At 39.2% G+C, this 144179-nt stretch overlaps 2 protein-coding genes across 2 annotated transcripts; both read left to right on the top strand.

The window, feature by feature from the left end:
• The first annotated feature begins 65167 nt into the window (after positions 1-65167).
• Positions 65168-67286, top strand: LOC140234509 (uncharacterized). The gene has a single exon (XM_072314551.1). The coding sequence runs from the start codon at positions 65168-65170 to the stop codon at positions 67070-67072; it is 1905 nt and encodes a 634-aa protein (XP_072170652.1). The 3' UTR covers positions 67073-67286.
• Positions 67287-79370: 12084 nt separating this feature from the next.
• Positions 79371-143672, top strand: LOC140234500 (nuclear receptor-binding protein-like). Its single transcript, XM_072314541.1, has 14 exons — positions 79371-79581; positions 91878-92000; positions 98506-98613; positions 100349-100479; positions 118027-118121; positions 118808-118891; positions 131119-131273; positions 132509-132638; positions 133238-133343; positions 135703-135753; positions 136391-136580; positions 139032-139095; positions 141338-141393; positions 142117-143672. Exons 1-14 carry the CDS (start codon positions 79453-79455, stop codon positions 142195-142197), a joined length of 1503 nt encoding a protein of 500 aa, XP_072170642.1. The 5' UTR covers positions 79371-79452; the 3' UTR covers positions 142198-143672.
• The last annotated feature ends 507 nt before the right edge of the window (positions 143673-144179 follow it).

Raw genomic sequence — 144179 nt, 5'->3', positions numbered from 1 at the left:
TTTAAGCGCTAAGCCATTCCCCTTATGTTGCTACCAGTGATTGACAGCAGTTGTGCCCGGTGCGCCCCCCCCCCTAATCTCCAAAGCAAAATATATAGCTACAAATGGCAGTTTGGGGGACTGTAAGATGTCAAAATTTTTCAAGCTCGCTCGCTTCGCACACTCGCATTTAATCATTATGCCATTCTCATGATGTTGCTGCCATAAATTGCCCGCAGTTTTCGCCCGGTGCTCCCCAAAGCTAAAAATAAAGCTACAAACGGCAGTTTTGGGACTGTAATAAGTCGAAATTTTGAAGCTCGCTCGCTCCGCTCGCTCGGATTTAATCATTATGCCATTCTCCTGATATTGCTGCCAGTAATTGCCAGCAGTTTTTCGCCCGGTGTGCCTCCCCTTAATTTCCAAAGCGAAAAAACACAGCTACAAACGACATTTTCTGGGATTGCAAAATGTCAAAATTTTAAGGCTCGCTTGCTCCGCTCGCTCGCATTTAATCGCTATGGCATTCTCCTGATGTTGCTGCCAGTGATTGACAGCAGTTGTGCCCGGTGCGTCCCTTTAATTTCCAAAGCGAAAAATATAGCTACAAATGCCAGTTTTGGGGACTGTAAGATGTCAAAATTTTCAAGCTCGCTCGCTTCGCACACTCGCATTTAATCATTATGCCATTCTCATGATGTTGCTGCCAGTAATTGCCAGCAGTTTTCGCCCGGTGCTCCCCCCCCCCCTTAATCTCCACAGCGAAAAACATAGCTACAAACGGCAGTTTTGGGACTGTAAGATGTCAAAATTTTGAAGCTCGCTTCACTCACTCGCATTTAATCATTATGCCATTCTCCTGATGTTGCTGCCAGTTATTGCCAGCAGTTTTCGCCCGGTGCTCCCCCCCTTAATTTCCAAAGCGAAAAATATAGCTACAAACGGCAGTTTTGGGACTGTAATAAGTCAAAATTTTCAAGCTCGCTCGCTTCGCTCGCTCGCATTTAATCATTATGCCATTCTCCTGATGTTGCTGCCAGTTATTGCCAGCAGTTTTCGCCCGGTGCTCCCCCTTAATTTCCAAAGCGAAAAATATAGCTACAAACGGCAGTTTTGGGACTGTAATAAGTCAAAATTTTGAAGCTCGCTCGCTTCGCTCGCTCGCATTTAATCATTATGCCATTCTCCTGATGTTGCTGCCAGTAATTGCCAGCAGTTTTCGCCCGGTGCTCCCCCTTAATTTCCAAAGCGACAAAATACAGCCACAAACGACAGTTTTGGGGACTGTAAAATGTCAAAATTTTCAAGCTCACTCGCTTCGCTCGCTCGCATTTAATCGTTATGCCATTCTCCTGATGTTGCTGCCAGTACGAACTGCCAGCAGTTGCGCCCTGTGCGCCCCCTTAATTTCCAAAGCGAAAAAATACAGCCCAAAACGGCAGTTTTTTTTACTGTAAAATGCCAAGATTTTCAAGCTCGCTCGCTTCGCTCGCGTATTGTTATGCCATTCTCTTGATGTTGCTGTCAGTAATTGCCAGCAGTTTCACCCGGTGCCCCCCCCCCCCCTTAATTTCCAAAGCTAAAAATAAAGCTACAAACGGCAGTTTTGGGACTGTAATAAGTCAAAAATTTTGAAGCTCGCTCGCTTCGCACACTCGCATTTAATCATTATGCCATTCTCATGATGTTGCTGCCAGTAATTGCCAGCAGTTTTCGCCCGGTGCTCCCCCCCCCCCCCTTAATCTCCACAGCGAAAAACATAGCTACAAACGGCAGTTTTGGGACTGTAAGATGTCAAAATTTTGAAGCTCGCTTCACTCACTCGCATTTAATCACTATGCCATTCTCCTGATGTTGCTGCCAGTTATTGCCAGCAGTTTTCGCCCGGTGCTCCCCCCCCCCCCCTTAATTTCCAAAGCGAAAAATATAGCTACAAACGGCAGTTTTGGGACTGTAATAAGTCAAAATTTTCAAGCTCGCTCGCTTCGCTCGCTCGCATTTAATCATTATGCCATTCTCCTGATGTTGCTGCCAGTTATTGCCAGCAGTTTTCGCCCGGTGCTCCCCCCTTAATTTCCAAAGCGAAAAATATAGCTACAAACGGCAGTTTTGGGACTGTAATAAGTCAAAATTTTGAAGCTCGCTCGCTTCGCTCGCTCGCATTTAATCATTATGCCATTCTCCTGATGTTGCTGCCAGTAATTGCCAGCAGTTTTCGCCCGGTGCTCCCCCTTAATTTCCAAAGCGACAAAATACAGCCACAAACGACAGTTTTGGGGACTGTAAAATGTCAAAATTTTCAAGCTCACTCGCTTCGCTCGCTCGCATTTAATCGTTATGCCATTCTCCTGATGTTGCTGCCAGTACGAACTGCCAGCAGTTGCGCCCTGTGCGCCCCCTTAATTTCCAAAGCGAAAAAATACAGCCCAAAACGGCAGTTTTTTTTACTGTAAAATGCCAAGATTTTCAAGCTCGCTCGCTTCGCTCGCGTATTGTTATGCCATTCTCTTGATGTTGCTGTCAGTAATTGCCAGCAGTTTCACCCGGTGCCCCCCCTTAATTTCCAAAGCTAAAAATAAAGCTACAAACGGCAGTTTTGGGACTGTAATAAGTCAAAAATTTTGAAGCTCGCTCGCTCCGCTCACTCGCTCAATCATTATGCCATTCTCCTGATGTTGCTGCCGGTAATTGCCAGCAGTTTTCGCCCGGTGCTCCCCCTTAATCTCCACAGCGAAAAACATAGCTACAAACGGCAGTTTTGGGACTGTAAGATGTCAAAATTTTGAAGCTCGCTTCACTCACTCGCATTTAATCATTATGCCATTCTCCTGATGTTGCTGCCAGTTATTGCCAGCAGTTGTCGCCCGGTGCTCCCCCCCCCCCTTAATTTCCAAAGCGAAAAATATAGCTACAAACGGCAGTTTTGGGACTGTAATAAGTCAAAATTTTCAAGCTCGCTCGCTTCGCTCGCTCGCATTTAATCATTATGCCATTCTGCTGATGTTGCTGCCAGTAATTGCCAGCAGTTTTCGCCCGTTGCTCCCCCTTAATTTCCAAAGCGACAAAATACAGCCACAAACGACAGTTTTGGGGACTGTAAAATGTCAAAATTTTCAAGCTCACTCGCTTCGCTCGCTCGCATTTAATCGTTATGCCATTCTCCTGATGTTGCTGCCAGTACGAACTGCCAGCAGTTGCGCCCTGTGCGCCCCCTTAATTTCCAAAGCGAAAAAATACAGCCCAAAACGGCAGTTTTTTACTGTAAAATGCCAAAATTTTCAAGCTCGCTCGCTTCGCTCGCTCGCATTTTATTGTTATGCCATTCTCTTGATGTTGCTGTTAGTAATTGCCAGCAGTTTCACCCGGTGCCCCCAAAGCTAAAAATAAAGCTACAAACGGCAGTTGGGGGACTGTAATAAGTCAAAAAATTTTGAAGCTCGCTCGCTCCGCTCACTCGCTCAATCATTATGCCATTCTCCTGATGTTGCTGCCAGTAATTGCCAGCAGTTTTCGCCCGGTGTGCCTCCCCTTAATTTCCAAAGCGAAAAAATGCAGCTACAAACGACATTGTCTGGGATTGCAAAATGTCTAAATTTTAAGGCTCGCTTGCTCCGCTTGCTCGCATTTAATCGCTATGGCATTCTCCTGATGTTGCTGCCAGTGATTGACAGCAGTTGTGCCCGGTGCGTCCCCTTTTATTTCCAAAGCGAAAAATATAACTACAAATGGCAGTTTTGGGGACTGTAAGATGTCAAAATTTTCTCAAGCTCGCTCGCTTCGCACACTCGCATTTAATCATTATGCCATTCTCATGATGTTGCTGCCAGTAATTGCCACCAGTTTTCGCCCAGTGCTCCCCCTTAATTTCCAAAGCTAAAAATAAAGCTACAAACGGCAGTTTTGGGACTGTAAAATGTCAAAATTTTCAAGCTCACTCGCTTCGCTCGCTCGCATTTAATCGTTATGCCATTCTCCTGATGTTGCTGCCAGTACGAACTGCCAGCAGTTGCGCCCTGTGCGCCCCCCTTAATTTCCAAAGCGAAAAACATACAGCCCAAAACGGCAGTTTTTTTTTACTGTAAAATGTCAAAATTTTCAAGCTCGCTCGCTTCGCTCGCTCGCATTTAATTGTTATGCCATTCTCTTGATGTTGCTGTCAGTAGTATTTGCCAGCCCGGTGCCCCCCCCCCCCTTAATTTCCAAAGCGGACAAAATACAGTCACAAACTGCAGTTTTGGGACTGTAAAATGTCACAATTTTCAAGCTCGCTTGTAACAGTTTGTCAGAAATATATCACTCTCCTCCCACTTCATGCAAAAGAGTGAGACATCCGATCCCTGTAAAGTGTGTGTGTGTGTGGGGGGGGGGGGGGTTACCAAGCTTCTCTCACCCCCCGTCCCCCTCAAGGCTGCGCCGGTTCGGTTATGGGCTTGTAATCGTGGTGATGGTGACTATCGCCGATCATCCCCCCCACTCCTCAGTATGGATTTACGCCGTTGCATAAATGTCCTTGACTTTTCCACTGTGTTTTGGTGTGCTCACGTTTTCCCTGATTGTCCTCCATCACATCCTGCCAGTGGCCAAAATCATAATTCATAAATCATTTCATTTGTTTTGTAACGAGTATCCTTGGCTCCATAATAAGCCACGCGGTTTTACTTAGAAAAGATGCTTCAGCGCACTGTCTGAATGACAATTTTGATCAGCAGACCGGGAAGGGCGGAAGCGTATAGTCTGCAGACCTTCAAAGGTTCGGCTATCATACGTATATATCACACATATCTAGCACGTTGATGCTCGGCGGAAATTTGGGGTAATGCTTACGAAAACGTCTTTCAATATTACTACCACCCGTATCAGACGTGCTGGAAGAGCCAAATGCATTTGCCTAATTGGACGATTTTCGGTCTCTCATGGGAATTTACCGCGTAAATATGACAGCATATGCACTACACGCATGCCTTTTGAATGTCCCATTTCCCGGACAAGCCCGCAATCTTCTAGAAGCAATCCATGCATCTTCTTTTTGAAGAATATTACGTAAATGACAGCAGGGCACTATGTGTATGCGCCATAGTGCCCTGCTGTCATTTACGTATATTCTTCAAAAAGAAGATGCATGGATCATGGAGCATGATCTTACATAGCGTACTTCTGCATAGTCCACGAGTATAGTAGATCGTGATTGCATCAACATCTACGTAGCTTTATATCCTGAATCAAAAAGGTATTATACGTTTCAATCCTGTGTCCTTTGTAAAATCAAAAATATGTATAAGTTATGCATTCCTGGTGCTTCTTCCAAAAGAAGATTTATAGATTGCCTTTAGAAGATTGGGAGTTTGTCCGGCAAATGGGACATTCCAAAGGCTGGAGTTTGTCCGGCAAATGGGACATTCCAAAGGCATGCCTTTGGAATGTCCCATTTGCCGGACAAACTCCCAATCTTCTAAAGGCAATCTATAAATCTTCTCTTGGAAGAAGCACCAGGAATGCATATCTTATACATATTTTTGATTTTAGAAAGGACACAGGATTGAAACGTATAATATCTTTTTGATTCAGGATATAAAGCTACGTAGATGCTGATGCAATCACGATGTACTATACTCGTGGACTATGCAGAAGTACGCTAGGTAAGATCATGCTCCATTGTGTATTTAGAGTTTCTACCACAAGTATATGATCAACAACATTCAATCTGGCATAGAAACTGTTCGTGTATGTGTATATGAGTGTACCTGCTTATTAGATATTTATTCACTTCTGAGCATTAGAGTATAATCATTCTCTCTCTCTCTCTCTCTCTGCGGGTTAATATAGCGAGTTATTAAGACATCATTTTAAAAGGTAAATGGCTTTCTGTTACTTTTCATTGTTGTAAGAATTAACCTAAACATCCGGAAGAAGTTTTCCGAGGCTGTATATGAACTTCTTTGCGTTAAAGGTTTGTGTATTTCAACCTCACCATTCAAAAAATAAAAAATAAAAAGTCATGGAAGCAGTTGCCATTTGTCTTCATCAGTGCATAAATTTGAGTGCAATTTATTTCAGACCGTGATATATGGCATTACGAAAAAATACTGAAAAGGGGATCGTGTCTGATGCTGTGGCTATATCGTCAGTCTATCAATGTCTATGATGAAACAAATTTCGTTTCTTTCTTTTTATTTTTTTGACAGCCTGTCTGACAACCATGTCTGAAAGGTATTACGACAGTACGTGTTAATTAGAGACTGAAGTGTTAATGTCCTTGTTTGCACCGACACTTATCGTGTCGTCTGCTGCTATATGAAGAGTTACATAGACCACCTCTCCCTTGAAAGTGAAGGAAAACCCATGACTTGTGAAGACCCCCACACAATATCTACGACAGAAATGATAGACATTTTTTTGTTTCCTACCATGTCTTTCCTTCTCCATTTAATAGCCGTTGGCAAAAAATGAAAAAAAAAAATCAATGCGGTCGCAGATGCCTCCCGTGTAATGTGAATCTCTTCGAACAAAGCAAGCTGAGCTGCGAGAATTGGCATTTGAAGGAAGTCATGACATAGTCTGCGTTCCAAACCATGTAAATATTGGCAAACCCAGTGAAGAGCACGCTTTTTCTGATTTTTTTTTTCTGAAGTCAGAGTAAGCCCTGTCCTTCATCTCAGAACCTGTGCCTCATAATGTATTACTTAACCCTTTGTTTCTGTGCCAATGAATCAAATGTACACAAATTTTACACATGTACCTAATATGGACAAGGAAATTAATGTGGTACTCAAAGAGTCAACTGCATTCATCGCTTCACATGTCACAGATCGCGGCCGCGTCCCGCGGCATACAGGAATATCATATGGAGTCTGTAAGTTTTGTGGAATTGGTGGTTATCCCCTAGTCCTTGCTTTTTGTTCCTTTGTGTGTGTGCGTGGGTGCGTATTTGTGTGTGTGTTTGATCTCCGAGTTCAATTGCAGACCTACAAATCAAGTGAGGGATAATTGATTGATTGATAATCGATGTTTGCACGCGGTGAAGCGTTTGATCCAGTATTGCTGTTTTGCTATCTCCCCCCTCCCCCCCCCCCAAAAAAAAAAAAAAGAAAAGGGAGGTTAGGTTTTGCTCTTAGGTACTAAACTCAGATATATCTCATGTTTAACAACTTGGCATTGTTTCGCGTTGTTATCAAATGGGCGGTTCTCATATCTACTATTGCATATAATATGATGGCATTTACTGACATGTAAAGGTAATTATGCAGGTATTTGATATATAGATGGAAATACATAGATGTGGACATAGATATAAATGACAATTATGTAACACAAAGAAATCCACAAAATTGTACATGTGTATTACGCTATCTTTACACATAATATCACGTGAATTGTCTTGTTCTTGTCTTGTTCTGTTTTAATTTACGATTGAACTAAACCATATAGCACAAGGGTTCAGATTATAAACCTTTTTTAAACTATGAATAATATGATTCTTAGTTCTTACATGGAGTGAATGAAAATGAAGTGAAGTTGCACGCTTCGACAGCAAAATTTTGTAATGCTTAAATTGTATCGTTGCAAGAAGGCTCAACGTCTTGAAATGAGACTATCTCAGAGACTTTCATTGCGTATGTTCATAGTCACATTCAAGCGAATCAATTAAAGTCTCGTAGACTTCGCCTCTAGCATCGTCCTTTTTTTTTTTTTTTTTTTTGCCCACCCTTAGTGCCACATCAGTCGAGCAGAATAAATGCGGCGATACATTGCAGCGTGTGGGTGGATGATATGCGAATGCACAAACGCCATTTCTGCGAGGACGGTGTCTCTTCTCTGAGAGATGTCATTACCATGTACGGCGTGCATTATGAATACAAATGGACTGTCTATGTACACAAAGGCCTTCATGTCGCATTGATATTTTTTTATTGAGAATACGAAAAAGAATAACTAACAAACAAAACAAAAACACAAACACGGAGGAAAAGCAATGATCTTTTTTCTTTCTTTCCTGAAAATGAAAAAGTCTATTGAATCCTTTTGGAGAAAGAAAACAGGAAGGAGGAGGTAAACGAGCTGATACAAACAAGGGTGAAGGGAGGTGATGAGTAAGAGATAACGGAGAAGAGAAAATGTTTGTTTGTTTGTATGATTTTTCCTCCACCATAACTTCATACATAGATCAAAATTCTTTTCTATTATATCACAGAAAATATCAACATACGGATTACAATATTCATGATTTCGAAGAAAGAAAAAAATATTGTGTGAAGAAATTCCACGGACAATATATTGTTATATGTATATATATATCATATATATATATATATATATATATATATATATATATATATATATATATTATATCGTTATATTACCAAATTTGCAAATATTTACCTGAGAAGTTATGCAGAGGAAGGACTTGCACTTTATCAAGCGGATACATGAACACGTGGCAGCATAGGAAACCTATATAGATGTATTTTATTTAGCAGAATAGGGAAAAGACCTGGACATATAATATGCATTAGGTTTAATATTCTAGTGCATAAAATATATTAGTAAAGATATGGTAAATCATGATTATGAGGATAACGTGATGATAATAAAGATGAGAGGGATGGTGGTGATGAGGAAGGTATTGGGAATAAAATGAAATGGTAGGCACAGAAACATTGTGTATATTTCATGTATTTGCTGTACTCTTAATTCTACAGTGCGTTTCAAAAAAAAAAGGGTAATCCAACTTTGGAGGGCTACTATTTCATAATTGTCAGCTATGGAGAGATCAGTGTTAGTTGTGCTCAGTCATGCATGACATTTGTCAACATAATTAGGTACCAATGGAAAGAGGAAGAGTTCCTCTTTCCCCACAACTAACATTGTGCTCTCCATAGCTGACAATTAAGAAATAGTAGCCCTCCAAAGTTGTATTACCTTTTTTTGATACGCACTGTAATTCACAGAAAAAAAAATCTGATCAAAACAAAACAAAACCAATATTCATAAAATGTAGTCTGACAGTAACATAGTTCAATCTAGTCTTAAAAGAATACAACGTTTTGTGCATACATAATCTAACATACTGTGTGTGTGTGCCTGTGTGCATTTGTTTGTGTTTATATAAGGCAGGTAAGCATAAAATTGCACAAAGAAGCGCTTTTGAGATACCGTATTCTTTACACTTTCAACTTTTTAGTCGATATCTTTGTAGTGGTGTATTATTACGCCATGTACCTCCTTGCCCCCCCCCCCCTCTTTCTATCTTCACCAATCTATCTTTCGTGCATTGCAAATTATTAATCATGTTTTCGTGATTAAATATAGATAGGTAGTGTGAAAACGTGTTTCCCCAAACTAGTAGCACCTGCTCCTTCCACTCGCACGGTGATTATTTCTCGGGATTAAAAAAAAGAAAGAAATGTTACATCTTTATTCCCTTATGTAAGACGGGTGCTACAACTGTTACAGTGAATAAAAAACAAAATCATATGACGAAGTGTTTTTCTTTTGTCACATTTGTCACTTATTTTACTAATTTCCGACTTTAAAAGCCATTTTTTAACATTGGGAGCAGTGATGTAAAAAAAAGTTCGAGTTATCACATGATGCATGTATGTATGTCAGTTATATCACAAAAACATCCTGCTGAATACCATACAAAATTCGCAATAAACCGTAAAATATAAGGAGTGTTCACAATGTTTCTTGATAAACCATAACTGTGGAAAGTTTACTCCATAGGAACGATTTTATTACGACTATTGTTCACATGTTGTATATTCAACAATACTTAGCATTAATTATTCTGATTAATATTTTTACATTGGTTGTTCCTATCCCTAACTCATATTTTAGAATTACATTTTGAAGTAAAAGCTGGACTTTTGTGTTATCTGCAAAAGTTAAAGAATGCCTTTATTTAATGTGTTTGTGTCATAACATGCGTTCGTTGCGATTGGTAGCGTGCTCTGGATACGAGGTCGTGAAGTGGGTTTTATCTATAATGTATGTGCATTTAATAGTAATTTACTGCGGTGCCTTCCTGCAAAGCGCGCGCACGTCTCTCGTGGCCATCTCTATAACAAAAACCTAAATTGACATGTCGGTCATTATTCACAAATTATTTATTATCACACAACTTGATCATATGCACTGTATTAGCTGAGTGATCACAGCTTCTGTGCTGTGATTGTGTGGGGTATCAGAACCATTAATCAAAATGGTATTCCTCGTAACATTTTGTTCGACACAAAATGTACAAAGATAAAATGTGCAAATTACAGTTTCAGTACATTATGATCTTTCTCAGAATGTTGCATCAAAATGTGTGTGTAATTTGGATCGCAAGATAATCATGCATTGCCTTACAGTTACATACACGTATAGTGCTTGAAGAGAAGGGGAACCGTTTTTTCACCTCCGATTCGGAAACTTAGAAGGTGACATTTCACAGGCTCCTGAATAAAACATGAGAATCGATGAAACTACTCTGTCAGATTAGATGAAAAACAGCTGGCCAAAAATAGAAGAGAACAGACGCACTGGCCCATACATCTAAGGATGTATATAATTTTTTTTTTCTTCAAAAACAACCGATGCCACAGTATGCCCTAGAATAATCTCCAGAAGGACAACTATTTATTTTCTTTTTTTAACCAAGCAGCTGAACACGCTTCAAGTCACAGCACTCAGTGATATGGTGCATTTTTCGTGAGGGAATAAACAACAGGACGGCGACCAAACATTGCTGGAAGACAGGAAATTTTCTCTTTACGTCATTGGCGAGAAACGAGGGCACACTTGTGTTGTGTCGCGCAGGATGGAAAAGAGGTTCCCACAAGGCACTGAATAAAGAGCGTGTGACGTCATTCGCTATAGGCTGCGGAGTTGTTGGCTTTTCTCGGAACTCCCTGAAAGCGGCGCCGACCAAAAAAGAAAGTAAATAAACAAACAAATAGACGTATAGATAGATACATGAAATGAACATAAAAAAATTATTCGCCTTCATTCAAAGCCGGCAATATTTCTTCCTCATTTTACATCTTTTCAACAGAAATATGACATGTCGTAGTGTGGACATATAATTATAGCAGTGGGTTTGTTTGTCTCAGAGCGGAGGGTAATGTTTAAACAGAATTGACGAAGAAACATCTCAGGACGGTTAGTAGTTATGTCTATGTTATGCGTGTGTTTGTGTCTTTGTTTTGTTTTTTCTTTTGTATTTTGGTGTGTGTGTGGGGGGGGGGAGGGGTTGACTGCCAGTAATGCTCCTTGAATATGTACAAATATATTTTGATAAGATTTTAAAGAAATATTTCCGCATAAGACTTTATAAGAAATTAAAAAAAAAAATTAAAGAAATATAGGTCAGATGACCTGTTTCATAAAGAGTGACGATTAATCTTACCGTCGATTTATTGAGCGTAAGATTATTAATGAATCAATACTGATCGTAAGCCTCTGTCATAAAGACATATTTACGCTTGATTTAACGCACAGATTTAGTAGCAAATCGAACGTAACTTTATTTTTCATAGCATTGATCGTAAAATCAATTTTACGATCAATATTCATGATATTCGAGCCTTTGCTGTGGTAAAAGAAACAAGTGATTAATTCTATGTGGTGGTCCTGTTATACTCGGATCTAGAATGTTTGGAGGTTGTTGTTGTTGTTGTTGTTTTGTTTTTGTTGTTGCTGTTGCTTTTCTGATTGGATGCTGCGCGTCCGGTGATGGGTATATTGACTCGTTTTGATGCAGGAAACTATGTAAAAGATTGGAGCCGACACATATTGAGAAATGACGGACAAAGTGGACGATTGAAGAAGTAGTGATAATATGGTAGAAGTACCAGTATAAAGAGGAGGAGCTGATAATGTTATTCTTGTATAGCACTACTAGTTGTCCACGAGGATTACTGCTGAAAGTAGAAACAGTAGAAGTATAGCGACAGCAGCAGAAGTAAAGCTGCATGACGTAATGTGAGTGACTTGTGAACTACTTCCAATAATCATTTATGAACATGAATAAAAGAAATGATTATGCTTCATATGCTTATTCTCCTCCGAGATTGTTAAATTCTGTTGTGAAAATAATGTACTGTTTTCGTATATTTCTCTTCTCAGAAATAGATAAGTGGATGAGAGAGTATGGGGGCGTGGGGGAGGGGGGGGGTATACACGACCAAATACACTCGTAAGTGGACTGAACGTACGTGACAACCAATCCAGAGGTTACAGTGCGAGCGACACGGAAAATGCCAAGAGAACTTTGAAAGAGAAAAGCTGCATATTTTAGTTCTCAAAAATCTCTATGTATGCAGCACGACACTTTCATCACACACACATACAGTGTACACACACACACACACACACACACACACACGCACACGCACGCATACGCATAAAAGCTTGCACAGATCGTGGTAGCGCCATGCTTTGCACATGAAAAAGCCACATGTACGACACAACACAGCCATTTACAGTATGTACCTACATACATACATCATGCACTGACGCTCTGTCTTCTCGTCAGGCGCGTTCCGATGTAAAACCAGAAAGTCCTTGTAACTATCATATTGATCTGCTGTGGAGAGAGATCCATTCTTCGAACATTGGCATTTCATCGGCGAAGGCGTTATATTGCACGCCGCTTCTGTGATAGAGCGATAAGATAGCATTCTCCGCAGTGATTTTGGAGGTCAGGTGCGAGGCTACGTTACGCCTTTCACTTGTCCTCAATCGGTACTTGACGCCGTGTTAGGACTGCCTTTGAGGGTATTCTTCCTCAACGTCTTCTTTCCTTCTCCTCATCTTTCTCTTCTCCTCCTCATCCTCCTCCTTAAGATCCATTTAATTCTTTCTTGTTCTGCGCCTTCTTTCTCCCATCTTTCTACGTTGTCTGTGTGTGTGTGTGTGTGTGTGTGTGTGTGTGTGTGTGTGTGTGTGTATTTGTGTATGTGTGTGTGTGTGTCAAGTCCCCGTTGACTCTGCGAAAGCCGTTAAGTCATGGCAGTAAAGTGTATGTGGCGCCATTGTGTTTGGCCAGCACAGACATCTCGTGTAGGAACGTGTTCAAAATTTAACGAATGATATGATATGAAAATATATATTAAAAAAAAACAGAAAACACTGGCAAGAGGAAAATATGGTGAAATACAGTTATCGTAATGATCAATTTTGTTAGTGGTTTCCCCGCCAAAAAGATGAAGAAATAATATTCGTTAAATTATGAGAAGCAATGATGTAAAATGCTATTAAAACACGATCTTAACTGTTCAAATTTTTCATTTGGATGTCCTCATCGGTACTGATGAGAATATAGGTTTGATTGACATCACATTATTATTGATAGCGAACTTAATCAATAATGATAATAATAATGTTGATGGTAATAATGATATTAATCATAATAATCACACGAGTAATTAATCATAATAATCACACGAGTATTAGCAATACTGTATTATTGTCATCATTTTAATCATAACAATATTCACACTGTATGAATATTATTTTATTTTTATCATTTCTGTTATTATCCTTTTTTGTATTATCATCACTATCATCATTTATACTATCATTAATACTACTACTGCTGCTGCTGCTGCTACTACTACTACTACTACTACTACTATACTATTATTATCATCATCATTATTATCATTGCATCGTTGTCATCGTCACTGTCGTCTCACCATCGTCACCCCACAGTCAATATGATTACTGTTATTACCATCATCGTCACCGTCATCATAATTGCTGTTAATCCGTCATCCTTTCTATCATGATTACCACCATAATCATAGCACAGGAACCAGCAACACGCTGGGGAGCTCCTTCTCTCTTCTCATAGAATGATATGCCTCTTATTACTGTACGTTTTTAACCCTTTCTATCGCAATGAGTCAAATATTCACAAATCTCAAACTCAAACCTATGGTCAGGTAATAAGCATTGCACACGAAGGGTTAAGGGAGGACGAGCACAGTGGAATTCTGACCGAGTAACTATAGTTCATCCTTGTCGGAAAATTTGCTGCTTTCAGTGCTTGTGTGTATGATGTGTGTGTATGTGTGTGTGTGTGTGTGTGTGTGTGTGTGTGTATGTCATCGGAGCTGATTACTGATTCTCATAAACATACGGTCGGTCGTATAACTCGAGGGATGTTTGTCTCAAAGAAAAAAAAAACCGTGAGTGATGATTACGATGGCGACAATTAACATTCCAGGGTCCTTCGGCGCTGATGATTTTTCTGTTTGCTCTTTGTTTTGTTTTTGCCTTGGCGATAAACTGTTGTCATTAAGGGCCACACATTTGAACAGTTTGACGTTAATATGACATTTCGTCCATGCGATACCTTTAGGCTTCACGTTTCGACTTTTACTGCGGACGTCCACGAGCCAATGGATGGAACACGTAAGAATAAATGCACAAAAGAATGAATGAATAAATATGATTTATGTAACCTTAATTACCTGACTCATTTCCCTACTTTCACAAATGTGGATCATTACCAAGTAATAAGTCTGAAAGACATCTCTGTGATGGGAAACTGGATATCCATTTACGAGCTTCTGAATATTGTAGCACGCAGATGAATTTGAAAAGCTCCGATGATGTTTGCATAAATAATGTGTGTCTTTTTCAAGGGAAGTGCAGGGCAGAATTCAGGACAAATCTGACATAACTTGTTGACTCACGTTTCCACGTATTTCTGCTCCGTTCGCAGTTTGCAGTTACCAATGTATATATATGATTATATATTTATATAAACGCATACTGTATATATACATATAATACACATATTGAAAATAATGACATTTTTGTTGTACATAATTATGCTTTGCTTCACTGATTTTATTGAGTGTATTTTATTGTAGACATTCAAGATGGATGTTATGTCATGTCTCTATCGAAATCAAAATATAGATTACTGATTTTAAAAGAATGTGTGTGTATGTGTTTGTGTGTGTAAATGATTATGTGTGCTGTGTGTGAATTATGGAAATAACGAGAGCGCCCTCCTTCTATTATGCCACTACCGTTTAGATTGCCTTTTGCATGTAGATACCGCTGTTTGATAATATCGACACTTTACCAGTTAATCAGTTCTAGTTTGCTCAGTTATCTTCTCGATAAGCCCTGTCTTAGCTACAACTTCTGTTTCCAACAAGTTACGCTATTATTATATGTTCGTAACAATCGTGGTATGTCCCGCTAATATGGGGCTACCGGGGATCTACGAGTAGTGTACAGCATGTACCCTTCGCAAATAACATTATAATTATACACATTTCTATCAGCCCTCTCCGTCCCCCACCCCCCATTTCATACTCTATTTATTTTCAGGTCTATTTCGAGTAGGGCTATCATAAGGAGAGACAACCAGCCAAACTTCAAACTCTCAAAGATGACGAGTTCACGGACTCTAGATTGCTAACGCTGACCTGGTGCTGAAGTATTTGTTATGTTTTTAGCAAATGGGGAAAAAGAGAATTATCTTCCTCGGGATCACGTGTTGCTTTATTCTTACTTCTTAAAACTCTTATGGAGGATCTGTCGAGGGGGCAAGGATCGTGTTAGTAGAGATGTGGAGATGTTTTCCTTCTCCTTTTCGTTGTTATTTTCACGCTGTTATTCTAAAGGAGGATTAACCGGAGAAACGGTCAAGGACGTGTTTTATCTCTCCTGGTTAGACAACCTCCCCCCCCCCCCCCCTATTTGTCCGCATGTCTGTCTTTCTGCCTGTATGTTTGTTTCTTTCTCTTCATTCACACCAATACACACACACACACACACACACACACACACGCGCGCACACACATCACTTCCTCTCTGACAATCCTCCTCATTACCCTCTATCCCTGACTTGTCTCTCTCTTTTATGACTCGTTTTTTTTTAAATAAAAGAATGCAAGACTTTTAAGTTCCCATCCTATCATCCTCGTCGTACCCCTCCGTACCTCCTTCAACGAAAAAAAAAAAGAAGAGTAGAACTCCAGAAATTTCTGGGTCATGTTATGTCCAAGTAAATAGACATGTTTGACTTTTATTCGCACCATGTGAGATTTGAAGGCGTTAATGGCCCTACGATTGTCTTGCGTGAATTTGAACTACAGGAGCCTACGCAAAGAAAATACTACGAGACACATCTCCTTGCGTCTCTTCGAATCCTCGAATACCAAAATATCTTCTCATGCCATGAATGTGTCTTGTCGTTAGATATCTTTATTATTGTCAATTCTTTTTACCTTACCACTGTGCCACTTGAGCATATAGGACTGGAAACTTGCATCTTTACCATGTACGGTTGACTTGTTGTTCAACTTATCATGAACGAAGTCATGTTCATTTAATTTGTTTTCATTACACGCAAAGATTTCCGTCACTCGCGAAAATACGACTTTGGAAATCATGACCAATGCTGCTGTTTGGTTTTTTGCTTGTCTGTTTGTTTATTTTTAATTGGGAGTAAGACTGGTTTTCTAAAGAAAAGAAATAAACCATCATTACCATCTCCATCATCATCGTCATCATCATCATCATCATCATCATCATCATCATCATCATCATCATCTTATCATCGTCATCATCGTCATCATCGTCATCATCATCATCATTATCATCATCATCACCATCTATCAATCTAGCTTAAGACCAGGAGAAAAACAGAGTTGGAGATGTCGCGATGTGAAGTTACCCCGTTCCTTTCTCAATTCTCGCTCCTGCAAGATGGGAGACGGAACGAGCAGCAGAAGACTAGCCGTCAATTGTGTGCTCCTTCTGCCCTTAGCCCAAACTAGTGTCGCAGACCCAGCCGAGCGTAAGTAGTTTTCACACCCGCAAGTCGCGCCGATAAACGCTCTCTTGAGGGGCCTTTAATTACGGGGCCCCGACGCGGGCTAATTATGCGACCGGCTCGGCTCAAAGTGCGCCTGTCTCTCCCCTTTGCAAAACGTGGCGGGTCGAAGGGGGGAGGGTGTGGAAGGATGTTGGCGAAATGCAGGCGGTACTGGCAGCTCCACATCTGCGCTAGATCGAATTAGTATGAGTGTGTCTGCCGGAATCGTCTTGAAGTTGATGTTAACCGCGTGAAGATGTCTACTCCGGTCGACCCCCGTGACATTGAATTATTCCATGCACAACCTTTCAAATTCTCCACCCCTGCTGGAAGAGTGCAAGTTCAATACACATTTACATACTGTGTTTAACTAGTAGGAAATTTCGTTTTTGTACCTGAAATGGTATGCGAATGTTGCAGTGTACATTTATATTAACGTAATGTTTAAGGAGCCGATAAGGGTCTTCTTGTTGACAAGATGAAAGTTGGCACGTCTTGATATTTGAACATTTCCAGTTTATCAGGTAATCGTTGTTTTTGTCATTCACATAAATAACACTGTCATTCCAGTCTGATTCACCGAGATTGGGATTGTTTAATCCCCTGTATGCCATATTTATTTCCTGTCCTGAAATATGTTAGTGAAAATTGTACACATCGTACTCATTTGCAGGGTTAAAAGGGTTAAACAACTATGATTTATATGTCCGCGCAATCATGTGCGATATATGAAATATTTCATGAACTATTTTGATCCAATTGCCGAATGAAATGATATCAAGCATAGAATCGATGAATATTTGTGTATTTTGCCTTCCTTTCCTAATTTTTCTCTTCATACCTTTTTATCAAGTTTCCAGGTAAAACGTGTCAAAATTCAAGACTGCATTTATTCTCACCGTGCCAAAAGCTGAAAAGACTGAGTTAAACCAAATCAGTGTTGTATACATTAATCATTCCTTGATGAGCAATGTAGTTGCACGACATTTTTTTTTTAAACTTAGATTCCTGTATCATGGCGATGAAACTTCTCATTTTCAATCTCCTTTAATTTACCTTCCAAAGTAATTTCTTGTGCAGTCTTGAGAAAGGCTATTATAGGCATGATAATCCGTAAAACAGTGGAACATTGAACATGACTGTGGCTCGGCCTGATGAACTTGAGGAATACGAAGAAATCATGTAGCGTGGTATCAGAGCGGCTGCGTTAACGAAGCATGTCAAATTAACCCAGATGCCTACCACGCTCGTGGCACAAGACTATTTTCTGTGCTTTCGTTCTGTCTATCTTTGCAGTTGTTTTGTTTTTTTATGATCGTCTTCAAGGCCGAGTGTCGCATCATTTTCGCTACGGTCTTTTTTTTTTATATGACGACAATGACACGCTGTCGTCCCAATATCATTAACCTTTATATGTGATTACCTTGCCCTCTATCCCATCCCCTTCAGAACCTGTTTTGCTTGCTTTTCATTTTCCGTTTATTTTCATGCCTCCGCCACGAAGTGGTGCCGGAGGCATTATGTTTTCGGGTTGTCCGTCCGTCCGTCCGTCCGTCCGTCCGTCCGTCCGTCCGTCCGTCCTTCCGTCCGTCCGTAATGAATTTTGTGGACAAGGTAACTATCAAAACCCGTTGAGGTATCCTAATGAAACTTGGCATGTATGTGTATTAGGGGGTGAAGTTGTGCCTATCAACTTTTGGGTGCACATGCTCAAGGTCAAAGGTCAAAAGGTCAAGGTCAAATACATAAAATTTCACTATTTCAACCATATCTATTGAATGCCTGAAGATATTTTCTTGAAACTTAGTGTATACCTGTATTACCCAACTAAGATTCTCTGGTAAAAGTTTGGGTCATGAGGTCAAAGGTCAAAGGTCAAAAGGTCAGGGTCAAATACATAAAATTTCACTATTTCCACCATATCTATTGAATGCCTGAAGATATTTTCTTGAAAATTATTGTATACATGTATTACCCAATTAAGATTCTCTGGTGAAAGTTTGGGTCATGAGGTCAAAGGTCAAAGGTCAAAAGGTCAGGGTCAAATACATAAAATTTCACTATTTCCACCATATCTATTGAATGCCTGAAGATATTTTCTTGAAACTTAGTGTATACATGTATTACCCAATTAAGATTCTCTGGTGAAAGTTTGGGTCATGAGGTCAAAGTTCAAAGGTCAAAAGGTCAAGTAAAAATATTAAAACTTCTTTTTTTTTTCTCCGTACCTTGGAAAATTGTCCAAGGTATCTCCATGGAACATAGTATATACATGTACTGACTGGAAGTGATTATCTAGAGAATGTAGGGTTCATGGGGTCAAAGGTCAAGTGCAAGACTTCAAAATTTTACTATTACCCTCATATTTATTCAATGCCAGCAGGGTTATTTTTTTACGCTTGGTGTATGCGTGTGTAACCTAATAGAAATTCTCTGGAAAGTTTTTTTTTTTCTCTTTTTGCCTCAAAGGTCAAAAGGTCAAAGATCAAGTGAAAGTGCTGAACTAACTTTTTCCTCCATATCTCGGAAGTGGCTCAAGTTACCTTGAAACTTAGTACATACATTTTGTATTATGCATGTTCTACCTGAAAGTAATTATCTTATGAATTTTAGGGTCAAGGGCCAGATGAAAATGGTAACAATTTACTATTCAATTCAGAAATTTCACTTTTTCTCCACACCTGTACCTTGAAAATTACTCAATGCCTAAATGTATGAATGGGTCAAAGTCAAGTTAAAGTCCTTAAATCCCTAGATACTGTACATGCTCTCTTATTCATCCAATTAAACCTAGGTCAAAGAAGGTGAACATTCAACACATTTGTGACAAACTTGTCATTCCAATATTTTGCCAATTTTGTGAAAATGTAATCACACAGTGTCCACATGTACTATCTAGACCTATTGGGAAAATCATGCATTATGGCGGAGGCATACCAGTCGCCAAAGCGACATTTCTAGTTTTGTCCTTCATTACTTGAAGTAGGTCTTTCTTTTTGATAAACATATCCGAGGCAGAAAACAATTACAATACCACGTCATACAACAGTGTCTTACGTTGGTGTTTACATGTCGCATTGTATTATGTCCAATAGCTCTCGCAGAGCAGCTGTACTTTTTTGAACTTATGATTAAACTAGAAATGTCGCTATGGCGACTGATATGCCACCGCCATAATGCATGATTCTCCTAATAGGTCTAGATAGTACATGTGGACAACGTGAGATTACATTTTCACAAAACTGGCAAAATATTGAAATGACAAGTTTGTCACAAATGTGTTGAATGTTCACCTTCCTTGACCTTGGTTTAATTGGATGAATAAGAGAGCATGTATTTGGGGATTTAAGGACTTTAACTTGACTTTGACCCATTCAAACATTTATGCATTGAGTAATTTTCATGGTACTGGTATAGAGAAAAAGTGCAACTTCTGTACTGAATAGTAAATTGTTACCATGTTCATCTGGCCTTTGACCCTAAAATTTATAAGATAATCACTTTCAGGTAGAACATGCATAAATATGCAGTAAGTTTCACGATAAATTGAGCCACTTCCGAAATATGGAGGAAAAAGTTAGTTCAGCACTTTCACTTGATCTTTGACCTTTTGACCTTTGAGGCAAAAAAAAAAAAAAAATTCTCCAGAGAATTTCTATTAGGTTACACATGCATACACCAAGTGTAAAAAAAAAAATGATCCTGCTGGCATTGCATGAACATGAGGGAAATAGTAAAATTTTAAAGTGTTGCACTTGACCTTTGACCCCTGACCTTTGACCCCATGAACCCTACATTCTCTAGATAATCACTGCCAGTCAGTACATGTATATACTATGTTCCATGAAGATACCTTGAACAATTTTCCAATTTACAGAGAAAAAAAAAGAAGTTTTAATACTTTTACTCGACCTTTTGACCTTTGACCTTTGACCTCATGACCCAAACTTTCACCAGAGAATCTAAATTGGGTAATACATGTATACACTAAGTTTCAAGAAAATATCTTCAGGCATTGCATAGATATGGTGGAAATAGTGAAATTCTATGTATTTGACCTTGACCTTTTGACCTTTGACCTTGAGCATGTGCACCCAAAAGTTGATAGGCACAACTTCACCCCCTAATACACATACATGCCAAGTTTCATTAGGATACCTCAACAGCTTTTGATAGTTACCTTGTCCACAAAATTCATTACGGACGGACGGAAGGACGGACGGACGGACGGACGGACGGAAGGACGGACGGACGGACGGACGGACGGAAGGACGGACGGACGGACAACCCGAAAACATAATGCCTCCGGCACCACTTCGTGGCGGAGGCATAAAAAAAAAGCATTTCCCAAAAAGCTTTACTTATCTTATCCATCCATCAACATGCTTGAAGAAGACTTAAATATCTGTCTTTGATTTGCAAGGTATCATTATGTTTCTAACCTTTCATCGTTATCTCTTTCTACTCTCCCTCCCTTACACCTCCCTCCCCACCCACTTCCTGTCCCCCCCCCCCCCGCCCCTGTGTGTTTCTCTTCCTTAGACTGTCTTACATAATCTTGGAAGATGATATTTGCTGTTCCCTTCCTCAAGTATTACAAGAAGCATTCATGATGTACATGAGGACATTAATTCAGCTTTTCTCTAGCATGTCTACGCAATTTTATACGTCGAGGATTTTCATTGTCTATTTTTTCTCAACCTGCTTTGAGTTTGATTCACCTTGCCATGTAGAGTTGATGTCGCAGGGAACGGCCGAGGGGGATAATGAAGAAAAGAGGCCGAGAGGCGACGGGAGGGAGTCATACCTTGAAGTAATGCCGTACGTAGAATGGAGCAAGTGATAAATCCCAGTCAATATTGGTGTAGGCGAGCCCGCCATTAGCATTCGAGTGTGAAGTCTGGGAGAGAAAGAACAGAAAATGTCAATCTTCCTCTTGCGCAGCCAATTTCACTGCATCATGCACGCGAACTGTGACTATATGGGGAGAGATTGTGTGTGCAGATGCCGTGGCGAAGTGCTGCCAAGGAAAAGTGAGAGAGACGACTCCTGACTGGTCATCTATAGGATGGCGAACGAACCGGCGCTGGGAAGGTTTGTGATTGTGATCAGTGGGTGTGACGACGACGGCATGAGATTTTGTGTTCAAGCAATGCCCAGCATCCCCGAAATTTTACTATAACGCATTTCCCGTGCCTATATCAAGTTACAAGAGTAAAAATTTCCTCCCATCTCAATCCTCTTCTCCCCCCCCCCTCATCTTCTATCTCCTCTCTCCCTTCCCCCCCCCCCCCAACTCTCTTCCTCCGTGCATCACCCATGGCTGTATAAATGCATTGGTATTTTGTCTGTGTCTCTGCTTATACCGGTTATGAGACTCAACTTTGATGATATAGATGAAGATTTATGCTTATATGAAAACGTACAATGTCCGTATCTTCTATATCTTTATGAGCTATTAGATAGTTTTATACAAATATATGGATAAACATACATGAATAAAAAGATAGATAATAGATAGATAGATGGATAGATAGATAGATAGGTAGATATAGATAAATAGATAAGTGGATAGATACACAGATAGACTGATAGATAGATGGATAGATAGATAGATAGATAGATAGAGTGACAAGAGAAGTATAATGTTATGTTTTGTCTGTTTGTCTATTATGTAACAGTTTCAATTTGATTATATTCTTGCCACTCGCTACTTTGTTTCTTGCGATTTGAAAGTCTTCAGTTTTGTTCATGGCGACGTGGATCACGGCACTTTAGTTTGTAACCCTGACAGCCTCCAGCCCTCGCATAACATCACAAAGTGGCGAGGCATCTTTCGTTGAGCACAGTCATGCATAATCGATTCATATCACTCAGTTCAGAGTTTCATCTCCTCCCCCTCCTCCTCCAACGTGCATTTTTCGTGACCTGGAGAGCGCGTGACAGTCTCGCACATCCGTAATTGGACTTGTAACATATCGCTATTTTTTGTGTTTGGGCACGTTCAACATCGTGTCTGCGTGCATGTGTGCTCAACGCTGTAGATGTGCTGCACTAGACACGGTGCTATATACTTCATGCCTTATATGCAAGAGAACGTCTGAGGAGGTGGGGAGCTTCGCCACAAGTAATGTAAGCAAGCGTCGAAAAGCACCGACAAACGTGGAGACTGTCATCCAAAAAGCGTGCACGCAAGTATTAAACTTAGCTGGCGACATTCAACCCTTATCTAAAACGCGTGCGTGTAGTAATCAAGGTAATGCATCAGCATTAGATACAAAGCTCGGAGACATTTCAGAGTTTATTGCCGCATCCAGGGTCAAAGGTCTCCTGTATTCGTTTCCAATGTTTCACAATGGTTACAGTGATTCTCGATTATCAGCCCTTATCTGAGTATTATCTCCACACGGAAAATCTAGTGGGCAAGCAGTTATAGCGAAAGATCTCGGTCTATATGATGTCCACCCTTTTCAATTATTTTCAATATCTGTTTATTCATCTACATGTACTTTTTCTTGAGCTGAAGATAAAGTGTTCTACGAAAAGTGTATAATGATTTATGTTTTCATCGCAGATAAGGGTTTTACGTTATGATTTTGCTTTTTCAAGCTGTGAATTTGAAAATATATTGTGTTTATGTTGTTTGAAAATGCAGCACTAAAATCAGAACTGAACGGAAGTCATCATGTAATTGTTAGTAAAAATTTTCCGGTAAAAAAAAGTATAAGAATTAAAATGAAAAAATAAATCTTCAAACAATTTTTGTGCAACTTGGGATTGTAGTGGGCAGTATGTAAAAAACAATCATTTATCACTGATTCATGATGATGGTGATGATGATGATAATGATAAAAATGATAGAATGGTGCACGATAGCAATCATACGACCAATTAGGAGAAGGAGGAGAACAAGTCAGAAGAAACTGATGTCGATGGTGATGATTACGATGGTGTAGATGATAATGAAGAACAAGATAATTATGATGATGATGATGATGATGATGAGATGATGATGATGATGATGATGATGATGATGATGATGATGATGAAGTCTAATCATTTTCATGATTGTAGTGATGGTTGTTGTGGTCTACCAAGGTGGCCTCTTCAGTATTAGTTTTTCTCTTCAGGGCCTGGCGGGCCCTAAACCTACATTCCAGAAGATTATCCTGCCAGTATTGTCATCAGGTACCCGTTTTTTAACCTAACCTTAATGAAGACAGACATTTTGTGTAAAATCACAGTTACATAAAATGATATTAACACTTTGGAGGATTCGAACTCTTAACTTCTTCTTTAAGGGTCAATGGGGCCTTGTTCATTGGAATAAGATACACATTTAACACTGAGCTTTAGTTCGCAAGACATCTTCTTTAGTACTTCTTCGCTAGTGACTATGCCTGTAAACTCCGCTCTTTCCATTCAAAAGTATTTGAGAGTCAATCGTTAAGAGTATACCGGTAGCATGAGAAATCGCGTAGAGGCCCAGTTGCAGGATGGATATGAGTGTATACTTGCTCCTTCAAGAAACACAAACAACGCCAAAATGCACAAAAGCTGCTGATGTTGACTTTATGGCCCGAGGGTCACCGCCTTTGTTTAGCTTCCCTACGGTAACGGGGCAAAACAATGACATTCGCCAAAAAGAAAACAACGTGGCCATGTCTCGCACCCATTAGGCCTACATAAGTTTGAGAAGAGCTCCTAGACTCTGCCTGTTGAGTCCTCCGGTAGTGAGCAAACTGGTTTGTACAGATTTTTTTAGTCCTCGCAATGAATCTCGTTCGTGTGGCTTTAACCTCTCCACAGGGATCGATAATGCGATACCTTTCTACAGGAATAGTATAATTCTCTCTTTGAAGACGATTCCTGGATAACTTCTGGAATAAATCATAAGAGATGACACCATCGGGACTCATCCAAAAGGTATAAATCTTCAGAATAGCATATCGCTTCTTGATGTCTGTCTGCGGATCGGAGAAAAATCTTACTGCATGAATAATTGGTAGACACATAGACCTATATATCCCTACGATATGTTCCTTATTAAAGCCTCATTGCGCTGTGCGTGTAAGCCCGGTTTTTGTTTGTTTGCTTGTTTGTTTTTGTTTTTTTTTTGTTATTATTGTTTTGTTTTGTCTTTTTTGAGTTGGGTTTAAACAAGATTATGTATTTTCATATTTATACGTTTTAAAAATATGCACCAGGGTCCCACTCTACATTCATCTTGTATATTCCGGTTTATTCGTGTGACCTTTTCGTTTTAGTAATTGACTTGTACTGTATTATGATTCATTTTTTTTTCAATCCCCTTCAATGATATAAGATGCCAATTATAGAAGTACTGCACAGGAATCATCCGATGACTTTTTAACTTGGTAATATTACGATTAGTGATTCAGTATGGTACAGTGCATGTATAGTAATAATGGGCAGCCAGTATAAAGTGAAAGTTCCAAAGGAGCGGCGACACGGCACACGTGACTGATGAAGATGTAGAAAGCCAATATCGTTGTGTGCAGCGATTTTTTATATGGTGCCCTCGGTGGTTATTGTAGTTACTGGAAGTAGAAGTCCATTGAACTAGAATTGTACTGAGTCAAGCTGCGCTATGCATATATCGTCCATCCACTGGTGTTGTTCAAACCAACCATATCATGAATATTGCCTTATATTCCAGTGGCGGAATGTATAGTGTACTAGCAGGACATGTACAATTGATAATCATACTCTTATATACACTGCGATTTATCATTCTCATTTATATGTGCGTGTGTGTTAGTGGGAGGGGGTTCAAAAGACAGAGTATTGCTAATATACCACTACTTCCACAACCTGAGACTGCTGCTACTCCTACGACAACAACCATTACTACTTTAAAAAAAAAAAAGTTACTGTTTTGATTGTAGTAGGTGGTAATAACAGAAGTCAAATTTATCATGAGTTGCACAAGAAGTCGTAAGAATTGTCTAACAATTGATAACAGCAGTAGCATATAGTAATAGTGATAGTAGTTGTAGTAGTAGAAGTATAGTATACACATAGCAGTAGTAGTAGTAGTAGTAGTAGTAGTAGTAGTAGTAGTAGTAGTAGTAGTAGTAGTAGTAGTAGTAGTAGTAGCAATATCAGCAGCAGCAGAAGTAGTAGTAGTACTAGCGGTGGAGATGATGAACTCAAGTATCATAACAGTGATTGAATACTGATGACTTTTGTGTGTGTGTGTGTGTGTGTGTGTGTGTGTGTGTGTGTGTGTGTGTGTGTGTGTGTGTGTGTGTGTGTGTGTGTGTGTTTCTGGTATCTTTGCCGCCTTCATCAACTTTGCACCAATAATCGCTCAGCTGAAGAACCGATGGCGATATAATGCGTACCTTTTATTATGAGTCGTATACTATGCCGCCATAGAGATCCTCATTCCCTTAACACTTAAAAAGGCTTACCCCATGAGATCAGCGCAGAGCACGGCAGCACCAGATCGCAAGAAGGGAATGCACTTCTTGGAAAGCGTCGCTCTATCCCGGAGCTCCAGTCCGCATAGGGCGATGAGGATGATAGGGGATCACTTAACTCTTTTTATTAACTAGAAGACGCATTTACCGCCAGGCGCGTCCCCGCGGAATGCGCGCGCGAGCCGATCGGAGCTCCATTGATCCCCGTTCAAATTGCTTTGATTACTGGAGTACGCTTTCTCAACGGGAACCGACGAGATTCCTATCCCACTCATTCAGAAGTCATCCTACCTTAATCGAGATTCTAGTACGTAACGATTCTACCGTTCTGCCCCCTGTCTCCTACGATAGATAATGCATGTTTTTGTTATGTATTTCTGATTCCTAAGTTCACCCCTCTGCCATATAATACTGTATAATATATAGAGTGAGCGATAGGGAGAGATAGTAACTGGGATTTTATGGAAACGGTGCCAGTGGTGAAGAAGAACAATCCCTGAGTTCAGCCAACAACCGCTTATTATTCACGCAGTTCTTTCTGAGCTATGTTTGTGTTGAACTTTAGGAATTCTTTTCGTTCTACTGCAAATTCATAGAGAATCAACAAATGTTTATGTCCTCATTTGTGACGTATAATGAAGGCATCATTGTGTGTGTGACACCATCTTCATGCAGGAAATATCACTGTGATTCTTTGGGCGGAAACCAGTAGCTGTGATGAAAAAGAAATGAATTCCGAAATGGCTATGTTCGATTTGTTGTGTTAGGAAGAAATAGGAGACAAATTAACCATTTTTCTTTTCATATCACAATCGGAATTTCTCTCCGTGGCCAAACACATGGAAAAAAAAACCGCATCTAAAAATCGAAAGCTGATTACAAATGTTTTGTATCGCTTACAGTGTTTAGTCGGCAGAAGCATAGCTGTTGTCATCATTCTTGAAATATGCATATTAAATATGTTTCCCCTCTGGTTCTAACGTAACTCCAATACAATCAGTCTAAGTGCTCGAATCGAATGAATTTACCTTTGTACAATTACACATGCACAACCCTGACACAGTTTGAGTCTTCATTAACAAGTTTCGAATTGTCGGCGCGCTCGGACACGGTCATGTGGCCATCCACGCGCCGTCCAGTATCTTAGATGGCGGGTCGTTGAACCTCCGCCGTCGCATCATCGTCTGGTAGCGGTCATCTTTTGTTGAGGATTATGACGGATCACGTCGGCGTGTCTTGAATTATATACGCATTAAACCTTTCCGCGTAAAGAGGGTGGGTCGGCGGAGATGAGAGGGGACAATCGATTGGCGGGTAACTTCATCTCATCACTCTCTTTCCTCTCATCCTCCGGGGCGTTTTTTTACCGGTGTCCAGTCGTCAACTTGTAACACACAACCGTATCAACGTCCATCTTTTCAGTGGAAGTAGGTGACTGTAGATTAGATACAAAGTAAGGGGGCGCTGGTACAACGCTGGAAGCAATGAGGTTTCAAAGCTCACTGGTATCAACTTTTTTTTTTATTCAATTCAATTAATTTATTTCATATGTCATTAAAATGTACATAGACACACTAAAAAATATAAACATGACACAGAAAAATACACAATTTCGAAACACAAATAATAGTACTAAGGACTGTTACCATAAGATAGAGAATAGTAAAACAGTAGAGACAGTAACAGAAAGAAAAAAAGATGCAGGGGATGTGACGGAATGAAAAGCCAAAAGGCCCTTGGCCTATCAGAGACCCTAGCAGAATGCATCTGACGAATCCACGTCATACAAATTGTGTAGCTGAACTTCAAAGACATATGCATGAACGTGAACGAAGACAAAGAGAAAGTCAGGCAGGAAAAATAGAAGTGAAAAACATGGCAGGATGAAAGCACTGACATGGCAAGAATCAGATGAGAAAGAAAACGAAGTACTGATAACCCTAGCGACAAGGATTATAGTTGTCATGATGATGACCATACAGATATCATATCTCTTTGGTGATGACGGAGATGATACTGGTGACAAGAATGATTGATAATTCTCATAATAACGAAAATAACGATGATTCTAAGTCTGATGATGGAAAAAATCATGATGATTATGATAGAAATTTTGATGATGACACAATGATGAAGGCAGAGTATGAAGATCATACATGGAACAATGAAAAGAGTAATGACAACAATAATAACATACATAATTTCGTAATGGTCATGATGGTAGGATGAGGATCACTATATCAAGGATCATATTGATAGTGATGAAGCTGTGTCCAAGCATGCATTCTGTTTAGATCCTACTGGCTTGACCGTGTAGAACGAAACAGAATGGCCTTAGAACTTCCTGGAACAATACATTTCTTTGCTTGATTTTTCCAATTTCAATACTTCGAAGAGTTTTATTTATACTTCATAGAAGAAGTAAAAAGGAATACATTTATGTAATGAAGAAAAGGTCCAATTCAATGAAAAATGGATTCAACCCCTCTTGGAAAGGAGCTCTTTGTATAAGGGTACCCCTCCCATATGAGCAGTTCGGCAATGGTCATGGGCCGCACCCCTCTCCCCCCCCCCCCAAAAAAAAAGGAAAAAAAGAACGAAATCCGCTGCCCCTGCTACAATATATTCCCTCTCCTCTTTATGAACGTCGGCTGGACTGCGTATCTTGATCGATCTTCAATGTTTAATCCCCATATGACCTGCTCACTGGCAGCATGCTGGAGTCGTGATTGATACATTAATGCTCTGTTTTTCGCGCGCCGCCGCTCCGCGCCAAAAGGTCATGAGCACGATCGGAGTGATTTCGCCGACCCTCGGCCGTGTCTCAGCATTGCGTTTGCAAATACCGCGAGTTCAGCGAAATGATGAGGGCTTCCCCTTTACTTTGTGTGATGTCGACAGAATATCATTCATCCACTCATAACTTTGACGTTTTTCCGTTCAGAAGCTCCAGTTACCCTTTCAGGAGCGCTTGATACCCCTCCCCTTCTTTTCAACGATATTAACATTTTCAACAGTACGTCCGGTGGCAGTTAGAAGTGCCCTGTACCGTAGTACTGGAGAATGAGAATGAAAAGTCACTGTTTGGGAACTTGGCGACTATTCAGTCCCATGATCCCACTTATACTCTACCGTCTTATCCCCCCCCCCCCCCCGGTCACTCCCTCTCATCTCTTTCTCTCTTAATTTCTTTCTCTTCCCCTTCTTCTTCTCCATCTTCTTGATTTTCTTTTCCTCCTTCTTCTGCTCCCTCTGCTCAGTCTGTTTTTATTCTTTCATCTCCTGTTTCTTTTCCCCTTATCCTCTCCCTCCTTCCTTTCTTCTCTTTCTCTTTCCTTTTTTGAACCAATATTATGCGTGTGTGTTTGAATTACTTGTCTGACATGTCCGAATGTCCAGCGTGTGTGTTTGAATTACTTGTCTGACATGTCCGAATGTCCACAGTTATTTGTAAAAGCCCAGGAAAGTATAAGATTTTGCTTGGGAACTTTGGGCAAACCAGTCCATGCGGAGAAACGTATAGTTCTTGTGTAAACATTCAGAAGAAAAAAATCAGAAAACGTTTTGCCATTGCCCGTTTTAGATGTAAACTACGCATAATTCAGCTATGCAGATGATTTATAATCAAAACTTATAAGGAGAGAACGCAATAGCCTGCCAATCCCTCAAACATCGCTCTTATTAAAGGCACACGGACCCGAGATTCATGAGGGCGCTGTTCTATTGCGTGATGATCGATCGCCACCCTTTGATTACGAAGCTCGACGACATCAAGCCAGTTACGTGTCAGTGAAAGTAGATCGCGTGCGTGTATTGCGCGCGTTCATTTTTTTTTTCTTCTTCTTCTTATTCTACTTCATTACAGGTTCAATAGGAACGTGGCAGATGCGTTCATGCAACAGCACTCTCTAAATGCTGTGTTCCCTTGATGTTGCGTTCCTCTCTCATCCTTTGATACACCCGAGAGTGTTTTTTGATTGTTTTTTGATAAGCTCCACTCCGTCGCATCTTGTAATATCCTTTGAATTTTACATGATGAACGTACTCAGTGGATGTGCGGCCTGGCTTCATCCAAGCAATACTGTCTCATGTGCTCAATTTCAGTTTGTGTTCTCTGCAATTTTGTCGTCATCTTTCTTTCTATTTCTCTCAATCCCTCACGCAGATCGTGAGCTGAGTGACAAGCACAGTGCGTATAGGTCAGCCAAGGTCCCCGGCTCGCACCAACTGCGACCAGGTGTAAAGGTGTGGAGACAGAAGAGCACACGACTTGTTCCGATACGACTTTCAACAGAGGGACCTTCATCATAATACACATCGTTTAAAGGTAAGCGAGTAATCCAGCGGAGAGATGAGAATAGTGGCTCTTGCTAGATTCCCTCTGATTTTTCTTCTTTTTTTTAATAGTCTCAGTGGCGCCCTGGTGGCTTCCCTTGGTTTTTACGCGCGTGCGTCCAATGTCCTTTGGTTTATTCTACGTCAGTGATTCGCACGGATTAGTCATGCCTAACATCGAATGGTGTGGTTAGGGTCGTGCTTTTGCGGACGTCAAGGGAAGCGTTACAGGATCATGAGCGCCGCAACAGATATTGCTCGACGGCCGGACTTTTATCACTGTTAAGTTGTCGTTATTGCCTGAAGTGTGAACGCAGTCGCAGGTTTCACGTCCGTCGAAATCGTGATTATTATGAACCCGCTTCCATCGTCTATGGATAGTACATTGTGTAGATTATGTTCAAAAACATACCACGCGCTCGCTGTTGCGTCAACACCAAGTTAACAGGTCAATTTACGTCACATTTACGCCTCGGTCACCATTAGTGTTTGTCACTTGAATGATAAAAACAACGAACTCGTTGCAGGTATTTATTTCTTGATGGTAAACTTCGCGATACGATATACGAAAGCAAAGGGGCACCTAACGTTTTGCAAGTATGACAGTTGGCAAGGAATGTCAAAGAATGTGTACAAGTTTTTATTTCGTTTTTGTGTACTTACCCATTGCGCAAACAACACGATAATAATTACAAATTTTAAACCGTGCCCCATTGTCTAATTGTTTCCTTTTCGATTTCTTTTTGTTGTTGTTGTTGGAAGTAAATTGCTTATGGATTAAATATCAAACAATTACTCAACGGGTAAAGGCAGACGCACGTGTATACAGCCATACATAATTATTTCATTGCGTTGAAATTTACAAACCCAGAGCCATGTTTATGCCGGCGACGCGATGTAGAATCTAAACCAATTGAAATCTGAGTGACGTTTGGCCAATGAAATGTGAGCTTTTTCTTGCCTCACCCGCTGGATAATTTCAGGCGCGATGATTTAATTTTCTTAGTGCACTTGATTCCAAAGAGAAAACAGATAATGATGTAATTACCTTATGGATGGTGCAACTATCTACGGCATTAATTTCTTCAGCTCAGTAGGAAAGTGCTCAAACTCTACTCTGAGGCCCTGAAAAGTGTAAGACTTAAATTTTAACACTCAATATTTCATTCGAAAGTGGTGCAATGTTCACTTTTTAGAGAAATTTAAGTAACATTCTTAATTTTTATGACTTTCTTATACATAAAATTATGTGGTCAAGTATAAAGTTGTGCAAACGTCGATGCCATGTGATGTGACGTGACGTGCAAGGGCGCCGGAAGCGGGGGGGGGGGGGGCAGGGGTGGCACTTGCCCCCCCAAACAAAATGTTGGGGGGGCAAAACGAGTTTTTGCCCCCCCCCCAAAGTGCCCTCTGTAACAAATAATTAATCACTGATTTAAAGACCAAAATGAACAAAAAAAGGCATATTTCTTGTCTAAATGTTGTAATTTCATAACTGAAAATGCAAAAATTTTCGCCCCGTTAGGGGCGAAAATTATAATACACTAACAACATACATTATTGTATCTATACACTAATAGGAACTTATGAGTAAATTTAGTGTATAGATGGTAGCCTCGTGTCCTCGAGTGTGCCCGCTGAAACATACCTTTAGTAAGCCTTATATTTTTCATTTTCTTCTTTGTTTTCTAGCAGTATAAGAACATTTTTTATTGTTCGAACGATGCGATCACGTTTAAGCTTTTAATGAATACATTTCAGATTTATTGCAAAGTGAAAGTGGCTCGCTCGTTCTGCCCGTACTTATAGTAAAATGAAAAGTTTTCATAAGTTATTATCATAGTCCATCGCAGTGATTTCTTTTACTATGTTTAATTCCTCAGAAATTTAATTTAAATGCTCTATAAAAGCGACTTTTATACTCTGTTTTTACAAAAAGTCCCTACCGTGGGAGGGGGTATCCCCCTCCCACACCCTCCCCCGCTCGGTCGCTTCGCTCCCTCGACGAGGATCTCACACCATCACATAATATACCCCCGTATGTTAAGATCATAGTCCTTCCAACTGATTTTTTTCAATATGTTAATTCCCTAGAAAGTTGCTTTTAAATGTTCTATAAACGCGACTTTTATACTCTGTTTTCACAAAACGTCCCTACCGTGGGAGGGGGTATCCCACCTCCCACACCCTCCCCCGCTCGGTCGATTCGCTCCCTAGCAGAGGATCTCGCACCATCACATTATTAATGTACTCCCGTATGTTATGATCATAGTCCTTCCAACTGATTTTTTTTTTTTCAATATGTTAATTCCCCAGAAATTTACTTTAAATTCTCTATAAACGCGACTTTTATACTCTGTTTTCACAAAAAGTCCCTACCGTGGGAGGGGGTATCCCCCCTCCAACACCCTCCCCCTCCCCCCTCCCCCCTCCCCCCCCCCCCCTCCCTCTCGGTCGCTTCGCTCCCTCGCCGAGGATCTCACACCATCACATTATTATGTACTCCCGATTATGTAATAATCATAGTCCTTCGCACTATTTTTCACTTTGTTTAATTCCTTAGAAATTTGCTTTTAAATGGTCTATAAACGCGACTTTTGTACCCTGTTTTACAAAAGCTCCCTACAGTGGGGGGGGGGGGTATCCCCCCCTTCCACCACCCCCCCCCCCCCCGCTCGCTCGCTTCGCTCCCGCGCCGAGGATCTCACGTCGTCACACAAAATGTGCCCCCGTTGAGATTTTGCCCCCCCCCCCCCCAAAACCAGAAGTGTTCCGGCGCGCTTGGTGACGTGACATAGGATATGATATAATGTGATATCGAATGATATGATATGATATGGTATGAAAACAAGATATTCAAGTTCCTGACCAGCAGCAAGGGTGGGACCCTTGTTCACAAAGAGTTCAGTATTTTTCCCGTCAACTGGTACGGGGATTAATGTGGTCAGATGGCTGCGATAGCTCATGAGCGCTATATGCAGATGATGACGAAAAATCGTAAACGTTATCCCACGTCGTCGCAACTTATGGGATCATTGCCGTGCAAATATATTTTTGATTTTGCAATCCCTGTCTAGCTGTACGCAGCATTTCGCCATCCTCATTGGCACTTGTATAATTATCTTTATATGGATCCAGTCCAATCCAATCCAATCCAATCCAATCTTATATGGATCCAATCAAAATGGTAGTGAAAATTTGTGTGGTGTATTGAAAATGTTTCTGGTTTAAGTAGATAGAGCGGAAAGTGGGTATTCCAAATTCGAAATTCCTGGTCATCTGCGTCCATCTCTCAATTTTCTTCCGACTCTACATCTTTGCTAAAACACTGCTTTAACAGACCTTACCCCCGACAACGTCAGGACAACGTTAGGATAGTTTCCACCAAGGGGGTGTGTCCACTAATGCGACTACCCCGACCACCGTCCAGCGCCGCCTATCGTTCTAGATTGTGCACATCTAGGTGGGTTTATGGTTACAATCACTGATCTCTACTACGCAGAGATCCGTAGTTACAATCCACGCGCGCGGCGTATCAATCATGCTCTGTCTGCAAGGCTGCGCATGCGTGCTGAGTGTATCAAAAGAATAATACCGCAGTTGCGGTCTAATGTACAAGGGTTGTCTGGGTAATGTCGGGGAAATGCCGGGGTAATTACCATATAATAACTGTGGCTAGGGTAGATTTTGGCAAAAGTCACCGCGACAATACGGGAGCAATATTTTGCGGGGACCGTTTTAACAGGCAGGGTTAAAAAAAAAATACCCAGATGCTACCCGGACGTTGTCGTGGTAACTCTTGTTTGAAAGGCGCTGTTGCAATTCCTGGAGAAAAGGGTTACATAATATCAGAGGAGTCGGCGATTCAAATAAGACAATTTGAAAGAGCGATGGTCGAGTACATCTGGCTTTCATGTCTAAAGAGTTGCAGATTATTGTGGGTTCCTTCTTGCCTATCTATACGAAAAGTCAAAGTTCACATATAAAATTGAGTAATATACGGCCACTGTACCTCACTGCTGCCTTCGTCTGTTACACCATGGTGCTACTTGAAGCTCCATGGTTACACTACACACTCATTTGAATTGCGCACTCCCACTCCTACTAGGTGACCTTTGAATAGAATACTTTCGCCGCCTCCAAGAAGAGCATCCCGTGAATCGTGCCGCATATCTGGACAAGGAGTCTGACTCCACACTCGTCGTCACTTGGAGGTATAAGATAGGATGGTTCCTCAAATTTCTGTCAGTCCATCAAACCCCCCCCCCCCCCCTCTTCTATCCTTCCGTCTCAATCAGCAATGACATGTTTATTTCATGATCTTAAACTGGAGAGCGGCTGATTACATTTACGTCTCCACCTGTATTTTCCTGCTTTTTTCCGCCAACAAGCATTTCCCGCCAACAAAAATCGCGGCGGAAGGTGACGGGGGAAAGGACAGGCATATCAGGAGAAGACGTGAGAACGAAGAGGAGTTTGATACACGGTTCGTAGAGACTGGCTTGTTGACATCATCAACAAACCGATAAGGATGGTGATTTGGCTCAGTCTGTATATAGCGCGTCTGCCGCTACATCCAGCGGACCCGGGTTCGATTCCCGAGCCTGACTGAGCAATGTTGTTTGTGATCATCGTCCCCTCCAGATAGAAGCAAAACTCTCTGTCCCTTGGATAGGTCCCTCGGATAGGACGTAAGATGAAGGTCCCGTGTGTGACAGAGTCACGACTCATGCACATAAATAAACAAAATCCTACCTCATTCATTCATCGCAAAGAGCAGGGCGCATAACTCGGTGAAGTGGTCCCGCCTCACATCCAACTGGACCCCATGGAAGACTAGCTACAGTGCAGCTGATAATGGGCTATCCGGTCATCTTCTCAGATGGAAAAATCAAATCATCAAGTCAATCATCAATAGCAACAACCTCATTGACTACCATGTTTCTAGAAGAAAATGAGGATCACGCGGGTAGTGCATTATGGGGGAGTTCAGAGAGAGCTCAGAAAAAAAAATCAGAGCATGACGTAAGATGAAGGATGAAAACAAAGGCGACAAAAGCTCAGAGAAATATACAAATACACAAAGAAGCTAACGCATAAAACAAACCTTCCGAAGTCACCCGAAATCCCTATCCTTCAAAAACCCAGGCTTCATGCGATCCCAGATTTTTTTCACTAGTTCCTTTATCTCATTATGTAGAACACGGCTGAAGCGATGCATAATTGATCCCGAAGGGACGAGTCGGAAATGACGCACAATGCCACTGAGGCGGTCGAGTTTCAGCGATCAGCTAGCTGGTCCCAGCTCTCAATGATCACATCTTATTAACTCACGTGGGACGCTTCAGCAATAATCAAAGCATTATTGGTTTTCAAGTGTTCTTCTTCTAGCCCTCATTTTCTCTGCGGGAAAAAATCAAAAGTATTAAAACTGTAAACATTAATTTTCCTCTAACAGCAGACATGAGTAACGTGCAGAGAAAGCAATGTCTGCGAACGAGCACCGAGGATCGTAGGGAATACCGAAAGGGGTTTTAATCGATATACTGGAAGCACTGCGTTTAATGAAGCACGCAATGGGAACGCAACAACTCATCAAAAGTAGCATTACCTATAGTACAGTAAAACCCCTCTGAGTGATGTCCTTGAACTTCATTGCACAGTGTCTGTCAAGAAGTCATACATAGCGTGATATTAATTTGTATCCTTCTCACAACAATCCCTAAACAGTATATGATTTTTCCTTAACACTCCCCGTCCACTTCCACCTCCATACGCCCCAAAACACGCACTTCCCAATTGGTGATTTTACATCAGCCCGAAGAGAATTAGCCCGATTTTTCCCCCAAATAATTCCATAGCTGAGCATGCGCAAACAGCGTCGGTAGAGCGCGCACCTTCAAACGATTACCCGCGCGATCGGGTCACACACGCTATAGGCATGATGGGATGCATCGCGTGAATTTCTTCGGGCGATTTCACATTATTAAATAACGCGCTTGTTCGCAAATCATCCCGCTATTTCGGAAATTTCCCGAGTTTGGGTCGAGAAATTTTCTTTATCAGAGCTTTCAAATTAATTTGAATTCGCATTATCAAATAGCGCGCTATTTCGTCATCGGGTTAATTTTCTAAATTTCGAAACATCGGGCTGATATGAAAGCGCCTACTATCACCACATTCGTACGTGCGCAAGGGACGTGCGCGCGACTGCATATCTGATTGCACGGTCAAATTCATTTACACTCGGCGAGATTATATCGTCATCTTCGTCTCAACACTCCCCGCAGTAATTAAAGGGAGTAAGGAAGTTACGGCTGATCCGCTCTCGACCCCGAGGTGGCAGCTGTGATCGTACCCCCCTAGAAGCGAGCGTGCGCATTTTAATCAGCCCGCGTCACGGCTTGGGCATGTTTCACGGGAACCGAGACATTAAAACCAAACATTTCTTCACATGAGACATGAGTGCGTCATCACCGACCTGAGCTACTGTGCAAACATCGCTGCTAAGTGCTTGTCTGAAAGAGGGAAGGAAGAAAGAAATAAAGCCCTCACCAACTATACTATTTCTTTATCTACACGAATATCAAAGCTTTCAACTACAGAATGCTTTCTTTTCAAAAAAAACTGCTGACGAACAGAGCGCATTACCATAAGAAATAAAACGCAGTGAAGATATGGCAAATTGTGCTCAAGGGATATTTCTTATTTCAACGGTATAGTTGGTTTCCTAGTAATGTATTTCACTTGCATCGTCGTTTCTCTCCCTCCCCCCCCCCTTCCCCCTCCCCCCCCCCCTTCCCCCTCCCCCCCCCCCCTTCCCCCCTCCCCCCCCCCCTCAATCTCACTATCATTCTCTCCCTTATTCTTCTCTCCTTCGAATGTGTTTGTGTATGAGCACATGAGTCGATGATCATAAGTGTTAGCTACACATTCTGTACTAAGTTCTTTATTCTGCGTCTCCAGCGATACTTAAAGCGATGTATGTCTGAGGGAGTTAATTTGCATATTATGTTAAGTGCGTGGTGTATGTGTGTGTGTGTATGTTTGTATGTTTATGTACTGTGTGTGTGGGTGTATTATGATGAAGTGTGTGAGGGCGTCTGTGTGTTCTCAAGCATAATTGGAAGCATCATGCTATACCCCAATCGCCTGCAATACGAACGTGAATAAAAAAGACAAACTTGAAAATCAGCCCAGGCTATCACACAAACACACACACACACACACACACACCCGCACACACACACACACACACACACACACAGCTCTGCATGAAACATTTACAATATTGGGAAAGAGAAAATCCCCCTGGAAAGGATGAGCAAACACACTGCGCATGCTCCGTGAAAGGCGCATCCCTGGATACCAAAAGTGACCGCGCCTCAACATCCAGCCATTTCTAGTAGTGGCAGTGATCTAGATCGACAAGAAGGAATAGACGGAGAGAGAGATGGGGGGGGGGGTCGAGATCGAAGCTGGAATATCACATCGCTCGGAAATCTTTTTCGATGAGGCCAATACCTTCTCCAGTCGACGACAGAGTAAATAGATGGAAAAGCCGTCGCCATTCTAATGTCAATGTGGCGAATATACAGCATCATACCTCCCCTCCACCTCTCCCTCTCTCTCCTCTGTCCACCCTTCCTCATCCATCTCTGTTTGTCTATATCATTGTCTTCTTTTTCGCTTTATCTTTCACCCCTATCTATAATATCTCTCTCTATCTCCCGTACCCTTCCTTCCCTTTTCCCTCCCCTTTTCTTGTTTTGTCTCCCAAAGTCTTTCTCGCTCTGTCCCTCTTCTCTATATCACAATATGTACTCGTCTCTTTCTCTCATATTGTTCCCTCCCGTTCATCCTCTGTTTCTCTGTTTGTCTATTTCTCTTTGTCATTCTTTCTCTTTTCCCTCTCTATCATACATCAGTTGTTGTTTTATTTTCTCTCTCTCTCTCTCTCTCTCTCTCTGTCCTTTAGGATAGGAACGTACGTCATGCGCTCTTGAAAATGTTATTCGTCGTACATGTTAGCGGAGTGGCAACGCTCCAATGGATGTCGAATTGAGGCTTCTAAAATTACCCATTTCAAATCCCGACGTCTCCCTGTCTATTTTCGTAGCATCGCGGTCGTCTGCGCTACGTGGTTCATTTTCTGCACTTGCCTACTGACGTTCCCGCTAAAGTGTTTTCCTCGCTTCTTTAACCCTTTCCGCCTCCCTTTCGTTCCTGTTTCTTTTCTTCTTTCTTTCAATTGCTGTGCCAATCCCTTCTTCGTTCTGTTTCCTTTCTCTTGTTATTGAATGAATGTATTCTCTTTATCTCTGTATCTATTCTTTCTCACTCTCTATCTTTTCACTTAATGCCTTCGTCTGTTTTCACCATCTCTTATCATACTTCGCTTTTAACTCGTTTATTCTTCACACTCTGTGTGTGTGTGTGTGTGTTTTTACACGTTATTTTCAACCAACTTTGTTGTCACACGTACATATCTAACGTCGGAAAGTTTTGTTGCGATTTTCAGACGTCCTCTCTCTGTTACCCCTTTTCTCTCTCTCTCTCTCTCTCTCTCTCCCTCTCTCTCTCTCGCTCTCTGTCACAACACACAGACACACACACACATACACACACGGACACACATGTACAGACACACTGATGCATACTTTTTCTTCTGGATACATGAACAAAGAAGTACAATCAGTATCCCAGTTGTAGAGTTTTGTTTACATAGCCGGAAGAAGAAGAAGTGCGCATACCTTATGCTGTAGCACCAATGTGGTTGAGGGCGCTTCCGGGTTGAACATTAATCTTCCCAACCTCCTCGATTGGAGAAAACAGAGCTAGAGATCAGTGTTACAGAAGCATGCTAGGCTATAAATTGTAGTGCGCATCACCATGGTGGCCCCCATACCTTCTGTCGCAAATTACATTGCCACCCGCCATCCATCTTTGTAACGTTATATTTCTCCTGTCTCTGCTTCAAAAGAGCATTCCATATCGTTCTCTTTACCTCTAAAACAAGAACACAGAATCAATATGAATTGGTTTGATGAAGGCAAGCAAACATGCCCGAAGATGTCACGAAAAAATAAAGCTCAAAATTAGCGTGTTCCGTCTATGTGCATCAGATATTGTGACATGGCATAGCTGCACTAGGCGTGATTGTTACAGATGTTCATAGGTCATTATTATACACAGTGCATAGGACCTACAGGGCCCGACAAGTAACATCGACATTTCAGAAGGGGAAGGGGTCGTACAGTTTTAGCTATTGAGTTTGGTTTTTTTTTTTCCTTTGTTGTTGTTGTCGGGAAAAAATACAAGACCAAGACCTGTCACTGTTTTGAAGACTCGAATGAAACAGATATGTATGTATATATTATGACGTGGAGTCAGAGTAAAAACCTATTTGCATGGACCACCACATGATGGCTTTGACATTGTGGTCGTACAAACTGCCGATGAAAGAACCCAAAGACAGGTAAATAAATAGAGGGCAGGTTTTTGAGTTAACATGTAATTTCTTTTGAACGTCAGCCCGACAAGTTATTAGAATTTGATTTCAGTACCAAAAATAAAGATTCTCCTTCTATCAATTTAGAACTTGAAAGAAGCACGAAAAGAACGAACATCATGTGAGGTCCACTTTACAACTAAATCTGATAAGTGTGAATAAGGACAAGAAGACGAAGACGAAGTGTCCATTAACCATTTTGTCCAATGCAAAAACTCGCATTGAGCAGTGGTGGTCTGTTCTCGTCCAGCGCGCGGGCCCCTGAGCAGAAAGTGATGATAGGAAAGTGTGTCAGGCGTCAGTAACACGCCCTCCCGCTTCCTGCCCCGTTATATCGAGTTTTGCCGCCACCTGATTATAACACGCCGTTTATCAGTTCCTAGCCGTGCATTCGTCCATTGCGGGGTCTGATGCACTTTTGTACAATCAGTACTACTGCTGAGGATTGTACCGAAGCTGTTTAATGTTGCCGTGATGAGGACGGCTATTACTGACACCGCGGAAGTCTGGTTCGGCGGTTCGTTATTGTGTCGCAATCATTGGCACCGGCCCTAGGGCTATGACTGAAACAGGAACCATCCTCCAGAAACTTTATGTGCATTTACATTTGTATTGCTCATGGCTTTAGTCCATTTTCACATGCTATGGGCCGGATGCATAAACGCTAGCAATTGCTTGTGCTAGCCTTTCACTCGAATCCGTATGCATAAAAACAAGCAATTGCTTGCGAGCAGAAGCTTTTGCTAGCAAGCAAAAGCAATTGCTTGCTGCCCCCAAGCAATTGCTTAGAGACCAATCATTTACTTAAAAATGTATGCATAAAACATACCTTTTGCTTGTTCTTGCTAGCAATTGCTTACGATTTTCCAAGCTCTGTAAAATGAGCTTGAGCTTTTGCTTAACTGGGACGTTCCTCTTTAAGTACCATTTTCATATTCATAAAAGAAAGACCACACTTGTGCAGGAGTGGTATAAATCTACAAGAAATTACTCCTTAGTAGTGTAAGAAACATTTTCTTTTCAACAACGGGAATGTCCAGTGGTTAGCACGCAAAAATGTGATGAAAAACAGGTAGGACGTCTGATCGGTGGAGAGCAAGGAGACCTCTCTCCACGTGCAATCTGGCAGATCCGGGCTACTATAAGCTGTGATGGGAATCAGCCAGTTCAATGTCGTGTGTGCGTCTGTGTGTGCATTTATGAGTGTTATTTCAAAGCTCTTCTGCTATGTCAGGAAATGTTTCCGCACACACATGCCCTTTCAAATACATGCTGTCACACTCGCCTTTGTTCTTGTGTTCGCACAGGCGTGACGTCCCTTTCGTTGAAAACGCAAGCAATTGCTTGTGCGGGACAAGCAAAAGGCATAAGCACAAGCAAAATGTTATGCCTATGGATTTAAGCAATTGCTTGAGCTAGACCTTTTGCTAGCCGAGCTTGTGCTTTTGCTTGAAGCAATTGCTTACAAGCAATCGCTTGTTTTATGCATTCGGCCCTATGTCTCACCTACTGATCAGTTTGTGGACATCGAATTCATCAACAAAATATTCCAACTACTAGTATAGTAGTACTATTTGCGAGCATTAGATCTTCTACGCGAACGCTAAGACGACGCAACCTCCCGGGTTGAACAATGGAAACAACTGTCTCGCGCACGTCCACAACACGATTTTTAGCCTAACAGCTACTAGTACTAGCTCCGCCTTTAGCGTTCACGGCCCAGGGCCCCGTTGCAAGAAAGTTGCAGTCAATTGCAAATAATCGCTAATTTTTAAACAACCATTCTGATTGGCTCAGGGTCTGCCCTATTAAGAAGACATGCATGCAACAATGATTTTGATTGGCCAGTGACAATTAGTAGTTTGCAAGTTGCGTTTAAACGCAAAGTTTCTAGCAACGGGGCCCAGATCTAAAGCTTGCTATTATAGGCATGCCTCTTGCGTATAGCTTTAAAGTCACCATACCATCACGGAGCTACACAATTTTGTAGCTCCGTGGTACCATTCAGTTAGCATGATTGTCAGCACATTCATTGACACGTATTTTCATTTACTTTTCTATTATTCCGAAAGTGCTTAAAAATTAGCCTATCGCCAAACTTAAAGACAGAACTATGCGTAAGCACTTGCTTGTTTCGGGATGAGTGAAGTCACGGCTGAGTGCGTCATGGGTTTTTAAAGCGGCCTCTCATGGGCCAGGTGTTTCATGATGTTGTAATAATGGCGCATGATTATTACATCGCGCGGTTGGAATCTGAAATATGCTTACGTCGAATTGGCAATGACCACAACGCCGAACAGGTGGAGAAAACTCAACGATGGCGAAATGGCGCCTGGCCCTGACAAAGCTATCATTCACCCACAACAGCATTCCATTGTGGTAACACGGAATGTCGTTTATGGCGGCTTCATCCGGTCGTTTGTTGGCTATAACATGAGGGGCACGGATGATCACCAGACCATTCAAGACATATCGTCATGCAATGGTAGTGGTACTAGCGAGTAAGATATTTTAATGTATTAAAATTTATAGGCAAACATTTTCAGTAAGGAGACAAAACTTACGTTCAGAAGGTAATCCTTAATTTCGAGGATATAAGCTCGTAGGTAAGTATGGGGCGCCAAGTGTCGCATGGTCTCATTCGTCACGAAATCGGCAATGTCGTCACGAAATGACAGTTTCGTCAACGAAATAACAATTTCATCAACAGAATGACAATTTCGTCAAAGAAATGACGATTTCCATGACGAAATTACCGATTTCGTGACGAAAGAGACCATGAGACACTTGGCGCCCCACACTTTACTATGAGCTTATCACCGAAGTTAAGAATCATCGGATCAATGTAACTATACATGAATAGTCACTACGCCTGTTCTCATCAAGTGCACTACTTCAATACTTGGAATCCAATTGCGTGCAGTACTTGTTTGAATGTCGGGCAAGCACTGTATGTTTGTTTGGTTGGTTCGTTCGTTTGTTTGTTTCTGTGTTCGTCTTTTGTTTGTTTGGGTATTTTAGGAATTACACTTGTTGAGGGGAGAATGTGGGAGAAATGCAAAAGTTGTAAAAATAAAGCTTGTCTAATGCCTAATGTCTATCAGGAGTTCGTTTTTGCTCTCCGTTCTCATGCACCCTTTCATTACTCGAAGTCGACGTGAACAGATTACTGACGTTGGTTTTTAGACCGTTTCTCTGTAGTAATATTTTCAAATTCTATATGCATGCTTTGTTCACAAAAGAGTCCCTTAAAAACCTGAAAGTTTGCCAGAGACTTCCAAACCAAGCAACAGCAGATGAATGCTAAGTGAATTCCTTCCTTATGAAACTTAAATGGAGGGAGCAGGTTGAGAAAATGATTCGTTAGTAGACTGTAAAAAAAAAAAAGACATCCATGAATTTTGATACATTATAGATACGGTCTAGTATAACAGCGGTGTCTTAGATGTTTGTTTCTCTCATTCTCTTTCTCTCTTTCCCTATCTCTCCCTCCCTCCCTCTTTCTCTCTCTCCCCCTCTTTCTCTCTGTCTCTCCCTATATCTCCCCCCCCCATCTCTCTCTCTTTTTTCTCTCTCAATCTATGTATGTATCTATCTATATGTCTATATGTTTATCTAGCTGGCTGCAAAAGTCTTGTAGCTATTTATCTCATTGTCTCATTTCTTTATGTATGTGGTAGTTTTGCTGGTTGATATCAGTGGTGGTGATTATTATGGTAACTTATGACGCCTCGCTCGAGGAATTACTGATAGTTAAAGGGTCATCGGTTACTTTCGATTTTTCTACTCATCGACAGCGATGCAATGATCCCTTTCTTTCGCGATAATCAAAGCATGAATTCGAACCGATTACACTGTTGCTAAGACATGTATAACCTGTAATTGACGACCCCAGGGCAAGATATATTTACGAATATATTATAATTACGTATATGCATATTTTGATACAATATAATACGTTTGTATGATATGAAATAGAATAAAATGGAGTAATATGATATATGATATTGTATAATTTGACATTGTAACATATTCTGTTTTTTATTATATATATATATATATATATATATATATATATATACATATAAGAATGTATCGTATATGTGTACATAATTATACATACATATGTGCTTGTGTATGTGCGTAATTTCTTGCATTGCATTGTATCTATGGGTCTGCGTTCTCTGTTGATAATTGTCCGTTGTACTTCAAAGAGGAATGTCGATCCCCTCCTTCAAACCCCTCCCCTTTCCCCTCTCTTTCTCCGCCACATCCATCTACTTCCGAATTCATAAATTACGACTGCGTCCGATTCGACATTGAGGTCGGCGATGAGTGAAGCACGTCGGCGGGCTATCATGTCTTATGCATGAAACCATCGGACAGGCTTAGCACCGCAGATCCATCACAGTTTTGGATGCATTATGAATGTGTTCAATCGTCGGACTGTGATTTCTCGAGCTAGCTGACATGACGCGTTTACTGTTGTGTGCAGGCGATTCGATGATTGCAAATCATATCGCATCATTTCAAAGCAGCTGCAGAGTAGTTTGTCCCCTGTTTGTTTGTGTTTGTTTGTTTGTTTGCTCCAGCCTTTCTTTGTCTGTTTGTCTGTTTGTTTAATCCGTCTTTATCGCCTACCCTGGTCTCATCCCGACCCTGGCAACGTGGCCCCATTCAAAGCCCCATCCTGCCCCCCCCCCACCCCCACTCCGGCTCCAGCCCAATCTTTCCTTCTTATTCATTGTTCAACATGAGAGACACACAAGTTTCGCATAGCAGTTCCTTTATCCCTGTATTTCAATACTTCTATCTATGCAGTTTGTGTTCACAAAGGTGGTAGGTTTTCCTTTCATGAGCGTACCCCGAGTTTTGATAGGCTGAATTGCCTCGTGGATGTATTATAACGCTGGGTTCGTCATCATTGATTGTTGAGGCATAATGTAAGAGATTGTCGTTTCCTTGCCAATGACAGTCACTACATGGTAGTCATGGTAGTAGCACTTCTAATGCACGCACCACACTCACACTACATACTAGTACACTTTGCACAAAGTTGCACAAACATGCACATTTAACATGTCCATATGATATATACCACACACACACACACACACACACACACACACACACATGGTATATATATATATATGTATGTATATATATATATATATATATATATGTATATATATTATATATATATATATATATATATATATATATATATATATATATATATATATATATATATATATATATATATCTACATGCCCAATGAGGTGGACATTTGGGGTAATAAAAAAAAAAAACTGCGCCATTAGGTTTTATGTCGGGCGGTGATCCGACGAGGAAGATCGTCCGATGAGGATCACGCGCGACTTGTCTGACACTGCACTGACCTGATAGTCGACCAATCAAGTAGGATTCATCAGACTGCGATCCGATGTACTTCGGTGGGTGGCCGGAAACAACAAATTTTGCTTCCGATGAGTGACCGTTGAGAAAAAAAATAAAAACTGGGTGGAATGGGGTTACTGCATGGGTACACCCTAATTACCACGATGAATAGAAGACACTTTTGATGAATTGATATTCCCAGTTTGCCCCTTGTTTTGACGCTCGTTTGCACACTGTCCCCTCCCCCCCCCCCCTGCCCATCCTCCTCCCAAACACACGCATCCTTTCACGTCAGTTCAGTTCAGTTCAATGTATTTTCTTAAAGAAATAACAAATTAATTGACATTAATACAACAGGTAAGAAGACAACATGTTGTATGCAACCATGCTTTTGATTGCAGCAAATAAAGAACATACTGAAAACAACGTTAATGGTCAAACCATGGTATAAAAGTGCAACAAAGAATAACATAAATATGATGGAGCTTCTATAGAAGCTAGCTTATAAAACTGTAGGTCCCAAAATTCATAGGAGCGGAAATTACGGAGAAAGGATATGAACGTCTTGACCAACTAAGATTATTCTAATGTTGAAGAATGAACTATATAGACCACAAGCATGTTGCTTCGACCTTACATTTGAATGAATTTGTACATTCTGTGATGTTTGAAAAACACACAAAAAAAGACCCTACGTTATAGTGTTACTCAGCAAACAGTGCTTATAAAACGAGATAATATACAAAAGTTGGATAGTAGTATCGATTGATTGTAGGGTAGTAATGTCATAATAATACGATATAAGATCACGAAATACTTATGGAGAGGAAAAGATCGGTGACCACACCCTCAGATAGAATAAATTACAAAGAAGACTGATAAACATAAACCATAAACATTTTGAGAATTATGATCTGAGAGTCAACCATGCATAGAATGAGTGCAAGAGATTGACATAATATCAATAGAACGTTGTGGCTGGTTAGGGTGTATCCACTGAAGTAATAGCTGCTTTAGTTTGACTTTGAAGAAGACTGTATTCGAAACGAAGTATTTTTTTTTTTTTTGAAGGAGGTCATTCCAGTATCTGGATCCATTAAAAAAAAAAAAAAGATAAATGAAATAAGAATAATAATACTATATATATATATATATATATATATATATATATATATATATATATATATATATATATATGTGTGTGTGTGTGTGTGTGTGTATATATATATATATATATATATATACACTCAGCAAAAAAAAAGTAAACACTTCTTCAAGTTTATCTTTCTCATAGACTATCTGGCTGAAAATGGTGTTTTATAATTACCTATCAACCTAGTAGGTCAATGAAAATGTTAACTTTACGCATGAGTAAACACATTCGTTTTTCTCTTCCAAGGCACAAAAGTCAAAATTACAAAATGGACAAGTTGGTATTCAAGCGTATTTGCTCTTCCATATAATAGTGAGAGCAAAAGACAAATTCAACACAATATCAATGCAAATTAATTTGCAAAAATCAACCTATGATCTCAATAATGTCTCTGTAACCCTCCAAAGATAAAGAAAGGCATAAAATGATGGAGGAAAATGAAGAATCAAATCCGCAGTCAAAAGATATAAGAGAAAAATCATGGTAACAAAGAAAGTTAAATTTGAAACGTTATTCCGAATTAAGAAAATTTGAAATGATATTTGGTTCTTGAATTTGTCTCGTGCATTCTTAAATCCCTTAATTAATAGGTAAAATGAAGAAATTCTGTCGATTTTATCACCTTCACGGCTTACTCCCTATGTCATTTAAAGTTTGAATTGATGGAAAATGCTTATGTTCCACCTTCAGTTTCCCCACTATGTTTTTGTTTTGAATATAAAGGGAAACAAGGGAACTGAAACTTATTTCTGCTGTTTCATTCATGTCTCTCATTGCGTTAAATTGGTCTTTTGTTATCATTTGCTATCTTGGAGGGCATTTGCAAATGAATTTCAGTATGTCCAATTCTGCCATTTTTACTTTTCTGCCTTGGAGGACAAAAACGATTGTGTTCACTCATGTGTAAAATTTCCCTTTATATAAACCTACCAGGTTGATAGCCAATAAATAATCTTTTATATGGTATATGACACATTGATTTTTATCAAAATCTTCTATGAAAAAGTGGAAAAGTGTTAACTTTCTTTTTTGCTGAGTGTGTATATATATATATATATATATATATACATTATTCATTATACACGTATATAATATTATCTTTGCGAAGATGGTACGAATACGGGGAAGGTGATAAGCACTCACTCGCGAGTCCTGAGCTCAACAGTTTGCTTTTAGACACACATCATTTTCTGCAAATGCAAACTTCGTGCATCGGGACGAAAAGAATAGGTCGTGGATATTATCATACCATTTTGAAAATAGAGATGGATAGATGTTCGTTCGACTGTGCGCAAATAATGTCTAAAGTCGGTGTGTCATATACAAGTATCGTCAATATTCTGGCTCCTGTAATAGACGAATGTGTGCATATTGCCTTTTGGACACACAATATCTTGTCGCGCTTTGGCTATGTAACAATAACAATGGTTTTGTTGTTTTCGTCGGACGGTTGGTGGGTTGGTAGGTTGGTTGTCGTTTTTGTTTTTGTTTTTGTCTTGTTGTTACATCGCACCTTTTATCGCCCACACTCCAATCATATTTTTTCTAGGGAAAGAAATAAAGGTTAAACAAAGTATCTAAAGAGCATCAGGAGTTTTATCTCTTTCGCCTGGAAGTCGACGACATGTCTATTTTGTTTATAAGGCATGGCCAAAGTTGAGTCCTCCTACGCCCAAATAAGTTAAATAGCGCGCGAAAGTGAAATTAGGCCTTCCTGCGAATCAGTAATAGCTCTTCATTGTCTGCCAGAACTCAGTTTTGCAACTGACTCGATTGTCTCGTGATGTGACCCGGCATATTAGAAGATCGGTATCAACGCACTTTTCGAATATACCATTATTCGAAATGGGTAGCGTCGTTTTCTAGAGACAGGATGCTTTTAGCGAATTTCTAAACAGACAGTTTCGGTGAGACAGCTCCATGTGACACAGCTATTAGCGAAGGAGTATAGGCCTATGGAAGAGAGGGGGGGGGGGGAAGAGTACAGGACAAATTTCTCCAGAGCGATGTCAATGAAATGAGAAGGTACCGCTGAGAATAGGGATGAAATCAAAATATACGACACGAGGAAAGATGGATTGTCCATTAGTCATTTTATAAAAGAAAACATGGCGTCCCCTTGACACCGACGATTTCTCACTTCGTGGAGATGAGTTAGTACATTGGATTACCCAAGTGACCAGGATATGTCCGAAACAGAGGCACGAAGAAAATATTTCTTTAAAACAAAAATGTGATGTAATGGACTGATCATGCGCAATGCGTGAGGAGGCACTCTTTAAATGACGTCACCGTCGCCTGACTATTAAAGAGAGCAGTTTTTATTGTTTTAAAGAGGAAACCCACCCCAAAAATAAGTAGATGAACTTCAAAAGAAAGAGAAAAATATTCCCTACAGAACAATACAAAAATGACAACAATCGGATAAGAAATAAGGAAGATATGACATTTTGAAATTTCACATTTTTGTTTTTTTTTTTTTGGAAAACATATCTTGACCACTGAGTCCTTATGAATATGCAAATCAGCAAGTAGACGATGTCATACTCTCATAATTTCTTATTCATTTCATACACAGAAATGGCAAAAATCTTATACTTCAGCTCTATGAATACAAAACTTGTCTTAGAACCACCCAAAATAAAAAATAAAAAAAAAAAAACATTATTATGCTAAATCTGATACATCTTGGTATGGGAACATGCTCTTACTTGTATTAGCTAAAAAAATAATTAAAAAAAATCAAAATTTCATATATAACACACATGAAAAATATAAGGGTATGACATCATCAACTCACTCATTTGACTATTCATAAGGACTGTTCAACAAATGTTTTTGCGGGAAAGGAGCGGGAAAAAAAATGTGAAATTTCAAAATGTCAGATCTTCTTTATTTCTTTATCCGATTGTTGTCATTTTTGTCATCATTCTGTAGGGCCCACTCTTTCTTTTGAAGTTTATTCATTTCCGGATGGATTTCTTCTTTAAAGGGAAGGTAAACCCAAAGAGCAATGTGGATTGAGTGAAAGCAGCAACATTAGTAGAACACATCAGTGAAAGTTTGAGGAAAATCGGACAATCGATGCAAAAGTTATGAATTTTTAAAGTTTTGGTGTTGGAACCGCTGGATGAGGAGACTACTAGAGGATATGACGTATGAGTGGACAACAATACAAAGAAAATATAAAGGAAATTCAACAAAAATTCACTTTTCTAGAATTATGAAAGAGCAGTGGACCAACCGCTTTCAGAAAGCAGGGGGAATAATTGCTACCCTTTAACATATGTCAATATCAAGTTGATGGAATTTGTAATTTTCATGAAAAATGGATTTTTGTAGTATTTTCTTTATATTTTCTTGGTATTGTTGTCCAATCATACGTCATAACCTCTAGTAGTCTCCTCATCCAGCGGTTCCAACACCAAAACTCAAAAAATTCATAACTTTTGCATCGATTGTCCGATTTTCTTCAAACTTTCACTGATGTGTTCTACTAATGTAGGTGCTTTCACTCAATCCACATTGTTCTTGGGGTTTATCCTCCCTTTAAGGTATGCGGAGGCGCCACATTAGGTGACACGCATTCACAATAAACTACATTGTAGTCATGTTCTCCTTCGTATGATCATTAATCCACGTTCCGTTTCCCCCTTCGCCCATCTCTTCACTGATCTACTGGTATTGCGACACTTACTTTTATTGAAATAGCCCTCTCTCCTGGTACTTGCCTGGGCATATTTTCTCTTTCTTTCTTTTCTTTTCTTCCTTTTTTTAGTTCGTATTCATACTGCCGTGCAACCTTTTCTCACCCCAAGTTGATCTTTTTCGATCACTTCTGATGACCCATCTGCATTCGCGTTTTGGCCTATACCTCCCCATGCAATACGGAGCGAGGGTTACGGATAATGCCCCGTGCGGTACTCTCTTGTCCGCCCTCATCACAAATAAAATGTGGATAATCTCGTTTGAGGCAATGGCGGGTTGATGTTCTCGATCGCTATGGCGGGAGATTGAATTAAGACTCTATCGAGGGGGTCGTGGTCTGCCTCATAACAATATTCCGTTGTGCTCCTCGGGGGTGCATGAATAGCAGAAATAATCAAAAATAGAAATCAATCGGAAATGCCATAACTCATGTTGATGCATTTGTTCGCATCCCTACTAAACCTCATCATGACAACATCTCCCCCCCCCCCTCTCCATTCACCCTTACCCCCCCCCCCCCCCAACTATTTCATTCTCCCAGTTCATTCGCAGTAATGATTAAAGTAAGCTTTTCTTGGTCATGTGAATGGCTCCTACCACCCACATGCACATACGGCCGTCCATACACTCCCGCTCGGACATTCTCGGTAGCCATGGCAACGGTGAAGCGTGCAGACGGCACAAGAGCGCCGCTAATTGATCTTCGCGCGCCGATGACGCAACGCGATGTTGTTATGACGTGATAATTTACGTAGGAGAGAGTTCGATGTGTTTGTCAGCGGCTTTCATTCGCGCTCGAGATATACCCTAATATTCCTAATTTTAGATCGCGTCGAAAGGGCACCCAGATCATCTGCATAATCGTCAAAAGTTCACGAGTTGCTGGATAGTCGGCGCGCGTGTATACCCACTCCAGTACGATGTTCGAGGATAAGGTTGACGAACATCATTCACCGTGTTCACAGGGGCTCCGAAAAAAAAAAAAATGCGGAGTCACGCCCGAAGCTGTAACATAATATTCCGGGAAAGGCAAATTTAGAGCTGGCTAAAATATCATCTCGCATCTGGCAAAAGAGCATAAAACGGCGTAAAGTTTGTCGGAGCCATTGTCGAAGCCATTGTTGTTGTTGTTGTTGTTGTTGTTGTTGTTGTTGTTGTTGTTGTTGTTGTTGTTGTTGTTGTTGTTGTTCATTGTCAAAAAAAAAAATTCCGGTATATTCAACATCTTTCCCTTAATATATTACTATCATACATAATGGTTATAGAGAGAATATCAACATGCAGTGCAAAGAAAAAGCTGTATGGATGTACATACCTTTGTATATGATTGTATGCATACATGATTAGATAGATAGATAGGTCGATAAATAGATGTATAGATAGATAGATAGATAGATAGATAGATAGATAGATAGATAGATAGATAGACTAAGAGAGAGAGAGAGATACAGCTAGATAGATAGATAGATATATAGATAGATAGATAGATAGATAGATAGATAGATATTGATGAAGATGTGTATAGGTTGTTAAAGAAGAAACTAAGAATGATGAAAACCAGATTGCTGCGATAATAAGAAAAAAAGACAAAAAGGAAGAGGAGCGGGGGTTCCCCCCTTCGACCATCCCTTTTCTCTCATTCCTCGCTCCTTAAAAGGTTCTAAAAACACAGCGTCGCCCTATACTTGCTTGTGACTATTCTTTGCCCCAACTGTCGTGACTGTAGGGTAACTGCCTCGGTTCGAGGATGCGCACATGGGTGCTCCTCGCCTGCATGGAACTCGACGCACGGTTGCCATGGAAGAACTATTCTTTAAGATACGGGAGATGGAATGAGGCAGAGCGTGGATTTGGCGCGCACGGCTGTCTAGTCGTCATCTTGGCAATAAACGTCCGCTAAAAATAGAAGCTCTGAGAAATAGTCTTAAGGATAATGAACTGAAGAGCATCGAGAAATGATACGTAGAATTGGAGGGACATGACTTGATGCATTGATAATAATCGAGGCACTTGAGCACTTACCATTCACCTTATTACACCGGCTGTTTTTGCGGCGGGTTGAGGAAGGGAGTCGTTCGGGGAACGTCGACGCAACGTTGATGGCGCTATCAAACGCGCAACGCGCTACTATTCTTCTTGGTCTTTCAATTTCCTTTTCCTTCTCCTCCGTAAAATTTTACTTGTTCTCATCCTTTCTGTCTTCTTTTATCGTTATCATAATTACCGTCTCTCTGTTTCACTTTGTCTACTTCTACTCGCTAGACCTGCTTGAAAACAAGGTAGTCTTTGCTCGAGGCTTGTCTGTGTATTCCTCATGTAACCACCAATATGTAATCAATGTTTTAGACTCCTTGGATAATCTGGGAGTCTGGTCATTCAAAACCGTAAGACTGAACATAGATCAGACAACATTGATATTCAACCAAGGGTCATCGCCAGACGCCATGAGACTGAAAACCAAAACTAAAATAAAAGATAGCTGGAATTGAAGTGTTTGATAGCAATACGGGTTGAGCGCCATTTCTAAACATTTAAAGTAAGTCCGCCATCAGTTAGAGCAAAAAGAACCTTTCCAATAATACCTCATTTGTTGCATAACAGGGAATAGTCTTGAAATTATGATTTAGAAAAAAAAAAACACCATAATTTCTTATTATTTTCTCTGATTTTCAGCAGGTTTAATACCAAATATCTCAAATTGACAAAAATGGAGTTATTTCATTTTGCGATAAAACTTTTCATTTATACTCGCTACATATCCGGAAGGCTTTCGGTTTATTTTCATTTGAGAGTAGCGCACAACATTAGTATACATCCTGCAGCCTCCTGTCTCCGTGGTGTACGAGCGTATATACAGCTGAACTTTCTTGCAAAAATGTGGGAGCTTCAAATGACGAGTAACCACCTGCTTTTATTCGTTAGAAGGTGATAAGAAAATTTTCCGATTTCACCATCCCTGGCAATCTTGGAAATTATTCTATCGCTGATTATCGTTTGACGTCAATAGTAAACAGAATCATAAAAAGAAACAGAGCAAAAGCAGAACAACTGCCAGAAAGAGGTATAGATTGTTCTGCTGTCGATGGTATATATAGTCGGAAACGTTCTGAATCATTTATGCGGACAGTGCAAAAGGTAAGGGCATTCCTTCCATTATTCTTAAACAGCAGTTTCGCTTTTTCTCTACAAACACGCGGGTCACTTGTCCGCCTTGAAATAACCTGCGTTGCCACCTGCACGCTGTAAACGTCCGTCTGCCACGGTTTCGCTCGATGGTCGCACAGGTCTCCCCCTAGCCTATAATAGCCCTGCTCACGCTCGTACTATGCTATGTTAACCATTTCTGTGCCAGGACATTGAACAGTGTGAGGAAACGCAGAAATTAATCGGCAGACAAAGAGTTAATGTCCGCATTGTGATTCTCACCTGCTCCAAGACACTCAGCGACTCTATAAACGGCAGTTTTATCACATCGATACCATTTGATGTACACTGTAATAATGGTGCCACGATTAATGCAATGTAGTGGCCGTATCATTTTCAATCAGTTTTTTGCAGTTGTTTCGCAAAGGATTAATTATTATATCTAATTATACAAATAAAAATCATTTTACATTCAAGATGCAAAAAGTTTGTCATTAGTTTCCTATGATTAGCATTGTTCTTATCATTGTCATTATGAATGCCATTACTGTATAATAATATTAATATAGTGGAGCGGCATAGCCGAACAATTGTGCATTTTGTGATAAAAGCACCAAATTTCGTACACAGGTTGACAATCACGTTCAGATTAGATTTAGATATTGGGCCATCGTAAATAGCGCCCTCAACGTCCATGGCAGCCATTTTTCAAAATGGCTGCCATAAATGCCATGTTTTCGTAAAATTTGCTAATTTTAGGAGAGAAAAGTAAACAAGAGTTTGGTTACAAATGGGAAATTACATTCAAAATAGATCTAGATATCGAGCCATCGGAAATAGCGCCCTCAACGCCCATGGCAGCCATTTTTCACAATGGCCGCCATAAATGTCATTTTTTCAAAACATTTGCTGACTTCAGAAGGGAAAGCCAGTAAGATTTTGCAAACAAGTGGGAAATTACATTCAACATGAATTTAGATATTTTGCCATTGTTAACTGCGCCCTCAACGTGCATGACAGCCATTTTTTAAAATGGCTGTCTAATGTGCTACTTCTTCGATGATTTTGCAAATTTCAGAAGGGAAAAGTTAATAAGATTTTGCCTATAAATGTTAATTACATTCAAAATACATCTAGATATTGGGCCATAAAAGTTAATAAGATTTTGCCTATAAATGTTAATTACATTCAAAATACATCTAGATATTGGGCCATCGGAAATTGCGCCCTCAACGGCCATGGTAGCCATTTTTTCAAAATGGCCGCCATAAATGCCATTTTTTGTTAAAAAATGCAAATTTCAGAAGGGAAAGCCAATTTTTTTCTTTTTAGTGCAAACAAGCGTGAAATTACATCCAAAATAAATCCAGATATTTGGCAATTGAAAATTGCGCCCTCAATGGCTATGGCAGCCATTTTTTTTTTAATGGGCACCATAAATGCCACTTTTTCATTAAGAAAAATGCTAATTTCAAAAGGAAAAGTCAATGAAATTTTGGTTATAAATGGGAAATGACATTTAGAATAAATCTCGATATTGGGCCATCGGAAATTGCGCCCTCAACGGTCATGGCAGCCATTTTTCAAAATGGCCGCCATAAATTCAAATAAATTCAAGTTTGAATTTGAATTTGAATTTGAAATGAAGATATTGAGCCACCATTTAAACATCATCCCCAACGGCTATGGCAGCTCTTTGTCAAAATGGCTTCCACACACTGCTAAAGAGCAATTATATCTAATGCAATCTGGTGTTCAAAGAAATCTAAATAAAAAAAAAAGTTTCATTCATGGGTTAGTTCTAAATTCATGTTTTCAGTTTAGTTCTAATTGCAGTATTTCGCCTGTGACGGTTAACAGTATGGGGCCGTATTCTGAGAGCTAATTAAGTGTCTGATTAGCACTTAATCACCGAATTGGTATTCTGAGAGCATGATTAAGTAGGGGATATATTAACTACCATAGCAACAAGCGTTTTGGCGGGAAGGACCTACGCGTTTGCGCGTATCAATGCGCGTGCACCTCTGAGAGGACTTAATCACAGAGTTAATTACGAATCGGTATTCTGAGGGTGTAATTAAGTATGAAAGTTAATGGAAAACTTAATGATACCAAAGAGTGTCATTAACTACTCCGATATCACGCATTACATCGTGTTTTCTCTGCCACAACGATGCTTACCGTCTTCAGTAACCGAGGAGCGGTTGAATCTTGTTATCATGGTATCCGTAGAATTCAGAGAAAAAAAAGAAACATAGCCGATCTTCGAGGAATTTTGTCATTTTATGTGAGCAAAGAGGTTGAGATCTTCGCGTGTGTAGGTGTAGTCTAGCAGCCAGAAAGGGTCCCCGTGCACCCACCCTAAAACAAAATTCTACGATATGTTCGAAGATCGTCAGAACCTGTATTTTCCGAATCCGGTTGTCGCCAGTGGAAAAAAAGGTTGCGCGCGCGTCTAATTTGCATATTTCTAAGATGGGCGCCGCCCGTTGCTAGGAGACGGATTATTTTTGAATAACTTTAGTTAGGAATAACAAATTACCATAAAAATGGTATCATTTTGAAGAGAATTAAATTTCCTACAAGCTGATACCCTATTTGATGGGATAAATAGATGTTGTCATGAAATATTAAGGAAGGAATTATGTTTTTTAGCATTTTTCTAAAAAGATCCGGAATTTGGTTATAATGTTCTTTTCCATACATTTAATATGCATTTACAAATAACATTTGAATTTTCCCATAATTATCCCCCAAACATAGCTATTATCATGTGAAAACGGCTTTCCAATACATCAATTCCTTTAAAAGTTACACGACATTAAAGGGGATATGGTTCAATAGGTTTTACAGCAATATCTAAGGGTTATAATGTCTCCGCGCGCAATTGCGTAGGTTCTGTATGTGGGGTTTGTTGTAGATCACTGCTATCTATTGATCAAATCTCATCGAAATCGGCGAAGAAAGAAAGAAAAATTACACTTTCTATTCCTTATATGAAATAAAAATGTTTTTTTTCTATTCTGTGTTACCAAACTCAATCCATTCAGCTTCCCATATGAACAGTTTCTTGTCTTTTTGGATTCCCTCCAAGAACGTGAAATTAATCACAACTTATCTGATATTAAAAAGTTAAAGAAAAAAAACATTTACGTGACAGTTTCCTCTTATTGGAAGATTAAAGTGAAAAAAAAAAGAAGAATCTTATGCTAAAAGCCCTAAGAAATAAAAAAAACTTGTTAAATGGCCTTTCAGAGTTTAAAATGAAACATGGCTATCTTATTTTTTCATAACAAAATGAAGGGAAGTATCTGTGTAGTTCATGTCGGCCCATACTGGGTTACATCATAAATTCTTCAGAAATGGTCCCCGTGCACCCTCCCCCCCCCCCCCCCAAAAAAAAAAAAAAAAATCTACGATAGGTCAAAGGTCAAAGATCAAGTGAAATACATGCTCTCCTATTCATCCAATTAAACCTAGGTCAAGGAAGGTGACCATTCAACACATTTGTGACAAACATGCCATTATAATATTTTGCCAATTTTGTGAAAATGTAATCACACATTGTCCACATGTACTATAGACCATTTAGGAGAATCATGCATTATGGCGGAGGCATACCAGTCGTCATAGCGACATTTCTAGTTTAATATTACAACGAAGATTACGACTATTATTAGCAGTTGGTAATTAAGTGGTGTACGAAGACTAACTCAAACAATACATCGTTATATGAGTGGCTATAATGTACAATTGATAAAAACCCAATAAATCTGTTTTTTTTTTTCCAGGTTATACAGTGCGTATCAAAAAAAGGTAATCCAACTTTGGCGGGCTACTACTTTACAATTGTCAGCTATGGAGAGCTCAATGTTTTAATTCTAATGATATCACAAACCATCAAAAGCTATAACAAATTTACTTCTTGTATATTATAGAAAGAATGGCCACGCGAAAGTAACAAGATTAATGCTCTGTTACTGGGAATTTAAAAACAATAATGACATTGTTTCCATTCCTGTTGTGTCGTTGGTTGTTGGCGTGTTTCCTTTCAAAGAGTGAAAGTAGTAGTAGGTTAATAGATGTCGGCGTTAAAGCTTGTACAATATAACAATATTGGTCAAAGTTTATTATTCCGAAGGTTCTTTTTTTTTTTCCCCAAAGGTTCGTTATTCCGGAGGTTCGTCATGATATAGATAAACGGGCCCAAATTAGTTATTGCTGAAAGCAATAACAAATTTACTTCTTGTATATTATAGAAAGAAAGGCCACGCGAAAGTAACAAGATTAAATGCCCTGTTACTGGGAATTTGAAAACGATAATGACATTGTTTCCATTCCTGTTGTGTCGTTGGTTGTTGGCGTGTTTCCTTTCAAAGAGTGAAAGTAGTAATATAGTAGGTTAATAGATGTCGGCGTTAAAGCTTGTACAATATAACAATATTGGTCACAGTTTATTATTCCGAAGGTTCATTTTTTTCCCCCAAAGGTTCGTTATTCCGGAGGTTCGTCATGATATAGATAAACGGGCCCAAATTTGTTATTGCTGAAAGCAATAACAAATTTACTTCTTGTATATTATAGAAAGAAAGGCCACGCGAAAGCAACAAGATTAAATGCCCTGTTACTGGGAATTTGAAAACGATAATGACATTGTTTCCATTCAAAATTCAAAATGGTCACCTTCCTTGACCTAGGTCTAATTGGATGAATAGGAGAGCATGTATTTGGGAATTTTAGGACTTTAACTTGACTTTGGCCCTTTCATAAGTTTATGCATTAAGTAATTTTCAAGGTATGGAGAAAAAGTGCAATTTTTGTATTGTGTAGAAAATTGTTACCATTTTCATCTGGCCTTTGACCCTAAAATTCATAAGAGAATCACTGTCAGGTAGAACATGCATAAAAATGTACTAAGTTTCAAGATGCCATGAGCCACTTCCGAGACATGGAGGAAGAAGCAAGTTCAGCACTTTCTCTTGATCTTTGATCTTTGACCTTTTTGGCAAAAAAAAAAAAAAAAAAGAAATTGCCAGAGAATCTCTATTTTGGGTTATACATGCATACACCAAGTTTAAAAAAAAAGTCCTGCTGGCATTGCATAAATATGAGGGAAATAGTAAAATTTTGAAGTGTTGCCCTTGACCTTTGACCCCATGAACCCCAAATTCCCTAGATAATCACTTCCAGTCAGTACATGCATAATATATACTATGTTCCATGAAGATACCTTGAACAATATCCAAGATACAGAGAAAAAAAGTAAAATTTTAACATTTTCACTTGACCTTTTCACATTTGACCTTAACCTTATCACCCCAAACTTTTACCAGTGAATTTTAATTAGATAATACCTGTATACACTAAGTTTCAAGAAAATATCTTTAGGCATTGCAGAGATATGAGGGAAATAGTGAAATTTTAAGCATTTGACCTCGACCTTTTGACTTTTGACCTTGAGCATGTGCACCCAAAAGTTGATAGGCAGAATTTCACCCCCAATACACATACATGCCAAATGTCAGTTTTTTTTTGTTTTGTTTTGGTTTTTTTTTTTGTTACGCTGTCCGCAAAATTCATTACGGACGGAGAGAAGGACGGACGGAAGGACGGACAACCCGAAAACATAATGCCTCCGGCACCACTTCTTGGCGGAGGCATACAAAAGAATCTAGATTACATAGGTGAAGTAATCTTTGAAGATATGTAAATATTGATATGTACGGTATTGAAACTGTCGTGTTGATTATCCTTATGGTAAGTTACCACTCTCGTGGAATTCACTAAGCTGGGTCCACTTTCTCGATTCGCCCGAAATCGTGGTCTTACTCGGGGACTAATCGTGCTGATCATCAGATAATCAAATCTTGATGTCAGTCAAAGACATTGTGTTGATCGTAGTAATTTTTCGAACAGTCCAATAATTCTTCTACGATCAACACGATTACCACCATAGACCTCAAGATGTGATAAGCCATGATAAGATCACCACGGTCACTCGTAGACTAAGAATCGATTTGTGGTAGATAGTATACATGTATTAGCATATCGAGACTCGCGACAATGGCAACCTAGTGAAAGTGTTTAACTGCCATGTCAATAATCTTTTGGGTATCGATAATGCACATTTATAGTTACTCTATCTAAAAAGGACCGGCGGACGAGTAGGGCATGGATATCTGAAAACATTGGATGGTGTATTTAATTCATGCATGAGTTAAAATGTTATTCCAGCGGAACTTACATGCGCTCTAAAAGTGGATTGCACGTCAGATGCGCCTATAGCAGATACACTTCAAATCATTTTAGCAACTAATTTCTGTGGAAAACATGAAAATATTGTATTCGTTGTGGTTAAACATTTACACTCTGAATATGTCTAATGTTTAACACATTAGTCATACACATACATCCTTGAACACAAACACACACAACACAAAAGTATACAAACCTGCATAAATATAAACGTGATATATATATATATATATATATATATATATATATATATATATTTATATATAGATATAGATATATTATATATACATAGTTATAGTATATACATGCACACATACATACATACACGCATGCATAGTTAATGTTCCCTCAGACATTTCCCTCATGTTTTATAGATCCATGCATTAAGGTCTACTTAACCATAACATTTTTTTTCTCTCTCTCTCTCATTTTTGTATAATATTGATTATTAGTCACTCCTAACGGATTTAACAACCAAGTTTACGTTGTATTGCATTTAAATCAACCCATGAAATCATTTTCTATAAAAAAAAAACCCACAGAATTTGAAAGCGACTGGATTTGACTTGCAACTATTCGTTTTTATCAATGCCATTCCTTGGTATTTGTAATCTATCTATTAGTTTCTTGGCAATAATACACGTATGAGCAATATGTTTAAAAACCATCAGGCGAACCACCAAAGAATGAGAACACGTATGTGCGATCTTATCTTAAAAAGATAAATTGATTTCATGCTAGAGCATGGTGAGAAATATTTCGCTTGTGCGGTATACATGTAACTCTTATTTCGACATCTAAATAAAGCATTCGAGTTTGATGTTCCATGAATGCATTAATGGCGTATTGAATAAATTCACGAAATTCATGACTGAGCTCATTTCCCCTGCATGAATGCCTGTGTGCGATACTGGAGGTGTGAGTATGTGTGTGAAGATGATCAGAAGAATGAGAGTTGATGAAGAGAAGTTTGATTAATATCGATATGTTGGAAACCCCTATCCAGGTAAGCCCGTTTCGGCCGTCATGAAATTACACCTCTCGTAATGCCTTCATTCTATTTGATGAAAAAAGACGTAAACTAAAAGTGAAGCTGAGTAGATCAAAGGTGATAGCGAATAAAAAATTTAATTTGTTTTCATATTCTACAAGATTTAATGATATTTAATCAATAATTTGGATGTAAGAAGTGATAGGGTCTCATACTTGCAATGATTATTATAGTATTACACGCGTTAGCAAGTGCGGAAGTCGACATTACCCTTAAATTTCTGTATAACCGTATTGAACCTTTTCCCTTTAATGTCGTGTAACTTTTTAAGAAATTGGTGTATTTAATAGCCGCTTTCACAGAATAGTACTTATTTATGGGGTTTAACTTAAGGAAAATTCCGATGTTATTTGTAAACAGAAATTAAATGTATGGAAAAAACATTACTGAAATCTGTATTTCTTGGGAAAAATGTATTTAAAAAAATCCTTCCTTCCTTAGTATTTCATAACAACAACTATTTATTACATAAAACGGGGTATTAACTTGTAGGAAATCTAATTCTCTTTAATATGATACAATTTTTATGGTAATTTGATATTCTTAACTAAAATTATTCAAAAATAATCCGTATCCTAGCAACGGGCGGCGGCCATCTTAGAAGTATGCAAATTAGACGCACGCGCAACCCTTTTTTTCCGCTGGCGACAAGCAGATTCGCAAAATACAGGTTCTGACGATCTTCGAACACATCGTAGATTTTTCTTTTTTTTTGGGGGGGGGGGGGGTGCACGGGGACCATTTCTGAAGAATAGTAACCCAGTATGGGCCGACATGAACTACACAGATACTTCCCTTCATTTTGTTATGAAAAAATAAGATAGCCATGTTTCATTTTAAGCTCTGAAAGGCCATTTAACAAGTTCTTTATTTCTTAGGGCTTTTAGCATAAGATTCTTCTTTTTTTTTCACTTTAATCTTCCAATAAGAGGAAACTGTCACGTCAAATTTTTTTCTTTAACTTTTTAATATCAGATAAGTTGTGATTTTGGAGGGAATCCAAAAAGACAAGAAACTGTTCATATGGAAGCTGAATGGATTGAGTTTGGTAACACAGAATAGAAAAAAAAACATTTTTATTTCATATAAGGAATAGAAAGTGTAATTTTTCTTTCTTTCTTCGCCGATTTCGATGAGATTTGATCAATAGATAGCAGTGATCTACAACAAACCCCACATACAGAACCTACGCAATTGCGCGCGGAGACATTATAACCCTTAAATATTGCTGTAAAACCTATTGAACCTTATCCCCTTTAATGTCGTGTAACTTTTAAAGGAACTGGTGTATTGGAAAGCCGTTTTCACATGATAATAGCTATGTTTGGGGGATAATTTTAGGAAATTTCAAATGTTATTTGTAAATGCATATTAGATGTATGGAAAAGAACATTATAACCAAATTCCGTATCTTTTTAGAAAAATGCTAAAAAAAAAATAATTCCTTCCTTAATATTTCATGACAACAACTATTTATCCCATCAAATGGGGTATCAGCTTGTAAGAAATTTAATTCTCTTCAAAATGATACCATTTTTATGGTAATTTGTTATTCCTAACTAAAGTTATTCAAAAATAATCCGTCTCCTAGCAACGGGCGGCGGCCATCTTAGAAATATGCAAATAAGACGCGCGCGCAACCTTTTTTTCCGCTGGCGACAACCGGATTCGGAAAATACAGGTTCTGACGATCTTCGAACATATCGTAGAATTTTGTTTTAGGGGGGGGGGGGGTGCACGGGGACCCTTTCTGGCTGCTAGACTAGTGAGGGGTTGTAATCAACCGGAGTGTGCGCACGGAGCTCTTGGGTTGTAATTACAGGGGGCGTGCAGGAGCGCGCATTGAGGGCATATTTGCGCGTGTAATCATCATTTTGGCTTCTAACAACGCTTCTGATTGGATGGAATAACAATTAGATGGGAGGGACCTAAGATAATTACAGGGGACTTAATCATACCTTAATTACGTCCTCAGAATACCGATTTTGCCCATGATTAAGGGCCTATTAACTTCACGACTTAATCACGAAGTTAATTACAGACTTAATTACGACCTCAGAATACCACCCATGGATATCAAATGTATGTGTTTTTATGGAAGCATAGCATAAAGTAAATTAACTTTTTTCATAAAATGAAAGGCCATTAAGAATGTCTTAAGAATGTTTAGGAAGTTACATTTTAGAATAGATACACGTCATATAGTCCCATATATTCAATGATATGGTGTAACTGTCAAAGTTGATACATGGCACCATTATCCCTGGATATTTATATTACTCTTTTTCGGAAATTTTTCATGTTTGCCACCTAAAATATGCATTCATCATTGGTGTAATTGTCAACTTGCGCAAAAAAAAATTTTTATTGTCTTCTTCCGGCATTAGGACATCTTCATAAAAGAAAAATGACAACTATGACAGCCATTTTGGAAAATGGCTGCAATTACCGTTATTAGCAATTTTTTCTTCTTGAAAATTTGCGAAGGAACAATTTCTACAGTTAATGCAACCTAGATATTATATTGTTTGATTTTAAATATGATTTTCAATTTATGTACACATTTGTTGACTTTTTTTCTGAAATTACCATTTTTTTAAAACAAAAATGATTACGACAATGGCAGCCATTTTGGAATATGGCGGTAATGGCCGTTGAGGGCAGTATTATAATTATCTAATACAAATATTTATTATAATAATCTAATACAAATATTTATTTCAAACATGATTTTCAAATTGTGTGCAAAATCTTATTGACTTTTCCTTTTGTGAAATCAGGAAATAAGAAATAATGGAATCCATGGTGGCCATTTTGAAAAATGGCTGCAATTGCCATTGAAGGCGCTATTTACAATAATGTAATACATAGGCGCAAGATATATTTCAAACGAAATTTTTAAATTGAGTGCAAGATCTTATTGACTTTTCTTGTGGAATTAGTAAATTCAGAGAAAAAAAATTGCATTTATGGCGACCATTTTGAAGAAATGGCTGCCATGACCATTAGGGGGCACAATTTGCCCAATATCTAAATTCATTTTAAATGTTTCATTCCACTCGTTTGCAAAATCCTATTGATTTTCCCTTCTGAAATTTTTAAAATTTTACGAAAACTGGCATTTATGGCGGCCATTTCAAAAATCCCTGTCATGGCCGTTGAGGGCGCAATTTGCGATGGCCCAGTATCTGAATTCATTTTGAATGCTATTTCCGACACATTTGCAAAATCTTATTGATTTTCCCTTCTGAAATTTGTAATTTTTTTTTAAAAATGGCATTTATGGCGGCCATTTTGAAAAAATGGCTGCTATGGCCGTTGAGGGCGCTATTTACGATGGCCAAATATCTGAACTTATTTTGAATGTTATTTTCCACTCGTTTGCAAAATCTTACTGGTTTTCCCTTCTGAAATTTTTAATTTTTTTGCGAAAAATGGCATTTATGGCGGCCATTTTGAAAATGGCTGCCATGGCCGTAGAGGGCGCAATTTGCTGTGGCCCAATATTTAAATCTATTTTAAATGTTATTTCCCACTCGTTTGAAAAATGGCATTTATGGCAGCCATTTTTAAAAATGACTGCCATGGCCGCTGAGGGCGCTATTTACGATGGCCCAATATCTCAATTTATTTCAAATGTCATTGTCAACATGTGTGCGAAATTTGGTGCTTTTATCATAAAATGCACAATTCCTCTAATTTTTCAAGCTATGCCGCTCCACTAATATAAATGCTAGCATTTTCATTAATGTTGTCGTCATTGTTTATACCACCATAATTATCAGTATCACCGCTGTAATCACATTTTGTAACTTTGAATTATGTCACTGGCTTTTATGTATATACTCAAATGAAACTAATAAGTTGTAACGCTAGTTCAATAGAATGACGTATTTTGAAAATGAATTATCATCTTGTTGCATTGCAGCCAAGAACCTGAATGCACCTACATCGACAATATCTTTTACACGTACATAATATCTTTTTCTCTATTCCAAAGCCCTTCTTCTTGTTCACTTGCTAAGTATTCAGAGACCTGGATGCCTCAGCTGGCCTCTTTCTATCTCATAACAAAGTCATGACAGTGACTCAGGGTCTATAAAAACAGACATTTTCTCTCATGTGTCGCGAAAAAAAAGAAGTCCCGTTTACCATTTTTCCTACATCCCCTGTAACAGAATGCATTCATGGAATTATGAAACTTCTAATGTTGATTATTTCCCTGTGACGTCATGGCATAGTCTTGTCGATCTACCATCACTGATGCAAACTTTTTTCTTCCCGTTTGTCCATTCTATAGGTATTCCTGTGCTACATTGATGACCACCGACTGTCTGTGTAGTGAACAGCGCCCCTTGCGGCGATGGAGCACCAAGCATCAGCCGAGGCGGAATCAAACGCCTCGACTCCCAACGCGGAACGCGGTCCGGAATCCGAGCCATCGAGTCGTTTGGGCGACGCTCAGCAGTCCGAGCAGCGGGAGTGGTCGGACACCTCTCCGCAGAGAAGTCAGGACGGGTCGCGGGGTAGCGAAGAGAGCAAACCTCAGGAGAGTAGCCCGACGGACTCGTCACCTACTCGTAAGCAGTCCGTGTGTACGCTGTCCCACACACAGAAGGAGCACGGGACACCTCAATCCCAGGCAACGCCCCAGGCGGATGGGACCGAATCAAAGACACGTTGTTGCGTGCGATGTAACCCAGTCCACATATGCCTTGTGTTGGGGCTTGTGGTCGCCTCAGGAAGTGTGGCCATGACTGCGTGCGGATACATGTCGCGCGAAATTGCCATGCAAACCGTTGTGGTCGGGAACGACACGATAAAGATGGTAGACGAAAAGCTCCGAGCCCAGGTAGAGCGGTTCCGGACATTTGGACCCGTCCTCATAGGACTAGGATCGTTTATCGCAATGTGCGCGTGTGTCCTGATATGCGAAGCCCGTGATGAGGCCAAGCGCCAAGCGAGAAAGCTTCTCGACGAAGACCAGGACTACGACGACATCCAGACGCGACAGGAGCACATGTACGCGCTCCAGTGTGAGGTCATGAACAGCAATACGAGACTGAAGAGTGCGTCCTGCCCGCATATAGCAAACAAACGACTGGATGATGTAGCCTATGCAGACGAGTCATCGCACAGTTCGCCCGTTGTTCTCGTCCACGGACCTAGTCTAGCGGAGGGGAGACAGCGAAACGATTCCCAGGAGTCAAACGAAAGTGAAGCTGCCAAAGTAACTCTACTGAAAAATCCGTCTCAGGATGAATCCTTCGATGTGTCCAGTATACCGACGTGTTCAAACTACGTAGGCCCGGTCAGGTCAGATGCAGAGACTACTTTTTCTACGACTACGCGAACGTTAAAAAAGGGTGTAGCTGCAGTTCCGTCTCCAACGTTTAAGCACGATCCTTCTAGAATCGAAAGACCTACACAACTGTCGCCGATAAAGGCAAGGAGCGTCAATGGTCCTATTTCAGTCAAATCATTGCCACCAGTAGAGGGCGTATGTCTATGTGGTGTACCATCAGTATGCACAACACCACCGCCACCAAGACAGACAAACTCGAAGGCAAAGCGAGTGAAGAGGGGAACTAGACACAAGAAGAAGAAGAAGGATTTAGAGAGTAAATCCGCCGGGTCCGACTCCGGGTCTGTCAAATCCGTGCCAAGAAGTACTAAGAATGTAGCTACGCAAAACTCGGATCTGACGACACACGTTAATCCTCTGCATGACATACCTTTAGTTAACTACACAAGTAGATCTCCTGAACGAACCGGTCCGACCAACCCTAAACCGGACGTAGGCAGTGCTGCAACGCCAGGCACTGAGCTGCCGAGTGCCGCCGCTTCTCCCCTGGCACCGGTAGAGACGACGAGGGAGAGCCGACCACCGGTCCCACGGACAGCCGACCGAGTGTGCTCGAGGAATCCCCTCCAGAGCTCCCCCACGAAGGGTTTGAGTGGCGACTCCAAGAAACTCGTGTGGGTCAAGCAACAGCCAAACGAGGCGCCGAATAATAATAACGGAGGCAGTGAGGGCGACGACGAAAGTTCGCCGCCGATGGACGCCCGCGGCGCTATATGCAAACCTGAGAAGTCCATCAGCAATCGTGCAACTGTCAATGAACAGCCATGTGATAGCAACTCTAATGTGTCAACGATGTCTTCCAAACAACTCTCACCAAAAGCTACGCCCTCCAACGTCATATATGACGTCATACACGACAAGGGACAGCACGTACATACGTCTAAGAGTGAAGTCGTTTTATGAAATACGAGCCGTAAGCTGAGGCGCGATGGTTTTGTAGTTTTAGACTAGCGTGGTAAATTTTATTGTGATACGCAGTAGAGGTAGAGTAAAATATCGTGGGTCATTTTGTACTGCACAGAGCAATGTGCCGTGTAATAGAGCCAGTGTGTTTTTTACGCATACTTATTGTAAGCTATGTAATTCTAAGTAGAACGCCACGTCGAGTACAGGACCAAAACATTCCGTCTGTTTAGTTAGCGAAAGATGATATTTACCTATGTTTACGTTTTGTTTTTACGACTCATTACCAAGATGTCTCATTCTTTTCCCCCCCTTTTTTTTTTTTTTTTTGATGTAGGAATATTTGGTTCCATCATTAGCACCCTTTAGCCCCATAACTATTATACGGTATAAAACACTGTGACACATGAGACCAGATTCATTCTATATACTAGTACTCCATAAAATTCTGTGGGCAATTCACTGTCGACGAAAACTTAATTCATACAAAAAACAAACAAACTAGCTATTCTTGTCTCTTTTAAGCCTCTTTTCTGACGAGTTTATTGTCTTCTCCTCACATCTAGACCTCAGAGAAAATTTGATAAGTGTGTTAAGGAGGACATAAAGTTATCAGCGATACAAACTGTCACGTTTCTTAATATTTGGTGAAATTGGGTTGTGTGGGTGCGATTCTCCAGCCCTTACCCCCCAATTACTTCCTCAGCCAGTTTACAAAGGTCATACATTGTGTGTTCTGTTTAAGCTCGCTATTCTAAGATGTAAAAATGATATTCTTCGGCGATTGTTTTGTTGTTGTTGTTGTTGACGATTTTGCATTATCAATATCACCAGGGTCCTATTCAATAAAGAATTGTGTTTATTCAGTTTATGTCAGATACCAATAACGTTGTTGATAATAGTGAAAAATTGACAATTTCCAGCTGATATGTTGTTTGCCTTGTCGCTGCTCTAGTATTTGCGAGCATTTTGTAAGTTGAAATTGTCGACTTAATTGTTTGATAAACGTGTGACATGAAACTGTGCCCAAAACTTTATACAGCTAGGCTTGCCCCTTGGCTTCATCATTAACTGGGCCATTTAGTCGCACAATCGCTGCATAGTTTCAAGTCAAGTTGTCTGCTGCATGTTTCTCTTAACCATAGAATCAGAAGATATCTCTGGTGTACAACCTTGGATAGGTGACGTCACACTTTCCCGAAATTGACACCGGATGTCTGAGCGGATGTGGAATTTTCGATTTCATGCAAAGTTGGCCCCGAACTTTGGCAAAAGCCAGTCAACGGCCGAAGCAAGTACGATGCCTACTAACAGGTCAATCGATTTCACCCGAACCACACACGAATGCTACACGAAGATACAAATCTTTAGTGAGACGTTTACCCGATGAAAACAAGAAGAAAACGCGATGGCCACACGAAGATCTTGCCACCGCTCACGAAGTTGCTGCGGGAGCTTGAGAAATTCCACCGACGGTCATTACGCTGGCTTAAGATGCCCTGACGAACTTGACCCGATGTGTCTATGATCAGAGCCGAATCTGACCCGATGTGTTTACGACCAGAGCCGAATTTGACCCGATGTGTATACGATTAGAGCCGAATTTAAACATTTCTTTCATATCGTGTGTCCATCATTGCTTAATTTCGGGACAGTGTGACGCCTGCAGTAGGATTCACCGCAAATGTAAATGAAAGCGATGTTGTTAGTACGCACGTCTTACACACTAATTCTCTCATTCTGCCAATTCAATTCACATTGTACTAGATAGAGTAGACTCTTTGATCAGATAGCACATGAAGATGCACCGATGTTTCAAAGAAGGATGGACCGTCTGTGCACGAAATACGTTTGCCGTTTATGCCTCCGCCGCAGAGGGCGCCAGAGGTATTCTGGATGTTTCTCATTATTTAAGCTAAACCGCTGCTTGAATTTTGTTGGTACTTGACATGCTTGGTATGCTGCGTGAGGCGAAGATGCACTTAGTAGATTTTAAGCAAAATCCCGTTTGGTCAAAGGTCTATGATCACAGAACTTTTGAATTTAAAAAGGGCATTTCAACGGTAATCCATCTAGGAATGGTAAGGGGTAATAATTTATTATAATTTGTGGCCAGAAAAAGGCTAACTAAACAAATGAAAATATTTCCATAAAATGATAGAGGTGTGGGGTCTAAAAAAAAAAAAAAAAAAGATAATAGGAAAATCCTATCCAGCCATTAGATAGGAATGTCTAGTGTTGATGTTAGGTGAGCAGGCCGTGAAAAGGGTCATTTTAAATCGTTTTTAATGATACCAAATAATGTCATGGTCATACCAGTTATTACCATAGCTCGGCTTTCCAGTGTCACCAAATTGATCTACCGTGCATAAGCAGGGGCCCTGACTTTACTGTTATCCAAGCTTGGTTAGACATCTAGTTATACGCCTATGCCAAGGGAAAATAATAGTTTAATGTCTCGTCCCAGGATGAACGAACCAAGCAGGCGTCGGACGGTGTCGTCTTTTGAACATTATTTATGGTAGTATTCATTGTTTGGACATCGAAAGTAGTGTCAATCAGATTTTGATCAATTACATCTCAAATCTACTATCTCTCTCAAAGTAAAAGTATGGTAGCGTTTATTTCAATCATGAGACATAAAGTGCAAAAATGTAAAGTTTGCGTTAATAACGGCGACTTCTAATGACATCAAGCGTATAGATACAGATGTGATAAATCCTTCAACTCCTAAACAAACCATCGGCAGTTACCTTGAGCTGGGTAGACGATGCCATTGTGAAGCTTTACGTTGTCACCCGTCCGGCCGTCGAAAGATTTGACGTATGTAAAGTCAGAGTGATTCGTATGATAGGGTATCATACGTTTCGCATGGATAACTTTATGTTCGTCTCTATATTTTAGACAATATTCTTTCTCTGGGCTATGAAATATCACTATCAATGATATAAGTCAATGTCTCATTCCCATCGTTCAGAAAGTGAAAGGGACAAAAAAGATTCGATAAAACTATTGTTGATTTAGATGGCTATATCATAAGGAGTTAAACCAACACTGAACTAGAGAGGGCGTCAGCTTAAGTTCCTTTCAGCACTGGTTATATTTCTCTATCATGGTGATTATGTGTGCCTGGATATGTTGTCAATGCTCACATTGCAATAATTACGTTATCAAGTTTTGTGCACTTGTATTATAAATACGCAACTCAATTTCATATCAAGACATAGTGCCAAACGTACGATTTGACGTTCCGTAAATAATATTATTGTAAGCCATGTTGGTGGATCGTTCTTGTGCCGCTTTAAGAAGATTTTTTAAAACATTTCGATGAACGGATATAGTGTGCTTGTGTCTCACGGTTATCTCTATGTGATTTGTATATTTCTGCATTCATCTTTTACACTAACTTGTCGGTCTATATTTCGACGATCTTTGAGCAAAGTAGCCCGTGCAGTTTGCTGACTTTTCAATACAAGAGTCATGTTCATATAGGCTTAATTTTTTTTCTAAGAATAACCTTAGACATCCCATGAGTTTTATTGCAATCGAGTCAGTAAGTTTCACGAAAATGAGAAGTGAGTTCTAAACAATAACATGCAGATAATGTGTTTGTTCTCCTGCAGTCAAAATGCTGATAAGCAAACGTATCAGCATTTTAAAGGAGATCAGTAGACAATCACATTAAAACATGCTTGTTTGCTTGTTGGTTTCTTTTCTCCTTTTTGTTATACAACTGTATGGAAACTGGTGCCATCCTTTTGAGTGAAATATCAAGATTTATATCATTCTCTTAGATCATCCTTCGCCCTTATCTTCTGACGAAAAGCGCCCTCTACGTGGCCACTATTTTGTTATAAAAATCGTAATATGTGTATTGTGAATGAGGTCCATTGTTGGGCCGTTGGGATTATGACTAATTTAAATTTTCGAAGGTACGAAAAGTCGCATGAATACATTTGCATCAGTATACTTAGAGTGAGAAAAGTACAAATGGGTGAAAGCCACTCAATCTATACGTGCACAGAGTTCTGTTAGCACGGTTGAGTTTCTTTTTGACAGACCAACATTGAGGGCAGCAAACTCACTAGTGTGCTGCCGGCGACCGACTGTCCGGTCACTACAACTAAGTACAGCACTGTATTATACCGAGTATCGTACATAGCCGCAGCAGGGAACGGGTATTGCAGCCGACATTGGATTGCAATCGGGGCAGCAATGAGTCAAAACAAAAATGAATGATTTACACTGTACAGTGCTCATATTGACTGAACATTCTTTTGTAATTTATCGTAGTGCAACTTGTTTCCTAAACCCTAAACATCTGAGAGGTACATGACCCTTAGAAAGTAACTTCATTGTTAATGTTTTGATGTATTTCAAAATCCTCATCTGACACTGTTTGTAATAACTGGTTTCCCTTTTATTATTCCTTATTTTTTTTAATAGCACAATTTAGACAAAGGCAAGAATTTCACACACCCCAGGATTGGACTCTTACAATTCATCTTCATAATAGTCAAACATAAAAGTACCAGTAATAAAATACTTCAATCCGATGACTAATATAATTCTTTACAAATCTAAAAGTCAAGCGAAAGCCAACCAGTACATGAATCAAAGCTATTGTATTTCGGCTCCTGTTTATTCCGGGTTGTTGTCGTTGTTGTTTTTATTTCATTTGGACGAAACTACAGAATCACTAAATTCTGTGCTGATCATGCGAGTATAATACGTGTCGTAGTCTTTGTAAAAAAAAAAAAATATATATATATATATATATCAACAAAAATAGATAATTATTTTGTCCACATACAGAAAGGCGATATATTGCCAGCTTCTCTGCTAACAGGAGGAGGTCTAAATAGTAACAAAAGCCAGCAAATTCTGGGGGGACATTCATTGTGCCGTGTACATGCACTAATTTTGTCCCCCTCCCTCCCCCACCCCCTCCCACAAAATATTTAAAAAGTCGTGATTTTAAAAGTCGCGAGCTAAGAATAGTTTACAGAAACTTTCGCGAGGTATTTGTGTGATGTCTTGATAGCGCCTTAAGAGTTTACTTTCCTTTGAGCCTCATCCTGTTATATAATCTAATTATAATCTATAATCTATAATCTGATAATTATGCTATCACACCATCCCAATCCGGGTAAAAAGTCTATATTCTCTTAGTACTGTAGTATGTTCACAATCCGGGAAACCAGTATAACTTTAGTTGTTGTTTTTTTTTTTCTTATGTGTTGTATAGCCCTTCATTATGAGTCCGTTTATAGTGCTATTTCTTGTTTACGACTGTCGCGTAATCAGTTCTAATCGGATATTGGCTAGCTCTAGAGCGTGCAATTTTTGTTCTGATTATATTAAATTCAATGATTGCACACGCTTCCTTGACAAATCATGATGAATATCGCCGTATTGATATCATATGATAGGCCATCTATTTCAAAATGTCCATTAACGTAACCATTGGCGTAACTGATCACAAGGTTCTGTCGATAGAGCCATGTTTTTATAATGCAAGGCTTATAGTGCCTGTTGTTTTGTCCTTGTAAGCTGTACGTATTTTCCCCGTTGATTAGCATAGATCACTTCAGCGGTTTAGCGTCGACGCTGTTTTTTTTTTTTTTTTTAACAGAGAAATACGAGGTTCTTAACAATTTTTGTGCAATAATGGTTGAAATGATTCTCACGGCAAAATATTGTACGAAATCTTATAGTTATCAGCGTTGCCGTATGCTTTGATCTCTTTGAAAAGTAAATCAATTGCTCTAAATTATGATGGTGTTGTAGTCAAGCTTCATTGTGTTTGAAATCTTAATTAGAGAGAGTTTTGTACTGGTATAATAAATGAGCTTATTTTTGGAAGCAAATGAAGTATTATATTATATTCTTGAGCATTTACTTATCTTTATCATTTTTCTTAACATTTTACCATGTCACCTAATCTTTCATATTGCAAAGATTTAGAAAATGTCATAGTCGTTGTTCCAGCAAGTTCAGTTTCAAGTTAAGGAGTTCTGTAAAATTCAGCGAGACATTAAAAAAGTAGAAAATGCCAAAGCATGTAATGCATTCTATCTTCTGTTGCTATGTTCTTTTGTATACCAAAGTTGAGTGAAATATGTTTTTGTTTCTATCTATTAATTTCTAAAACATTTTGTTAATTGAATTCAATTCATAAAAGAGTACCGTAACTGTGTCAAATTAAATTTCAATATTGCAATGACAAATAGAGCGTGCGGTTTAAAGTTGAGAAAGGATAAGACAAAAAATTAACAATGTTAGTAGATTCCTGTCAAACAATTGTGTTCTTCAGTGGGCGCCTATACAGGCGACTCCCGTTATAACGAAGTCCTCGGGACCGCAAGTTTTCTTTCGCTATATCGAAATTTCGTTTTAACCGAGGAGTAAAGTACGTAAAGATAATCATGTAGATGATAATTAAGGGACACGAATTTTTACTTCGTTGTATCGAGAATTTTGTTATAACCGTGTTCGTTATAACGAGAGTGCACTGTAGTCGAAACTTGTTGAATTCTCAAGTCCAGCATTGATTTCAAATGGTAAGTTCAAAGTTCAACATGTGACTAGAGTGACATCCTGCTCGTTTTAGATATTGATACATCATACATTCCAAGTGTATTTCTTGCAACCTTGTAAAGACGTAGGTATTTTCTGTTTTTCATCAACGAGGAATTTTGTACTGTCCTATAGTGAATTGGGAAGAGTTGGAAAATTATATGGTTTATGTGTTGGGATTAAGCATGTCATTCACTATATCCAACTGTTCCCAACGATGATAATGAATTTCACTCTTTTTATATGATGTTTGATATTCTACGCTGTTCTGATAAATTATGGTAATGTAGTTTTCATGCTATCATAACTTTCGAGAGATAATTCTGGTAACGGCCAGGTCTTTCGTCTGTACATCACGAGGGTTGGTCATTCTGTGTGAAAAATCGCGGCAAAAGAATTACGTGTTTTGTCAATGGACTGTAAATGTAAATGCATACCAGTTTTGTAGATTACCTATACAATGATTATAATTAAAGTAAAGTGGCTACGAGTCGTCAAAGATATTTTGTGAGATACGAGTTTCTTTATTGTCATAGTAAATCAATTTCGAGAAAAACACAACGAATTTCCTGCAATACAATAAATGATGGTCATGTTTTTGTGACAGCACAATTCAAATTTCGTCGTGTTTTCTGTACTTTTTTTTTTACTATTCCGAATCATTGTCAGACAAGATATTGCCACGAAGATAGAAACAGGGATTTTTGGACATAAATAAAGAGAACAAAGAAAGTAAATAGAGGTGATTAAAGGAGACACGCACTGACGTTTTTAACTTGATGTATAACACGTCAGGCCTCTTTTTTTTTCAAACAATGCAAACATTGGTATTAGCACGACATTCTGCATGTTTTGATAACGAGCTTGGATTACATAACGGTGATAAATTTGTGCAAAGTTGGAATGCTATGAACGGACCATCAGTGAATAAAGCTCAAAAATTGTATAAACTCCTAGAATGATATTATAGAAGCAACTATACGTTATTTCAAGGGAGCGTAGACTCACTTATTATTGCCAGATGGCTTGGATCTTATTTTCAAGGGGAAACAAAAGACATGTCTCTCTCTTATGACAAAGATTTTGGTCTTGGCATGTTCAATCGTCTTATCAATGTCATACCACCCCCCCCCCCCCCCTCCCACTCAATGTTCACAGAAGATAGATATTTTAGAATGCAAGGCTTAAAATTTCAATGTTACACCAGCTGGTTTCAGAAAAATTTCGGCATTGGCTTTCAGTTCTTCTTTTCCTCATTTTGGGGGTTGGGGTTTACCTTTCATGATTATTATTCTTATTATCATTATGATTTTCATGATGGTTATTATTATTATTATTATTATCATTATTATTATTGATAATTATTATCATCATAAAAGAATTGTTTAATCGAAAAACGATCTGCTTCTGATGCAGTATTAAGAGGCTAAACAAATTCTGAGATTTCCGTTGGGTAAAGTAGAATTGAGACATCGCATCTCAAGTTGGGGAAAAAAATATGAATGATCCTCATTTATATCAAAATATCCACCTTTTGAAATGACGTGTAAACTGTCAAATACCGGTGTCTGTGTATTGAGAGCTTCGTTTTATCCCATGAGGCATTTCACCGTAGATGGTGCTGTTCAAGAATTGGCGACAAATCTTAATTAGTTGATCAACAGAGTACAAATTTGTGTGGACTATAAAGGCAGTGCACATTATGTTGATTTGCATTGATTCATACCCTGATCACTACTTAAATGTGGCCAAAAGAATATCTAAATACGTGCCATATGATTTATGATAATGTTTCTACTTTGATTTTTTTTTTCTTCAGATAACTTGGATACTTCGATTTAGGTTATCCCTACTCCAGTGCTGCAGCTGCACAAAACTGAACAAAACACTTGGAAAAAACAAAAACCGAGAAATGAATGTCTGTACGTTTAAGTAAACTGAGTACGTGAATTGCTCGATCAAACAACTTTTACTAGTAATACTTTCTTTTTTAAATGCTGATCGTGTTGCATACAACAACATCACCATGCCATTTGAGGTTAATTTATGACAAACGATGAAAACAATGATGATGATGATGATGATGATGATGATGATGATGATGATGATGATGATGATGATGATGACCGTCATGATTTTTACCAAACTTACAAACTGGCAAATTACAAAAACTACACAACGCCACTGCACGCCTCGTTTGTTTGTTGTTGATGTTGTTGTTTTGCTATTTGGTGGTTTTTTTTTCCTTTTGTCAAGCAAACGCAGTCACTTTACCCCTATACCATCTTACAAAGTCTTCATTGGTTGCCCGTATAGAAAAACGTAATATTGCCCGTAGAAGAACGTAATAATCTTTCAAATTCTATCACGTCATTGAAGAAATAAGTCAGTACCATCCCACTCGAAATTTTCGATCATCAAATTCTGGTCTTTTACACATTTCGCGTTCTATTAAATCTTGGGGAAACGAGCTTTCGCTCATTCTTAAAGACCAAACATGGCGCCGGGCCTGGTCTGTGCGAGCTGAACACTAAAACTCTTTAACGTCCTTTAAAGGAGCAACCTAAAATCATATCCTTGTTTAACCGTGAATTGAATTGAATTGAATTGAATTGAATTGAATTGAATTGAATTGAATTGAATTGAATTGAATTGAATTGAATTGAATTGAATTGAATTGAATTGAATTGAATTGAATTGAATTGAATTGAATTGAATTGAATTAAACAAGTTTTATAAAAAAAATATTGTCTGGCAGCCAATTGCACATGTTTTACAATCATAATCATAAAAACAGACAGATTATTTTCAGTGCCCCTCTGTACAAACAATGATATAAAAGACATGATATTCAAAAAACAAACATTACGGTGGTCACATGTTTAGTGTTTTTTTTTTTCACGTATGCTTAATAGTATCAGTGTCATTTTGATTTCTTTTTTTATGATTCTAATGTAAAGCAACCGTATCAGCCTTCGAGCTGCTGGATTGTTTATTTATTTTTTTATTTTTGCACAATAAACCACATTGAATTGAAAATTGAATTGAATTGAAATGTGGCAAATCACAAGAAGTGAGCAATCAATGAGGAGACCAGCCCAATCAATTCTAAAATTGCTTTTACAAAAACGAAGGAAAAAAAGGGAAAAAATCATGTCAACATGGCAACACTGCTCAACACTGAAAAAAAAAAAATATCGTTACTATTACAACTAATAATGAGACTTTATCATTGAGGGTACCAGCCCAATCCATATACTCAGATTACTTTATCAAAAAGAAAAAGAAACGAAAAAAAAAAAGAAAAATAGGAGAAAGGGAAAAAAGTATTGACTATATCAACATATCATGGACAGCTAATCATTGAAAAAATACCGTTACCATTTCAACTACGTATATTGATTTTGATTTTAACAAAAAAAAAAATAAATAAATAAAAAAAATACATACCTGCACATCACAGTAATCACATGTGCCAAATTTCAATAAAATGCATTAAAAAAAAGACAGACATTCTGAAGACAGACATTCTGTTTTTTTTTTTTTTTTTCCTTTATGGCAATTTCCGTCATTTTCTTTTGGTGCTAAGCGCCTTTTGGCCTATTTGATCACAATGGAAAATGACGCTATGTATGTATTTCTATTATGATGATGATGATGATGATGATGATGATGATGATGATGATGATGATGATGATGACAATGTAAATAAATTATGCAGTGGTGGATCCGGATGGGGCGCACCGCGCGCGCCCCATCTTTATTTTTGGTTGAAACAAAAGTAATAAAAAGAAAAAATGGGGGTGCGTGCGCACCCCTTTAATTTTGCAAAGGCGCCTCCACTTTACAGAATTCCCGAATCCGCCCCTGATAATACGTATTACTAAACAATAACAATATGCTACTACTTCTACAAATACTATTAGACCTACTGCTACTACTATAGATGATGATGACGATGATGAAGATGATGATGATGATGATGATGATGACGACGACGATGATGATGATGATGATGATGATGATGACAATAATATTCACGCCCTCTTGTCCCCTTTCACCTACAATCTATCAGTGGATACTATGTGGCCCTATTACAAAAAGACTGTGGGATTTCTTGAGATTTCTATTGCTTCGTTTTCTTCTCCTTCTAAAGTTCTTTTCTCCTCACAAGATTGCATTCTCTTGATCTTCAGCACTATGGGCCAACTTTTTTTGATCACATGCAAATATATTGGCTTTATAGCTTCGATGCTGTCTTAGATTATCTTCGGGATCACATGCACTCTAATTATTAATCCCAGATGCATAGAAACATAACATCAATCAAAAACTCTCTGTAGGCCTAGATGAGAATACATTAATTGTGCGTAACTAATGTAATAAATAGGCTTAATAGGTCCAGTATAGGACGGCCTACATTAAATATACGAACTACATGTAAGAGACAGTGATAGGCTGACAGGGTATAGACAAACAGACCAATAGATTGAAGGATAGATATGTCAATAATAATAATAATAATAATAATGATAATAATAATAATAATAATAATAATAATAATAATAATAATAATAATAATAATAATAATAATAATAATAATAATAATAAAAGAACTACCCTTATGTGTTCCTTTTTGTAGATCAAAGTCGATATACATAGTTTTCTTTTCGTCGATGATTAAGACGCATTAATCGCCAAAAGTGCAATGGAAGGTCACCTCCCGATCCTAGTTTTTATCAACCGACGTCTTGGTGCTAAATGTTAAGGGCTGATGTGAAATGTCGTGGAAAGGTGCGATTTCGAACGAGGTTGATAAGGAATAGTGTGTACCGGTTTAAACAATACATGTATTATACTGAATGGGTGATAACAAGTTCGGGGTTATCGCTGGTAGGCTTGCTATAATGTTGAGATTGCACTGTCACAAGCTCAAGCACCGGTTATACTGTAAAAGTGAACATTTCCGTTTGAGTAATTTTGGAATCTCGAATGTTTCTAACTCCGCGGGATAAAAACATTGTAAAGTACTGCATTACGTAAGCAAAACAAAACGACAACAAAAAATTGCGAGAGCTGTCCTCTGTTTTTTATACAGCACTGAAACTGAAAACACCCAACATAATGTGTACTGTTGCAGACTTGAAGTCACAGAACTCTATGTTTGTTCTGTGCTTGAAGTGTACTGCTGCCCTCTAGGCAATTCTCGCACTGCAGTATTTTCTGGCTCGTCATCTCGGCTAGTCATCTTTTGAGGAACGTTACTAACTGCGCTGGTTACTATAAAGTACACTTTAGTCAGAACTTTTGTTTAGTTTGGACCTTACAGTAGTTGATTAGTAGGCTACATGGAACGAATAGAATGTTGTGGATAAGTAAAACAAGACAAAACAAAACAATGCATTACCGGTAGGTCATCGCGCGCCATTATCCCAGAGGCATAATGTACGTGTGTGACGTGAGCCAGCGAGCGCGCGCAGATTATTCTTTGCAAACATAATGCATTACAGTATGTATTTACCCACCGTTGGTGCGTACGTTACAGAAGCTGCGCAAGAGCGGATCGGAGCGAGCGCGCCACCTCATTCATTTTGAGCTCCATATGCGTGCTGAACATCCGCGCCTTACACACACACACACGTTACACACACAGTACCGTATACCGTCGACATCATAGCTCGCGCAGAATTGTCCTTTCATTTGCACTGTGTACTGTATATTCTGAAAGCAGCACAACGACAAAGACATGTACACATCGTGACAATTCCCTTGAAGACTCTAGTTTTTTGTTCTAGCGCCCGATGATGCCGGTCACGGGAGGGAACGACGAAAGAACTAAGTCTCCACGGGACAGTGGTGATGAAACTGACGACGAGGAGGAAATATTAGAGGATAGTCCGTGTGGAAGATGGCAGAAGCGACGGGTAAAGGTACGTACATTTACCGTACAGACAGCCTCTACAACGTGTCTGTATCATCTGCGTGTATGTACACATCTGTACACCGGTGCAGTGCAGTGTACGGTGCTCTCCACTCGCTCTCGTCTGCAAGCGAGCTTGCATTACTGTCGGCTGCACACATAGAAATCTACTGCACCATTTCACCACTGCATTGGTTACCGGCTGTAATCTAATCAGCTGCTAATTGAACCAGACGGGTGCTAACATTTTAGTCGAGTCTGTTTAAGTATTATTGACGGTACATTGAATACCAATATCATGCAAGTGGTGATCATGGTGATGGTGCATGGACTATGATGCGTGATACTTTTTCATATAAATGAAGTTTAACTATACACAGCCCAGTCGCCGCTGTACATACGTAGCGCGACAGGGCTGTACCAACGAAGCTCCAAACACGAAGAGGGTCCAACGATAGCATGCGATCGGATTGAATTTTGATACTTTAGATCATTTTTTTGTCACTTCAAACTCATCTGACGAACAAAATGATAATGAGACTTCATATCTATGCTATGAATATTGAAATTTAGATTTGATAACTTACCTAAAATGATGGTTATATGCAGCATGTGTGAACGGTTCACGAACAGTACATCGTCTTTCACGCCAGGCCATTTCCAATATCCGGGAGGTCACATGATCTGAATGCCCTTTCAAAAGGTCGCGCTGTCGACCGTGCTGCTACACCAACACTCAAGCGGCGCATCGCACGCACGCATAAAAGATTTCCGCAGAGATCAAGGCGCCATTTTGAATTCTGCAACGATGAACCCTGACGGTGTTAGGGAATCCGCCAGAAAGTATCATTTTTTGGTTCCACGGACTTATCACGAGGGCTCTCAATGGACTTACGAACCTTCTGTAATACAAGCATGCACTTAAGGTGAGTAACGTTTGGTAACGTGTACATTGTTAATAAAGAACGTATGAATTCTCATAAGTTTTGTAGTTGTGTTGTGGTTCCCCACTTTGTAGGTGCCCGCTCGTTGGTCAGACGCTGTATTCGCGTAGCGTATTAACAGCGTCTGGTCGGGCTAAATGAAGTTGTGATTTGTTTTGTTTTGTTTTGTTTTGCCTTGTTTTGTTTTTGGTAGCCAACCGTACTCTGGAACGTTAACATTAATGTTACTAGCAAGTTTGGCCTAACGTTTTTTCCGGGCACAGTAACTGCTTGGAATAGGCTTCCTAAAAACGCCCTCGAAGCCACTTCATTGGAGGCCTTCATAAGATCAAGGGAGCTCTTCCACTCAGCATCTATATATACGTTAAGTGTGACATCTGTCTGATCTGCACACAGTCATGTAAATTTACATGTGCCACAGACAGTGCAGTGGCCTGTGCTGTGCAAACTAACGTTAGATCTACATTGTATTAGCGTTTTTCATATAAAAATCAGATGTACACCAAGCCATGAAATGAGATCAATTATCCGTAGATTGATACGTAATATACACATGAAAAGTGTTGAAATCGGCCAATTTTTTTGTTTTCTTGTAAAAATCTTGCATTTTAATAACTTTTCGCGGTTACGATTTTCCCATTGTAGTAGCGAGTGCCCTAGCGGCTTCGATTCACCGATCATGGTAAATAGAGAGCTGAGCCAGCGCGCGGCGTCCGCGGGCAGTCGTAAATCACACAACACCCATAGCGACTCCCGCGGCAGCAACCGTGAAGCTCTTCATACAGGCTCTGATCGGGCAGCCAATTTCACTGAAACAGGCATTGCAAGGTCCATTTCGGGTACCGTTCTTGCCACATGCGCTAACATGCGCTCAATAAATTTTCCTTTCAAAAAATCAGAAAACATTTCAATTTTGAAAAAAGTAAAGTTTCGATACTGCCATATTTTGCGCAATGTGGATTAAGTACAAAATACACCAAAGGTCACGGCAAATAAGTGAGAAATTTCAACTTAGCGTGTCAAACAGATCGTCCTCCTCGGGCTACTAGCGGTAGGTACAATGTAGCAGACGCAAACCCACGTACGTGATGGCAAAAGTAGTTCAGGTTTGTGATTCGAACATGTTGTTTGCAGTACGGCCGTATTACTTTTGAAAAGAATGATATCAATGCACCCCTGTCATAACTGCTACAACTAGCAATCGTCGCGAATGGGCTCAGAAATTGAGCACACTGCGCGTGTAGAAAATGATGTACATAAAATGCGCGAGAGCGCCATCTAGTGCTGAATGATGAACGCTAATTGTAGGTATCGTATCGGTATTCTAAGTCATAGACGTCATGTCAAAGTACGTGCAATGGGAATGGTCCCTCGACCAATGAGAGCACGACTTCATGTACGTACATTATTAATATTACTGTAAATGATGACTTACAGCTAGCAGACAGCGATGTTACAATATCACCGAAGTGGATACAAATTTCTGCGATCTGGCCTAACTACTGTTGTATTTGCATGTACATTGTAGTTACTCTGAGTAGAGCATCCCTACACCTGTAGCTTTCTATTTTGATTGCAAATGCAGAATGTGGGAAAGTTACCCCTAATATTGCTTCATAATGTGTCATATCATGCCAAACTTGTTTGAATGTTAAAAAGCTGTTCAAAATTGGGGTTAAAGTCCACATTTGGTCCATGCACGCCAGCGGGCAGAGCACCCCTTCGGGAGCCAGGATGACAGCCTTTGGTCTGTATAGGAGGACATTCTGCGAAGACATACATGTAATATGTAGCCTCCCCTCAACATATCCCCAATGACAAGATACAGACCGATCTTATGGTCAGTGAATCAAGCTGGCCATAATTTGCCCATAATGCTGTCCAAAATTTGACCACCTGCTACATGTAAAACCTATGCTTTTGCATGTGGTCAAATTTTGGCACTGGAGGTTGAACCTTGCCATTGGTGTCCACAGGTTTTTTGCCAATTGTACCATTGTATACTGTAGGGTCTACACTTAAAAGCAAAAAATTTGTAAGCCGCTGCTACGATTTGTAATTCAAACATAACGCTGTCAAAATTGGACCCCTGGCTACATACAGTATATAAAACCTATGCATTTGCATGCAATTGAATTTTGGCATGGGAGGTCAAACCTTGGTGCTGGTTCTTTAATACTAGACCTAGAAACTCTAGGACTAGGTCAATCTCATCCACACTGTTCTCAATACTGTCCATTGTTTGTAGATCCTACTCTGTAGATTCTAGTCTGGAATAAAGGTATAGTAGTTTGTGTATTTCCAGAGTTGCAGTAGACGACAGTATCAGTATGTACAATAGTCTAGAGCCATGAGTGCATTAAAAAGCAATGGAACAGAAACACTCATCTTGTTTTACACACTGTCTGAAGTCCCTGGCACGGAAAGAGTTCAACATTTTAACCCAGCAACTTTTCATTCCTTATAATTATCTTCATTTCGTTCATACACATAGATTTTGAAGATACACACATGTACATGTAACATGTACACATTGCATTACAGCTGTAGTTTCTTGTTTTTGTTTTTGTTTTTGTTTTGTTTTTTGCCAGAAGCGCATCTGTTACACAGTCTAGCCTGTATTTCTCAGTGATAACGAGTCAAGCACATTCAGAAACCTGCATTTGTGTATAGCACAGGGCAGAATCCCCACATTATTTTCTGTCTAACATTGTACATAAAAGTCTTTTCCTGGTACACACCAAATGGTAGTGGATTGTAGCATTGATTACCAAGAGGTGAAATGCCAATAAATGTGGAAGGCTCCAACACTGCAGATTCTCAGTGGGTGATTTTAAGTTCAGTGCTACAGTAGTGCTAGTGCTAATGCTGTCTCAGCATGAGCACTGGCGATAAAACTGAACTTGAAATCAGTATTGGGAGGTTGACTTCAAAATTAAGACGTACTGTAGTGTAATCAGTATTGGGAGGTTGACTTCAAAATTAAGACGTACAGTGTATTCCTGATAATTGGTGCAACCAAGTTCCACCATTTGTGTTGGCAATGCTTTTTCCCCATTGACCAACTCTAGCCCCTAAATGTTTAGAAATTATCATCTACAATATACACAGTAAGTTGTCATTTCAATTTCAGTGTGACTGGTGTTAGCATTGCTGTGCAAGATGCAAATTCACGTCCATAAGAAGATGCATATTGTAAAATATGTACATGTGTATACAGGTGTACATGTGTCAAGTGCAATGGTAGCCCACATACATGTAACTAATACACAAACACTTTAGACATGACTGCACAAATCTAACCCGGGAACAAAATTAAGATGTTATATTTTAGAGAGGGGATGAAATTTGTGGCATTTTGTCTTCCTCATGTGTCTAAAACTAAGCAGTCATGACTACACTGTACACTGTACATAGTTTGATATTTGACTTTGACTACGTATTGTACAATTTGTATGTGCCATCACTTTTGTTGTTGTTGTCGTTGTGCTATTCCCGCGGACTTCATGTGTTGGAGATCGATAATTGTAATCGGTATCAGTGCATTTAAATCTGACCGTTGGTGTTGGAGCTTGGTGTTGGAGCTCGATTTTTAATAAAAGGCAGTTGTTTGGGAGATACATTGTAGCAGTAGTACTCACACCGAACATGAAATCACCCATTTTGTCTTGGAACAGCAATGGTTCTATTGAAAGAGGGGAGAAAAGAAAGACAGTTTCTGTGAAGTGAAATGCAGTACACACACAAGGAACAAAAGTCCCAAATACAAAGTACTTCCAGTACATGTACATGTACATACAAGTAAAGTGGACTCCCATTACAACGAAGTCATCAGGACCTGCAGTTTCCTTTCGTTATATCAAAATTTCGTTATAACTGAACAAATAACATAGAGCAGACAATGTTGTGGCCTGAATTTTTATTTCGTTGTAGCCAGAATTTTGTTAAAACAATGTCTGCTATAACAGGAATGCACTGTACGTACAATTTGTACATATCAACAGTCTATAAACTGACAAATAACACAGAGACTTCAAATAGTTGAATAAATTCTTCGTTTTATTGAAATTTTTTTCATGAAGATGACACAGACATAGAAACACAAGGGATCCCAATTTCGTGAACAGACCCATGAATACATACATGTACATACAACATGTATCCATACCATCATCCTGTCTGAATTGAGAACATCGAGTGGAGAAAGAACTACATGTACATCGTATGCACCCCCCCCCCCCCCCCCCCTCCATTGTAAAGTTCTCCAAAACACCAGACAGAGCCCAAGGCCTAGTAGTGTTTTGTCTGGGAGGCAATAGGGCGTAGCCAATTGCTGACATCATATGACAATTATGGCATCAACTTTTTGCGAGCATGTGTGCTCTTACACGTACAGTAATAACATTCAATGGCAGTACGCTACTAGTATTTGTACACTGTAGATATTTGTGTACATTATGTTTTGCATGCGACTGAACCTTGTTAAACAGTTGGCAACCAATGTCTACAGCCAAGACCTCTGGGACATCTCAAAGTGAAGTGAATACATCATGATCTTCATCCTATTTGCATCACATGCAAGTGTATGTAACATTGTAGTTGGTCAATTAGGAGTGCCATGAAGTTTAATCTGATGTCAAATTTATGCCTTTAATATTTCGCAGTCTTAAAGGGACTGTACAGTACTGGTTGAGTTGGGAATTTATGTTTTGAACATTCCTAAGTGAGATAATGAGAAACCTCTTATGAAATATGAAAGAGCAAGTAATTTTAAGAAGGATTCAATGTTTATTTGATGAAAATTGGTTTTCAAATGGCTGAGATATCCAAAAAAGTGATAATAATAAAAGGCGACAGGCCATGCCCTTTTATTAGGATCTCTTTGTTTCACCTTGTTTTTGGATATCTCGGCCATTTCAAAACCGATTTTCATCAAATAAACTTTCGATACCCCTTAGAATTGCATGCTCTTTGACATCTCATAGAGTGGTTTCTGAATATCTCGCAGAACATTAAAAGCTATTAAATCCTCACCTCAACCAGAACTGTACACACCCTTTAACTTTTAAAATGCAAACAGCCTGTGTTATTGGAAGTCAAAAAGAAATAGAGAAACAGTTATTAAAGGAAATCACTCTGTATATTGAATATCAATGCACCTTCAGTCCAAGGTTGTTTTCTTTTCTTTCTTTTTTTCTTTCTTTTTTTTTTTGGCGGGGGGATGGGGGGTGGGGGCCCTACATGTGTATACTGTGCTCCATTTCACAGAACATATTTTTTTATTTTAAAGAAAGTTCCGAACAAAGAGTATGGTTACAGAAAAAAAAAAACAAAACAAAAAACAAACAAACATGTTTTCAGTGAGAAATTGCTTTGTTGAAGAACAAATTTGAAGTTATTTCCTTACCTCAGTCATATACATGCCTGTATATTTGTAGGCCTACCCACATTGATCTGTACATCACTGGATAAGTGCCATCATTTTCATTTTACTTTCTTTGTCCCGATTCCCTGTTCTATGCAAAACTTACTGTACAAGTAGGCCTATAAAATATACACATAAATACACTGTGAAGACAAATTTGCATGCAAGCAGTTAATACAGTACTGTATACTGTACTAGTATGCCTACGTGGTATGTACTGTACAGTGTATATTGTACATCAGTTTACAGTACATGAAGTTCTGTCTACTTCTATACATCATGAAACCAAAAGTAAAAGCTGTAATTGGCTTCTACAGGGCAGTGATCATTGCACACACAAAATCAAAATCATTGCCGTGACCACATAATGAAATCCTGTTCAGATGCATTCTTAGACTGCAGAGCTGGCCTTTGGAGGGTGACCATTTCCAACTGACCACAGCAAGGTAGGCCTTCTAGGAAATCCAAGCTGCCCAGTGTTAATTTGGCATCAGATGAAAAGAGACCTCGTAAACTGATCTGTGCGTCATCTAAACAGGGTGTCATCTTGCGCGTCTGGAAAACAGTTCTCTCTTCATCACTTCAATATTTTCCATATTTTGGTGGAGTTTGGTGGAGTTCCGTGGGGTATTTGGCCACAGGGAAAGAGATTAGAGACGTGATGTACATTGTACATGTGATATGTGAAAACAACGATTGAGTAAAAAAAAAAAAAAAAAAACCCAATATAGTATAGTACAGTAGTGCACATTCTCATGTACAATGTAGGCCACCTAGGCCTTCACTCTATTGGGCACAGAACCCTAAACTTAACAAGCAGTTTAGACCACAACATCCAAGGGTAAGGTGCCAGTTACAGTTGTGCATTACGTTTTATAAGCATAAAATGTATGTACCTGCAGTATTGTACAGCTTAGTTTGTAATGAATTAAGCAAAAAAAAAAAAAAAAAAAAGTTTTATGTGAATTTTAATAGGGAGTGTACAATGTACATGTACCTATGCGTTTGTATACTGTAACCGTAACATTTATAGTAAGGAGTACATGTATTTAAACAGTGTAGGCAAGTTTAAAAGAGGGTGGTGGTTTCCCCAAATAATGTGGATTCAAAATACAGAATAATACTTGAATGCATACAATGTACAAGTAGGCCTATACAGCATAGGCCTACATTCATGAAGTTAGTGTTCGGCACTTTGAGTATGTTGTGTACAGTTGTACAACAGTGTACTACTGTACGTGTGCCCTTCCATGTACGCAGGGGAAATGCATTTCCGTGAACCACAGAAATTATAAATATTAGTGCAACTGACCAAAGAGAGAGATTAAAAAAACAAAAACAAAGAATAATCTACAGATGCAGCTTGGTAGAAACTGCAAGCAATCTTTCAGGAAATGAAGCAATTACAATGTAGTGCTTACATCTGTACAGCTTGTTTGGAACTCTCTTCCAACAAAATGTGTACTTCTTCTACATTGTAGGCAGACATATTCAATGAGTAAACAGTGTTTAGAAGATCAAATTGAGCCTCACTTGTGTAAGTTGACAACTTGTATTTTGTATTTGTACATAGCACTACTGTAACTTGTAAGCATCAGTAACAGCTCACACAAAAGTGTCTACACTGTCCTTGGGCATGAAATTGGAGAATTTCTGTTGGACTGTACTGCTGTGAATTGAACTCTTTAGTATTTGATTTGGTGTCGTTCAATTTCTGCATAATTACAGGATATGTAAAATATCCTGGCAAGTTTGTATTCTAACAATGTGTAAATTGTCAGGCTACAATATTTCAAGCCATACAGTGTATGTTCTACAAACACATTGGTCCTCTCATACAATCTACATTGTATTTGGAACTGCTTGTTCAACAATACTGTACAATGTAAACTGTATGTCAATAAATGTGTGTGAGTGTGTCTGCATTTTTCCTTTTTGCAGTGAGCAATGTAAAGATGTTCGTACAGCTGAAGAAGTGCACATAATGGTATACAGTCAGTGTGGCAGCGTGGTTCTACTAGTACTACCACCAGTGCACACATTTCAACAGCAAGTCGCCTCTCTCATTCATGACTAATCAGAGGTCTAGACATGCCAAGTGTGCACTGGACATGCTGACGTTTGCCGATCACATTTGCCCCATGTATTAGTCTCCTTTCAGGCAGACCCAAATTTGCTGCTGCTTTCCCCCTGGACGCAAATCTTAGCTGAATATTTGAGCAATACACATTGTACTTCTCATAAACTCATAACGAAAACTATTCACACCTGATAAAATTGTGGTGTAGGTTGTTGTTTATTTCTTGTACACAAGCTACGTAGGTAAACATCTTTTGTTGCCATGGAACCCTTCATCATTTTGATAAGGAAAGATTTGTACTGTGTGCTCAGTATTCCTGACAACAAGCCTACACTAAAGAGCAAGGCAAGGCATGAGTGTCGTAAAGGGTGCATTTCAACTCACTTCTGCTGCAGAATGAAGGATTTCCAAACAACTTTCTGGGAGTTTTGCGTAATTGTTAAAACAGAAAGCCATTTTGATTACTGTAAAACAAGGAATGTTCGCGTGCATTTTAATTTCGCAAATTTCGCGACCGCGCGAATTTCGCGAGCGCCAAAATTCGCGAAATTAAAATGCATGTGAAAGTTTTTGCCTACACAATATGCATTGGATGCTACACGTTGTAGTGGCAATTCACGAAAAATTTCATGCTGCGAGAAAGGCCGTCGGCTCCAATTCGCGAAATTGTCATGCCATGAATACAGGTACAGTTTGACCTCTATTATCCGGCCTCCTTTTATCCGGAAATCTCTATTATCCGGACGCGTTCAGGCAGTGAAGGACTTCTTTCTTTCATCCAAAAATTGAGAAAAAACAGTGACTTTCATGGACCTATTTCACTAATTTCATAAGATGTGCATGATAGGTTTCTCAATATCTAATGAGGTAAAACATGTATGATTTTCACATAAAGATATACTTTATTTTTCTGAAGAAGGGACTACAATTTTGCGCAGGCTAGCATAGATTACACCACCGTTGCGGGGTATGCTACAGTACCTGCCTAGCTGCCAGCGCACTGGGACGGCAGTTTGGACGGCAGCTATATCACATTAACATTGTGTCTCCCATATCCAGCCAATTCGCTTATCCGGATGAGCGCCAGTCCCGACCATGGCCGGATAATCAAGGTCGAACTGTATATCATGTCTTACAGTATCTATGGGGTTAGAGAGAAGTTTCTGAAACATGGAAAAAAGTGCGATCACAAATGAGTTTCAGCCAGAAACATTTTTCTCTAGAGTCAATGAACACAATCGTTTTAATGTAAAATGTGTGTATAGCTCGGACCTGCCCACGGAAACCAAGTGCTGCCATGTTGATGTACAATTGTATCATGTCTCCTTTCATTCAAAGGAATGTATTTTTAATAGAGCTAAGATTATGCAAAAACTTTAAAAATATATAATGTGATAACCCCAAATTTGCGTGAGTTTTGAGGAATGGTAAAACCCTCCTACCAATGGTCTGTAAAACTCTCCTGGGTGGGCCACGATGTCGGCCAAAAATAAAATAAAAAAAGATTTCTAATCAATCTAACTGAACCTCGAAAAAATTTGTATGAGCCAAAATGGGCCTCGGGCTGAGACACTTAAGAAGCATGGGTGTACAGGATCCTGTGTATCAAGCTACATTATGTACATGTACATTCATTTCCTAGAGTCTTGAATCATGCAGTGCGGATCATCTAAAAGTTTCATCTACCCTATGAATTATTCAACAAGCAGTGCATGAAAACAGATACACAGTACCTTCTGTATAATCTCTTGTCCAGTGATAGGGGCTGGTTTAAGGGGACTTGTTGAATTTCACTCCATATTTTTGAACTGACTACGTGAAGTTGGGTAGAATCCTGCAAGCAATTTTTTTTTCTTTTTTTTATACTGTAACAGTTTAAAAGAAATGAACACAAACAAAGGGAAACTGACCAGAAATGTATCAAATTTATAAGTGAAAATCTAAAAGTTTCATCTCTGTGAATTATTCAACAAGAAGTAAAACAAGAAGTAAAAACATGAAACAGATAGGGACATTGTACCTTCTTTATAATCTCTTGTCCAGTGATAGGGGCTAGTTTAAGAGGACTTGTGGAACTTCACTCCATTTTTTTTTTTTAATTGACTGTGTGAAGGAGGTTAAAATCCTGCAAGCAAGAATTTTTTTTCATTATACTATAACAGCTTAAAAGAAATGAACACAAACAAAGGGAAACTGACCAGAAATGTATGATTTGTAACTGAAATAGTTACAGAAAGTTCTGTAAAATTCTGCATAATGTACTGTGTTTTCAAGAAAATCAATGTTTGTCACCTCTACATGTATCAAATCAAACTTGATGCGTCATTATCACATACAGTTGTACACCGTACATTGTACAATGTACACTGTACCTGTAGTTATGAAACTGGATGACACACAAGTTATCACTGAATATCTCTATTTGAATTGAATACTTTTTTTTTCTCTTGTTCAAATTACATTTTGTGCAACAAGTCATGTTTGCATTGTATTGTAGTTGTGATATCCTTTCCAAAAGGAGAGCCAATTGTGGTTCCTTCAAGTTATTGACAAAATTGATATGATATTCTCATAAACCAAAGGGAAAGTTGAAAGGTCACGGCATTATCTCCAGATTTGTATTTGCCTGTGACAGAACCACTGTTCACTGAGAACAGAAGAATGGAATTCCTTACCTCCCTGGTTGTTTTTGTTTTTTGTTTTTTGTTTTGTTTTGTTTTGTTTTGTTTTGTTTTGTTTTGTTTTGTTTTGTGTGTGTGTGTGATTTCAATAAACCTCAACATTTTGACTTAATGCATTTAATTCTAATTTTGTTTAAGTTTAATTTTTACTCTTAAATAAAATTGAATTGAATGTGTAGGGGAGTTTTCCCTCTTCTTCAGAGAGAAAGTGGTTTTCTACTTTGGTAAAGTACAAGTTGTACGTCTGCACGCAATCCATGATTCATGCAGAAGACATGTTGTGTCCAAAAATATCACAGAAGTGTCCAGGTGTCCTATTCCCATAATTGCTTTTGACAGTTCATTTCTTCAGTGAGTGAATATCTCTCTGTTTTGTTTTGTTTTCAATGGGGAGAGCACTACAGTATTAAAGAGATAGTGATGCTAGGCATAGTGTTTTGGCGTACTTCATTATCGCATAGCTTTTTATCATTATACTGTACACTAGCCTTTGTTTCAGACTGACTGCAAGTTTCCTTCATCCGAAAGAGGAGTTCAAATAGATCTCTATAGAATTGTCACCAGTCATTTTGTCACAGCATGGGCATGCTAGTGAGTTCACATGGATGATTGTAAGGCTTGAGTCTTTTTATCTGGCTGACACAGTAGGTGTTCCAAAATCAGGATCAGTGCGTTTAATACACAATCACAGTTTACAGATATACATTATGTATACCTTATGTATGGATAGACAACAAATATTAAAACAACATGGAGGCCTGGGAACACCTCTGTATAGCCTGGCATGCAGTCTGCTTGTAAAAGCTGATTCTTTTATTTTTTTTTTTTTATCTATTTTGGTTTTGATCCATTGTTCTTGCTATCTTGAAGTGGACTCTATTCAAACTTGGCTCAGGTTGTATTTTGAGTGGATCAAGTCGTCATTGAATGCTTTTATAGTGTCGATTGTAGAATACAATACCTGGAAGCAAGTATGAGAAGAGGCTGGGTTCTACTGCTAGAACACCTGGAAAATCTTTGTGGAGCACTTGAGTAGAAATTATGTATTGCTACTACCACTCAACTGCATAGTTGTACATCTTAGCTAGAATACTGAGGATGCATGTGTACTAAAATGTGACCTACTCTGGAGAAGATGGCAGTAACAACCCCTATGTACATTTCTGCATCATGCAGGTGACCCAGAGGGATGTTCCAGGCATCGATGTGGCCTACCTGGCCATGGACATGGAAGAAGGTCGTGAAGTGGTCTGGAATGAGGTTCAGTTCTCGGCCAGGAGAGACTTCAAGGACCAAGAGGTTTGTACACGTTCATCTGTTTTGGTGGTATCTATTTTCTCTTCAGTTTAATAGTCGGGTAGTTATTTAGTGACTTATTTTTTCATTCATTCATTCATTCATTCATTCATTCATGTGTTGTTCATGTATTTATTCATTTTATTTAAAAGAAACATCATTTTCATTTATGATTGTCAGCCAAGGTAAGCTACCATCAGTGTTATCCTGTATTGTAGTGGTTGTACTTTTAAATTCCCAAAACTGAAATGTATGCCTTTTTTTACATACTTGGTTTATATGGTTCATTCACTTTATGATATTCACATGAATGGCAAGTTATTTATTTTATTATTATTATTATATATATATATATATATATATATATATATATATATATATTTTTTTTTTTTTTTTTTTTTTTTAAGTAAGGGGCAGGAAGCAAATCTTGAAGAGAGTGTGTTTTTCCCCTAATATTGTGTCAGTTTCTGTTGAAATCGTTATCAGGGAGCCATTGCTATCATGGGACTGCCAAGACATACTGTAGTTGTCCCTCCTTTGCTTTTTTTTCTAGTCATTTCAAAAGTTAGATGGTATCAATTTAGTCCCTGTAGTTATACAGTTTTGAAGCAAAACCACAAGAGAATGATACAGGTACTTGCAAAATTGAATATTTCATGTACAGCTGTGAATTGTCTATGATCTTTAACATACAATGTAGCATTCGTCTGATTAGAGTCATGCATCGTATTGATGTGGATGTATGAATATATTATCCCATCAGACATGCCAATGAAATGATAAAACTGTAGATACCTCCCAGTGAGTGCCTAATAGCATGTTGCCATGGTAACGTGAGCTTATCTCTCCAACAAGCCCATGTGTGCTGTAGCCTAAATTTTTGTAACCTTTGAGTCTGCTTGCCAAACTAATACCTTTGGCAGAATGACATGCTCATATCAAAGGTTATCTGCTCATGAAAATACAAAGGAAGCTTAGAATTTGATAATACATCTTTATGTGTGTGCCTAACGGTATAATTTCTATTCCCTCACCTAAAAAGATCCAGACGAGAGATACAGTAGTGCACCTTATCGCACGCTTCTTCTTTGTGAAGATACAATTAAAAATTAAAGTCTGGGAGCCTGGCACTTCAGGCAGTTTAATTGTATTTTTCCCCTTCTGGCTTTCAATAACCCTCCCATTGTGCATTAATACTCGCGCTGCATATAGTTACTCCCTCGGGGTTCTTATTCATCCCATCATTGCTCCTTTTATGTGTTCCTTTGTCTGTCTGTGGGAGAAACTTCCCTCTTGGAGCGCACACCTGAGCAGCCTCGTAAAAATGACACAAACACGCCCACCCAGTGGCCGTGTCATGTTGTCAGCTCGCCATTTCGGGATGTTCTTTGCATTTCTGAATAACATGACATTTCGGCGCACATGCATGATAATGCACTTGTACATTTTAGACGACAAGGCATTGTGCATTCATTTTCGCAGCATTGTGCATTAATTTTCGCAGCAGTGTGCAGCATTCTTTTAGCGTGAGAGAAAGCATACATAAGTTGAGCCAAACACTTGAGGCATGCTTGTTGATACTGTTATAATGGATGACATTATCATATTTGCTGTTTTAACAAACAGTCTGAAAAATAATGTTTTGCAGTTTGATATAGAATTTAAACACTACAAATGACAAGGTATGAGGAAAATAAGTTAGAATGGCTCATGTTGGAGTTTATTTGGAGGAGTCTGTGCTTTTGAATGTTATCTGGTGCTATACAAATCCTGGCCTGTGGATCATCATCATCAAACATCAATTTTCAGGGGATCTTGGATTGCAAAAAGTGATCACAGATGTAGAACAATTCAAAAGGATATTTGCTTTTAAATGGCAATCATCCCATGTACTCGATAAGCAAAAAGATATAATCTAGATAAATCAAGTAAAAATGAATGCCTATTGCTTTGAATAATTTGTCGCGAAAATCTGCTGGCAGTGGAGATGTGAGGACAGATTGAAGCCGGAGAAGAGCCTGGACGTGGAGTCTAGCTCACATAGTTCCTGCAAGCTTTGACTAAATAGCAGTGCACATGACATTGGAGACAGTATTATTAAAATGTGTCTGATGCTGGTGCCAAAATGTCAGTTGTGCCCCTGGGGAATCAGATGGTGGGCCATGAGAAGGTGGCAGTTTCCTTGAGGTTTCTCTTCAAATGATTGCTACAAATTTACTGTCTTTATGTGTGTGTGTGTGGGGGGGGGGGGGGGGGTCGAAGAAAAAACTAAAATCTGACATTGCAGGAAAAAGGTATGTTTTACGTCATGTGATGAGAAAGGGTGGAATAGTGTCCAGTTGAATTGATCATGATTATATAACTTTGATTTGAAAAATGAAAGAAGTGGGTCATGAATGAGCACGGTGACTGTCCTTCTGTCTTTTGTCAGTTTGTTGAACTACACCGTATCTCATCCTGATACTATTTACATTGTATATTCTATGAGACCACAACACTGTTGAGTGCAGGCATAGACTTTTGCTTTGAGCAGTTCAACCAAAACATCTTGTCAGGAAATTGCAAGGAAGTGGGATCACCTTTTCGGAAGGAAACGTCTAATTTTACATAATTTTATGAGACATATAATACCTCTGTATATATTATACTAACTTCAGTAGTGATAATTTTAGGATATTCCTGACGCAACATCTTATGAGTTGATGCTGAGCTTAAAAAAAACAACAAACAACAACAATGAAAGAATGATAATAAGTGAAGATCACAGACACTGATAATGGGTATACAGTCAATGGTTTGCTGTCAACTTTTGCATCGATCATCAACAGGTTTGTGATTTTCCATGATAGAGGAAAAAGTGTGAAGAGGACGGAGGAAAAAAAAAGAAGAACCAGTGATGTGTGTGTGGGAGAGAGAGATAGTGAGAGAGACACTGATAAACATATGTTTGTATGTTAACAGCTTTAGTCCGCACTTTCCAAATGTCTCATGCACTTCGGAAATAAAGTGCTGGGACCCAAGGTAATACAATTTGCATGCGTTCAGATGAGAGTTCTTGACAAAGACATGCCTGGAAGGAGGCTTTACTCCTGGGAAAGGATTTCTCCTCCTCCTTCAAGATACATCAAAAGCAGAAGCAACATACCTTGATACTCAAAGTGCTTTCTCCAGAATGGACCAAATGTTTTGAAAGAGTGATGGTTTACTTTCGACTGTTCAATGTACAGTGTAGTTGACAGCCAGTGAGTCATGGAATGTGGCGTCCTACTGGGCCCATAAAAAGAGTTAAATATTGTGGAACAAAGCTGTTGCTTCGATTTCAAAGTTTGTGAGACTGTTCATACAGGGTGTACCATGCATTGCTACATCGTTTTACTCATTTTGAACCAACCTTGGCCTTGAGATTCTGCTGAATGATTATGTCACAAACATGAAGTTTCGTCCTCTCATGCAAGACAGAAAGAGTTGAATTTGCATGAAGTGTTTAGAGACATTTTATAAAGCAGTTGTTATGTTTCCCATTTTACGTGTTGCACTAAATATACGACAAACTCTTCAATTTATCTGATCTGGCAGAATGCCTTTCAATAACTTAAATCCAGCTTGCACATGTTAGTATTTGCGTTGTCAGGCAAACCACTGGAAAGCATTGTGGTTGTCAGAAGCAGTCTTTGTTCTCAAGGTCTGCATTAAATTTAAAACATAAAACTGGAACTTCTGGTCCATTGAGGGGTACCTTGCAAGGTGGGATATTAAGGTGGGATATCATTGAAATGTGACCAAATCCTAATACAATGTGTGAAGACTCCACTGAAAACCAAGCTGTTAGCTCTGATGTTGAACCAGCCTAAAGTTTCTTGTTTTTTTTTGGTGTGTCAGAATTGATTTTGATTTTGTCAGTGATGATTTTTGTTGATCCGTTTAAAATAACTGTTTTAAAGCCAAACACAGTCTTACCAAGTCTCCCTAATTCTGCACGAGCCTTCATAATAAAAGTTAGCTTTTTTATTTCCCGACAGAAGGTATAAAAGCTTGTCCGATCTAGGAAAGATTGGCTATATATACATTTGTAACATGCAGGTAATACCATATGTTACAATCCCTGAAAGCTCTCTTCAACCCCTTTTCAAGCTTTTCAACCTCCCAGATTTTGCTGTGTTCTCTTGGCACTGCTGCAGACATCTCTCTCCTACACCCCAAGTCATGGTAAAGAGATTGGTCTTGAACTTTGGTACCCTTAATGGAGAAAAGGTCTTGACTTTTACTTCTGTGTTACAGGGCATGTACAGTGTATGGACATTTTTTTTTTTTTTTTGATTATTGTCCCTGCAGACTTGGATGATGTTCTGCTTTCTGTGCCTGCCTGGTCAAAGGTCATTACTGCTACATCATGTTGCCTCATGTTCATGGCTGTGTCCTAAAGGCAGATTAAGTCCTTATCAACTCACAGAGGAGAGACGAGAAATTGAAGGAAAGAAAAAATGCGACTTGGGAAACTGCAGTTTGTTGACGTAAAATGCTGAAGTAAAAAGAAGCAAATTTGGGCTTGAATTTTATAGATCAGTGCTATACTGTAGTTTTATAGGCCTAGATGATTTCAGGAACAGAAATACGACTGTGGGTGCTTGCTTGCTGATCCTGCCAATATGGCCTGTAAATGTTTAATTATTATACAAAATCTTCAATTCATGGGAATTAACAAGTCTGCCTTGTTTCTCACCATTTATACCTTGTGCATTGCTGCGTAAAACTGAATTATATTGATGTCACATTTTGTGGGTGCAACCTAGACATCAGTTCAGACCAGGATATACATGTATTTTTGATACAAAGTGCACTGGCCTCGACCAGCAGATGCTTTGAAAAGCCTATTGAATCCTGGATTTAGCCAATTGGAGATCGAAGGTAAATGGAGGTGAAATATCCGTGGCATTGCCCCACTACTTTTAAGCATTCCGATCTGTTCTACTATCATCAAATATCTCTTTACAGTATGAAGCTTAAAATTTTGAGATTGTTCCCCTTCATGTTGAGCTCATGGTCCCTAATCTTATCAGTTTATCAACAAATATGCATAGTCATAACTGCCTGGATTCATTGATGTACAGGTACCTTGTCGTGGTGGTACAGTGAAATAGATAACATAGTGGGATCTCTGCAGGGACAAATGAATAAATGAATGACTTGCTGAAAGAACACTTCACAGACCTACCAAGTCTCACACATTAGGCGTGAGACTCGCACCTCAAGGGTCTTTCTCAACCCACATGCCTGACAAGGTTTTTTTTTTTTTGCTCATGCCTCACAGCCCCTCCTCAAAAAACAAACAAACAAGCAAACAAACAAGCAAACAGATACATGGATTCCCCCCCCCAAAAAAAAAAAAAACAAAAACACAAAAAACAAACAAACAAACAAACAAACACACAATTTAGGACAATCTTCTTATAATCTGAATAAGTGAAAATATCATATTTAGTATGCCCCAAATGGTATGATTTACAGCTGTAAAATTGCTGCAAAGCTCTTTACTGTGGAGGCAACCTCCTTTTTTATCCTCTGGTGGTGGTAATGCGCCATAAAATCTCATGCCTTCAGTAGTTGTTGTATGACCTTGGCATCTCCGACTTCAAGGTGACGGTGACTTTTCTTTGAAAGGAACCTGCTAAGAGCAGACATGAATACATGTCACTATTTTTATGACTGTGGGGGAGCACATACAATCAAGGAGGTATTATACCTCCTTGATACAATCAAGCCATTCAATGTATGCATCCTTAATGCCAGTTTTGCCTTTGTCTAGTCACATTTTCTCAGAAGTGCATTTACAATTGTACTTGCTGTGTGCAGTACGTAGGCCTAAGTAGTACATCATTCGCTGATCTCCACAAAATTCACCTTTAATATACCTATGTAGTGGCCTCGCCGAAAGCAATGACGTGAGGATTAGGATATGGTCCTGGAGCTGAGGAATCATGCCACACTAAAGAACCCTAATATTGGAAGACTTCACTTTTATGTCTTCCTGTCGTAGAAGCAATCCTGATTTATGTGTACATGGCAGTACATCGTACATGTACATAATTAGTATACATATGTTCCATCTAAGGTTGGTATTCTGCTGAAAGATAGAGATGGCTCTAGGTACAATTTGTAGATATACTACACATAGATAGATATAAGATAGATAGATAGATAGATAGATAGATAGATAGGTAGATAGATAGGTTGTACATGTAGATAGATAAGGAGAGAGACAGGAGAGAGGGAGAGTGAGAGAGAGAGAGGCTAGCTGTGATTTTTTTTAATACTTCACAGCCTAGTGTTTTTTGAGGGGTTTTTTGACAGCTGAAGGGTTTTTTTGTTTGTTTTTTTAAAGGATTTTTAAAAGGAAAAATTGTATAATACTTTTTACTACATGGCCACAGTGCCCCACCTTCATTTTGATATATCTAATCAATCAACATAAATTTCTTATTTACATTCTTACTTGTATTTTTATTCACAGGACAAGATCCAAGTAGTGTTTGACAACCTCATCCAACTCGACCATCCCAACATTGTCAAGTTCTACAAGTACTGGACAGACACCAAGTCAGACAGAGATAAGCCAAGGGTAAGAAGTGATGTCCACATAAAAGTACAGCATAGCTTATGACTCGGGTAGATCACGAGAGAGGTCTGCCTTAAAATGCCAATGGCATGAGCAAGGTTTGTGAATGACTGAATCCCACATGTGAATCATTGTGGTGAAGATTGTTTTTTACATTGCATACTGTACATTGTACGTTGAGGAGGCAAGTTTGAACTGTTCCTGCTTGTTCTATCAGCAAGTATTGTTTGCACTTTTATCATTAGATATCTACCACAAAGTTTTTTATGTTTTTTACTTAAAAGGCTGTATGATGGATTTTCTTTGATTTTCATTTGAATTGTGGCATTGTTGGTGGATGGCTAAAAAGAAACTGGTGCCAGGGGAAAAAATTTGGTCAGCATAAAAGCAACAGATCAGTTAAACTTTTAGGAAAGATCAGACTAGCAATTGTATGATACTTGTCATATATTTATTTGAATTTTAGTGAACATATCAATATGATGCTGTTGATAGCTGTCCTCTTCTTATCTCATGCAAAGAAATACCCCCACCCCCCCCAAAAAAAGTGCCCTCCAATGTGTTTGAAAAGCTTTCAAGATCTTTCATTGTCTGAGCTAACTTCAGGTGAGTCTGATGTCAGTTGTTATCAAAATTGCTTTAACAGAATTATATGAACACCTTGAAGAATGCACAATATTATGACTTTCCTGGGTCACATGATTGTGATTTTTTTTTTATTGCTGTCCTCACTCTATGCAAAGAGACTGTGCATGCACACACAGGCACACACACACACACACACACACACTCGCACTCACACAATTTTAAATGACCTCTGATGCAGTCTGAAAGGGTTGACCTTTCTTTGTCTTGGCTAATATCAGGTGAGTGTGATATCAGTTTATACAGGTTGGACAGAATTGTGACTCAGAAGAGGCTATAAAAGAATGAGAAAAAAAAAATATGATTTTTCTCAAATTCTGCTGGGTCTCTTGCAAGCAAGGTCACAGTCAAGATTGTGCTTAACCCGTTACGGACTGACTGATTTTGCGACAACAAGCAGTTCCCATAGACACATTTGCTGGAATATACTTGGGACTTGCCATCAACGGGTTAAAAAATCTTGTGCATGCTATAATATGGGAAACCTTGTAGCACATTGTACACACCTTCCAAAGTCCCTGGCACAGAAAAGCTTGATGGCATGTGTGGTGATTCACCAACATTTTAATAGTAGCAGTAAACTCTACTACTACACCTCCAGTTTACAGTACATTGTACCTTCAAGCTCAAAGCATCAAAATCGTTGTTTTTTTTTTTTTATATGCAGTATTTTGTGTTCTTTTCTTCTTCTTTTTTTTTCCAAAAATACTGCAGGTTATGTGGAATATACTGTTTTCCCAAATTTTGTTTCTACACATGTCTAATTCAAAGGAAGGTAAAAAACTGTTTATAGATCTACCAAATATAAACCTTTCCAACCTCTAGAATACTGTCACGCTGGAATTGTTTGTGTTTGCATTTGCAAATTTTGCAATAGCCAAGATTCACTATATTGACATGCATGTGAAAATTGAGAAAATTTCATGCCGTGAAAATGTTTTGTTTTACAGTGCTGCAATACTGTTTACAAAGAAGTCATCTCTGCTTTATCAGTGTCTTTAAATAGAAATGTCTCCTACTTTTGCCTTTTTAGCGATATATTAGTGATTTTAGCATCTACACATTTGTACATGTATTGTATTTCCCTGCCCAGGTAATCTTCATCACTGAGTACATGTCGTCCGGCTCGCTGAAGCAGTTCCTGAAGAGGATCAAGAAGGACAAGAGGAACATCCAGGAGAAGTCCTGGAGGAGATGGTGCACACAAATTCTATCAGCTTTAAGGTAGGCATCCACATCATAAGTAGATAGACAGTCAAACCTGCCTTAGAGGCCACCTGCCTATAATGGACACTTTTTTTCATCTTCCTTGGGTGGCTGCTATAGATAGGGTTGACTGTGTATGTGTATATGCTACATGTATGTTTGTTGCAGTGGCATTTGTTTTGCTTTACTTTGTGTTGGGGGGGGGGGGCATTATGGCTCAGTGAGAACATACTGTAGGAGTGATACAGAGGTCCTGTGGTAGCTTGTTGAAATTCAAACTCAAATAGCAGACTTCCAACCTTTTCCTTCTTTTTGTCAATATGGCATGAGGTGTCCAGTTGAAAACAGTTTGCTGACTGTTTCTTGCCACCTAGGGCAAAACGACATTGGGCTGGTATCACGGTCGTCCATTTTCCAGAGTGTCTGTGTGTTTGAGGACAGATTACCATTACTTACTGGTTCTCTACTCCGGCACAATGTGGCAAGTGAGGTAGGATCTCTCATGAGTTGGGGTACTCTTATTTGGAAATCGTCACTTTCTATCTTCTCCAAGAGACACAGTGTTGCCCGTGAATAGAGGGGATGGCTTGGCGACTCACGACATTGCTTGTCGGTCTCACTGGGCCTCTCAACGATGGAGACATCTTGATTATGATCGTACAAGGCAGGCTTATTACAATCTGCCGGCTTAGTTTGCGTGTCTATCTTCCGTAGGCGTAAAAAACAACTTTGTACGTCACCGGAGGACAGGTAGGGAATGATTGGAAGGAAAAAAGGCAGAAAAGGATTGTAATGAGATGGAAATATGTGACAATGTAAAATAAGAAGCAGAAAGAATGCAAAGAAGGAAACACTGATTACCTTGTACTTGCAACATTTCAAGGTACATGTACCTATATAGTGGCTCCGAGAATAATGTAGCTGTGTAGTGGCTCTTGTATATATTCCTAGAGTTAATAAACCTGACCTGGATCCAGTAAACTTCATTACGACAGTGTAATGTGAATACACGCAAGGCCTTGCTCAAGAAGATTGGGAAGGCTGGACATTTCTTTATTGCGTGTTCTCGTTTTACACAGCTCCATCGTGCGAGATTACATGCGATAAGTCGCAGCTTGTGCAAAATAGCCTTTTCGGACGGTTTCTACAAGAAAAATAGAAACAAAAGCAGGACCTGTGGAAAAGAAAAATTGACTTGAAAAAGACATTACTGTTCACTGTTCACTGTGAGAAGGCCCATTTCAAGGAGAGATATCACTCCATTTTGCAATCCACAAGGGTCTCAACTTAATCTTTGGAAGATATGAGACTAGTACAGGTGGCTCAATGTACATCATTGTGATTTGTGCATCGCTTTGTGATGAATATTACTCTCGACACTAGAGTTACTGGGTGTCCAATAGCATCACACAAGGTGTGGGTCTCCAACCTAAAGGTGAAATCCAGTTTTCTTCTCTTGTAGATCAGTGTTTTATTGATGAACTTCATTCTCTTGGCGTGCATGTGGGAGACTTGGCTTCTGCATTCATTTTAGTCCTGATATACGCTGTATATCAGATCCATTAGTACTCATCACACGTTGTGGCGCCCGCATTAACACTTGTGCGAATAGGCAGGATTATTTAACAATCCAAATTGAAATACAGTGTTGGGTGTACAATCTGCCAGGGTTTAGCAGACTCCTACATCCTATCTCTTGGCATGTTGTATCAAATTGCTTCTTGTGGAATTGTGTGTTTTTCCCCAGCGGAGAAGGTTTTAACGTGAACCCGACCCCATTCACAAAACCTGGCTCATAATATGCGGGTCGTGGAAAAAATTCTTTGCCAAGACTGCTTTGTTGGTCCCAGTGTGAGCTGGAACAGGGTTCCCCATCAAAGCTTGAATGGAAATGTTGGTGACACGTCTTGGATGACATCCATATTACAAAGCCTCCCCCACACAGATGTCAGCCTTTACCCATTCCCTCCCCCCCCCCCCCCCCCCCCACCCCCATTGCCTCTCACTCTTCTCATTACTTTTGGCAACCTGTTTGCATACAGTGTCAAAGGTAATTTGATGTGACACCCCGAGAGGGTTTAAGAGTGATGACATGATATGTCACGTCACTGTATATTTAGTGCCAGAGTGTGACGTCTAAATTAAATAAGAAATCCACTTGGCATCGTGTAAGATTTACGGATGACCAAAAATGTAAGATATGCTGGGTGCACAGGATCACTTTCTTGCCTCAAGCGGTTGGGGGAAAAAAAAATAAGTAAAAGAAAAAGAAAACTAACACTATAAAACACGTACTCCAGAAAAAGGGATTAGAAAGGAAGTGGAAAAGCCTAGTTTTTAGAGGGATTTCTTTTCTCTGTGACTTGGTTCTTCCAATGTGATGGGCAGTTTTGTTACTGCACTTTACTTTGTTTTTAAAACCCTACGGTCTGTATCCATAATTTGGCAGTTGCAAAATGAGTTTAGTATGAGTTATGCACAGCCTGTGATGATTGGGTCATGTAAAGTAATTAGAACTTGCCCTAATTAAACCTCTGACTAATATTGATAGCAGGATTGTGTGTCTGGTGGAGACCCCTTTGTTGACTGATTAGATGATCAAGTGTTCAGATTTGAGGACCGCTACTGTTGGTCAGCCAAACACTGTAGGAAAGTATTAATTGTCACACAGGACATTGCATAGTGCATCGCCCTTTCTTTGACAGTGAAGTTACGTAATTCATTGACGCTCCCTATCAACACTCTCTGAAGGGGGTTGTAAAGTCACGCCTATTGTGATGTAAGAAGTGGAGGTACATTTGAGGTTGAGCAAGTTTAGGAAGTACATCCCTATTATGGACATGCAAGATGTGTATTCTAGTGTACACATGATAGTAAAACTTCAGAAACTGGCCCAAACCAGATATGTACTTTCTCTTCAAAGCAAAGCAATGGGTGTTTGCTTTGGGTGCTTGAAGTAAACCTGGTTGCCTGGATGTTCCCTTTAACTTAAAGGAAGACAAGTTTGTCCCTTTTATATGTTAACCCGTTGAAGACGGACTGATTTTGCTATAACACGCATTTCCCATAGACACTTGCCCGAGTATACTCGGGACTCGTCCTCAACGGGTTAAAAGTTGGACAAAGTTTTTAAACTGTATAGTGTACCCTACCCCACTGCCCCCCCCCCCCTTTCTTGATGATCACTTCATCATATCTTTCCAGATTTAACTTTCTGATGTTGATGTGTGCTTGCCGTAGCAGGGCTTTACAAATGATATTTTAGCCACTTGCCTGAATAAACACTGGAGCAAGGGTCCTACAAATGTTATAGTAAACAGGCAATTGTCTGATTCAATTTGCTTGCCGGATGGCAGATTTTAATTTCCCTGGACACATAGTCAAGCGGGGTTCAGCACCCTGCCTTGGATAGGATAATAGACAAGTGCTTGTAAATAATGGAGACCATTGGTGTGTGAAAAGGGGAGGGGGAAAACGATTACTGTTTTCCCCTCAGCTTGGATGGTTATTTTAATTCTGTTGTAATTAGCTGCTGTGCATACAGTGTGGTATACCATAACAAAGTGTAGTGGTGCATGTGCATTGAACCATGATAACCACACACACAGAAAGGAAGGGGCCATTGAAGAAGGAATCTTGAGAGACTTAAAATAGCCCTGCCATGGTATGGTCCAGTGTCTATCCCTTCCTGATGAACAAAAAGCTACATGTGTTGTACATATATGCAATGTAGTGGCAGATTAAAGAATGTCTAATGAGTGGTAAGCTTGATGGGGGGGGGGGTCAAATTTGGATACAGGATACAGGTACAGTACCAACAAATATTTGTTCAGTGATAATTGTTCTTTGCTGGTTTTTGTTGATTTTTTCCCCTTTATGGTATCTACTAGAGAAAGAGAGAGAAAGAAAGAAAAAAAAAAACATTACCTGATGTTAGAATGTTAACTTCATGCCAAAGGCAACTTCATACCATTATTTATTCTTTTGAACATAAAAGGTATGCTACAAGTTCACATTTAAAGGGTGTGTGCAGTTCTGGTTGAGGTGAGGATTTAGCTTTTAACGTTTTGCGAGATATTCAGAAACCACTCTATGAGATATCAAAGAGCATGCAGTTCTAAGGGGTATCAAAAGTTTATTCGATGAAAATCGGTTTGAAATGGCCGAGATATCAAAAAAACAAGGTGAAACAAAGAGATCCTAATAAAGTTGTGGCGTGTCGCCTTCCATTATTAGCACTTTTTTGGATATCTCAGCCATTTGAAAACCAAATTTCATCAAATAAACGTTGAATCCTTCTTAAAATTATATGCTCTTTCATATTTCATAAGAGGCTTTTCATTATCTCACTTAGGAATGTTCAAAACATGAATCCCCACCTCAACCAGTACTGTACAATCCCTTTAAATGCTTGATGTTAGTTAGTAAATATCTACAATAAATGCAGCTCATTTTCCTGAAACTTTTCCATGAATCGACTGCAGGATGGGAATAGGGCAGAAGAAGATGATGATGATGATGATAAGTTATTCAAAATACCTTCTTGATCCTTGAAGAAGTATTCCCTGTTGCAGCTTTCCGTAGGAAGCTATAGGGCCTACTGGGATGGTACACGGTGGCATCAAAGGCCAGTGGACAGAGTGTATTATTTTACAGATAGAAAATTTTATAATCAATTATGCAAATGAAAATTAGACCTAATACCTTTCTCACAATTAAATCTGTCATTCACTTTCAGAGCTCTAGGAAATGTGCTCTCATACACTTTGCTATGTTACATGATTGGTGAAGTCTTTTGAAACCCGTGATATTAGTGTCCAAGAGTATGTACCCTGCCATAGCTTGACACACTCTGTAAACAAAATAATCAAATCTCGTTCAGCCTCCGAAGAGGATCTTGGCTGCAGAATTTACAAACCCTGCCAAGTTCCACATAATTTGAGGCCAGTGTGTGTATTGGGAGTGTATCAGAGAGGGCTCAATAGCATGACATTCTCAGATCAGACTTCTTCCTTGTTTGCAAATACTTATAGGTGTCTTATCAATTCCTCTAAAATTTTGGAATGCATCTCCTGTTCTGAGTGAGCTATAAAAAATTTCCATAGATACAGTATAAAACGTTGAAGTAAAATATACTGTACATTTTATGCACTTGTTTTAAACCTACTATAGTCTTTTGAATAGCATTCTATATCATTGCCCCCTTTCCATTCTACCAATATTGTTCATATCTGAGATGGGCAGCTATGTATAAATCACTGTATGTATTTAACAGGTGGGGTATAAACTTGTACAAACCTGATGTAAAATAAGTATGAATGTGCCTGTTAAAATCATGGGGCCATTGTCCAACTGTCCATCAGGGCAGGTGGGAGAGATATTTTGTAAACTCTGAACTCCGGCACGTTGATAGTGCAGTTTTTACTTTCTTTTTCTTTCTTTTTTTGGGGGGGGGGGGGAGGGCAGGGGAGTGGCTTGGGCTGTTGGAGAGGGCTAAGGCCAGGGTATATGGGTCAATGGTAGGGAATTCTGTCATAAATCAACTTTTGCTTACTGTAGTTTGTGTTCTTTTAACAGAAAGAGCAAACTGGTCAGGGAAGGGCCACCAAATGAGTAATGACCAGGGTGCAAAGCTATTATCACTGGCTCAGCTGTGTTACAGGGGCAACTTCTGGATTTCTCTTCCACGGCAATTCTTGCGGAAGTTGTTCTTTTGGGAGTGGATTTTGGGATATAAGGAATGAGTGGAATTTATAGCTATGGCACTCTTGCATAAATGTAGACATTGAAACTGCTTCTTGAAGCTAGGCCTAGGCATAGGGCAATAAGTCTAAAGTAAGCTTACTACAAACAATGTACAACAGTATGTTCACATTTGTAATGCATGCACACACACACACACATACTCACACATATACAAACAGAAGGAGTTCAGAATCATCAGTTTGAGATTGTGTGTGTGTGTGTAGTTGTTAGCATTTTTGTGTACATGGAAGTTCCTCTGAGTAATTCCTGTTCAACCCACTTTTGCTGGACTGCTTACTGCCAAGTCTCGGAATACAGTTGTGTGCATAGTTAAGTTTCTGCATACATGTATGTACTGTTGTCAGTGTCCCCCATGTTTACCCAGACACTTCAAAGCAGTCCCACCACCAAGACTCTGGGGGGTGATATCAATCACACACGAAGATGATGGTTGATGCGCCGATCGGTCCCTGTCCCTGCACGTAGGGCAGCCCGACACCTGGGGTGATGCTGCCCCCACCTCAGCGTGACACTGTGAGCATCAAATGGCCTGGGTCTTCTATCACACTGAAATTAGCTGCAGGCCATCACCTGAGCATGATTTTAACTCAAAGTGCTCTCACCTTTACATTAATCCTTACATTTCATAGTGCCTTTTTACCCCCCCCCCCCCCCCCCCAATTATAAACTAAAGTTGTATGTTTGTTGCTGTTCAGAGTAGTTACTTGGGATATTTTTAATGCTGGATAGATAGGGGCCTATTCTATCAAGCTGCTTTGGTACATTTATGTTGTATTATTAGTTCTACCATGTGATGACACTATTTTTCTGAATCAAACTTCTGCATTGGTGCATCTGTATTACTTTTCAGAAGAAAGTCACAATTAGAACAAGGAATGGTTTGAGTTTTATACAAAAATTGTTGCTTTTTTGAACTAACAGTAATACCCAGTAATTTTTGTCCTTTTCAAAGTTTCTTGTTTCACATAAATTTCCCGTTTTATGCATTTGTGCTTCTATTTTGTCAGTGTCCTATTCTGTTTCATTTTATTTCAGATGAAGTCGGTTGAATGGTATGAAACTGATATGTAGGAACTCCTTACATACAACTGTATACATTGCAGCACTGTGCTTGACTGGTACTACGTGTGTAGTAATTATACGATGGCTAGAGTTCAGATGCACTCTTGACATTTGATCGTGCAGTAAGGTAGAAACTTGCCATATTTACGGAACAAAGAATTTATGTAGAGTGCTCAGTCTTTTCCACATTAGTAGAAGGATGTGGCGAGAGAACAGAAACCATTTTAATTTTATCTCCTTTCCTTGGTCTTCCTTTTTGTCCAGTTTGTTTTTCCTTTGTGTATTTCACATACACACACACAGTCACACACACACACACACACGGGGGGGGGGGGGGGGGGGGGCGCTTATGAAAGCTTTGTTGTCGTTTCCCTGCACGGGCAGATTCGATGTATTTATGACAGGATGAACTTCACACACTTCATTGTGGAAAAAATCAAAACAAACAAATAGGCCGACATTGTACGCCATGAACATCCAGCACAGGATGGCAATTCAGTGACTGTCAGTTTTGGGGTTCATCTTACCTTTTCAGACATTGTCAAGCATTATGAAGTGCAATGCACTTTTTGACAGTTTGATCACAATACGCATCATATGTGAGACAAGATTTGTACTGGTGTGCGAAAGCCAGCAGGATAACTTGTGAAAATTGTTGAATTTATTGAACATGATAACCCCATTACCAACTGCATGACAATGTTAATGCTGCCCTTACGTAGGAATTAAATATCAATACATAGCAAGGTTTGGGCATTCTTTGGATGATTTTTCTTTCTCTCCTTCTTCTTCTTCTTCTTCTTCTTCTTCTTCTTCTTCATCTTCTTCTTCTTTTTCAATGTTAATAATGATGTGAGTACAGTTTATCCTACCCTTCAGACTTTAATAGTTAATTATGTTTGTATTGTAACTGATGATGAAACTCCTATGGTATACTGGTCCGTACATCATTATCAACACAACACAACACAGTATCCTTTATCATATTCCTTGATAGGAAAACACGGTGAATATACCCATAGTGGCGTAAAATACCTGGTATCAATCTCTAAACTGTTGGGGGGGATGTGATCATACAAGGTGTATCTTCTTGTTTGTTCTTGTTGTGAGAAATGTAAATATTTGTTTAGGTTTAACAGAATGGATGGTGTGAAGTGGATATAAAAAAAGAAAAAAAAAAGAGGGGCAAATACACAAGTGGAGGTAAGATTTCTAACTTCCACTAAACCAAGGTCAAGAGTGCTGGTGGTGCAAAGGCTCAGTTCATTTGTGGAAATAATCTGCACATTCTTAATTCAAGCCCCCCAGAGACTAAATGTCATTGTCCCTAGAAGTTCAGACTGCATGACTTTCAAGAAGTGGGCCGATCTGGGCCTGACACCTCAGACTCAAACTACTCTTGGACAAAGGCTATAATGTGGGATAGTCACCTATTTGCAGGGATGAGAGTTGTGTTTACAAGGGGGACTTTGGGATTTGTCTTCTGTCTCCTTCCACTGATCTACCCCCCCCCCCCCTTCTTATTTGATTATTGGCTCTTTCCCTTCTCAGCCTAAGCTTCTCTCTGGTTGTATCCAAAGCACAGCTTCCAATGTGTGTGTCATTCTCTATGAGCAAAATGCCAGGATGGCTGCATTCACACACACCTGTAATTGACTTCTTCTTTCTTTTTTTTAATCAATCTTGCTACGTGGTACAAAAACTGATGATTCTTATTAGTGGTCACCAAGATGGTCTCACAAAAATGATTTACTCTCATGATAGGTACATTGTGATGCCAAAATCGATCCAGCTTGATTTCTTTTTGAATCTCTCAGTAATAATCTGCCCCGTATGGCATGTGTGAATGGCATGCGAAGACCATCAACTTTTTAAACCCATAATGCATCTCCCCACACAAGGTGAATACACTTTGGTGCCCGTGATCACGCTCCAGTCATTATTTAGGCCTACGTGTATGCATGTGCATTCTAAAGATTCAGAATGGTTCATTTGCAGCTGTGTGATTTTTTTTTTTTAGGCCTTGCATAAATGGTAGCAAATCAAATGGATTTTTGCATCACGATGCAAAAACAGACAGGTATAAGTCCGGTGTGTGAATGTGACTAGGTAGATTGATAGAAGAAAGTAAGATGACCCTGTGAGGTTACCCCATCCTATTTCTCCCACCAAATTTTTACATGAATGCAGCAATGTGACTTCCAAAAAGCATACATGCACCAAAAAACAAGATGACAGTGACAAATATTAAAAAATCATTTAGAATTGATGATAATTTCAGTAAGTTTTTTTTTTTCTCTCTCTCCTCAGGCTCACATTGAACATGTTTGAAACATCAGGATCCAATTTATTTATGCTGGTATCCCACTGTGATCATGATTTTGAGCACTGTGATGTGTAATTTATCAGAGTGCCTGCTGCGCTTACAGAGGGCCATCACTGAGCAAGACCGCCTCCCCTTCCCCACCCCAACCTACTTTTGTACCACCATCTCCTGTGCAATTTACGTATGTCGTAAGGAGACTTTACTGCCATGGGCATCCTCCAGGCGCTGTAATGACTGTAATGAATATTTCATGAAAATCATACATCTTATGAGATGAACATGATTTGAATGTCTGGATGCACATTGTGTGTACATTGTAGGGAACTGTAAACCATTCTCTACTGCACCACACGTCAAAAGCTCTGATCTGCGAAGTTCCCAAATACCCCTCCCCCCCCCCCCCCCCTTTGGCATTACTCTGCAAATAGTTTTATATACAAAGAACAGCTGCATTGTAGCTGGGGGATTCGATGATCCCATTCTTTTGTGATGTATCGCTATTGATGGGTCTGGTCATAAAGACTAGTCCACCACTGTAAACTAGACCTGTGTGTGTACAGTGACTCAAATGACGGAGGGACCATAGAGGTGTGAAAAAGGGTGAAACCAAAGCTTCAGTTTACGGATGTATCTCTCATGCTGGAGAGAGGCGCTGTATCCAAAAGCTATCACATACCTCCGCACTAGTGTTTAACCCACTGGCCCCCAACGGGCAAAAATGACCCCTGTCTTTGCCCCAAGTTCACAAAAGTACTCAAGAGGGAATTTCAACAGATACTCGATTCTAATTACATTTCTGGTTTTGTGAACCTGCCTATTCCTATTAAACGTTTTGAAATTTTTTTTGAGTAATCAGACAGTGAAATGAGTCTCTTCACTGATCACTACAATTTACAGCCTATTGGTGCCAGAGTCTATACAACAGCCAAGTCACAAACTCAGTGACTGATTAGTCAAACATCAACTCTTTGTATGCTTTGTAGACATACAATTACCCCTGAAATATATCCTGTGAAAATAAGCCTAACTAGGTGATAAAAAGAAAAAGAAAAGAAAAGAAAAATGAAAAGTACAGTGTATATTATGTACACAAATACTGGCATTACCTATGTATGTGAACTCATGCCAAACTGAATGGGGGGGGGGGGATAATCTTTGAAATGCCATGACACACTTAAAACTTCAGGAATATCAAGGAGTGATACAGTTTTATCAAAATCAAAATGCACTATTATAGAAACGGTAATCTCTGGCTCATGTTTATTGAGAGCACAGCGATTTGACAAAGTATATAAAATTTCCCAAAACCAGAAAAAGAATTTGAACTCTACAGCTTCAATTGCATATAAAGTCCTTTCCGAAGCTTTCTTTCTTCTTTTTCATATGCTTTCAAAAAGGAATGAATGAACAAACTTGTAGCCTGTAGGAAATACCTAAAGAGTTATTCTGTATGGAGCATCAAACCTTCGCTACAGTAACATTAACAGCACATAAACCCACACATTTTAATATTCTCGACGGGTGTGGAGAGAGAGGCGCCTCACTCACCAGACTGGCGTGTCTCTTGAGGTATTCATCGAGTTTGAATCCCCACCTAGGGGTTTCAACGTGCATCCACAGCTTGAATATTCACTCTCACTTTCCTCATCTTTTCCATTGTATCCAGTCGGTTGTGTTTTTATGCCCATTTGTATACTTTAGGAAAAGTGAGGAGGAAAAAAAAAAATAGGAAGGGGGCGGAGGAGGAAGGAGTGATCCTAAGGCATCTGAGCTGCCAGGCCCTGTAGATGTGAGTAGAACATTAAGAGTCTGGGACCCGTAAGACATGGAGAAACTGATCTTTAGTTTGCCCGGGCCCGAAGGATACGTGAACAATACAGGGGAAAAGAGTAGACAGCATGAAGCTCCGTTAACCCAGGAGCTACTAACAGAGAGTAGCTCCATGGTTAACCCTCAGTGATTTCCGTCGCCATTGAAAGGGGATTATCGCCGACAAAAGATATGTATCAAGCTTCATTCACGAGCGTTCCCCCATCTTGTGTCCAAATTGATTCTTGGGAAGACAGGAGTTATTTTCAAGTCATTGTCTGGCTTGGGTGACTCAGTAAACACATTCTCCTTTTTTTTAATCATTGATTGATAATAATCCCTCCTGTTCAGAGAAAGGAAAAATTCAAAGAACCACCCCACATCTGACGTGCAATGCTGTATCCTCCTTCTGGTATCTGTCAGTTGTGGACCCCATGTTTGTGAAGCAAATGTACAAGAAAGAGTGAGCAGTCACTACTGGCATTTTTGACAGGTATAGATTACAGAAATAGCAAAAAAAAAAAAAGAGATTTCATATAGCACAAGGATGTAAGGTATCATCAACACTTGCTGTTGAAATACCTAGTAACTAATCAAAGTAAAGTGAAATCCACAAATTCACCAAGTCACTTGCCTCCACCACAGCGACTCTTGCTGTGTTAATACATAGGGACTGTAGCTGTGTTTAATAAATCTATGGATTCTATTTATTGATTTTATTTTTCAGCAATGATGATTTTCAAAGTCTAAGAAATGTTCATTTCGATTGTTTTTAGGACAGTATGAAAAATGTTTCAAGCAGATAGGCACATGGGAAATAGTTCTCTGTGGTGTGATCCCCTGTGTCTCAATCGAAATACACCACAGCATCATTTGAGATATTGTTCATGCTAGGTCAGTGGGAAACGCAGAAAGTGAGTAGGCTGAGCGAATATTTTCAAGACAGCATCTTGAGTGGAGGCCATCCACTAATGAGTTGCTATCAGGAGATATTCATCGTTTTTTATTGACTTCTGGGTCGTAAAAGGGGGTCAGCCAGGCACAGGAGTGTTCATTTTTGTGGCTGTATTGATTTAACCCCACAAGAGTATATTGTGCCAAGTTGGCTGTGAAGATGACTAAACTTGAACTGCAAATTGATCCAAAGCCAAATCCACATGTAGGGAACATTCAATTGTTGGCTTGGCAAGCAGACCCCCAAATTACGAAGTGCTGAGGGAGGTCCTGTTTTTCATTAGTTTACACCTGCGTAACTAGGTGGGGGGGGGGGGGCAAATTGGATCCCGTGCGCGGCCATTTCCAAATGTTGGAGAGCTGTGATATCAATGTATCTGATACTAGTTAAAATTCCACTTTGGTTACAGCTCCTAGCTATATTGTTTCTCCAAAAGTGTACGTGTACGGTGTAGCTACTTCTTGTTGCGTGGCTTTTGACTCTGTAATGAGTTTTTGAGCATCTCACAGGCTGGATAATTATCGTCTGCTGCTGTATTCCAAAGGCCTGATGTTTTTCTGTGTGATGTTGTCTGCTGTTGATGGAGCGTGACACGCACACCAGTATGACATTTGGGAAATTGAAGCTATCCAACCGTTACTATTGTTTACAGTATTGAATATTCAAGTACTTATCCCATTCCAATCACTCCACTATTATAGAGAAGTACTTACACATAGTTTGTACTGACAGGAGCACTTTGATGGAAGGTAAAGATTACCAGTAGTCACATTTTGAACAAAGTAAAACAGATAATGTGAAAGAAAGTCCATTTAAATATCAGTTGCCTATTGATCACTCATGTAACAGTAGTCTTTTTTCATATGTACCATGGGACTACATAGCCTTTTAAACTGAGCATTTTGTGCATAAAAGAGGGAGAAAATTGACCTTTCTTGACTTCCCATCTGGGCACTTGTTCAATGCATTCATGAAGAAGTGGGCCTACTTGTACCACAAGAAGATGCCCTGAATATGTCCATACCATAGTAGTCAAGAAACTGTCTGCTATTAGCAAGACAAAGAAAGAGAAGAATTATTGAGGTTGTTTTTTTTCACATGGATACAAAACTTTGCTGGTGTTCAAACATGGCAAGAAAAACAAACAAACAAACAAACAAACAAAAACTCATTTGGCTGCTAGTGCTAGGGATATACTTTAAATCCCGTAGTTACTGTGCGTGCCTAAACAAAGACTGGAGCATCACCCTGGACACTCTCACCCTGGACAAATAGTGTGGGAAGTTGCATCAATTAATTTTATTAAAGAATTTAAAAAAAAAATATATATATACAGTATCACACATAATTTATGAGAGTTTAACACATACAAAAAGAGGTCAAACAAACTGATTTTTGCATTCCATGCAGATTGCGAACTTTTTTTTATATCCCCACATAAGAATTATCTGGGGGTTTTTTGCATTGCAAAAAAATTGATTTTTATGGAACATCTTCAGGTGTGTATGAACAGGCCTCAAGTCTCATTTTCATCCGAGTTGTTGTGCACACAGTCCCAGGGGCGTAGAATCTAGACAGCTGCCAGGCTACCCACAAAACACCATTTTTAGTGACTCCAAGATATTTCAGTTGTAAAAAAAAAAGATTGTGTGTTACACACTTTAAACTCGCTCAACCCTCCACTGAGCCGTTGATGATTTTCATTTTCCATGATGCTGCAGATTTATAGATGACAATTCTCTGCGAGCTAATACCTCACGTGATTTATGTTTGAGATTTAGGTACATATTTTTTAAGTATTGCAATCCTAGTCTGATGACATGGTGCTTCTCTGTGTCAGCACAACCCAAGCAGTTGAGTTGATGTTAGGATCATTTTTGTATTGACCAAAAGTCCTTTGTTTTTGCCAGAGGGACTATGGGGGTTGTGGTTTATTGTCTCAATTCACTGGAGAATGCAGGAGAACTGTTTCTTGCTCTTTATGGATGATTGCAATCAGTGATTATAAATTACAAATTTCCACATACATCCTGTTCTCTGATACATCTAGATTGAGCACATTGATGATGTTATGATAATTGACCCAATATCGACACAGACAGGTTTCGCATTCCCTTTTTATTTGTAATAAGTTGCCATGGTATGATGATTTGCACCATTGGATTGCTGGTTCTCAAATAACTTTGACGGTGTGTTTTTGTTCCTTATTTAGTGTAATGTCTAGGCCTACAGTTAATGTTAAAAAAAAAAAAAGACTTACGAGTCTGAAAAAAGTTCCATTTTTGTTTTGCAGGAAGCCATCTCAAACATTAAATTGCACCATCCCCTTTAAACGTTAGGACTTTATATAGGGTCATAGGCTGCATTCATCTAACTTGAGATAGAGAATCACGTTTCAAAATATGTTTGGAATGGTGTTTGTGATTCTCGGGGTGCCGCATTTATCTACCCATCATCGAATATCGATTCGAGTGTTGTCACTGCGCAGCTGCTTTGCGCAGTTCGGCCCAAGAAGCAGAGGTCAACTGATGCCTGTGTTGTAACCTGCGGGTTGGATACTACATGAAAGGTGACCTTGGCAGCTCGGAGATATAAGCACATTTCAAAACGACATTGCATTTATCTACACTCAAGAAAGGCGATCGTGGTCTCTAATGCATTTCAAAACTCCCTTTGAATGGCGTTTCAAATCTGCATTTTTAAATGCGTTTGAAAACACGGTTGCGTTTATTCATCACCCGAAAATGCCTCAAACGTGCTTAGGATCGTGATTCTGCCTCAGAAAATTTTTTGAGATAAAAGCACAATCCATTGATACAATGTACGTTCGTAAATTGTACTGTATTGTTGGGGAATCCCTTGATGCCTTTTGAATAGGGGCCTCTAGTCTTCACTACTCACAGAGTGTTTGTGTTGTATGTACGGGACATTGTACATACACAGCATTCTCGAGTTATTTGGGATATAAGGAATTCACAGAATAGTTGATCGCAATATACCCATGCGTAGATATCAGAGTGAGCTTATTCATTACATTCATTTTGGACTGCTCTGTGTGTATACAGTATATAAATATGCAGAAATGGAAAAGGGAAGTGAGAAAATGATAACACCAACAAGCACCGATATCAATACAGCCAGCACAAGTGTGTACAAGGTTTGTGTTTGTGAAGCCAGGTACTGGAGTATCATCGGTCACTACTTCAAGGAGAAAACTGCAGTTACTACTACTGGTACCTTATGGTCTCTTGCAATGTTTATACATTGTACAGTGGACAAAAATGATAGTCTACAAAAATCTAGCTCCGTGACATACTAAGAATTACATTGAAAGCAACTTTGACAGTTTTTGCTCCAGTGAATGTTCACTGTGTATTTTTAAAAGTCACTGGTTGACTGCAAATGTTGATGCAAGTATCATACTTGCCAACATTTTCATTTGAGAAAGCGGTAGAATCCAGGATGCCTATGCGAGCAGCGCTAGCTTGAATGCTAATGAAATCTTTCAAAAGAGTCTACCGCCAAATGCGGTAGAGTTGGCAAGTATGAAGTATTATAAAGCTGATGATTATCTAGCTAGATGTAGTATTCTGTATTTAAATTGTTTCTGCTGTGAATCACTTTACAGGTAGCGGCAGCATTAATTTTTGCAGCAGCTTCTGACAAGTAGAGAACCAAGAAGCTAACAAAAAGAAACAGCTTTACGAAGATACACCCTGCACTTTTAGATATCTTTGTGTGTACACACTTTTGTCATTGATTTGGAGTTCTCTACTTTGTGGCAAATTAGGTAATCTAAAATGATGACTCATTTTAAAGACAGGTCTGAACATTCCACCGATTGTTGTATTGTTAGCACCGCGTCAATGAAACTTTTTGTATTTCTTTTGTAACAGAGGTTGAACAGCCGTAGGCTACTACATGTAGCTAGTATTCAAATATTCCAGTGAGCCTTACTGCATTAGTTTCCTTTCTTTTCAATAGATCCTTATATTGTAGTCATTCTGGATAGAATATGACTTCATCTTATGATAGCAAATTTCATCTGCTCAGGAATTCCATTTTCTATAGAAATCAGAAAATATGCAGAGTTCTTAAAAAAATTATATATATATATATATATTCACAACACTTTCAGCAAAGGTGAATGTCATGGTACTTTGGTAGTCAGGGAACCTCTTGCACTGCACTTGCCCCAGTGGGACTCTTTGGTTGTCCCACTCATTTGAGTAGCATTTTGATATGTGTCTGTTTTGCTATGTTTGTTTTTATGTTTGTGTGCTGATGCAAGCCTCAATACTGAATGCACATCGTGAAGTTGTGTCTTCTTTGATTCTGCTGTAGAGCATGCTTCCTTGTAATCCTTTGCGGAATTTTGCCCAATGCCATTACATGCTTATTTCAGCCAGCAAGGAAGTTGCAGAGACAGCTTTATACTTGATACTGTAGGGTATAAATAGCATCAATCAAAACACACGTTCCTCCCCCCCCCCCCCCACACACACACACTCGTACACATTCTGACACTGTAGTATCATATCATACTGTGTCACTTGTAATGACATTACAGTGAAAGGTACATACGGTGTAAGCTTTAATCAAATGTCTACTGGCAGTGATTAAGGATCTGTTCACATTGGGTTTGGGTGTCAGAGGGGCCTGTTCACAATCTATTTTCAGGACACAGCGATGGGCCGAATCATGTGAACAAATCACATTTAAAACAGCCACCTATACAAAAAGGCTTTCCAGCAGAGTATGGGACAGTGCTGGCTTTAGTATTTGTGATGATCTATGCGTCTGTTGCCTTATTTAGCCACACTTTATGTCGTTCAGCAAACACTTGCGGAAAGTGGCTTGAACTTGCAATAGTGTTTTGATTATAGTTGCAGGATTGGCATGCTGCCATAATTGGCACAAGATACATGTATCTTGCAGTTTACCACTTCCATCTGATTTACAAAAAGAAAAAGAAAAAAAAAGAAAAAAGGTTTTCAAGCAAACTTAAAGGGATGGTACCGTATTGGTGGAGATGAGAATTTGGCTTTTAACTTTTTGCGAGATACCAAGAAAACTCTTATGATATAGTACAGAGCATACCATTTTAAGAGGAATTCAAAGTTTGATGAAAATCGGGTTTGGAATGACTGAAACATCCAAAAACAAAGTAAGACAAAGCGATCGTAATAGAGTGTGGGTCCCACACTTTATTGGAAACGCTCTTTTTTGGATATCTCAGCCATTTCAAAACCAATTTTCATCAAATAAACGTTGAATTCCTCAAAGAATTACATGCTCTTTCATATTTTAGAAGAGGTTTCTCATTATCTCACCAAAAAATGTTAGAAACCGGAAATTAGGTCTCAGACTCTCAACCAAAACTATACAATCCTTTTAAGTCGGAGAGAGAAACAGAGAAAAAGAGAACAGCATACAAACATTTCCCTATTGTTTTCAATATTACTTCTGTAAATGATCTTCCCATGAAAAGTACTGTCTTTTGAATGTATAATGTCCTTGGTAATGCAATTTGGTAATGGCAGCAACTTTCTAGATCATGGAGTCTAGATTATGACACACGGCAGTTATTTCAAACTTTTTTATCATCACTTTTCTTTTCTTTTTGTTGTTCTTGTTGTTCATGCAGTTACTTGCATTCCTGTGACCCGCCAATCATTCACGGTAACCTCACCACGGACACTGTCTTTATCCAGCACAATGGTCTCATCAAGATCGGATCAGGTTAGTTGTGATGTTGTCGTATTGGTTTGGCCATATGAAGAGTTTCATTGCAAAACAGGTTTTAATACCATTTTTAAGCATTTCAGTGTAAGTCCGTCATCAGATGGAGCAAAACAAAACCTTTTCATTGTAATGTGCTTCACTTGTTGCATAAAAAGGATTTTTGTTGAAGTTATTAGAATTATGGCATATTTTCTTATTATTTCCTCTTTTTTTGGAGATTTCATCACAAATATCTTGAATTCACAAGAATGGAGTTAGCCTATTTTCCAATCAAACTCTTCATATCTGCTCTAACTTGTGATTCATGCTGAAACTTTTCAGATGGCAAAATGATTCAGATAAAGCAGTATGGAAGGTCTTTGATAGTTGCAGCCATGATCCCTTTTGTCATACTTACGTATCATTCACAACAGTGTTATGAGGAAATAATGGCACCTTAAGTGATTGTTTTGAGAGCCACTAGTAAGCAAACTGTTATTGTAATGTTTGAGTTCAGCAACTCATTGTTGATTAGATAAGAATGTTTAGTAATTTTGCAATTATGTCTCAACAGCCCACCTCACTTTCTTGTTGGGCTCGGGTAACTTTCATCTTTTTTATCTCTGTATGGGCAGGTAGAAGATTCTCCAGTATAAAGTGGGAAGCTTTTCCATTTTTATCTTGTTGTGTTTCTTTCGTTACAGTTGCTCCCGATGCAATAAACAACCATGTGAAAACGTACACTGAGGAGCAGAGAAACATGCACTACATTGCGCCGGAGTATGGGGGTAAGTTTGAGTGGATGGGTGCAGGGGTGGGGGTGGGGGGGGGGTGGGAGGGATCAGTTACTGTCTTCATGGGGGAACCTGCTTGGGGATGAGAGTGGTGGAGGTGGAGGAGGAGGAGAAAGGAGGTGGGGGAGAGGGAGGAGGAGGGGGAGGGGTGAGGGTACCTTGAGAGAGCAAGTGGCAGGTGGATTTATTGGGGGGGGGGTTGCATCAGGGAAGTGTAGCTAGCTCCTTGGTTACATAGACCTTAGGTTTTCTTTCTTAGCCATGCTTCTTCCTTCAAAGCTCATCTAGCCATACTTGTAAAAAAAAAAAAAAAAAAGGATTAGGGAGGAGGATAAAATGATTTCCCTGGGAAGGCCAAGTTCACAGCCTGTTAGTAAAGTTCATAACCTTTGCTCTTAATTCACTAGAATACAGGAAGAAAGTAAAAACCCCCTCGTGTTTTTAACCCGTTGAAGACAATTTGATTTTGCTACAACACGCATTTCCCACAGACGCTTGCCCGAGTATACTCATGACTCGTCCTCAACGGGTTAACAAACCATGAGATAAAGATGCATAACAATAATGCGCTTTGAGTAGGGACTGTTGTGGTCATGACCTAAATGATCTAAGAGCTCAGGTAGAAGGATTAGCAAATGACTGTTAAGTAGCCATGACAAAAGAGAAGGATTATGTATTACATGATAAATTAAAGGGGAGATTATAGAGGTCATGACCTAAATACATTCACAGTGAAGGCGGTGACTGCGCAATGAATCCTGCAATGTTGCAAAGGAAAGGAAAGAAAGCTGTTAGAGTGGATGCTAGTAAATCCTGCAACAATCTGGTTCCTGCTCCTGAGTCAGACCCAACCGGAGTATACCGGTCAGTTACATCCTTTTTGTCGCTCTCCTATTGATCACCACTCTGGGTTGATTCTCTCTAATAACGATGAGCTTAAAGAGGTCTTTAAAGTACCATGAAAATTGCTTTGTGGATTTTAGCTGGGTGTTGGGTTAGAAAAGGGGGGCCAGGAGTGGGGTCTGCATAACAAAAGGACTGGTTCCAGGTAATCCTCTTTCAAGAGAAACACACTTGAGGTTCCCTGGTCTATTCATATAAAGCATGGTTTATTCATATAGAAGCGTGTGACGGTGGACTTAACGCAGTATTAGGCTTTCGGCTCAAAAGAGTAGTGTACATAACCCCTGGCTTTTATGCTGCCAGCATTCACTGGTCAATGAAGTTTTACTGAAAACCAACAGAACAAGAAGTGTTCAGTTATAGGCAGGATTTGTTGTTATCTGTGCAGGGAACCCTAACGTTTAATTTGGATAGAAGGCTGTAATCCCGCTGCCAGTGTTATCCACTGGTAGCCTGCATGTTATGTAATCACCCTGAACCAAGAGCTTTAGGGCCATTTAAAGTTGTAAAGGCTCACCTGTCTCTTCTTGAAGACATTCCATGAATGTTTGTATGAATAGATTGTGTTCATTTATATGGCCAAGGAAAAGGACATTCCCTAAATACGTTTTGGACAGTTGTGAAGAAACATGTACCATAAAGCTCATTTTGAAAACCAATTGTCAAAAATTTTGGTTTCTGCTGCATTCTTCATCTCGGTGGAGAAAATTTGCTTGTACTCAAAAAGTTTGTTTGTTTGCTTATTTGTTTTTTTTTTTATAAAAAGTGTACATGCCTCACTCCTTATGGGGGTGTGATACACCCAAACAGGTGCAGGATTTCAATATTAGTAACCAGTTATATAACCCCTTTAGGCTGCGTTCACATAGAAGTATTCGCATAAGATCGCTATTCGCTATTCGGGCATCGAATACACCATCACCTGCACTTTCAACTCACCATCCCATGCAGTGAGGATTTCTTCCTCCTACATCCTAGCAAATCTTATTAACAATTTCTAAACTGCATCAGAATGTCAGTCTACATGCTTATTTTTGCTAATGGGCAAATCCAGACCAAAATTGTCATTATTTCATAAACGAGAGACGGTATACGCTGCAAGAAAATCCAACAAGTTCGATTCCCACTTTGCTATATTTTTCGCAGCTATTCGGTACTTTCGAATAGTGCCCTCCTATGTGAACCGGTGTGAGGAAATCCTATCGTTCGATTCAAGCTATTCGCGTGCCCTCGAAAAACGAGCCCGAATACCCGAATAGTATACTTCTATGTGAACGCAGCCTTATGCTTGCTTGTGGCCCGAGTGGGGAGAGTTACACATAAAAAAACCCAGAATTTTCATTGGTGAGAGTTAAAGGGAAGATAAACCCCAAGAGCAATGTGGATTGAGTGAAAGCAGCAACATTAGTAGAACACATCAGTGAAAGTTTGAAGAAAATCGGACAATCGATGCAAAGTTATGAATTTTTAAAGTTTGGTGTTGGAACCGCTGGACGAGGAGACTACTAGAGGTTATGACGTATGAGTGGACAACAATACCAAGAAAATATAAAGAAAATTCTACAAAAATCCATTTTTCATGAAAATTACAAATTCCATCAATTTGATATTGACATATGTTAGGGGTAGCAATTAATCCCCCTGCTTTCTGAAAGAGATTGGTCCATTGCTCTTTCATAATTCTAGAAAAGTGAATTTTTGTTGAATTTCCTTTATATTTTCTTTGTATTGTTGTCCACTCATACGTCATATCCTCTAGTAGTCTCCTCATCCAGCGGTTTCAACACCAAAACTTTAAAAATTCATAACTTTTGCATCGATTGTCCGATTTTTCTCAAACTTTCACTGATGTGTTCTACTAATGTTGCTGCTTTCACTCAATCCACATTGCTTTTTGGGTTTACCTTCCCTTTAAGCAAATGTTAACACTTTAGGAGGGAAAGGGGGTGGTGAAAAAAAGAAGAATAGAATGGCTGAAGGGCTATCAGTGTTTTGAAAATGTCATATTTCACAAATTTCAAAAACTCCACACAAAATTCCAGAATATTAGGAAGACCTGAGTTTTAGCCACCTATTCTGACTGCAGATATTTTGCCATGAGGCAAAAGGTATAAAGTGCTCAAAATTAATCTCCATGATGGAGAATGTTATTCACATTGTCTGTGTTATATTTGTTTCGTGCCAAAAGTGGTATCAATTTCTTGTCACGTATGGCATTGTTTTCAAACCACGTACCTGAGGGTAACACATTGTATTAAAGAGGTTGAACTTTTATACAAAAGTCAAGATGTATCATACACTAGCTGGAAGTTTGTGTACAAAGTCTCGAGGACTTCTGCACGTACCATTGAGTGCTATCCAAATTGTGTAACGGAAGGAGTGACTTTCAAGGTTACCTTGAGATGGCCTGATACAACTTTTGCAAGTAGTTTTCAAACTGTCATAATATCCTGGCCACTTGAATGGTTTTTGTTTCCCCTCAGCGAGCCTGTTACTTTTTATTTCAGTTGGTTCATATAAGGAAGCTGTTGTCTAATAGTTGTGATGCAGTCCCCCATGACAAGACTAAGTAGGACTAACCTTTTTCCAAGACCCTCATACTGCTGCTTTTTATAGTGCCGACAATTGCGACTGAAGAGAACAAAGCCTTTGATGTGTGTCAGCACAAGGGCCTTCTGAATTTTGCAATTTAGTAATTATTATTGACGAGCTTGGAGACAGCCTACCCCAACTGGTTCGCCACTCCATTTCTACTGAATTATTTAGTAATTTCCAACAGTGGTATTGCAATATTTGCTTATGAGTCTTTGATTCATAAGCTTAGTCGAATAAGATACAACTGATTTTTGCTACCCACCGTTGGTAGCAGAATCTGTCATTCATAGGTTAAGTTTCATCTAAACAAAAGGATAGGGCTCTGAAGACCCTCTTCTTTCTACAGTACTCTTTAGTATCTCATAAGTATTTAACCAAGTCTAAGGTAGGGCTGGCTATGAAGGAAATGTCAATGACCTGAATTAGCCCCTCTGCAATCTGTAGTCTCTGTGTCGATACACATACCTTATCAATTATGCTTAATGTTTAGTTAGATGAAATGTGGGCTCTTAGAAATGAGATAAGTTCATACTTGCAGCAATGGGCAACACTGAGTAGAAGAAACTTGCATGTACACACCTGTTAGGTTTATTCAGCTGCATTCTTAAAGGCCTGTTTTAATATGAAATGTAACCAGCGATTTCTTGGACTTCATTTACACAATGCTGTCAGCCGTTATATCAATTACAAATACAAATGTACACTGAAAATGATATTGCAGCTGCCAGACTGGGCCTTCGTGCTGGCTGCAGTTCTTGGGATGCGGTGAAGAGTCTGGTAATGAGGCTACTTTTTAGGCTTCTTAGTGTTGTGATGAACATTTAGAAGGGTGTATTATAGATTATATGGATGCACAATGTACCTGTTATGGTTAGCACACAGTGTACACGAAGTGAAATTTGATCCAATGCAGCCATGCTCACATAAGAGTTGGAGAACATACAGTGTTTTCAAATGAATCCAATACCGGTATATATGAAAACTGGGGGGGGGGGGGGGGTTAGTCTCTGCTTGCTTATTTTGTGATCATGAATAATTGATCCACGGGGCGCTATGCTTCTCGACTTCAGAGCGAAAATGAATTGGTCTACGCAGGTCGGAGGCACACAGATAGATCCACGACCTTGACAACACGCGGACCTTCTGTTGTCAACACACCTGCTCCCTGCTCAGCTCAAAGCAGAAGTTTATGATGCTTTCCACCGCTTGCCACTACAGTAGATTCATTTCACGGGTTCTCATTGAATTTGTTGCATTTTAAAATGACTGGTACAATTTGTATGCACAATTCCTCTCTAGTCTATCACTTCAGTGCCCATCAAAATTGTGGTCTACTGATAATTACAGTGTACATTGAAGCTATGCTTTTATTCTGGATGAAGAGCAATGCCCCAGACAGATCGCATTGCTTAAACTTGTGTAGATGGTCTGCGAGTTATTCACACTCGCGAAACGCTTGTCAGTAGAGATGTACACCTTTATAGAATGAGTAAGAATGAAGGATTAAGTATTACATGTAAGAGAGACAGACATACGGATGGACAAACACATATTACTTTTAAACTGTGGCAACCCCATTAATTAATGGCTTTACAGTATTTGCCTTCCGCCTCTATTGTGATAGTAGGGCAATAGGGCCTATAGTAGACATATATGTCATATTACAAACATTTTAGGACTTGGTGCAACCAGAAAACTTTAATACAATAAGTCAAAGGAATTCCTCTGTCAAAGTGAAAGATGAGGGTTTGTAGGAAAGTTTGGAATGGATAATATCATAGGGAAGTTAAATGCAGTTAGCATATCATGCTTTCATATTGCGATGCAGAATAAATTGTGCTTTTATTTTCCTCTTCCCCTTCGTCAACAGAAAGCTGCACTGAGTGGACTAAAGAATTCAAAGAATGCGGCCGGAAATGTTGAAAAGAATATTTCCCTCTCACGGCCGACAATTAGAAGTCTGCAATAGTCCATTTGCCTTTTATTCTGAAACCATATATGCAAAGCTATTAAAGCATAAGATCATGTCGGAAGCGAAAGTAGGTTGAGATATGGTCAGTTTTACAGTAAAGGGTGTAACTTTGATGTGGCAAGGGTCAAAAATTAAAGTTGTGTTTCCATTTTTATCTTTGCTTGTATTCTATATAGGAATGTCTATATTTTCAATATTTTGTCATTCCAGAGCTTAATTCTTAGGCTAAATATGAAAAATGAAGTTACTATTATGGAATTTTAGATAAATTTACGTAAAAACAACAAGAATATTTTGGTCACCCACAGCAACCAAATGAAGATAAATGGTGGAGGTAATGCAACTTTTCATTTGCTGTGAACATATATTTGAAATATCAAAACACTTTTCCCCCAACAGATATTCGCTCTTGCAATTATTTGGATGTGAACTTCAAATTTCAAGGTAAAAATGGTACCTGACAAACTATTTTTAAGTTAAAAGAATGTTCTAGAAGCAAGAGCCACTCTAAACATAGCCCTAAATAATCTCTTGGTAACAAACATTTATCAACCCAAATCCCAAAGAAATTTGATTATTTTTGACAAAGTTGAAATTTTCAGACTTGCGAGTTTCGGAGGCTTCAGTTAACAAACTAGTGTGTTTCGGAGGCTTCAAAACTGCTAACACAAAGTTCTAGTCCTGTATTCACTTAAAATAATAAAACTACAGTAAGCAACTATCACTACATGCTAGAATAAGAACAAGGCATCAATAAAATGTGAATAACAGTATACAGATGTACATTTTATGGCAGTGCATAATGTTTACCCTTCATACAAAATGTACTTATTATTATAAGGAAATTGGCTTCCACAAAAGTGAATAACAAACCGTGTACACTTTGAGCAATGCTCAGTTCGAATTTATGACATTACATGAGGCAATATCATTCTAAAGGAAACTGCAACAGTAGCAATAAAAGTACACTGATTAGGAACATCTTTTTTTTTTCTTTTTTTTTGCGGTTTAAAGTTAGCAGCAACGCATGTTTCGGAGGCTTCATCATGACTGTTAACATGCAAAAATGGCCCATTTTAAGGTGATATGAAGTACATTAATGCAGCTGATTGTTTCCAAATAACTAACAATGTTGTAACATGTAAAATAGTATTTATTTGTATGCAGAAAAAAGACTTTCCAACATATATGTTAAGAGACAAAGAAAAATATTTTAAAATCTTTATGCTCAGTTGTATACATACACTGTATAATTTGTATATCCATGACTTTGGCAATGCAGAACATGATTAGGCTACACACATGAACAGCTGTATGCATTTGTCAAACTTTTCATCATAATGCAGTAAGAATTACTTTCGATGAGTTAGAAATGTAGCTATAGACTTAATGCAAAGATTATGTTTGCTTGGTTTATAAGTGCAGTTTGTGGGATGTATATTGACATAAACCACCCATCATAATTGTTTTTATACATATGTACATGTGAAATCAATTTCAACTGTTGATGAGAAAGGGATAGAAAATAGACTATGTGATGGCATGACGGTTAGATTACAACATAGCATTGTAAAATATAGAAAGGGGAAAAAAGGTTTATAAACATTCTTTTGCATATGAGCATGCCTGATATCCCCTACTATAGCTATCAAATGCAGTGATCATGGTTATAGAACAGCAATCTTAAACACCGATCAGCCATTCCATGTAAGGGTCATCATCACACTGTCATCATCAAAATGGAGTTGGAATAATCAATATATTGGTGATATTATCATGGAGCTCAATAGAAATTGAAATGGTCAAGATCCCAGTCATCTTTTTGAATCGCCTGTTGAAAAGTAAATGTACATACCCTACCCATGACTGTGTACGAATTTGAATTAAAAAAAAAATGTTGACCAAATGTATAGTTCCCTATAATATTATATGATAGTTAGAATTTTACTTTCTTTTTCTGTGGTATACAAGTCACCCCTGTTTCATATCATTTTCTTTTTCTTTTTTTTTAAATTCTTCAAAGGCCTTTTTTTTTTAGTTATTTTATAAAATTCCAGTTTGTGTGACTCCTGTGATAGCTAGGAGGCCTGTTTTTGAAGGTACGCATTGAGAAATTGCAAACAGAACTTTTACTGTTTCTAAAAATGACAACCTTTTTAGCAAAAAATTGAAAAGCAGCAAATGTGTTTAAATATCTAAGTTTTTAAGAAACCCACAAGTTTGTTTTAAATAGTATATAAACCCACAGACTACAGTTTTAACCCTTTGAATTTCAAAATAGTTAGGGGCTTGTAACTTTTTCCAGAAAAGCCAGGACTAAACAGATTATAAAGATTTCAATCATTTCAATATTGTTCTTCATGAACATAACTTCTCCAGTCACCCACTCATGTAAACTACATGTACCCCATGGCAACAGGCTATCTATAAGTAGAGGTCTATATGTCATTTATAAACAATCCTATCCCAACCATTACTGTCCATTTACTGCACTGAGAACTACATCCGCAAACATGTCATAGAGTCTCACACATGTATGCGAAGAGATGTTTCGTAACACAAGTTACATTTTGTTTAATCAAAAATAGTCAAGTGGTCACTGCCAGCATGATAAAGTATGGAAAATAGGGTATAGTATCAAGATTGTGTTGCACCTTGCATGCCTCAGATCTGACATACAGATTGATATGAAAACCTGTCTGAATGAAGTAATCAAATGTCAAAATTCCAAAACAGTACCCTGTGATCCAAGTCACACCACAGAAATGATAATCTGCAAGATGTTAGCTATTTTCAAATCCAATCACAAATTTATTGATTAATTATTTTCCTCCAAATAAGTATTGGAAATGAAAGCCAAAGAACTTGTTAAGAAATGGAAAGCTGAAAAAGTCAAGATTTTAGTACATGGCAAAAACAAATGCCATGTGAGTAACAATGGAATGGATTTGTCAATGGGTTATAAATGGACATGTAAAAGATTGTGTTTCGAAACTATTATACTCAGATGATAGTGAGTCGAAAGTGTAAAAATCCAAAAAGTATTTTCCACCATTTGCTCTAGATCATGCATAAAAGATACCATACAACCTTAAATTCAAAAGTAATATATTTCTTAGTTAAGTGTATGCTTCCCTCTTGAATAACCATCTATTAAAGTCCTTGAATCTTCAGGACAGGAATAGTGTTCAGTTCTTTAAAAAAAAGTGTATTTAACACTCAATAATCAATTGTTTGTTCTTCATTATCAAAGTCTAACCAGTCAAAAGAGTGATACAAATATGGTCACAACACTTCAACTTCTCTCAAGAGTAAAAATGAGTTATCCAACTTATGAACATTGATGTATCCACAACTACTTGCTTTGTTGCACTACTGTTGCATGATGTGGGCATGCACGCAAGCTGGAAGTCACTTTCATTACTCACAATATCTAGCCTGTTCCATTGTTTCAAAAGGAAACCTACAAAATAAATGCTTTTCATACATTTAAACAACTATCTACACCTTGCTTGAGGAATCATTAAGTCTCATTCAGTCCAAACAGTTATTTGATAGACTTAGAATTACAAAATTGTAATCAAAACATTCCATTTACATGCTGTTAACATAAAATGAAGCCTCCGAAACATCTGGAAAATTAATCTGGTATGCCTTATGTTTTTATGAAAATCATGTATGTTATGTAGAAAGTGATGGGTAAATTGTGTCTTTTTTAGTTGATGCGACTGTTTAAACATATTTGTGGGGCAACATCCTCATCTGCTAATATTTTATTGCTGAATGAAAAGGTGAGTTATGTGTGACACGTCTGCACTGTTTAAGAAAAATAGGTAAATCGTATAGTAAATCTATATTGGTGAGTAAACAAAGCAGCCAGAACACTGAATGTGATTAAATATCTTTAGATATGTCATAAGCGATCATTGGGTGGGTGAACAATAAATCTAATTTGATTTTGTCCAGAGAAAATCACAAAAATGCAGTGTTAACATCCTTTTGAAGCCTCCGAAACCACTTTTTCTCTATAAAGTGTATTAGCTCAAAAAATTATTGCAGTATCATAATGTTTTTATTATTTTTGTTGTCTGTCCATGTCTGTTGATGATTTCATGGCATAATTTGGGGCAGACACTCAAAGAATTTATCAGAAATGTCAAATTAGATGTTTTTGCTGTTTCGGAGGCTTCATGCGTCTCGGAGGCTTCACGTGTTAACGGAAAATTTGTATTGTCTCCTATTTTCAGAGAGTTTGGCGGATCTTAACTATTTTTGGTCTATTAGGTTAGGGCCCCATATCCTACATTTTGACATATAGATTAGGTCGCTTCTCTTATCTATATTCATATTATTTGACTAAAAACTTTGTTTCGGAGGCTTCAAAACTGCTAACGGAAATTTCACTTGATGGAATCAAATTATCACAAAATTTCAAATAGCCCTAGAATCAAGCAAACTTTGATGTAAGTCTAAAGTTTAGCTGTACCTTACTATTTTCAGCATAAAAGAAAGTAACCAAAACACATCCACTGATCATTACTGTCCATCAAAGTTTGTAAACAATTGTTAACGGAAAATGAAGCCTCCGAAACCTCAAATTTGAAGTCATAGTATTCTAAAATAAAGGGCCAGATACAAACCAAACTAATTTGGTCATTTCAATTGACCATACAACTATGCTTTTAACATAAAAAATTAGATCTCTGCTGTTGCTGTAGAAAATTATTAACATTTCAAAAATGTTATATAAATTTCAATGCAACAAAATAGTCATTTTTAGGGTACATATGTGACTGTCAAAACAAAACGCATCAATACCTGGACCTGATTATGCTACCCAAGGTGGCTACTCATAAGGTGACTCACATGGGAAAAAATCTTTGAGATCTGTAAATCTATGTGTTCAGGGTGGGCCAAAAGGCTAAAAATTGAAAGTTACACCCTTTACCGTAAAACTGACCATATGGCTCGCAGAGGTAGCCTACCCCTTTTCCTTGTAAATCAATGCAGCCCTGCAATATTCCGGCCTTGCTATATTCTGGCCTCTTCGTGAACATGCAAAAGCAGACCCGTGGTCCCCGCTACAGATCTATACAAATGTCACTGGTTTGCCCGGTTCACCATGTGACATATTGAGCAAAATTAAGTTGAGGTCACTGGATGCTTCTTATTGATTGAGAGAAATTTAGATCAGGATGGCCGTGTTTATTTTTAATTACAACATCCCTGGCTCCCGAGCGGATGCAAAAGAAATCTGGACTGAGCCCAGCACAATTGTATGGTCTATACGGAAAAGAAAATATTGATCGTGATAATTATTATATTCAATTTATTTCAGCATTGCCCTTCTATATCTTCCTTTTATAATTTCCTTTTAGTCTTTTACCTTGACATTTGGCAAGGTGCGTGTTTGTGCTGCAGCTCAGGAATGTTGTCAGACAACATGTTTTAATACACTGTATGACCGTATTGATGGTTGCAGAATAGTATTTAGCAGCTGAGTGTGTGTGTGTCTGTGTGTCTTTGATTGTGTGTAAGAGTGCTAGAAAAATAAGCATTGCTGATTTCCAGATTTATACAAACTTGAAGCTTTAACAGCGCATGTAATGGTAGGAATTATTGTACATAATGATGCCAGTTTTCTCCAGCATAGACACATCAACAGTAATAATCTGCTGTGGCTGTTTTTTTGTTTTCATGCTTGATCAAAATATTATATAAACTCTTTATCTATATCATATATGGGGTTTGTGATATAATCAATTGTGTGATAGGTGTGATATTGTTTTCTGAATAGTGCCTTGAGTGCAGCTGATGCATGCAAACTGGGCTCAGAAGGATTGAATGCATGTGGTATGCACAGCTGGATGGAATAAGTGGTCATTAGTTCCTGAGGGGAAATATCCCCATACATTGAAATACACACATACACATACCAAAAAAAAAACAAAACAAAAACAAAAACAAAAACAAAAACTAGCTGCTAACCATGCATATAATTATTTGGGACAATATAGGGGAAGGTATGTACTTTATGTAATTTCAGTCAATGCAAATTGTATTGGTATCATTTCTGTTTCAGAAAATGTTTAAATCCATTTAAATGTCAAAACCTTGCCATGATATAAAATGTCAACTATCATAATTATGTCTTCTTTAATCTTTTTTTTTTTTTGAAATCTGAGAGATATTTAATAGTTCACTTTATTTTCATAAAATACAAATTGTACTTCATGAAGATTATGTTATGTGACAGTTGTCCAGGTTAAACTCATTAGGAGATATTGTAGCATCACTCAAAAAGTGCATAATCATAGGTCCTATCAATCTGTCAAGCAAAATTATGCACACTCTTAAGGAGCAGCAGTACACATTCTTTCCTTTTCTTTTTATTTTCTGGGAAAATACTGCTCATAATTCATCTTTTAAAGCCATCTGTTGCCAAATACAGTACTGTGTGCTTTGATTAAGGTACACTTGGTAATGCTCTCCTTTGCTAATAATATCTCTCCAAATACCTCTCCAGTTTCATTAATCTAGAAGACGAAATAGATACTTCCATTAGCGCTGTCACAAATTATCAACATAAACTCCAAGAATATTTATAGCACGATCAGGATGAGACGTAATCTGATATAGTTAGATACTTGTGAAAGAAAGTGTGTATATGCATATGGTTCAGAAAAGTTTCGTTGAATACCACCATATTTACAAATGAGAATCTTCTCTTTCCCCCTTCTCTCTGCCACAGAGGGACAAGTGACGGTTGCGGCAGACATTTACGCCTTTGGCATTTGCGCCCTCGAGATGGCCGTCCTGGAAATTCAGGGCAACGGCGACTCCAGGCATATATCACGGACGGCGATCAGAAACGCCGTCGATCAAGTCGATGACGTTTCACAGAAGGTGGGTTATCAACAGCAGTGGTCATTCAACCCATAGCTGTCATCTTTTGTAGTCAAGTTTTTTTTTCTTAATGCTCTTTTTGTATGTTTTTTTTTTTTTGTTTTTTGTTTTTGTTCTTTACCAGCAGATAAATGTTCAGGGGGAGGGAGTAACACAGCTGGTCAGATGGGCTGGTATGACATTTAGAATGATTTTCATGCAATAAGTTTTGGCTGCCATTGGCAGTCATATGAACTGGTCATCACATTGCAAGCTAGCACTTACAGTTGCAGCCCCTTGTGTTGTTAAAGATAATATAAAGTTTTGGTACCTCAAAAGTTTCCCTGAATTTCCTTGTCTTAGTTTGTGTTTCAGGTTAAAGTACCTTTCATATAACTAACACTGTGAGACTTACTCGCCCCAAAGTGCTCTCATGTCTGAGTAATCATGCAACAATGGTTTCGTACCAGAGCCGCCGCCGTACGGCAGCGAGGTAGTACACGTTGCACACAAGTTGTGTGACAGCAATGTTCCTGACCATGACTCACTTTCAGAATGATCATAAATATTAGCATGATGTCTCTTTATAATAGCGAAGTTACTTTGTAAGCTTATTATACACGTGGATGTGTAGCCTCTTTGAAAACCCTTCATGCTTTTCAAATCAAGTCCTATAAGTAATGCATCCACAGCTAATCCTGCCTTCTTTTTCTTTTTCTTTTTTTTGTGCTGAGTAGGCAAGTGAAATGGTGGAAAATTTATCATATGAGCTCATAAAAAGGAATTTTGACAGAAATGTCAGTCAGCTCATGAAAAACATGATCCCTGAAAGTGTGTTTCAAAAGCACCTGATCATGGACTTCACTGTGAATTAGTGGTCATGCAATTTGACAATTCGATTACGCACATTTATTGGGTTGTTTGGTGTTTCTCAGAAAGTATGAGAAATGCTGTTATGCAGATAAATGCCACAGACCAACAAGTTTAGCTCATCTTCCAAATCTGCACCATTTTTGTCTAATTCTGCTGTCTGAAACAATTCAGTGTTTGAGAATCATGTGTGGTCAATTGTACTTTTTACTACTTTCTCCTATGATATGTCACAATGTTCAAAAGTATCATTGTAGTCAAAGCTGTTTGAAACTTCTTCACCAAAGTGGATGGCCAAATTGGACAGATTTTGAAGCTTGTGTGACTCCCTGTCACAAATTAAAAAGTGATCACCACTATGCTACTTAAACTGATTACATTTGCAGGATTTCATCCACCGGTCACTGGATGATGTCCAGCGGCGGCCGACGGCCAGGGAACTCCTTCTGCACCCTGTCCTCTTTGAGGTCCATTCACTCAAGCTGCTTGCTGCCCACAGCTTTGTCAAGAATGAGAGTGAGTGCAGGGATATTCATTTGTTTATTAAAATCACTATCTCCAATAATCTAAGTTACTGTCTTCCCAGAGGTGATGATATATTGCACTTTCATTATAACAAAGAAAACATCAGGTCCAAATATTATCACCCTAGATAATCTTTTACTTTAACTGTTAGGCTCTAACCAAATTTTGATGTAACGAAAGAAAACTGCCGGTCCCTAGAGCTTTGTTAGAATGGGAGTCGCCTTTAGTAATGTTTGCAAAGTCGTTTTGTTATCGTGATTGTAGAAGACTGGAAGAACCTCAAATGATATCAGTTGGAAGTCTGAAATATTTGATCCTACTGTCCGTAAAGAGTTATTCCATGCAGTAGAAGCAGAGAGGACAGTTTGCCAGTATATTGTACCACAAAACCACAAGCACCTGCCGTCAAAGTGGCCTTGCAATTGTTTGAGTGGAGTGGATTTGCCAAACGTGTCAAGTGTGGGTCATGGAGTATTAAACTGGCTTGTTCTGGGAACTAGACAGATCGTACAACAAATAATGATGCATGCATCACATCCATGTGATATGAAGATATTATTTGCATCGTTACGTGCAATACCCTCCCAAAGGTTTTCTTCAAGAGCACTTGTCGGACAAGGAGCAGAGAGAAGTGAAGAAGGACGAAGTGATCGCCACCATGAAGCTGCAAAGCCAACAGGAAGAAGTGCAATGGAGGTGAGGGATATCCCACGAAGGAAAGCTGATGCAAATCTCTGAAGTTTAGTACAGGGAGAACCTCGTTTTATCAAGGAATTTAAAAAAAAACTGTTAAAATTTCCTTGTTGCATCAGGTTTCTCACTATATCACAGCAGAAAGACAACGAAAATTATAACGGGTTTTGTATATGGCAAGGTTTCACTGCAGCATGAAACATTTCTTTAACATAGCTGCAGACTTAGTAGTAAATGGAATGTTGGTGCTAGAATGTCAGAGTCTCGGGGTAGTGGTGCCACATCGCATTTGTCGTTACATTAGTGTGACAATTCTCCCACCCCAGGCCAATGTTATCACAAGCAATCGCAGGGTGCAGGTTCAAGTTATCGGGAATGTTCATCCTCTGACAGTCGGCTTATCTATCTTCCTTTCTGCCGTTTGATGCCGCGCCAAATGGCCCTGAGCAATTTTGGTTCATTGTACTTGTGCCAGGTATTCAATTTGGGCAGTCATGTCAAGTTCTGCAGGAACAGTATTCAGTAGACAAGTCCTTTGGAAAATTAATGTGTTTGCATTCCATGTAGCCGAGAAGAGATGTATCGTACTGAATCGAATACTGCCGCAATGAATGAGCTGCCCTCAACTATGCCCCAACCACGTTATCTCATGCTAAATATGCTAGCGTGATTTATTACAGATGGCAAATATACACAAGTGAGAGACATTTAAATTTCATGGAACTGTTCTTTGAGAGTGAAAAAAGACAGACATATTGACAGATGGACAGACACACAGGCACAAGCACACAGACAGATTAAGAGCAAAGCCACAAAGTCTAAATATAGGTACAGATAGTACCCGCTGCTATCTATCGTCCAGGAAAAATCTGCAGTCAGGGGATATCCGTTTGTTCCATTGATCACTGTCTGGGTTCCGTGTCAAATGGCATGCACTTTAATGGACTAGAGGCATTTAATTGATAATCAATACTGAACAGTAAACACCGGTGTGCTCATTGACTAATTCAGGATGATATTGTAAACAGAGATTCACAATTGAGAAATGTTAAATCAGCATGGTCAGTAGAAAAACAAAACAAAAACAAAAACATTAAAGTAATAAATACTTGCAAGAAATGTTTGGTTTTGTAGGTAATTTTTACATCTGAATCAAGCACTTAAAGTTATGAATTATGCTGGACAATATGTGTACGATAGCGTCAATCTCAATATTGTCTAAAAGAAAATTTTTCCCATCAACTGACAAATACTCCTAATGTTGCCAGATTCTTACATGTTTAATATGTAGTTCCTGCCATTTTTGTTAAATGTGGATCTCAAGTACTCACTTTAAAATCATTGTGTTACTTATGAGCTCAACTGTAAAAGCATCATTGTGTTAAACAGTTGTTGGTGAAGTAGAACATATTCTGGTGACAAAATGATCATTGAGTGTTTTTTGAGGAAGCAGAAGAGGAAACGTACCATTCTTCCTGCCTTGCAAAATCATATGTGCGAAGAAGCAGATGTGTATGCCTCCATTTTGTGTTATTGATATTAGTAGTAGTAGTAATATTAGTCATAGTAGTAGTAGTACAAGAAGTTACGTAGTATTATTATTATTATTATTAGTAGTAGTAGTAGTAGTAGTAGTAATGTAAAAGTGGAAATTTTTGCGGTATTGAAATTTTCGCACATTTCGCGACACCAGAAACTAGTGTGAAAATATCCAATTTTGCAGTAGTCATAGTAGTTGTAGTAGTAGTCATCGTACTAGTCATAGTAGTTGCAGTAGTTGTTGTCGTCATGTCATAGTAGTAGTAGAAGTAGTCGTAGTAATGGTAGTAGTAGTTGTAGTAGTAGTAGTAGTAGTAGTAGTAGTAGTAGTAGTAGTAGTAATAGTAGTAGTATAGTAGTAGTAGTAGTAATCGTAGTAGAAGTAGTAGTAGTAGTAGTAGTAGTATAGTAGTAGTAGTACTAATCGTAGTAGAAGTAGTAGTAGCAGTAGTAGTAGTAGTAGTAGTAGTAGTAGTAGTAGTAGTAGTAGTAGTAAAGCTGGATAGTACAAGTAGTAGTAGTAGTTGTTGTTGTCATGACTTGTCATGTCATGTCATGACTACTATTGTATCAATATCATTTGCACTGATATTACTACCTTGCTACTTGCTTTTGAATTTGTTAATGTTGTCAGCTTTGATAGTGAAGCAGTTGCCACATATGTGCTATGCGGGCTTAGCGTCACTTGTGCAAAGAACTGTGAGAGGCCTCATTCCTTCTGAGGTAAATCTTAATTCAGTGTGTCCTTTGAAGCCTTGACTGGCCAGAGGTCGTAGGTCAGTGATATGACTCACAATTTTATTGTTTCTCTTTGACCTTTCAGAGTATCTCAGGTACCCGCCTTAGAGCTGGAAAAATTCCTAGAGGAAGTCAAGTAAGTGATCATATTCCATTCCTCAACCTCCCCCCATGTTTGGATGCATTATTTCCATCCATTTTCCACAGAAGCGATATGCACAGTTTATGTAATAAGCAAATCATCACAGCGTCCCCATTTGCAGAAAAGGCCGATACTATACATGTACCTCTCCCCCTTTTAAACTACCATCAGTTTGAGAAATGTGCCTGCTATATGCACACACAGACTATATTTTGGACTGATCTGAAAGGGTGGTAAACTGTTGAGTCTCCCTTTTTCTGATAATCTCTTCATATCATGACAGAGGTAGAAATGCAGAAACCTCCTTAATTCGGGAATTGTATTTGCCAAGTGAAATGTGTGTAACATACAAGTGTCTCCCCAATTGCATTTTGATCTGTTCCTGCTTACAGTGTAAAAATATTGGCTGCCCTAAAGTGGCATGCTAATCACTATCACCTGGATTAGCATAAGATGAGCCCAGCTAGTTTGTAGGATTTATTTATGTCTCTCAAACTCCATTTCTGGAGTGTCAGGATTGTAAAAACACATCTAACATTTAATTCTGGATTGCGAAAGGAATGATTACTATAAAGTTCAGAAATTGTACACAGATGTTGTCATGCTTTCTCTCGCTGTCCGCCTTGCGCAGGAACGGCATCCACCCCCTGACCGCCTTCGCGATGAAGCGGCACAACCCGGCCAAGGTCCGGCCGCAGTCGCCGGAGACGCAGGAGTCGGTCAAGAGCGCCACGCCTGAGCCCATCGACATGGAGAGTCGGAAGATCACCTACATGCAGTGTGAAGTGAAGCAGGGAGTGGAGGAGAGTCCAAACCTACATGTGAGTCAAGAAGACGTCTTATTAATGCTTTGATTACCTTTGAGTGCTGATTGGCACAGAAAACCACATAGCGTTGCACACAACACTGCCCAAAGTCCCTGGCACAGAAAGGGATAAACATCTACTGACACTCGTTACTATTTTGTATCTTCTTTTTTTTTGGGGGGGGGGGGGAGGGGCAAGGGGATGGGGTAGGACTATGGGGACATGGGATAGAACTGGATGTTGGAGAGGGAATGAAATAAGGGTATAGCCTGGTATAGTATTTCTATCCTGAAATTGTATATTTGTTTGTTTTGTTTTGTTTGTTTGTTTGGTTTTTTTTCTTTGTATGGTCTTGATTTAGGTTTAAAATCTCCCAAGAGTAGATTTCCTTTGAGAAAGATTCAGAAAAACAAAACAGTGAAATTTGATAAGAATTTCCACCTAGGGGATGATTTTAAAAAAAAGAAATGCATGGAATGAATATGGAATCCTAATCAGAGAGGTAGAAGGGGTGTATTGTGAGTAAGCATGCTTTGTGAGCAGGAGAGTTGCAACAAATATTTCTGTATTAAAATGACGTAATATATTGACAGTAATGTATGTGTGCTAGTGCTTGTATGATGACTGGTCTGAGAGCCAAAGTAATCCAGAGTGGTAAAGTTTGAGTGAATATATTCGCTTTGGTTATCTCTTGGAAACCCTTTCTCCCCTGGCTGGTGGCCGTCTTGGGTGAGAAGAGTATGTGGGGAAATGGGGGGGGGGGGGGGGAAGGGTGTGTTGAGTTGCAGGTTGTGAGTATTCAGTACTCAGAGAGCCTGAAATAGAATCAATTCGTCCATTGTGAGGTGGCCACCTCCCGTGTCAGTGGAAATTAGAGTCGAGGAAAAGCTGATGTTCAAGCCTCGTTGGTGTGCGTCTAGACTGTGTGGCTGCGAGCCGCTGAAGGGAGATGAAATCATCCAGAGGCCTGCTTGAGAGGTGTGACTGTGTGCTCCATTTCTTAATCATGGCCTGATTATGTCACAAACACGTCTCCAACTCCCCCCCCCCCCCCCCCCACCCATCCCCAAGAAGGATGAAAGATAAAAGTGATGGTGAACCCCCCATGCATGCATGGTACATCCCCTGCTACCAAAGCCAGCTAAATGTCATTCTTGGGCAAGTATTGGTTACGCCATATATTTCGCGAGTCTAAATTTTCGCGAATAGGGACTTCCGACAATTTCGTGAGTGGTTAAATTTGCGAGCTTGGTCCTGTACAGAACTGAGAAATGTAGACGCGTACGTCACATTCATATCGGCATTAGAGTCAATATTTTCATGTGTTTTTAATTTCGTGAATAGCAGCTGACTCGCGAAATTTGCGAAAAATAAAAACCTCCCAAAATATTCGGCGTATACAGTAGATGTGCAACAAGGTCGCTGAGAGTAACTATTAAAAACCTGAAATTAGGTTCTCAACCAAAACTATAAGATTCCCTTTAATCTTGAACAGTGTTGGGTAATTGATTGATGAGGTGGTAATGGTAATGGTAATGATGATGATGATGATGATGATGATGATGATGATGATGATGATGATGATGATGATGATGATGGTGAAGATGATGATAATGATGATGATGATAGTGATGAATGATGATGATGTTGTTTTTTTTAATCATAGAATAATGTGAAAAGGAAGGCAGACATAACAGTAGAGAGACAAGCGATAGCATCAATATTTTAATAGGTGTGCTGTATACTGCCTTATTATAAATAATTTGATATTTTCGAAATATATTTGACAAATTTGTTTTCTCCTGAATTGTATGTATTAGTCATATTGCCTGCACACCCAATACTGTGTTAATATACTGTAAAAGTGGAAAATTTTTGCTCATTTTGCACAAACGAGAAACCAGTGCAAAAACAAAACACGCAAATATTTTTCCAGGTCATATGTTCCACTAATAAATGTCTCGATTCCGCAGAATTAAAAAACACACAAAATCCATCTCACCCAGCCGAGTGCTAAAATTACTCGCACAAAATTATACTTTTATGGTTGTTCATACTCTAGAGCACTTGTGGATGTCAATTTTACACATAAGTGTATGTGCACACGGACACACACTTACACTCAAACACTCATAATGCCCTACACCAGAGGACAAGCATTCAACTTTGATGTTACTTTGTAGCTACTGTCATGATGTACTGTATACTTAAGTGCCTGTAATGATGTTAATTTGACACATGAAGGGTGCACACACACCCTCAAAACACACATAAATGCAGTACACTGAAGGGGTTTGCTGTGTAACTTCTGTGTTGATTTAGTGTACATACTCAAGTGCCAACAATGATATCAGCACACACTCGTGACACTCATTTATAATGCCCAGCACAGAAGGTGAAACGTTGCTATTTTTTGATGTTGTGATTTTGGTTGTTTTTTTTTTCCTTGCTGTCTTCCCGTGTTAGCTGGAGCTGCTGCTATGGATGGACGACACCATGAACCGGCAGCTGAGCTGTGAGATCACTACAGGTCAGTGACACTGGGGTCAGGGGTCACTGGTTCAGGGGTCACCATTGATGCTGAATTTGTGATTTGTTTTGTGTCTTGAGAGCTATAATCGTTAGGAAAGTCCTGGTTCATGTACAATTTTATGTTATCTAAGAACATCAAAACAGCTGTTTTCTCTACGGATTGAGGTTGACTCAGTCAAAGCTGCACAATATATGCATTACAGGTGTTCAGATTATCCCTCCTGCATTGTGCATGAAAACTTTATAGGCCATATATTCAGTGAGTCTAATTTTTTGGGGACTGGGACCTTGCCAACAATTTTGTGAATGGTTAAATTTCAAGCATCCATTCACACAGTAGACACGCCAACACTTCTTACTAGGCCTACTCAACTGCATTTTCATGCACATTGATCATATGCACATGGCATTCATGTTCAGATCAGATTTAATATTTTTGCATCTTATTTGATTCAGGAATAGCATTTGCTTCACAAAATTCATGAAAAAAAAAAAATGTTTTAATACAAAATATATGGCATGTACATTATATGACTATTGAGATTATACGCTATTTACGAATGTCATATTTAACCCTAACTTACCTGGGCTATTTGTGAGCTTAAAGTCCTGGGGGGGGGCAAGACGACCCCCCCCCCCTTACGATTTCAGCAGCGCGTTCGCGCGTTCGTTACAAAAATTTTCACACACGTCACTCATGACGCAAATTATAGGGCTGTGTTGCTTTATTTATTGTATATGAATTAATTATGTTAATTTATGCATAAAATTAAAATTTGGCTGGAAATCATTAAATAAAGCCCCCAAACTTCAAAATTTTTGCTTGAGGACTCTTTGGTGAATTCTGATTTAATTTAGGTGAAAAAAAAAATTGGTATCAATTTTGATTTCTTATGTATTTTATTGTTCTTATAATTTCTTATGTATTTCCTTGTTTTTTTACTTTTGTTTTTTATTGTTTTTTCAATGGGAATCATTGGCAACACTATTTCAATCATAAGAAACATAAAATTAATTGTTTTAATCACTAAAAGTAAAAATAATGATACAATTACAAATTTCAGATAGAAACCTGATTTGCATTGGTTTTGTACACAAAATCACGCTTCTGAGCAATTTTCAGTCTGACATGCACTTACATAATGTTGCGCAACTTCGAAACCGTGTACCCAGACGTCGCAAATTTGGTCTTAAAAGTTGCGCAAGGCTTCAAGGTAAATTGCCATGAATCGCCATGTGGATGCGTTCTCTCTTTGCGGAGATGTCGCGCGAAGTGTCGGGGGGGGCCAGAATGACCCCCCCCCCCCCCCCCCCCAGGTAAGTTAGGGTTAAGCATATTCTGATGGCATGGTTGCTCAATTGATTGATTTATACAGCATATTTTAAAGTACAGCCATTTTGACATTGCATTACATGTGTGTATTTGACATCCCAAACAGGTGAATTTTCTTCTGTTTGAGTTTAACCTTTTCAGAGAGAAAATTCATGCCTTTTTCCTTGGAGTTCAGTAATCAACAAATTTATCTTTACTGTTCTTTAGCAAGCCACTCGCGCTGGTTATAGCCCATTCATAGAAAATAATCTCTTAAAGAATAGAACAAAAATGTGATGGGGGAAGAAGGGAGTGACACCGACCCTCCCTTGCCCCCTCCTATTCGTCCTTGCGAGAGACCCTATTGGATTTGGTCAAATTTGTTTTTGATCCATTTTCCAGGAAATTGCATTATTTCGTTGTCCTTGAGACATTATGTCCATTCAACAGCTGACGTGTATCTAGAGGAGTGTAGGGGTCACTTTCATCAGAGCAAGCCAGTTTCCTTATCAATTTCCGGCGTGATGGACATCAAATGATGACTGCATCATCCATTCTGCTGAAGGCAGATGAAGCCTATAGTGCTCTCTGGTTTATAAGAACTGGGGGGTATTTCATAAAGCTGTTCTTAGATTTACGAAGGACTTCAGAATGACTGGTGATCAGTTCTTGTGCTGAATTTTTGAATTCTGATAAGTATAACAGATCAGAATCGATCACCAGTCATTCTTAAGTCGTTAGTAACTTTAAGAACAGCTTTATGAAACGCCCTCCTGCCCATAAGATTATCTTTGCTATTCAATCATTGACAAGAGTTTGAATAACTGGTTATTTATTTATTATTTTTTGGCCAAGATAGAAATGTTGTGCTGGCAAAAGCAGAATTTTGAGGAAAATTTTGTTTTTCATCTTTTCTTTCCTTTTCCAGAGGAGAGTCCAAGATTACTGGCAGACGAGCTGGTGCAATATGGCTTCATTAACGATGTGAGTTTTTGTGTGTCCACTGTCTTCCCGAATATTCCGTGTCCACACCAAGTGCGTCATTAGAGGGACACCAAGTGCGTCATTATAGGGGAGAAGTGCCTAATGCTCGTCTGACATTTAAAAGCCTCTGAACAACCTTTATTGAGACTGTCTCCACTTTCAGTGGTATGGAGACTAAACAACAGAAAGAAATGAGTGGCAAACGAATGCATGTACACTTCTTATCGTGTTCAGTGACTATGTAGAGGAAAATTGAAAATGTCTTAAAATCCACTTGTGCATGATGTGGGGACTACAATATGTATATCTCTTTAAATGCAATATGTATGTAATACCGTACTTGAAAATGTCCCATGAAGTTTGTTGCAAATGCTTGTATGACTGTTGATTTTAATATTTCCATATCAGTCAGTGGGTGTGCAAATACAGTGGACTCCCGTTATAACGAAATCCTTGGTACCAGCAAATTTCTTTCGTTATATCGAAATTGCGTTATAAATGAACAAGTAAACAATACAAAAAAATAGAGCCGATAATTTTGCGGCCTAGATTTTTATTCCGTTGTAACCAGAATTTTGTTATAACTGTGTTTGTTATAAAGGGAGTGCACTGTACTGCGAGGGGCCACAGAGTTATGTTTCAGTGAGATTGCGCAGGATACACTGTATTGGTGTGTGGAAGTTGTTGTGTTAATGTCTCCCTTTCATCCATGCCTTCTTGCAGGCCGACAGAGACCGAGTCGCCGGTATGATTGAGGAAAAGGTGCAGACTGTGACATCTCATGCCGTATCCGTGGCAACGTAGCACACAAATCGGTACTCTACCCCCTATCCCCACCCACCTGTAACCGTGCGGCCAAATAAGCTTCAGCCAGCCACTCTCCAAGCAAACCTCATTCCTTCCTCGCCGGTCACGCGAACGGTCACGCGACGTGACGGATCTCGCGGTCAATGACGGCTGAGATCCTGCCACGGGATGCTTTTTGTTTACGTCTGCAGTCACACACCGCCTGTGCCATTCACGCTTACATCCTTTCTGTGGATCCGCCACAGTGGAGAGATTTTTAGGGATGTTGTTTTGCCTTCGTATTTTTTCCTGAAAAAAATTTTTGGAAAGTTCGCTCCGCTTGTATCCCTCCCAAGATGTGGGTAGATGTTTGATGTCGTAGCTGTGTAGGAAATCTCACTCTTTCTATCAATGGCTGACCTCATGTGATGCTCTTGCAAGACTGTCATCTCGTCATTAAGACGCAACCTCGCATGACGTTGCACGTTGACGCGGTGCACGGCCAGAATGGCTGCATTCCGGAAATGCTGCGGGGGCAAGTGCTTTTTCTTTGGAAGGAATTTTTGGACGCCGCTCTCGCGCACTAGTGATTTTTCCCCTCGTGGAACGCCGCCTGCTGCAACAGATCGTTTCTGTGGAAATGTCGACATCTTGACAACAGCCGCTGATATTTTGTCTTTTGTGTGTCCAAGAGTGTGTGCTTGGCCAAATGATCCCAAGAGGCCATCAATGACAAGTGCTCCCAAGGGATCAGCATCCAGCAATGACTTGGGTCAAGACTAGTGGAAAATTCTCTTTCTTTTTTTTTTTTTTTTACTTGCTCCAAGATTGGTACTATAACGTAGGCAGCAATTTTTTTAAATTCTTTTTCTTTGTGTACATATTTTTCAAAATAACCTGAACTAGCTTAGCATATCTATTTATGCTTCTCTGCATTCCTGCCTCAAAAAAGTACCGATCTCTGTCTTGCTCCGTAAAGTAGATTAAAAGAGAAAAACACACACAACAAGCAAAGAACTAATGATGCATGGATAAAAGGAGGAAGCAAGCCCGTGCTTTCCTTCTTGAGAAATATGGAGGGGAATGTGGTGAAAGGGATAGGGAGGGGGGGGAGGGGTAAGGGATAAAGAATCTTGTCTTTGTTTCTTACTGTGACTGAAATAGGGCATCACAGAGCAGTTGTCTATATCATTCGTGGCTCATACAAGTGACATTAATGACTAATCAGTTTGCATACATTACTCTCCGGGCTACGTCATCGTCTGGCATCTAAAGGTTGTGTGCATCACACATTTAATGACGACCCAGTCATACATGTTTGTCCTTTTCTCTTCTTTTTTTTTGTCCTTCCCTCTAGATTGTGTAGCAATTTATTAGAAAGAAACTTCTCAGGGGGGAAAACCCCAATACTTGCTTGCCATAGGGTTATATATTTAGCTGTGTAGACAGTGAAAAGCCCGCATCGCTTTGCATCCTGCAGATTGCAGATGGAAATTCAGAAAAAAAAAATGCACATACTTTGCTTTCAGTTGGACATTAAATGTATTTTTTGTTTTTCTTTCCATCTTTTTATCAAGAATGTAGAGGGGGAAGGGGAAGAGGTGGATACCATTGAAGAATAAGAGTTGGTGATCATTTTAGTGGAGGGAGGGGTGTGGGGTGGACTGTGCATACCCTTGGAATGAGGGCTATGTCCCAAGTTTATAGGAGACTTGGTCAGGGGCGAAACTTTAATCGGCGTTCCTCTGCGTCGCCGGCTGATCGAGGCTGCGTTGAGCGAGCGGTTCCCAGGGCGAAAGAATCGGGGAAGGAATCAATTAGGGCAGCCAGACGAAACAGTTGTTGACAGGAGGCGGGACAGGGGTCGCCGAGACATCACGTGCGCCTCCCCGTCTCGTGCGGGCCGCGGAAGCTGAAGCCTGCCCTCGTCAGGCAGGAGGGGGGAAGAGATGTATTTTTAGAGAGTTGCCTCAATCTTTTCTTCACAAAGAATTCTTTTC

This window comes from Diadema setosum, chromosome 10, assembly GCF_964275005.1.
Source record: "Diadema setosum chromosome 10, eeDiaSeto1, whole genome shotgun sequence".
NCBI classification, from domain to species: Eukaryota; Metazoa; Echinodermata; class Echinoidea; order Diadematoida; family Diadematidae; genus Diadema; species Diadema setosum.
Note: the sequence above shows the minus strand (reverse complement) of the source record. Positions and strands in the feature narration are given on the sequence as shown.

What these genes read in the sequence shown, in the direction of transcription:
- LOC140234500 (XM_072314541.1), top strand. Translation starts at nt 79,453, where the DNA reads ATGATGCCGGTCACGGGAGGGAACGACGAAAGAACTAAGTCTCCACGG. An exon ending in CAAATTCTATCAGCTTTAAG is followed by an intron (nt 100,480 to 118,026) that starts GTAGGCATCCAC and finishes TTGTTCATGCAG; the next exon opens with TTACTTGCATTCCTGTGACC. An exon ending in AATATGGCTTCATTAACGAT is followed by an intron (nt 141,394 to 142,116) that starts GTGAGTTTTTGT and finishes GCCTTCTTGCAG; the next exon opens with GCCGACAGAGACCGAGTCGC.
- LOC140234509 (XM_072314551.1), top strand. Translation starts at nt 65,168, where the DNA reads ATGGAGCACCAAGCATCAGCCGAGGCGGAATCAAACGCCTCGACTCCC.